The sequence below is a fragment of the Pungitius pungitius genome, chromosome 12, assembly GCF_949316345.1.
Source record: "Pungitius pungitius chromosome 12, fPunPun2.1, whole genome shotgun sequence".
In the NCBI taxonomy this organism is placed as follows: Eukaryota; Metazoa; Chordata; class Actinopteri; order Perciformes; family Gasterosteidae; genus Pungitius; species Pungitius pungitius.
In genome coordinates, this window is record NC_084911.1 from 10586298 (window position 1) to 10730476 (window position 144179).

Here is a 144179-nt window from a genome sequence, read left to right on the forward strand (position 1 = left end):
CAATATCGCTGTTTCAAAGACGCTCATTAAGCGACTAAAAGGACCTTATTGACATACTTTTTGAATAAAAAGCTTCACACTTCCCCTGGGAAAAAAGAACACACCGTTGTGAAAACAGGTTGGGTGTTTGTCAGAAGTTTCCGGTTCCTCCCTCTTGAGCACAAATGCATTAATGAGACACAGCTGTTTGGAACCTTTTTTTTTTTATCAGACTGTTTAACAAGACTTTAGTTTCGCTCCACAATAGTTCTCTTGATTTACTACTTTTAAAAATAATTTCTTAAACAAAGAGATCAGAATTACGCCTGGCTTAACCCAGTGTAACCGGACGCGTCCGCTCTGACAAAACCACTGGATTTGCAGGTGAGCTGAAAAAGTTGATCGGAGAGGAAAGCAAATGAATGTGCACACTATGTTTTGTATGCTGCCAGAGGTCACTCGTTTTCCAATCAGATGACGCGCCGCTTCTCCTACTCTCACAGTCTTGGGGCTACGCGCACGCTCGCCGCGCACGCCCCCGCCCTCCCGCCGTGGCACTTTGAAGGACAAAGTGGGCCTGCAGGGAGAGCTGGTTTTGAGAGGTTGCATGAGGTCGGCCGGGCCGGTCGTGGGGTGTGAGGTAAACAACACCTCAGAGTTCAGCGTGCATGCCTAACGTGCTCCTCCGCTGGGCGAGGCTGCCGGTGACGAGCTGTCTGAAGAAGTCTCTTAGTCCTGCTGTGTGTGTGTGTGTATGTGAATGTCTTGTTAATAGTGTGCAGGAAGAAACACATTTGTTTTGTGGCTTTGACTGATGTTTTTAGTAGATTCATAGCAGCAGTCAAAAATCACTGGGGCATTCCCTTTAACTTTGTACAATTTTATGAAATGCATACTAATGATAATAATCATGGTCACTGGCAGTAATGCACACATGCAGATCAAAATACAAAGATATGTACAAATGTGAATTGTACACTCTTAAGGTGTGTTCAGACTGAAGGCAAAGCTCATTCTAGAAGCGGCGTCATTGCATAAAACTTCAACGTAGAGTGGCACAACTATTTGCTATTTGAAAATGTAGGATCTTTAACAAAGAATGTGTGCTTCTCCAGAGCTATTGCACTCCACTCTGTGAACATACACAGACAAGAGGGGGGGGGGGGGGAACAACAGGAAGAAAAATATCATCAGACGATGGAAAATTGGTCTGATTCAGACATGACTTACAAAGGCACACTCCGCACACGGAAGCAGTCGGTGCATTGTTAAGTTTGTACAGCCAACATCTGGACCGTGGGTGCATTTGCTGTCTGCAGCATATCAACACTCCACCAGTAAAATTTGTGTGAATAAAACCAGGAGAAAATTTCCTCCGCCTTCAGTCTGAGCACACCTTTACAGCTATCTTTCAAAAGTTACTTTCCCCCTGACCTGAGTTCAATAATCTCAATTGTTCCTGTTCTCCAATTCCAATTTCATCTCTTTACTGTTTGGTTCCTGAGAGGGCAGGCTGGCTCTCAGATTGGTTGCCGGTTCAGACAAGTAGAAACAAAAACAGACGGTAATGAACACTGTAGCATTCTGAGGAGATAGAAATCACATTGACATCATTTACTCAGGGCATCCACATAGAACATTTATTGCTGCGTAGTCAGGCTTTAACCTTTGATTTCATATTCAGTTGACACAAGGATTTGTCTCGGAGAGATAGGACGATATATCTTTGAAGCTAAAACAGCCCTTGGTTGCTTCGTTGTTTTCCTTCTTGGACAAAACAGGACACTTCAGGGAAAGGCCATCACTTCACCTGAAGTCATAAACACACACGCACACAAGCATACACTTACACAACTGTCTTTAACATCGCTCTAATACCCAACACCATGTGATGAAACATAGTCGTCAAAGTGATTTTGCATGATTATAAAAAGGTAAAACCCTCAGTTGTTCTCACATCACCTCATTCTTTTTGAGAAATAAAGAAACAAACAAGGTAATGTTTAAAACAAAAGGGACACAACAGTCTACCTCTAGAAATCAGGCCTTAAGATGATCACCTCCTTTTTGGATGGAGTAATTCATCAAGCGGCAGAGGCCAAAACAAGCTTGCATTAAAAGATGCAGAGTTTTGTTTGTCGTTACAGTATCAGCTGTTGATGTCTAACTATGGTGTGAGAACAGGTTGCTACAACATAGAGGGTGTGTGTGTGTGTGTGACGAAATGATGAGTGCATTGATGTGTCATTTCAAGAAAAAGCATACTGTATTGCAATCCATGCTTAAGACACACTGTCCATGATCAATACGTCGTGGTCCAACTTTAAAAATTAAAGCTTTCATAAAGATGATTTATGCTAATCGTGTCTGTGTTTTTCGCTTTGGAGGCTAAAAGCAAACAAAGTTCCCCCGTGTTCAGCCAGGAATGTCTGTGAGCTCGAACGATCCTCGTGTGCTGAGTGAATATGGCTGTTCCCATCTCTGGTCGGCCCCTTTGGACTCCAACATTTGAAAGAAAAAACGAAATCCACGAGGAACTGGGGTTCCCAAGGAGGAATGTGCCGGAGGGAGCAATCACTTCAGCGCACAGAGTTTGACATTTTTTGCTTTGTTGTTTTATACACCATCCACACATTAAAAAATATTATAAAACTGGAAGCCACTGGCAGACAAAAAGTCCTAGACAACGAATCAAAGAGATTGTTTGGGTTAAATGAACTGGGGACAAAGTAACACTTGCACGTGCCTATTCTCTTTTCTACAAAAATAGTGGAATAGAAATCACATTATCACCCAACATTGACATCTTGATACACTTCTGTATATAGATTTAAAAAAATCTTGGTTAAATGCAAATCCATCATGCAGTCAAAGTCCCGAGCAACTCGTGTGGGTTTGTCCATTCATCGCAAATCCTTAAAACATGGTGAGAAGAAGTTGTGTCAATGGAGTGTGCTTGAAGTTTCACTTTATTAAGGAGCTGTGAACCATTTCTTTTTGGTGCACACAAGGCTGGCCCATGCACACGTAATTGTTTCCTCTGATGGTGTAAGTAAAGCTCCATCCAGCTTTCCTTTCTTACTCATTTCTTTCTGTGTGAGAAAGTGAGAGAGATGTTGGAGACAGAAGGAAAAAAATCACTCCAAGCACCGCTATACCTGCGCATCTGTCAATTTCTTTTCATTTTCCACTGCCACTCAAGACTATCTTGGCAGAGGCAAGGCGCTTTGATCAGTCAATACCCGTCTTCTGTTTCAAAATAACAGAGGTACGGGGAAGAGATGAGAATGATTCAATTCAAGCCTTCGCAGACCTCAGGCAGTGCTCCTACAAAGACTTTAAGCACACGCTCTTGAACTCTCCTCCACCTCGCGTTTTACTCTGAACTCAGCGGAAGGTCCCGTGCCAGAGTGAGTATGACTTGTTGTTTCCGTCTGCCGGAGCAGATGGACGTTAGATCCGCTTTCTGCTTCCCCAGCCAAACAAACGACCCGCCTTCTCCTTTCCCAGCCTTCCTTCCGCCTTCAAGTATTCTGCCATTTTCCAAGCCTCCTCCCACTCACGTGCTGCACTGCCTCCGAGACGTTAACCGATCAAAACAGTGTTTGTTTGTATGGGTAGCTATCTCAGTTTGGACCCAAGCCAGCACAGCATAAAGCAAACTACAATTGAGCAACAACAAGGCTCTATCCTGTGTCTTCAAGTTGAAGCTCTTCTGTCTTTGATTCTATTGGCTCCCTGGTACGAATAATCTTCAACCAGTACATCCTCCAAGAGGGTATAAGGCCTTAATTCTTCAGGCCACGTCCTCACCAGCAGGCTATAACCAATCACCCTCAGGTAGCACAAAATAGGATATGGGCTTGTCACAAATGTGGAGAAAGGGATTGGAGGTACGATGAAGATTTGGCTTTGGAAAACGGGACATCATGTGTCATCAAGCCTTTCTCTTACTGATGAAAGCAGAGAAAGTCCGAGGGACAGCTATGGGTTTAGATCCAAGGAATGGAGAGACAAATAACAATGAACAGTGGGTTTCATCTGTTTTTCCGACATGGTCCGACTGTTGTTTGGCTTGAGCTCTTCCCTTTGAACCCTTGCTCGCCATCTCCCATTTCAACCCGTCCCTCTCCTCTTCCTGTATCAACTAACACCCCCGTCCAGGGGTTGGCCAAGAAGCCTTGCGGGTCCATAAGCTCCATGCCCAGAATCTGCCGGCGTCCCTCCCTGGGACGCGACGACAGCAGCAGCATCCCCCCTTGGTCCAGGCTGCCTGTGCTGTTGCACTTCTTCACCACCCCTTCCGGGTACGCCAGGGAGCCGGGCGACAGCAGCGATGTCAGCGACAAGCTGCTCAGCGTCTCCGACAAGTGTTCGCTGTTGCCCGCTTGGCTGGAGCCACAACCGCCAATTGACGATCCGATACCTATGCCCAGGTCCTCGTCCGAAGGGTCGATAGAGTCTTCCCTCGCGTAGCCCGGGCTGGTGCTACCTCGCCCGCTGCTCTGGCTTCGCTGGTGGCCCCTGGTGGCTTGGAGGGTGAGGGTTGATGAGGGGCTCGGCCTTGGTCTCAGGGTCCGGATAGGGGAGGAAGTAGCAATGTCGTCTTCAGGCAACGGGTGTGCCAGGGGAGCAGTTGGCAAAGGCAACTCTAAGTTCTGTGGTGGAGAGATGCTGAAGCTCAGTCCCTCTTCCAGGGTGGTCTGGAGGCTGCCTTCAGAGCTGCCAGTAGCAAGGGACGAGTCACTGTGGGACGGATACTGGAGACAGAAGGGAGGAAGAAAGATAGAAAGCCCATGAATGCAATTTGAATTTCAAATGTGAATGTACAATTATTTTACATAATAGAAAACATATTCAGGCCATTTCTAACCCAGAAAAGAAGAAACTTATATCCTCTTTTATTGCTTCATTGTCGACATCAATGCAATGACTTTTCCAAAGAAAACTATCTATGTGCAATAATATTCATAAGAGTATTTCCCCTCCCCTTACCTGTGTACAGAGCATTTTGCTGTGGGCTCCTGGGGAGCGCAGCGATGCCCAGGAGTCTGGGGAGGTCAGCCTAAGGCCCCTCGACAACCGTAGGCTTTTACTGCGAGGGGGTGCTGGGATGGCTGCTCCTGCAGGCTGGAAGAACTCTGCAGGCAGATTGAAAAGGGGAGAAACGCCACTGGCTCCTCCAACTCCTCCTTTGGTCCTTTCCTTGTTGCTGCTGCTGGAAACGCCACCTTGAAAAGGGAATACACGCTTTCCATTTTAATCCTGGTGTCGATGTATAGATGGCAAACATTATTCTCGTAAATATCCATTACGCAACTTTTCTCCTGTTTAATTACCGTATTTTCGCGACTATAAGGCGCACTTGAAATATTTTTTTTTCTCAATAAACGACAGTGCGCCTTATAATCCGGTGCGCCATATACATATGGATCAATTGGTTGATCCATACTAGTTAACGAGGATCCATTGGAGGGAAAGTCTGGTGCCAGCAGCCGCGGTAATTCCAGCTCCAACAGCGTATATTAAAGCTGCTGTAGTTAAAAAGCTCGTAGTTGGATCTCGGGATCAAGCTGACGGTCTGCCGCGAGGCGCCACCGTCTGTTCCAGCGCTGCCTCTCGGTGCAAGATGCACGAAAGCATTTGCCAAGAATGTTTTCATTAATCAAGAACGAAAGTTGATTTAGCACAGCCCGATCTAGTGGATCCCAGTAAAACGTTTTACAGCAGTATCTTCTATTCTATGCACCTTATAATCCGGTGCGCCCTATATAGGAAAATAGTTCTAAAATAGGCGATTCATTGAAAGTGCGCCTTATAATCCAGTGCGCCTTATAGTCGTGAAAATACGGTAAATCCATATGACCTACATCACAAATATTTTGCCATATAACCCACAGGATACAGCAACAAAATTAATAAATTTAACCATATACAGTACAGGTTAATTCACCAGGGCTAGAGTGAGGTTGGTGTGTTAGCATCTCCTTCCCCTTCAGTGCCGTCTCCACCTCGAGGCCAGCGCAGGGCGCCCGGCAGGGCTGGCCTGACCCTTGCACCTGGCTCTGCACCACGGTCCGGGTCTGGTGGCCTCCTGATAGACTTCCTCCACCTCCGGCCTCTTCTGAGCTGTGGGAGTCACTGCTGCACCTTCCCTAGAATAGAACAGATGATCTGACGTTGAAGAAAGCGTCTTTTCCAATGAGTACCCAGGGCAGGTTGTGTATTTTGTTTTCAATAGAAAAGAGAATGAAAAATGAAAAGGTTCAAAATAAAACATAGATGATTTATTTGCTGTAAAAGGATTTTACTAAAATCAGTTAAAAAAACAAATTAAAAGTACAATTTAAGTTAGAGATAACCATTATATTTTGTCAGGCAAAAACATCTGGACTGAGTCTGATAGAAAATGAGTAGAGCAAAATGCAGCCCCTGTGGCATCCTGTCCATGTCAAACATGGCCTCGGTTTAACATCATCTCTCAAGCTTTTCATTTCAGTGCTAGTGAAATGGGTGGAGCCTGATTATAAGCCGACACAGTCAGTTATTGTCATGTTAGATATTGTAACAATAAATGTTTGTTATGAATGAGTCAGTGTGTGTGACGGCTGCAACAAGCGGGAAGCAGGAGGTAGATTAAGGCAGGAGCTCAGCTCTGCAAGCTCTTTAATTACCATCATGTAGGGACCGCAGAATAATTTGAGTGTGTTTGTGCATGTATGTATGTGCATGCTCTCGCGCTTACACTATAATTGTGTATTACTGCATCTCAGACTCATTCAGTCGAAGCCCCTGAACAGCTCCCTTTCAAACACAGAGCCACACCTATACAAGCCTCACACAGCACGCATGCATGCACGCACACACGCGCACACACACACACACACACACACACACACACACACACACACACACACACACACACACACACACACACACACACACTCTCTCTCTTATTTCACAAACAGTTTTGGACAAATAAAATCCCTTAACTCAGATCTTTTCTCACCTTCTGCCTTATCTTCCCCCCCTCACTATTCTCCCACTCTTCTAATGAGCAGTGTTTCTCCGCCATGCTTGAGGCCAGCAGGCTTATCTGGCTATCCAGAACCAAGGAGCATTACCCCATTACAGCCCAGGATTTCTGGGAGGGACGCATGGTGAGGGATGGAGATAGAAGGGCTAGAGCGAGGTGCAGGGAAGGTGTGCAATTACCCGAGGGGTAGCACTGAGAAGGGACAAGCATGAAAGATAAAATCGAAAAAGAAGGGGGGGTGAGTGTAGGGGAGGGACGTGTGAGAGCCACCCAGGACAGCAACTGGGAACAGCCTAGTTTTATTCATGAGAAGAGACTGTGGATTCTTCAAAGGCAAGATAGTTTCCAGTGATACACAGAGAGGAAGAGATACGGTTCCTGTAATTTACGAGGCAGCCTGCAGCAAAGCCATGAAAATAGATTTTTTAATGGCTGTTTGTTTTGTGTTAAAATGAGAAGGAGAAAATGACCAATGAACTTTTTTGTGCTCCTCCTCCCGAGGGAGTGTGACCAAGTTCCGGTGTGCTGATCAAGATAGTGGGCATACTAGAAGTAAACCACGGTAAATGTGTGGTTCACACCAACAAATTGAATATCCCGCAACATTTTGTGTAAATTAGACGTATACAGCCCCACTAACGTACCCTGGTGCAGACAATGAAGCAGATCTTTATAGTCTAATAGTTAGAACTGCGATGATCATCATTTTCTCAGGATTCCTGGAGCAGTAAAGCACAGTATGACCACCGATCAAAGCCCGGGTGTCACTTTTTTTGGGTATGAATTTTGATTTACTCACACAGATGAAAAATTGCCTTTTTCATTGAACATTTCCCAGGAATGTGCACTGTCCCCCTATCAAATAAACCAATAACTAAACACCGTTTTTCATCTTGGCCTCACAGAAAACGAGCCATCCTCGTGATCGATGCATATCGGCACCCATCAGGCAGAGGACTCCTCACCGAAACTCACACCCACCTTCCCCTCTCGCGCCAGCAGCTGGTAGGCCGTGTGTTCGTCCAGGCTGAGGTCGTCCGGCAGAGCGGGGGACGAAGACTTGTCCGACAGCTGCTCCGACTTCAACGACGCCTGCTCAATCTCCGCCATCCTGATCTGCTACGAAAACGTACCTGTGTTATTCGTTTTAGAATTCATAATGTTAATCAATGGGTGGTTAACATGTGGCATAATTTATTCTAGGGTTCACAACAACCTCGGCTTTGGTTTCTTACACCTTTGTGTACACAGATAATACATTTCTATAGGATCAGACGTGACGTCTCAGCATGGCTCCTTTCTTTACTCGGTATCTCTTTTAGGCCGATGTGAGCTACACAGACAGGATGGGTAAAACCTCCCCCAAGTTTCGATACGCTTCACCAGGTGTTGACAAGTGGTCAAAAAGCTGGGGCAGCTGTCTGTAGAAAGAGCAGGGGGAGAGATTTCAAGAAGTAACACCATCACCCTGTTATGATTATCCAACAAAAAAGGTGAAGAGAGAGGCTGAAGGAGAGGGCAAAAGGGAATTGGTACGTTAAGGCAGGTAATAGTTATGTTTTTGTTGGAATCACCAGCAGTCTCTGCATGTATATGTAAGGTGGAGTGAATAAATGATATCTTTCCCCATCCAGAGTGCCCTTATAGCAAACTGAGTCTGATTGATTTACAACAATCACAGAATGATTACACCAGCTGCTGATACCTCTCTCTCTTTCGTCTTTCATCAGGTAACTCAGCTCACAATGGCTCCCCAATTGGTTTTAAATCATCGCTCCGCTATGAGTCTTCTGAGAGAGCGAGAGTTTGTCGGCTGACACTCTTCTCCGACTTCCCGCGGCAGCACAATTCCTCAACATTCTGCGCACGGTTTAGCCAGAGTGGAATTCAGGGTTCAATAGGCGTTTCTTTAACCAGACGCAGCAATAAAAAGCCAGAGCGCATTTAAGAAGGGCCCGATGAAATCCAATCGAGTGAGGCCTGTTAGCGATACCTTAACCGTGAGAAAGACAAAGAGGATCATAGAGAATGAACCACAGCCAATGCGCAGCGGTAAATTATCATTGCACGAAGAGGGAGGAGAGAGAGAGAGAGAGAGCCAGAGAGAGGTGAGGCGGAATGAAGCAAGGAAGCAAAGCATATGCATTGCATTGAAACTAATTCATTTAAGGGAGCACTTTGGAGTTTTTACGTTTTCTCCCGGTATATCGGCCATCCCTAATGCTGTTATTTGACCGTAACGTATCGGCTGATTTGCTCCGGCGCGCTGCGAATAGCTTCAAAAAAAGGTCCATGTGACTCATCGACTGGTTCATCAGCAGGTAATGCAAAATACAGCCTTCCTTTTTGTGTAGTTCTTTCTGTTTACCAGGCTCCTGGTACAACAACAACAAAAAAAGGTACAGTAGGAGGTGCTTTCGAGGTAAGCCGACTTTTTGAAAACCATTTGAAAGTGTCCACCCCAGTCTTTGAGAAAAGAGGCAACGCCCTGTTTCATTCAGCATCGCGGGGGGCAATGTAATATGGTGAGGGATTAAGCACGGCTCAAATCTCACGAGCACATTGCAAGACCCCCGCGTGGACGTGGTAAAGTGTGGGCAATAATTCATGTAAAACTCAGGAAACACCAGCAGCCAGACGATTCTTTGCAACACAAACGGGCCACAGGCCTCCTGCTGTCCACCACAGGCTCCCTCCCGCTCCTTTAGACACAAAGCCGCCGTACAGAACTCACAGCGGTGAGAGGAGCACCCCGACACCAGCTCTCTCGCTCACATCCACACAAACAATACGCCAGTCTGGTGGTTAAAAGGACATTTGGAAATGAACGACAACAGCAAAGCGTTAGATACAATACATTGGAGATAGATGGAGGGACAGCCAGAGGGGCGGAGCGACTGATGTGAAGAAGAAGTATGGAAAGGAGGATTGATGGGTTGACAGCATCTGCAGACAGGCAACAAAAGCAGGGCCGACAGGTGAGGAGGTGTAGAGCCCAGTTATTGCTTCTCCCGAGCGGACCCACTGCCCTTTGTCATTGAGACGGACAACGCTGGCACAGGATGTTTGTGAGTGTGTTTTAACGCAGGATCTCCTGAGCACAAAATACACTCAAAATGCAAGTAAAAAAGAGTGCGTGCACATCGGCATGCATATCAGGAAGGGTTGCATGTGTGTATGCATGCAACGGGCCTCATTAATCCACATTTATGCAGTTATGGAATCAATTAAGTGCTGAAATCCCGTGTCATACTATAAAATAATAAAACATACAATAGTTGACGAGCTTTAAAAAGCATGATCTTCAGCAAAACACTTCCTATTCAATCAGATTCCTGCGATGAATGAAGCCCTCTGCTTGTCTGTTTCTATGGAAGTACGTGCAAATGCATGTTAACATGTGCTTTCTTGTTGCAAAAGTGCATGCACATAATCAGCTCCCCGGACATCATGGGTTTGTTGTGCATGTTCATGAATGATGCCCCCTGTGTGCATATGTGTGTATACACTATATGTTTTCATATACAGTCTTCAGTATATTTTTTGCATGTGTATATATATTTTATGTGTGCTTAGGGAGATACAGTATGTGTCTTTCAGTCTTATTTCTCAGATTTTATATTCACAACTGGGGCTAACATCCAGGTGTAAATGGATTTCCATCCAGTATTTTCACCCGAGCCCTTCGGGCCATGTTTACCGAGCATCCCAGAGCCAGAGTCTTTGCGATTATCTATGTCCACAAAATATTACATTTGACAACAAGAAACATCCCATTTTGGTCTCTGGTATCTGTAAGTACATGAATGCATTTCAGAGGTTCAATGCGCAGATGGTTCATGAACAAGAATCGCAAAACAAGACGAATCAAGCCTGTTTTTTTGTTGGTTTTTCAAATACACTGCTGTATGAATACCCAGTTCATGTTGAGTTTGGCCCCTGAATCGTCAGCTCAACGTGGTTCTCTCTCTCTCTCTCTCTCTCTCTCACAGCTGTGGAGCCAAAGAGCCACAGAAACAGAGAGTGAGGAGGGGTGCAGAGTCCGCGTGCTACCCTCTTGCGTGTGTGTGTGTGTGTGTGTGGTTGTGTATATGCAGTATCTATTCATGGCCGTACCTCGTGTGGATGACCCTTGCAATTTCTGCAGAGGGGTGGAGGAGAAGCATAGTGGTGGAAAACAGAACCGGAGAGGTTGTCGATCATCAGCATCTCCCCCTCCAGTGTATCCTTGATTAGAAGGGATACGCTGTCCAGCCATTGGCTCTCCTGGAACACATTCACACACATACACACGCGCAACCACACAAACACACACACACACACACACACACCACGCAGACATACACGCAGACGCACACGAGACGCAGGCCAGCAGACCAGTATTGCACGCAGGTGCAAACATGTGCACATGCGGACATGCGAGGACAGAGAACACGCAGGGAAATGCATAAACCAGAGTAGGGTTATACAAATGTCAGTGTACACACAGAGGTATGCTTCAAAATGTACTCACACAAAACTGGACACGGTCACACGTGTGCACATTCCACCCTCATCCGTGTCCATTTTACACAAAGCCTTAATTCATTCTTCCCTGAAACACGCTCTCAAGCTGGGGGTGATGGATGTAGCCCTATGGCCAATTGGGTTGTATCTTGGAATGATTGTATTTTATTTGTGTGTTTGTTATTGTAGTTAATGTTGAGCATGTTTAAACATTGTATTAATTGAAGGGATAGTACTCCAATCAGAAAAGAGGGAGAGAAGAAGAAGAAGGGAAAACACGAAAAAAAGAAGAAGAGGAAGAGGGAAGAGGACGAGAAAAGAGGGAAGAAGAAGAAGGGGATACGAAGAAGGATGACGGACAATAACAAGACAGCGTAAAGTGAGATAGTCGAGGGATTAACGAGCGGAACGGCGAGTGACTCTCCACTAGAAAAGATAGCAATATCTGCACGATTTGCGCTACGTTGGTTTTGTTTTGTGTAACGGAACTCGGATAGAGATCCGCGCCGCTTATAGGACCGCGGCGGCAATAGCGGAGTGAGCCAGGCTTTAGCTTGGGAGATCCGGACCTGCACGAGAGGGAGAGAGAGTATCCAACCCGGCCACTCTTTTAACCATCGGTTCGCGGATCTGGAGGGACCAACACCGCTACGGACGTCTGCGACGCCAGCCCCGATTCCGACTCGCCAACACCGTGAGGAGGACGAGTGAGTGTTTCCTTTTCGGGGGGCACTTTGGCGCGAAGTAGCCATTTTTCTTATTAGGAGGCTTCCCCGCTCCCTCCCCCGCGCAACAGGCCTGCACCGTACAGTGGACAATTGATTGGGTACCCACGTTTGGTTTATGTATATTAGTTAGTTACCTGCCGGCTTAGATAAATAATGGTTGGACAGAAGCCTAATGTTTGAGTGTTATTTTATGTGTATTTGTGAATCCCATGTCAAGTAAAAGGTTAAATGTATTCTATTGTGTACGTGGTATGTCTTCCTAAATAATTGGTGTGATAAGGTGCTAAAATAATAGGGATAACAGTGTAGTAACCTAGTATTGATTATATAAATTAAATAGTTAAGAATTCGGGCAGCGCACTCCTTTAACAAAGCCAGGACAGCTAGGGGGCGCTACATGTACATATGAACAAGAACAGAACCCGCCCTCTCATACTTCATTGGCCTTTAGGGGATAAACACAATTAGCTTTTGGTGTAAGGACCTTCAATAATATGACTCCACACCCACGTTAGCCAAGTAACTTTATTATAATTGTATCATCAAAGCCTTGAGCACCGAGAGTGGTGCTACGGTATTATCACCTTAATTGGGCTGTTTAATACCTCGTTGAAACAATTGAAGATTTAAGCTTTCGCTTTGTGCTCTGGGTAATTTAGATTCAGAGTCACTCTGAGAATTTTCTGTGACTTGAATGATTCCTCGTTGCTGGAATCTCATCTGCCACATTGGTTTTCCCTGCAGCCGATTTAGTAGGAAAGAAATGGATTCCTGTGTTTTCCGGCAGGTAACTGGTATTTGAATTGGTAAATGAATTAAATGTCTTTTGCCTGACTGGAGCACATTCATAACAGCCAGAAAAACGGTGTTATATCAGCACAAGTATCCCAAAAACTACTCTGAAACAAGGTCACTCCTCTTCAATCCCCACACCACGTATTTTTACAACAATGCTTATCGGACTATACTTAGGTATCTTATGCAAACCCACTTTTCTGACTCAATCGCTTATGTTACAGTCACTCGTGGCTGGATCAAGAGATGGGTTACTGTGCGCCCTGCATTATAAATACACCCAAATGATGCTGGTTTATGAAACAGTGTTCTACTGCTGCATTTTGGCACGAATAAAAAAACAGAAAGAAGAAAAAAGGCAGTAAAGCTGAAAAAACAGACGGTCCCAAGATAATCCATTCCGTGTAGGTGGAGAGCTTGATAAAAAAAAAAAAAAAACATGTTGGATAGACTGCGGTGGCCTCCATTAATAACTGTATTAGTGGGCAACAATGGGGCACGTCTACTGGGAATGGAAGTTGAGCGCGAGGGATGAAATTAATTACTCCGTCTATCTGACCGTCTCCGGCACTGTTATTATCTCCCCTCCTACTCCTCCCCCCCCCCCCCACGCCCCCTCCTGTGTGTGTCGACTTCTCACAGTGTCGCCTCACTTTGCAATATGTTTCACCACAGAGACAAGAATCCCTTCGGTGGCACATTGTGGAATGTACATTGAATTCTCCTCAAACCCAAATGTCACAGCGTGTGGATGACTAAGAAATTCTGATTCAAACCAAGATTTATGTTTCTAGTATAATGTCTCATGGAAATTCAATTTGTATTTGTTCGCTGTAGCTTCTGATAACATGAGTTATCACAAAATATCTAGGCACCATAGGAGAAGATATCCCAAAGTTTTTCGGGACCACTCGAGAGACCGAGAATGAGGTAGAGAGAGAGAGAGAGAGAGAGAGAGAGAGAGGGAGAGAGAGGGAGAGAGAGGGAGAGAGAGGGGGGGGAGGCTGATGCCAGTGTGTTCTTGCTGGTCTGCGGTGGGTTTCTTTGTCACACGGAGCTAAAAATGACTCCACTCGGCCAACTTTAGCTCTGCGAGGGTGAGAGTCTCTCTGTGGCGGCCGGTGAGTCATCTTTACGCGTGCCTCTGAGCGGCCACGTGAGACTATCATCGGAGATTCCATAATGGAAGCGTTCCTCTCTGCCGTCAGAGTGCCAGTAGAAAGGAGAGACCATCTACTCACGCACGCGCACACACACACACACACACACACACACACACACACACACACACACACACACACACACACACACACAATGTGCAGGTGTACCAAAAGCCTTTTTAAAAATATATAAATTAAATTAAAATGTTCCTAATACTCGTAGTCTCAATGTAAGCACTGACAAGTTAGTAAAGATTAAGTGTAAACTTCAGTGAGAAAGCAATTCAAGTTGTTCACCTCTCATTGCTGTCGACATGGGTTGCTATGACTACAGTGGGGCGCACACATATAGGGTTGAAAAACATGGCTCAGCTTTGACTTTCTAATATCCATTTGTTCATTTGATAAAATCCAGCCTTTAATTCCAGCCTAATGTTTTCACATTTATTATATTATAATATACTGTAATTGTCCAATTTTGAAATTAGCGTGTAAATGTTTAACCTTCCTTTCCGTCTTTCCCTTCTCACAATTTGTGTAAAAGAGAAATGAATAACAGTAAAACCCATTATGCAAAAGAGATGAGTAAGAGGACGGTCAGTCAATTTCCCAACAGGAAACACAGCAATGATTCTCTCATGTCAGCGCCATTCAAACACTGCACAGAAATTACTGCCACATTGTTCATCCCTTTTGTATTATTCCAGTTTCTGAATCAAATATGTCATTTTCTTTGCATGAACTAATTTATTGATACTGTGTTAAGAGAAGCAAACTGACAAGCTGATGTTTTCACCCGGCATACTTTAAATTATCAAGCAATTATTACAACAATTTAGAAGAATTGCTTGAAAGCTGGTTTACAATGTATTAAGACCATCTGGACTGCATTACGCTTTCCATAAACCCTTAATACATATTGTATATCCTCTAATTGTGTGATCGATGTTTCTGGAAAGACGATGAGAGGATGCAGGTTTTAAATCAGAATTTTTGAAACTTTACAGAGAGATTTGGACGACGCAGCGTTAAGCGGATCTGAGGAGGCTGAAACTAGTCCACCAACCCGATTCTGCACATACTTACTTGCATAGGCACACCGATGAAAAAATTGAACTTTCACACTTAGTTAAAAAAACACACCTTCTCGCACACACACACCCACACAACAAATGCTGAATACACACACTCACTTGTGCTGGTGAATACAGCGCTCGGCCCGAGTCGCGGGAGCTGTACGCTCCGGAGCGCGCACTGCCGGCTGAATGAAGCATCCTGCGCACTCCTTCTGCCCTCTCTCCACAGCCTCTGTCACCTCCCCCCGCCGGGCCTCCCGGTCCGGCCTCCACCAGTCCCTTGTCCGCCCTCGCACCCCCGCAGCCGGGGGCGCCCATGCAACAGAGGGTGCCCTGGGCCAGCTCCAGCTCAATTTCCGCATCCATCTCCGCCTCCTCTTGGGCCTCCTTGTTGGAGTCGTCCAGGTGCTTCATCAGCACGGCCACCACCACGTTGATGAGCACGAACTGGGCGGTGAGCACGAAGGAGACAAAGTACATGGGCGAGATGAACTGGAGGCTCGGGTTGCAGGCGTAGTCCACATCCGTGCCGTGGTCCGGTGGGCACTCCCGCAATGTGTCCTGGAGTCGATAGAGGGAGGAGATGAGGAAGAAAAAAGAAGCTCAGGATAAAGGCCGGATGGGGGGAGAGAAAAAAAAAGAGAAGCTAAAAGGGGTAGAAATGTTTTTGGATGACGCTTTATAAATCTACTGACGCGATCACCTACTTGACGGAAACAACTCAGGATTTTGTAAATCTATAGAATGCAGAGAAGGAGAAAGTCAAGATCTAAATGTGATCTTTACAATGCTGTGAGCTCAGCAGCACCAGCGCTACAAACGGAACTTGGGAATCGTGTTGAAAATGTTTTAGTCAGAGGACTGAATTGTTAACAGGGCTCTTTGTATGCGCGACAACTTGTATAATCATCGCACACGTAATTGTTTTGCGTTGGTTCAAAACAGCAGGGGCCCCTCTCTTCTAGTGATTTTGCACTGCGGTGAACACGCGCTCGGTCGAGTTCAGTCAGTGCAGAGCCAAAGTGACAAAGTGTTATCTGGAGTGCACAAAGTACACAAATCTCTGTAACAACTTTAGCCCTCCGAGCAGAAGCGTTTTTTCTGTCTAATTTGGCATTTACACTCTATTTTCCCCATCTTTTTTCTGTACATCATTCCTTTCAAATCTCCGTTTGCTTCACCTATTTTTTTCATCGGTCAGTTCCTTTAACCCCTCCTCCCCCCCCCCCCCCCCCCTCATGACTCTCCCTCCCGTCACTCTGGCTCTTCTCGCTGAACCAAAGCAGATATTCCTGCCTCACAGCCCCAGGTAGTAATTTGACAGCTAAAATGACAGAGATTTACTCTGAGAGGTTACACATGTAACCCCCCCCTCCCACACACACACACACACACAGTCTAGTGTGTGTTTAATGGTCCACGCCTCACGACACGCATAATCTCCTTTGCCCCCCCCTCGCAGCCCTCAGAGTGCGGAGGGGAGCTGTGAAAGTTGCGGCTGGGAGAAGATGTGTGTCTGGGGTAAATTGGTATTGTGTGTGTGTGTGTGTGTGTAATGAGGCACAGTCAATCTCCCCGTCTATCAGTGAGGAAATCTGTGCTGCCGGTGCTGAGCAAGCACACTTGCCAATCATCAGAGCAGCACGAGAGTGGAAGAGCGGATGGGAGCGAGTTTGCCTCAGAGCGCCGTCTCACGAAAATTCTCTTCTTCAGCGTTTCCGTTTTTTTTTTGTTTTTTTTTCCTCCCATTGACTTGAGCCCAAAGAGTTAAGCAGGCCACTGCGTACCTTCATGATGCCGTTCCAGTTGTCGCCCGTGGAGACTTGAAACAGGGTCAGGAAGGCCATGCCAAAGTTCTCAAAGGTAGCGTGACGACTCATACCCTCACATGGGTAGTCTTCATTACAGACTGAGGATTGAAAGTTAGATGGGGGGGGGGTGTGGATGGAGGCGGATCACGGATAAGGAAAAATGGAGCAGGAAGGAGACGGGGACAACAAAAGAAGAAGAGACTTGTGAGTTCGATCACTCAACACTTTTCAAACACATTTCATTGTTTCGAAGAAACTGCTGGGCCAAGCGCCATTTTTGTCCTTAAGCTGCCTGCTATGCTATCAACGCAGCAGCAACGCGACCAAACACCCTGTTTGTCTCTGAGCTCACATCCCAACAGAATCTTTGGGATCGTTTCAAGAGTGAAGAAAGCGAACCCTTGCATCTGCCACTAATCCTCTTCTCCAATAGGAGGAAGTGTTGCCGTGGGCTACAGCTGCAGCACACAGGGGGAATGTGACAGTTCAGAGGCAATATCTTCCAACTTCAATGTGGATATTTTAGGACAGTACTTATGTATCAGAATATTGGAGGGTGGGTTGATTCCCTAATGACTGCAGGGGACAGAATTGATGAAAAGGAATAAAGGATGGAGAGGAAATAAGGAGATTTTCATAATAAAGTTTATAAACCTCCTGCTTTTATATGCATAAGTTGAGTTAATCAAAATGAGAGCATTTTTTTGAGAGTTGGGTAGGAGAGTTTAAGTTTTTTTTTTTTTACAATGAAATAAGTTTCAATGGATGTGATGTTGTCTTTGTTTTATTTAAGTATTGCCAAATGTCACAAATGGAATATATTGACTTCTATTAAGTTGAGTCATTAGATGATTTATTTGTTTATTATTATCTAATATCCCACACTGTATTTCTCAATCTGTGGTAAACTGAGTCTTTATGTGACTTGTTTTTAAATGAGCTGTACATGAACCGTACACTTTATTCCCCTGAGGAGAAAAAAGTATTTGCTTGACCCAATCCCGGTGCACTCACCAAGTTCTCCAAACAGCTCCACTCCTAAGGCGGCGTAGATGAAAAACAGCAGCATGAAGAGCAGGCCCAGGTTACCCACCTGCAAGATACACACACAGAGCGCAGGGGACAACGTCTTACCATGTACACATTAAAAATAAAACTCATCAACAGAGTGCTACCTCAACAGTTTCATGGCTATGTTTTAAGCTCTTATTAAATGATGTACTCAATAGCCAAGACGACCTAAAGACTACTATAAAAAAGGCCCATGGCTGCTCCCATTCCCCGCTAACTTCTACAATCAATGGCACAAATAGTTACTATAATTACACTCCAAGTGATCTGCAGCGACTCTCTACCCGTTTATGAAAGGAAAGAACATTCGAACCGGATCATTACTTTCTAGTATTTGGTCTTAGAATAATGCATTCACATTACAGCTATGTAAGCTTATTTTAAAGAGATGGCATGGCAGAGGCGCATCGCAAATAAAGTTAATTTGAAAAAGCAGAGTTAAAGTCTTTTTAGCTCTGTTCAAAGCAGGAGGGTCTCTAATGATGCTTAAGTTATAAAAGAAAAGCTTTGATAATAAGACCTGGTCTTAAATTGAACTATAATGAGATTTCAGAGTATTGCGTTTCTAGCATAACGTGGAATTACAATCATCTATCTTAAGTTCAAGGTTGAAACGGTTGCTTCCATCCTTTGAAATTCAATGCAATGATAATTGATAGAAGGAAACCCGGAACACAATTTGACTCACATGAATTTCCTGATATGATTCACTTAGTCCATTCTAAACTTAATAAAAGAGCTTCAAGAGGCAGTGAATTGCAAAATGAACAATCACACAACAGAAATGTTTGACGGCGTCTACAATTGAAATATGCAAGTTTACTTTTGACGGAGACAAGCGACGCCGCATTTAAGGCAGCAAAGTCCGGTGAGTTCAGACAGTCTGAAGGTAACGGATGTACTTGCAATATAACCTTTTCATTTGGAGAACTATAATCATTCTAAACGCGAGTGTTCTGTGGTTTGCCTCAAATACATCAACAAGTAAGTACCCTGCTTGGTCTATTCAACAATCTGTGATTCATAAGGGGCGCTATGCGGGATGCAGGGGGCTGATCGAACTGTGTGCAGCATATAATATTCATTTATGCTATACGAGACACAAATAACCATGAGCTGCTGAGGTATGGCAGTTGTGATTTACCCCTACAAAGGATTCAAATAAAATAAACATGAGGTGCCGATCTACAGTAATTATAGTTTACCACAGAGAGGATGAGAATAAAAATGAGCTGCAGAAGGATGATAATAATCATGAGCTTTACGATTCATATGGGTCATATTTTCTAAAACAAATGGCCACAAACTTGTTTATTTTTTTGACATATCTTCAAAAGCTAACCAGAAAAGGTTTCACAGGACACTCTGACGCCTTTCCAAGCACGTTCCACGTGGGGTCGACATCTGCCACCCTGGCTACTCTTTTTCATCCAATCCCAGAGAAGAGATAAAACAACTGGCACAGCTGTAGCACCAACATGATGTGTACTATTAGTGAGAGTGAATGTTGCAGCCATTTTGCATTATTTGGGGAGGACAGGATAATGGAGAACGCTGGTGCGTGAAACTACTTTGTCTTGCTTTGCTTTTGTAAAGACAAGCCGTGAAAAACGCATTTCTCTTAATGTGCCGATGATCGACTGAGCTTCCTCGACCATTCAGTCCGAACGTGTGGATACGTCATTACACCTCGGTGTCCCGTCACGGGCTATTTAATACATACACTGCTTGGATTAGCTACATGTTAAATCTCATGAATCATTATTCCAGTACCTCACTTCGGTCTCCGTGTGCCATCATTCATATTTATTTACGTCTTAAACCATCTATCTATCAGTGCATTTAAGCTGTGCTCAATCTAACACTTTCAATCACACCATTTCAGTACCTAAATCTGCACACACACACACATGTACAGAGTGAGACCTCCTGGAAATGTCTAATTAGCCTGTTTTAATTACCTCACCGGGGCTCTTGGGATGGAGCAAAGGGCTAAGTGTTAATGAGAGGGGGATCAATAGAAAAGGACACAAGGAATCTGCTCCCCCGCTCCTCTGCTTGCCGTTCTTTCCTCACACCTGTTTCCCTTTGCGTCTTTGTACTTTTGACTGGGACGTATGGAATATATGAGGCGGTAAATAGTCTCTTTGGTATTGGTATATTTTTTAATTGGTTTGATGTAGATTAGACAAATGAGTCGTACGAAGTTATGTTTTGATTTTGTGGATTATTCCGTTTCCCAGCGTCTTGAAGCGAAGCTAATCAGCTACCTGGTTACGTACATGAAATATGAGTGACCATCACAATATTGTCCATCATTTTTCATTTTTTTAAATATGATAATGAGAAGCCAGAGGTCAAAGTCATGCTCAAAGTTTAGTGAACAAAGCTTAAGAAAACATCATTTATTTATTTTTTTAAATCCTTAATCATCAATAATTGATCAATGTATCTTGGAATTCTGATAACAACATCATTAGGAGGCTGCACATGAAAGCCACTCCCAAAAATAAGAGCCAAAGGAGGAAGAGGAGGAGGAGGAGGAGGAGGAGGAGCCATCGACTGAGGCTGACCATCTCTCCCTCGTGCTGTGTGTCTCTGTAGACTGTACCTGAGGCAGGGCTTGGACCACCGTATCCAGCAGGGCTCTCATTCCTGTCGCCATCTTCAGCAGCTTCAGCACTGTGTGTGCGTGTGGAAGAGAACAGAGAAGTGTGGCCATTTAGTGGGGGAAATCCCTCAGGTTCAATTACAGGCTAACTGGGAAACATTTAACAGTGGAAAGGTCAGTTCTTCATTTACAGGCAGTGTGACCAACACACACACACACACACACACACACACACACACACACACAAACACAAATGAGGAAAATAGCCTTTAGAAATTAGCTGCTATGCTACAACTTATATAGATATTTTAATGCACCGAAATCAATGTTTGCTCAAACCATTTAGGAATTGTGTGTGCATGTGTGTGTGTGTGTGCGTGTGTGTGTGTGTGTGTGTACCTCTTGCTATCCTCAGTACTCTCATGATCCTGATGATAGTGGGGTTGATAGGCAGCGCCGCACTGATCTCGATCTCCTCCAGGGTTATTCCCATCACCGACAGAAGCACAATGGCGAGGTCCAACTGGTTCCACCTGGAATCCGCAGAGACAAGTGCATGTGAAGGCATTGCACCACAAACACACACAAAGTGCGTGCAGACAGAAAATATACTATACGTAACTATGACCGAATACAGTTGTGCACTTATTGGCTCCTACAACGACTAATGCACTGGGCGGGGGGGGATGTGTGAGAGGTTCTTGGCGTACGATGACACATACGGTAAATTATTTTACTTCATTAATGCATTACTCTCCTTTAACAGCTACTCTGCGATAATACAGTGCCTCAGCTCCAAAAACCCTTCAATAGATCACACTAAATGCTGGGATTTAGGACAGATGGCGGACGGATATTGACAAATCAGATGAATATGGTGGTAGATGAGAGACTTTGAACACACCGTAGTCATTTTAATAGTTTAAGGGCATGTATTCTGAACGGATGTTGCTGCATCCTTTTTTTGCGAGCTTCCCCAGGTGCTCGTCCTCTAAGGCCTCGTGTAATTGTTTCAGTAAGTACTCCACTCCTCGTTTGTCCTTTTGAAAGATAGTCAATACTTATCTTTTCTAAAACTGTCGAGGCGGCAAGGCACACAGGGTGCTAAAACACTTTGCCCCGCCAACTCGTCCGTCAGTGGCGCGTGCCAAACAAACGCCACTGACAATCGAGCATCAAGCGCCGCCCCGTGACTCATCCTCGTCTCCGGCAGCCCGGGGGCCTATTTTGTTTGTTGGGGACTTACCGAGCTTTACCGCAGAGGCAAAAGAGGGTGCGTCATCCTTTGTGGTCGCAGCCACCCGGCCCGTTGAAAGTGAGGACGGCAGCTGCCTTCATGTTTAAGAAATAACGCTCCTTAAAATAATGATACTAATAATACTTAAGAAAGCCTATGAGCATGTGATGAATTGTTTCTATATCCACCCTTCTATTCCCCTTTCCATTATTCATAGTTCTGCTTCCTCTTATATATTATCGGTATCTTCTCCGTAACTCACGCACCCCCCCCATCTGTCACCTTAGATCTCTCTCTCTCTCTCTCTCTCTCTCGCCCTCACCAAACTAAAATAAGCCAACGGTATTAGGCTGCCATCAGTTAATACCAGCTCTGCCGCTACCTTTAATTAGTCACCGCCTATTCCCCAGGAGAATAAAGACATTGGTTTTATCACCGTGCACATTCGGGTGGGGGACCACTCAATTAGTCTGGCCACTCACTGAGTGAATGTGGGAGTGAGCAGACCAGTGCTGAGGTGTGTTTCCCATGGAGGTCAAACTAAGGTGAGTACAGTAAGTGCAGAACTATCACATGCAGAGAATGGAGCGTTTCCTAACGAGCTGTAGATCTCCTACTAGATGGCCACAACGAGGAAAAAAAAGGACATATCAGGCCTAAAATCTGTACTAACTGCAAATCAATTAGAGTTTATGGTTTACTTTCTTGTGGAATAAGGGAAAGGAATAATGATTGTGACCAAGGAACCATGAAAGCAAGGAAACCGTTGCTTCTTACTGTGATAAAAAGAACATTTCAGTAGTCTTTAACATAACAGATGATGTGTGACATGAGTGTTGTATGTGGCAGAATATGGTTAAATCAATATAATAACGGAACGCCTCTGGGCGAGATTCCATATTTCAACATATTTCATAATACTCTATATTGTCAAGGTTGTTACTCCATATTTTATTTCTAATCATCAAAGCAATTTGTAAAGCTGCATCACTTTGAACTAAAAACAGGGTTTATTGAGCAGCTATTTATATTATACATTAATTCACAAGATCATGAGCCACTCTTCAATGTTTCCTTTTCATCGAATGTGGGATTAGGGAATGAGTAAATACACAAGAACATAGAGACATTTTTCAATTTTTGGTGACATTGAATCTCCAGATGTTTTTCATCGACAGACACCCACACACACACACACACACACCTAGTCACGCCGTCACACAACTGGTATGAACACACACTTTACCTCTCTTTGAAGAAGCGGCGAAAGCCAAAAGCGATGAGTTTGAGCACTGATTCCAGCACAAACGTAGAGGTGAAGAAATAGTTGCAGTACTTCAGGGCGAGATCCAGAGACTGGAAAGAGAGAGTAAAAAAGATTTGTGTGTGTGTGTGTGTGTGTGTGGTGTAGTAGGATTCAGTATCAGCAGCAGGAAGAAACTGTTGGATTGGAATTGATCCCATTGTTTGCAGAGTAAAATCAAACATGCCGGGGGCACATCTTCCATTCACAGCACAACAAACACTCACACGTTGCGTCCCCGAACAAACGTACATTTTTTAAGCCAAGAACTATTTACAGAGTATTAAGATATTCCAAAGGCGAGCACGGTCTTATTGTATCAAACACCCAGTACAGCTTCCTGCTACTGCTCCAGCTTGGCTGCTTTCGCCTTTTTTTATAAAACACAGCTTTTAACTCCGAACACGTGGGGAGATGCCAAATACATACAATTTTTTTTTAAAGGTGTAACCGGCATCCTGTCGAAAGCATGGTCACTTTATGCCTCTCCCATAGCATAGCAAAGCATAGCATTGGCAGCTGTAGTCCCGTGTAGGAAAATAACGCTTATAAAACCCCCCCCCAAAATACCACAACGCTAATTCTTCCTACTGAGGTGGAGCTGGTCTGGTTTTTGTCCACATGCGGTGGGACAATTTTTTTTTTACCACCAAATGAAGATCTCTGCAGCTTTGCTTACACGAGGTTGATTGAAGTGCTCCAATGACATGGTGATGACGTTGATGCAGATGATGAAGGTGATGATGAGGTCCAGGTAGTGGTTCGTGCACAGTGTGTGGATCATCAGGCGCACGTTGCCGTAGCTGGCAAAGTAGGGTAGCTTCTGGGCTTCTGTTGGTAAAAGAAATACACAAATGATGCTTTTGAACACATTCAATCCGTTTTTGTATCTGATGTGTAAAAAAAAAGCCCCTTCAGAGGTACAAAATACTTGTCACAGTGACAGTGATCGTTCAAACCTTGAGGAGAGTACAACCAGGACTTTTATATTGAAGCCAAATCAAAACAAAGTTCTCCTGGTCCTACTTGAATTGAATAGAGGATCATTTTTTCCAGGGGAGACCTGCTCCACACAGAGCGCCCAGAAGCTGTACATTGATGCGCTTTGATCAATCTGAAATCACTATCAACACAAGAAAAGCTCAGAAATTGCGGAGGAAATTAGCAGTAACGACACTGATGCTTTTTGTGAGTAATTATTATCCGTCTGTCTCCATTCTCATCTCTCCCTCTTTCTCACATCAAAAGCGCTACACGCTAATAGCGAGGGATTATTGTGATGTCAGATGGTAACAACAAGGGTAGAGCAGGTTATTCAAGTCCTAGTTTCAGATTGTGTACTGCTATTGTGTTTAGCATTATATCTGCTGGTTGATTTGTGGTTCTACCCTTTCAGCCTCTGGCCTCTCCTGCGCCTTCGTCGCTACACACTGTACCTCTCTCCTCATTCCTCTCCCTTACTTCTCCTCTTCTTTTCCATGCGCCGCTGGCGCTTCTCCTCGCGCCTCTTGGCCTCCTCCACTTCCTGGTGCTGGCGGCACTTGTGGAAGTTCTCCACCACCACACCGACAAACATGTTGAGGACAAAGAAGCTGACGATGAGGAGGAAGGAGATGAAGTACAGCAGCATCCACGGGTTGTTGTTGGTCACCGGCTGTTGGTCGACGTCGTTTCGCGGTGCGATTCAACACAAAATGAAGGAAGCGAAAGAAGGAGGTCAGAAACAAAGCAGAGACAACGTTTTTATCAAAAATCGTGCATGAAGTTTGCTGCCGTTCAGTACCTGTTGGTCCACGGACACGGCATCCAGGCCGTGGTACATAATATTTACCCAGCCGTCCTTGGAGGCGAGAACAAACAGGGACATCAGAGCCTGGACAACAGGAAGGAAAACGGATAAATACCCCCCCAAAAAAACATGAAAGCAGACCAGACGTGCAGATAACACACACACACAACACTGACCTGTCCCAGGTTGTCAAAGTTGTACTTGTGGTGGACCCACTTGTAGTTTGCTTGGAGACAGTCAGACTTGTTGGTGATGTTTTTGACGTCAAGGCCGAAGCAGTAGAAGAATTTGCCTTTAAACAACTGTCGGCAGAAGAGGAGACCATGTTTTTGATGATGTCACATCACTTCTATGAAAGAGAGAAAAAGGCCTTGCAGGCTCCTCTGATGAGATGAAAGGATGCTTTTAAGTGGAATAATGAGCTGGTCAAAGATTCCAAGTGATGCAAGAAGTGGGAATACAATGAGATTTACTGCACTTTAACGCAATTTAGAGCAAACGGGGAGGAAGATGATTACGTTTCTAAAAAAATCATTGTAAGGAAACTGAAGCACACACACGATTGACTGTTTAAACGTTTTAGCGTGCGGCAGCTCCGGCTCGTTTCCCTACCTGCACCCCAAGAATGCCGAAGATGATGAAGAAGGCACAACAGATGAGAACAATGTTGCCGATGGGTTTGAGGGAGGTTATGAGGGTCTCCACCACCAGCTTCAGACCTGGAGCTCTGCTAATCACCCTGAAGAGTAGACAAAAAAAAAATGATTAAATGTATTCAATACTTTAAATGTTTTGTTTTGGACAAAACTATCACATGGTCCGTACCTGAGGGGACGCAGCGTCCTGAGCAGCCGGAGTACTCGTAGCACCCCCAGGATCTTGGCTCCTCCCGCCATGGACACGACGATGTCAATCAAAGACACAAAAACCAGGAAGCCATCCAGAATGTTCCAGCTGCTGCGCAGGTAAGCCTGTTCACCTACGTACAGACCCATGGACACCACCTGGGGAGAAGACAAGATGGCGCGGCAGCTAAACATCCCTTTAGAAAATCGGAATGACTTGTAATATCTGTTGGTGAAGTGTCTCAATGGCGTTCTCGCGTTGAGGGAGGGATGTTGCACAGCGTCATAGAAATGCACACAGGTGGACTAAGAGTTTTTTTGCAGCAACGGCGAGAGCATTAACATTCTGCAAGTGACATTTCAAAGCGGTATCCCCCGAGTGTCCGGTGAAGCTTCAGAGGGACGACGGGGGTTGGTGTGCAAACAGATCGAGGCGTTGAAAAGATCATTGCCCTGCAAACACCTCACTGTAGAACTGAACACCAAAATATGAACGGAATGTTATCGAGATCACAATTTGAGTTTGTGAGAGAGAGCTACACTGTGTCCGCAGCCTCCTTTTGCAACACGCCGAGCTTCAATCACTCGACCTCGCCGTGCTTCTTCTTACGTGGCCGTATCCGGTAAGCAGAGCTGGACTCGTGGAGTCCTACGGAGAGATTAATGCTACAAAAAACCCATCATGAAGATACGCGAGGCTCAGGCAGACTGAGACTCAGAGGGAGGCACGCGCGGCTCGGCCAGAGGGCTGACAGGCCTCGCGGCTCCTTGGCGGGCTGTGATTGGTTAATAATTGATCGTGGGAGTGCATAATTGATAGGCCACTTGTGCCAAAGTATTTTGCAGAGAATACAGAGACAGTTGCATTGGAGGGGAGGGAGAGAAAATAAAAAAAAAAAAGAAAGGACAGCTGGGGAGTCAGGGGAAAAAACACAGACTGACGAAAATGAAGGTACCCAAAGGAAGAGGAGACACGCATAAAAAAAAAAGATGCAGTTAAAATCGGCGAGGACGAGAAGAAGGAGAGAGTGTGGGGGAGTGCTGGAGATGGACTGCGTCCAAAAAAGACTAGCGACTAATTAATGACATTGCTTAATTGCTCTATTCTCCAAAAGAACATGGGAATTGCTGAGAAAGAAGTGTAGGGGAGGGGAGGGGCTGTGCGAGCACTGAAGTCAAGTCAATTCAGAGAGAGAGAGAGAGGAAGAACCAGGCAAACATGAGAGGAGGACAGCCAAAAAACACGCCTCTGCACACAAACTACACACACAGGACACATCGGTAGTAGAGACAGGTTGTAAAATGTTACCTTGAGTGTCATCTCGCTCACAAAGATGGCAGTAAAGATGTAGTTGGAGATGGTGAGGAAGACTCTTTCCTGTAACAAACACGGGGAGTCAGGAAAAGATGAGACAATAAGGGTTAGTCAAATCATATACTACTGCCACCCTTTAAAGGTAATTAAATCCTAATGTATTTGGAGAAGAAAACCTGAAGGAGCTTCAGAGTATCTCACCAAGCTGCCCTGCAGTATCTTGGGCCGCTCCAGAGCTACTGTAATGCAGTTGGAGAAGATGAAGGCCAGCACCACATAGTCAAACAGCTTATGGGCAATGATGGACTGGCATATCTGTCGGAATCTGGAGTGACAGGGGAGCAGAGGAAAGGAGAGGTGAGGACAAGGGTTAAGGATGAATAGAGGAAGGTAGGAAGTAGCAGGCTTTGGGGATGGGGGGAGGGGGGTCTCCCTTACATCTGAGTAAAAACCCTGATTCGGCCCGATGTTTACATTGCTCCTAATTCGAAACAAATGACATTAACAACACTCTCCGAAGCAACAGACCCCTGAGTTCAATGCTCTGCTGGGAGGAAGGAAGGAACAAATACCAGACAAAAAAAAAACAGACAGAGGGAGAGACAGGCAGGAGGGGAGGGGACATGTAAGTCGTGAATATTTCAAACCGCAGCATGTGACACTCCGAGAGCAGATATTTATCTGTGTAGATTGAAATGGATGAAAGATTTTGGATGCCTTTCATTAAAACTTAACTGATTCCCATTCAAACAAACAGAATTACTCCTAATTAATGTAGAATTGAATTCATTGTAGTGAATTCCCCTCTGAGGCGTGTTTCTTCTTCTCCAACACGGGAGGAAAATATCAATAAGGCGGCAACCTATAAATGTGGTTCTTGTTTTGCAGCCGATAATACCTGTGCGCCTGTCGGAGTCTGCAAAATGGATGGGCTGTGTAAAGCAGGTTTGAAATAAAGGTGAAAGGTGAACGTGGTGCGATGGGTAAAAGCGACTCACCTGTTCTGCGGGGAGAACAGGAAGACGGACCAGTCCTCTCTGCTCTCGCACCACTCCGGTTTGTACGCTTCTAACATCTTCTGGATACGGAAGCACAAGCTCTGCAACACACACATACCAACACACATCATGGCACGCTCACACACACACACACACCAGCAGAGGCCATACAGCATGCACAGAATAATTGGGCATCAAACCGCTTTCCGAATATTTAAATTATTTACAAAACCAATACACTTCTGCAGGACAAAACCTGGAGCATCCTCCAACATTACCATCTGAATAGCTATCTGCTGCCTAAATAGTCCTTTCTAATTAACCCTGTTTCTCTCAAACATAGACTTGTTTACAAGAAAAACAAAGGGACTCCCAAAAGGCCCAGGTGATGAGAGTGCAGGCTTTAAACAGTCTACTTGGAAATCCTACACAAGAGAGCAGGAGATTACTGCATGTTTAACAGCCTTTACTCTAACAACAGACGCTAAAAGCTTCAGTCATTGGGAATCACAAGATTACAAGGTGTTTCTTTTCTTTCTTTCTTTTTTTAAACACGCTGTTACATCTCAGGGATAATTATCCGAGTCCGTGTAATTGATGTATTATAGGAAACTCGTATGATTACTCCATTTACTCACCGGGCCCTTTTTTTCCCCCTGGTGCTATATCACCGTTTAAATTCCCTCCCACACCCACTAAACGGCGACTCACGTATTCAATGTCGTCGTCCAGGTCCTCCCGGTCCTTGCCGCGCGTGTTCACCTGGGGGAAGACGTCGGCCATCAGCTGTCCCTGGGGGTTGGCCCCTCCAGGCGTCTCGCCGTGGTGCCTGGGAGGCAGCTGGAGGTGCCGGGACAGAGGGGTCTTCCCGTTACAGTCCTGGTGAACCCCGCCGTAGAAACCCAGGCCGTCACCGCCGCCCGGAGGCGCCGCCCCGGAGAAGCTCTTCTTCCCGCGGTGCGCGTGGAGCGCCGCGGGGGGCGGCGGCAGAGGGTGCGGGGTCGGTGGCGGAGGGTGCGGCGGTCCCGGCACCTGCAGCAGGTGGGGCAGCTCCAGGGACAGAGCTCTGCGGTCCCTGCGGGGCACGAAGTAGCCCGGCCGCACGGGGTGAGGGAGGTGCAGAGAGTGCGGGGCAGCGGGCGGAGGAGAGAGGAGGGACTCCTCCTCGTCCCGGTGGACGTGGTGGAAGTGGCGGTGCGGCGACGAGGAGGCCCGGGGACCCCGGATGCGCAGGCTTCCGCCGACCACCCCGCCAAGACCCCCCAGGCCGTAGCCGTAGAAGGGCCTGGCGGAGGTGGGGGTGAACGCCGGACTAGCGGAGGGGGACGAGGAGGAGAAAGGGCGGCATCCTCCCAGGCTGTTCCAGCTGGAGCGCCGGGCCCACAGGGCCTGGGGCTGGGTGGGGAGCGGGCGCCCCCAGTTGTGATAACCTCGAGCTGGATACTGGGAAAGAGGAGGGAGAAGTCTGTTCGGTGGCCTTTACTGTAATTCTGAGGCACGGCCTGACTAGATTTCCTGTGGCAAATGGAATTACCGATCAAAACACTTTCATTGGTATAATCTCAGTTCTTTTTTTACCATCACCCTCTGCTCCAAGTTGGCCCGATCCAGAGAAATGACACTGTTCTTCCTGGAGCCCAGAGCCAAGGTTAACCTCTCTCCTGGGAACAGGCCGTGCGGCAGTGCGGACAAGTCCAGGTGTCCGTTTGGGGTCAGGGTCGAGATCTTTGGGTCTGAGAGAGAAGAAGGATGTGGAAGGAAACGGGTTCAGTGGTGATAAAAGGAGGGAGGAGGAGAGGTAATATGGATGAAGGGCGAAACCCTCGTTCCCTCTTGGTCCCATGAAAACATATCTTGGCCCACGCCATCAAATTAAAACATAAAAGTCCTCAACCAATGTTATGGCTAGCTCAGAGTGGCAGAGGAAGGTTTCATTTACACTAAATCACCGTAGAGGAGACCTAGAGGAGCTCGTAATGACTAAAGAGAGGAATACCTGCCAGTGGTTTGTCCGATCTCTAACACATCCTTTACCGGAATAGGTCTCCAGGAAGCTGACATAAAAGTCACATGATCTCAGGGAGAATGCAATCAGACATCAATAGGGGCCTCCATAATGTGCTGCTATGCTGTACTGCGTGATGCTGCTGCTGATTCCAGGTGTGTTACCTTTTCTCATGCCAACAGCCAACATGGCCGATAGTGAAAAATGATTTTACAACTCACATGATCTCAGAGGGGAAAAGAAAATTACTTTATTAAACGATAAAGCTGCTACACGCATTTCAATACCTGAGAGATGTAGAGAGTCCTTCTGCTTATCGCTCTCCTCAAAATTACAGGAAGACCTGTCATCGTCCGAGTAGGAGCGGTTTGCATCACCCTTTATTGGGGAAGGAAAAGGTGACGGAGAAAGCGAGGCGGGGGGGGGGGGGGGGGGGAAGGAGAGGGATGGGGGGGGGGGGACGCAGCAACAAAGAGGAGACATGATGGAAAGAGTAAGGAGCAGAAAGATGGTTGTAAGTGTGGACATAATTAGCAATCACAAGCTAATTTAAATAGTAACCGCCAATGCTTCGTCCTCTCCTAATTACAAACCTGTCAGAGAGGCAATTTTCTCTTGAGCCCAGCTGGTTTATTTTCACTAATATCAACACAAATCTAGCACGAAAACACCCAGGTTCAATTAGAACCCTTATTATTCCTGATTTATACACATAGATGTGTTTTACAACATCTCCCAGTCATGTGATCCATTGCTCATGCGACTGTAAAGCATAGAATCAACGTCCCTGTGTCCTTCGCACGTGCCTGCGTCGAGCATGTCAAGCATAGCGCTGCTTTACAAAAGTGCTGTGATTATGTAATAATCGCAAATATGTTGTGTCCTTCAAGAAATATTATTTCAGTGAGGACTTTTCCAGAAATCTCCAAACAGCAGGAACACAGGCCCTTCCTTTGTGGGGTCCTGCAGCAGTGTCTTTAACCTACTGCCGATTGTGTCACACTGAATTAGGATGTCTTACCTCAGCCTGGAAACCCTCCACCAGGATGGCAACCAGTAAATTGAAGAGCACATAGTTTCCAAATGTCATGAGAGCTACGAAGTAGAGAGCAGCACAGGGCGAGGTGGAGGCCATGCCGTTGTACAGCACCATGTTCCAGTCCTCCTGAGTCAGAATCTGCACAAAATGTAGGATATGAATGACCATAATATATAGTGCATAAGCTCTCAAATGTATATAGAGACAGCACGCTGTAGCTATGGAATTGTGTGTTTGTGTTTAACCTGAAAGACGGTGACGATGGCCCACAGCAGAGAGTCAAAGTTCTTCCGGTCCGGTACCGTGTCTCCTGCCTCGGTCTTCAGACTGAACTTACAGCCAAAGATATGCATCCCCAGAATACTGCAACACAAGAGGCGATGTGTCCAAGAATCCACGTGCTGCCATAGACACATTTAAGTATGTCATGGGCACAATGATACACACACACACACACACAGGTTTAACGACACCTGGTATACACACTGTTCATAAACTGTCCGACCATGTAAATCTTTCATTCCCTATGTGCCTCCCTCGTGCTGCTTTCCTTCAACGTGCACCCGCCGGCTTGCCACAAGACTGTAAAACCCGAGACAACGCATTGATTGCTGCTTGCTTTAAGGGGCTCATGAGAGGATTTAGAAGCTCATGTCTTTGCTGAGTAGTACTTTACTTTAACTGTTCACTCAGAGCTGCAGCGGCCCAATGCTACTTGGTCAGTGACATCAGCTGGCTGAAACCTCTCGTGCCATCTGTCTTACTGCCGGGGTGCAAGAATGTACACACACACACACATGTTAAGGTACAAGCGTTACGCTGCTGTGGAACTCATATCTTTCAAAGGCCGGTGCACTCGCTACAATTCTGATAAATTGTTTCAAATAACAACCAGCAGCCTGAAGGTGAGGAAGTGGAATTGGAGGGGAAAAAAGCGAGTAAGGTGATGTGCGTGTGTGTGTGTGTGTGTGTGTGTGTAGGAGGGTTATAAGATGAGGGTTCAGGTGAATGATTATGTTTTTGTTGGTTCCAGTTTTCTTTATCTACACAATAATAATTTAGGCACAATGTTAGGCCTGTATTGAGAATAGAGAATGGGAGAACACTCCCTCTGTGTTGCTTGGATTTAGATGGCACAGTGGAGTGATGGAAGAGTCTTTTTCTGATGGTACCCTGCTAACTATCTTTACAGTTACAACTAAAGTTATTCATAATTTATTTAGATTATTATTTAGTTAGAATTTGAGCTGACAGCTTATTAGTTATGATTTTCTGTTTGAATCCTTTTGCCTGAGGCCCAGCTGTCTAATTTAATGGAAAGTTCAATGTCTTCAAATATATAACTTAAGGAGGAAGGTCAAGGACAAAAACCTTGATACAGCTACAAATCAGGATACTATTCAGGATTCCAATAGTAGTCCATTAATCCTATTATTTCGTCCTCTGGCCATGTCTGCCTCCATCAGCGACTATACTTTACTTAATCGGCTCATATTCTATCATTGCTTTTTATTTTTGCATGGTGCACATACAGGAAACACACACACACACACAAACACACGCCCCCCACCTCACAATGCCCCTTTTCAGTACCGTGTGCCCCTTTGTTACCTGAAGATGAAGATGAAGAGCATAAGCAGCATGCAGAACGTGGCCACGTTGTCCATAGTCTTCATCAGCACAACCAGCTGCCGCCTCAGCGCAGGCATGAACCTCACCAGTTTGATGACCCTCAGCAGCCTGAAGGTCCTCAGCACCGACAGACCGCCGTCTGCCTGACCGATGATCTCACACACGCTGCACGTGTTCAGCGTGTGTGTGTGTGTGTGTGTGTGTGTGAGAGAGATTTACACAGAGAGAGGAGACAAAGCTGGAGGTCAACTTTTGACAAAAAGAGTAAAAAATTCACAATGTTATGATCGTGATATGTAGGGAGTCATTTTTTTTAACAAATGTGTGAATCTCAATAGAACTGGAAACACAAGATAACATAATGAGCTGAATAAAAGACTGAACGATGAGAGACAATTGTATATAATTGCAGACAATTGTATATTATGTATATCATGTTGTTTTGGTAGGAATACTGCTGCAATTTGCACATCTTATTTGCACACATTTCATATATTTCAAACACTTGGGGGAATCCGCCGAAAGAAATGGAAAATCTGGTTGGGACAAAGCTTGGTATGTTTATACAAAAGTGGCATGATATAAATATTGAATATTGAAATTTAAATAAAGACAATATAAATATCTTCTTTAAACCTCTAAATGGCAGCGCACTCCACCCTGCTGACAACCTAACTCAACCATCGGCGTGGCGATGTGATTTTGTTTGTGTGCAGACCTGATGATGACAATGATGCCATCGAAGATGTTGTAAGGGTTCCTCAGGTACTCGAAGAAGCCAAAAGCAGTCAGCTTGAGGATCATCTCCAGGGTGAACATGCTGGTGAAAACTATGTTGCAGATCTCCAGGACATTGGTCAGCTCCTCTGGCTGTGCGTGGAGGGGTTACCAAAGGGGGAGGGGTGGTGGGGGGGGGGCGGGGACGGAAAATTGCAGGTGAGACAAAATGTAAGAGGGGTTTGAGATGCAAGCGTTCAAGCTTAACAACGGCATGATTATATCCACGTGGAGGCAGGCGCAGACAGGGAGGTAAGAGCACAGTGGATATTAAACCACCGCTGCAGCAATCACCGCTGCAGCAACGTCAGGAGCTGGAACGCACCGCGCTCCTCCGCCTGTGTTGAAAAGCCTGTCACTCAAACTGTCACTTTCAAAGAAAATTCTCTCCCTGCTGGCAAATGGAATTAACGCATACACCTTATCTCAGACGGGTGACAGACACAGAGGGAGGGTGGAGGCTGAAGAACAGGTAAACAAATTGCGTTTTTCCTGTTCATGTAAAATTAGAGCGGACAACTTGCATTAGAAACAAAACAAAAACAGGACAGTGGGGATGGGAGAGTGTGTATCGTCATGGAGTCTTAAGCTGGATGAACGGGGCAGCGTGCTATCTGGAATTGGCAAAGGAGAAACACACAAAAGAAAAGAACACAAGCTCCGGTCAAGCCCAGATTTATTTCCATTATGTGTTGTGTGCATGTGTGTGTGTGTGAGTGTGTGTGAGTGTGTGTTATGCCTGATACGGATCAGATGCCCTCTCTGATACCTCCTGTGAAATTCAGTTACAAAGCCGGGGGCGAAATAGCCGACTCGCCCTGCCAAAGTTACCCTGTGAGAGGAAAACTAATCCGCTCCCTCTCCCGATCCATCTCCATCGCCCTAAGTTCTCTGTCCCCTTTTTTCCCTTTCTCTCTCTCTAAGTCTCATTATCAGGCAGTCACATCTCTACGCAATCAATATCCTCCTGTCGATCAGAGGAGGGAGAGCGGTTGAGCAACGACCCGCCCGCGGTGGAGGGAAACCGACTCTGGGGTTACATGGTGAGACAGAGATAAGAGGGAAACTCTCCTCTACAGGTGAGAAAAGAGTCAAAACGAGTGGACCATTAATAGTGGACTAAACGATGACATTACTCAGCACTTCCAAACAAAGCGGAAGTCATCAAACACACATGGAGAAGAAGATGAAGGATGTGTTGTACGAGAAGAAAACGGATGTGGGGATCAATCGAGTTTCATTTGTCAGAAGTTATCTTTAACCTTCTCCTATGGGCAAAGCCCACTCACTAGCCTGGAAAGACAAACACAGGATTTCATATTTATTGCTATTGACAGAAGCATCACAGCTGTTGACACCACAGTTTAAATCAGACAAAATGCCATCATTCATCCCTTCTACTTCTTGATCCACTACCCATCATCTAACACCGTAATGCATTTCATGTTCTTGTACCTGTGTTCTCCAAAGTAAATGTTTCCATAATATTCCGTCTCCTCTCCCTCTTTCTTCTCAATGTTGCCGAATATGAATTCACAAGCTACAAACCTCTGAGCCCGAATCGCAACGCGCTCAGAGAGACGCCACACACGCCACACACGCCACGTGAATGCTCTTTAAATGGCCAGCGTACAACATCGTCGGATGACTTAATGAGTTAAACCTGAAACATAAACATGGAATTAAAGAGCTCTGACATTCACAGATCACCAACGGAGATCGCAAGGCCACAGCACGTTCTAATTTGGAACCACACACTTGACACAGACATTTGGGCTCAGCGGTGGGTGCGGTGCGAGTGAGGCGGCCCTGTGGTTAGATTTGGAGGAGAAGCACATCAGCTTCACAGTTTCCTGTTTTTAGAACCCGTCCGCAAGGCGGGAGACCGCCTGTGGAAAACGTGGAGGGGGGTGGGGGGAGGCGGACTGGAGACACGGACAGACAAAGCGCCTGCGAGTGTGCGCGCATGCAAATGCACGAGCTCACGCGCATAATCACACGGGGGATTGAGCTGAAAAACTGCTGTGTAACAGGAGTCTGCCTCCTCGTCCTCCTTCTCCCCCCCCCCCCCCTCCCTGCAACGCTCGTTTTATTTTTAGAGACGTCAGAGATGAGAGAAAGCAACTACTCTGTACGCTGTCAAAGAGTGCGTGGGTGGATGAGAGGGAGAGAGAGGTGGGGAGACGGAGGTTGAGACTCAGGGAGGCCAAAAGAGAGTCAGACAGTAGAGGCACTCGGCGTGAGGAGGGAAGGAGGCAAGGGAGGGAGACAGCAAGGCACAAAGGAGCGAGTGGGGAAAGGAGAAAAAAAGGTTCACAGGAGGGAGATAAGGAGAGAATAACGGCAGAGAAGTGGAAGTAAAATTAGCAAGGGGAGAAGTTAGAAAGGCATTAGTTGAGAGGGAAATGAAGAAAAAACGTCAGAAAGCCACGCCTGTTGTTTCCCCTTTTTTCCGCCGCTAGGCTAAACGTCTGCACCTCTGTCAGTGATGCTCCCCCCCGCCCCCCCCCCGAAGGTCATCCGCTATTATCACATTCCCAGTAGCAGCGTTGCTTCATCAGCATCGACAGCGGCTCGTCCAGTGATGCCGAGTTCACGAGGCGCTCACCCCGTCTATTCACAGTGCATCAATCCAAAGGATTAAAGGCCATGCTTTTGCCGACAGTAAAAGCGAGGACGATGCTTGTTTTTATCAATATCCAAACCATTCAGTAACTTGGCCACTTAAAGGCGTCCGCAGTCAGTCATAAACCTCTCTGGCAGTAGTATAAAAAGCAAAGGCCTCTCTTCAGCAACAATGTTCATGGTGGTTGAATAAACGATATCATCTTACCTGGTTATGATGCTCGATGCCCATACTGATAGTGTTGATGAGAATAGCGATCATTATGCCCCTGCTGAAGTACTTGCTCTCTACAATGCCCCAAAGTTTCCTCCTCATGTCATTCCAAATGTCTTTACAATGTCCAAAGCATGTCCTCTTCCTCTTCTTCTCCCCATGGCCCCGCTCCTCGAGATGGTTCTCGTCCTTGCTCGTCTCTTTCACCGCTTCCTCCTCATGTTCCTCCCCGCTGGCGGAGTCTCCCACCTCCCTCGCCCCCTCTTTCAGTGATAGTGCACATATAGGGCAGTCCTCGGGATTCTGAGGGACGGCCAGAGTGATGGAGTTAGCCAGTGTCTGAGAGCTGTTGTCCTGCTTGCTCTGGTGCGGACAGTGTGGCGCTAGAAGGGTGGGAAATAAAAGTGAAACAAGAGACTACGTTTGCCCTTTCATTTTCAATTCCAATTTTCTTCTGCAATGAAAAAAAAATGTACAGGATTTTCAGTAGAAATTAGGCAGTTATGTTTCATTTAACTTAGGAATTACGTGCGTGCATTATTACACAATCAAGTCAAGTTGTCACATTGTTTTATCAAGTTTCTCAAACATATTCAACTCATAGGGGATTACGTATGAAAATGTGAAAACGTTACGTTGCTCATGCCCTCCTCCTACTCACTTTTTGCGTGCCTGGAATGATGTCGCTCTCCGTTCACATTCCCTCCACCCCTCCTGTTACCCCTGCCTCCTCCAGCCGGCGGGGGCTTGCCCCTCAGCGTGTAGTAGAGAGCCGCCGATCTCCTCTTCGCCTTGCGGAGGACGTGGCAGACCAGCTGGAAGATCTCCTCGTAGCAATCCCCGGGTTCGGCCATGCTGGCCAGGGTGGAGGATGACAGGCACTGCGCCCTTTGCTCCTGCATCAGCTGGTGCTCCCGCTGCTTGGTCTCCGAGAACTGGGTGGCGATGACCACCAGGCACAGGTTGATCATGAAGAAAGAACCGATCTGGGTGGAAGTGGAGCGAGGAGCAGAAGGTTACAGGCCGTTATGGAGGTGGGACTCACAGTGGCTTCTAACAAGCTTGAGGTATGATTTTGTGTAGAAAAGTTGGTAAAGAATGGGGGGAGGGGCGGGGGGGGTTGGACGGTAGGTAGCGGAACCTTTTAATCTCAGTAGTGGGAGTCACTACGGGGTTTGCTGAAATGACTTTCACTTTGAGCCGTATATGGAGCAAAGAGAGATCAAAACTCGCCAATGCTGAACAACTCCCAAAAACCAGAGCGCTGGTTGCAAGGGACAGCTCGCAGCAGAGCCTCAAAACATGCCCACATGTAAAATACCCCGACGTAATGACCGTCCACCCATAGATCTAAAATGATCAAAGATGCAGGGCGAGGGGAAGGAGAGACAGTAGAGGCTGGGAGGAATAAAAAGAAGCGCCTGCTGAGAGGGGGGGGGCAGAGATGTCCATCTGTGTCCTGTGGGTCAAAGCAGGTCTGCAGGTGTGTGTGCCTTTGATTTCCCTCCAGGCTCGCTTCCGTCTGTGTGTGTGTGTGTGTGTGAGTCTGCCCACAGTATTCCGTGACTCTGATTAGTAGACGGCTTTGCGCATAATCATGGAGGGCAGGCCAATATCACACATTCAGATGATCACTGCATTATGCATACGTGCATGCAAACACACACGCATGCTCAGTCGCGCAGGTACGTTCTCCCTCACACACAGTTGCACTCACAAATTGAGACGGAAGGCTTATTTTCCATACAGCAGCCTGTCACATACATTTATGGGGATACGTATTCTCTCTTTCAATCGCGCACAGACACCTTCCTAATCACTGCCCTTACTTTAATCCATTCACTCACACCAGCAATGTGACACCAATAAAGACTCTGGGGTTGCGCACTTGAAAGTGTGTCAGGTGTCGAGCAGGTGGAGAGTTGAGACTGTGGAGGTCAACCCGAGGTTTGTGTCTGGGATCAAAAGCTGATGGGATCAAGTAAGAAGCTTAGAGCATCGGGTCACTTCATGATGACAAAACCCATCGCACAGGGAGCAACGGGATCACTGCGGAACAAAAGAATGAGAGACTCGAGGTCACCCTCGAACGTGTGAATAACACCTTTGGGACTCAAGGAATTGCCTGAACGAAAACTTCTCGTAGTGTCAGCAACACTTTCCATGGCATCCCTTCAGAACCTTTGAGTGCAAACAGACAGGAGCCCACGCAATGACGCTTAAAAGGGAGCGGCCCATTTACCGCCGGGCTCTGCATGCCGAAACCTCTGCGGTCCGCACTCGAAGCCCATATGGAACAAGCACAAAGTTTGACTTCGCACCAAGGTGTCGGCAGCCGACCAGGACCATTGATTGTGTTCCTCTGTGACTGAAGAACGGGGCTTAGCGATCAACGGGGCTTGAGGTTGTGGTCAATGTGGACCACAGGAACCGGGCAAAAGCGATTAGACTCCGTGTCAACTCTCTCTCTGGTTTGCAGTGGGAGCGAGGTCGGACCCTCAGGTCGGACGTGACAAAGAGGGGAAGAAATGTACAGTTGCAGTCACGATGCCAACCACCCCCCCCCCCGCTCTCCCCAGCCTGATGAGCAAAAATGACCCTCCGTGCGTCTCACTTGCCTTTCTCCAGTAACATTTTGCAGCTCAATGATCTCACTTTCAATCTTCACAAGAGCTCCGAATGTCTGTTTCCTATTGTGTTCGCATGCTGGTGTGAAACCTCTGGAACTTTTATTGTACGTCTGCTGCAACACATTGACTGAATGCGAGTTCGTGCACACAGCCAATGGCAACGTGAATGCAGAATGCAAGAGCTATTATTATGCCGCCATCTGCCACAACAAGCTAGTGCGCTCATGTACACGCATTGTTTTCTGTTGTCTGTTAACACTTCTTTTCGCTTCTCAGAAATTACCGCTTTCAATTCATCATTGACAGGAGTCGGCATGTATTCCAAAGGTCAAACGTTTTTTTTCCTCTGTATCTAACTGCCGACGAACATCATTATTTGTTTTAATTCTTATAAAATCATCAGAAGACGCTCTGCTCTGGATGTTTCAGCTGGTGGGGAATTAGCGCACAAACTTGTACATGTAGTAATGAGTCGTACTTACAATGATGAGTAAAATGAAGTAGATGAAGTTGTAAAAGGAGTGGGCATCCATGACGTAGTACATGATCTCCACCCAGCCCTCCAGAGTTATCACCTGCATCAGGGGGAAAGATTAGTTCCTGTGTTATGAAATAAATGTTCACAAGTTATAACGGGTAATAATTGAAATTTAAAATGAATTTCCATCGGTCAGGTTGCAAGATCAGCAGCCTTACCTGAAAAATGACGATCCAGGCGTAGACGATGTTATCAAAGTTGATGGCCCCTTTGTGGGGGTTGGTGCTTCCTGTGTGGCACCGGGTGTAGTACTGGTTCCAGTTGATGCACAGACCCACCGCCTCCCCGACGCCGCTGCCGTTGGCCAGCGGCTCCGGACTCAGGCCCAGGGCCTGTCTGTGCAGAGCGTCCTCCCTGTCCAGGCAGCACGTGCGTCCTCCTTCGCGCCTCGCCGGCACGTCGCCGCACGACATGATCCCGTTGTCCGATGCCAGGGAGCAGATGAAGGGGCGCTCGTCGTTCTCGTCCGCCTGGTAGTACGGGGCGGGCAGGGTCATACCTGACGAGCTGGGGGGTCAAGACAACGCAGAGGAACGCAGTTCTGTATACGGAATAATAAAGGACACAGCATGGATTGTATGTGAAGTATTGGACCAAGCTCGGGGAGACTGCGTCATTGAAGGGGAAAAAAATGCAAAATGGCATGAACTCTGCTTACTTGGCTAATAGATTAATCAGTATGGAGCTCTCCTTTTGATAGAAAGACGTGAGCCAGCAGTGAACTGCCGAACAGCGGCTACAGCTGGTGCAACGGCATGTCCACAAGGTGTGGTAAAACAGGGTGGAGACAGCAGCACCTAAACAGCCCCCCCCCTCCCCCCGTTACATTCAGCTTTGGAAAAGAAAACGATAGCCGCTGTAAATAAGCAAAACAGTTTTGCAGGGGCGTTTGTTGTGCAGATTTGATCTACTTCTCGATTCAACTTTTTTTATGCGGGGAACCAGGAGGATTTGAATGCTGTTGCCTCCCTGCAGTTGACTTTGCACTCGCTGGAACCCCACAGCAGCTAATGTCTCCTTCTCTTTCTCGCCTCTTTGTTTTGTTTTACTCCTGGGTGGGAGGGTTGCAAATAATACATCTGTTCTCCAAAACCCAGAGGAGCCCCTGCCGCCAGAGTTACAAACATCCATCAACGCACGAGGGGATGGATTTTGCACCATTTTAACACGTATTAAACCCTTCGTCTTTGCTCCCTCGCAACTACCCAGACGCGGCGTAAGGAACTGCATCCTTTATCACCGCCATTCCAAATGTGCTTTAAAGCAGGACGCTCGATGCTCCCTCAAAACTGTGAAATGAATAGAATTTGAAACAGCGACAGCTCTGCCGCCATGATTAACCCCTGCTGAACACAGGGACCTCATTTGACTGGGGCGGTAATGGGTGAGGATAATCATACATCACTCTCTCGGGTGAAATTGGTTCACAAGAGGAGGATTTTAATGAGCACCACGAGGTCGCTGGACGGGAAGCCCGGGCAAGAATCTTCCCGACGGCGTCATCCCGTCCTCGTGTTCCCCATTCAGAGAGAAGCGGGTATCAGTGTGTCTGTGGGATATCCTGATATGGGATCAGCTGAATAATCTGTTGTCAAAAGGTACAGGCCAAACGAAAATAGAAAATAAAAATGGAATTTACTGAGCCAACTCACCACCTGACAAAGCACATCATCGGAGATTTTGAGCTCCAGGAATCACGTAAACCAAGTCATGTGAAAAGACTGTGTGTCTTATATAGAAAAACCGATTACACTCTTTTTGCATCGACACACACGCACGCACGCACGCACTTACCGACCATCGATTCATTCAATGCCTTTCACGCGCCCCTCGTGAGTGGCTGATTCCCGCTAAACTTTATGACACAAACTGACATCCACCATCTGAAGGGCCGTATAACTTCCTGACATAGCTCTTCTACCTCTCAGGTTAAACGGAGGCCCGCCAAAGAGATCGTCCTTCCCTTTGGTATCCAGGGAACTCAAGCTCATCTGCCTCTGTGGATTTATTTGAATTGGGCTGTTGGCTACAAGTTGCTTTAGTAATTTGCTGATGGGAGCATTGCGGACATGTAGACACATGTTATTTAAGATATCAATAAACAAAGGAAGAATAAAGCTCTCTTGCATCCATAAAAAGAAGGTTGATCATGTTTTAAATTCAAAGCAATTGTGTAAAAGCTAAATCCTTTTAAGATAATTAGCAATAAAAAAACACCGATAACAAGAGACCACTGTAATGTTGAGGGAAAATATAAAGGTGAAGGCAGGGTGTGGATGCTCAAACTAGGGTCTGGGCCTGGGGAGGACAAAAATAGACCCTCTCCATCATTACCGAACACAAACGTTCAGGGTCACTCGACCTGCTGTATTTACTCATTGTCTCAGACCTCAGCCTCCATTTGCTGTTTTCTTCCTTTTTTGTATCACCGCCAGTCGCTACACACCAGTCTACTCTCACGTTTCCCTTTTTTTGCTGAGGGGGAGACTAATCAGGGCGAGAATATTCACGGATAATTCCTGCAATTTTCTAATTTTCTAATTTTCCCCTTCCCTGTCTCCACTGGTAAACAGAATCATAGATCCTGCTCAGATACGAAGGAGGAGGTTTTTCTCCTTTCACCTCATCAGAAACCCCACACAAGCGTGCACACTAATTCTGGGATGGGCATGATATGACGCTGCTCAAATCAGGCCCCCCATTGAAAGCGCCCTAGAAGCCAGTCAATGACTGACGCTGTTTGCAGGAATGCACTGAGACACATTCGGTTCACTCTCACCCAATTCAAAGGAGACATTAAACATTACATTAAATAAAGAAAACAACGGTACATTGTTACATTGGAGAAAAGGAAGAGAGAGAGCGTGGTGGTGGTGGTGGGGGGGGGGGGGGGAGGGGTGTCAGAGTAGTGGAGCATGAATGAGGCCTGTTGCCCCCCTGCCAGGTGACTTGGCAGCATGGCACAGCAGAACTTGGCATCACACTGAGAACACACCTGCCAATGGAGAGTGAAACAAAGGGGGGTGGGGGGGGGGGGGGGGTGGGGTCAAGGCTGCATTGTAGCAGAAAAAAAAATACAAAGTTTCCAGTAGGTGAAGATGAGATGTTATGGCATAGAGGAGAAAAACTCCTTTTTAAAAGATATCTCAAGGTGGGACAAGGAGGAAGAATAGAGACGAAGGTGCATGAACCTTCTTTGGGAGTAAATATGGCCTTCTCCATGAATATGGATTAGATGTAGTGGACAGGAACTACATCTAGGTAGACAGAGAGCTTGATTGGACACTTAAAGATAAAAAAAATAAATCACAAACCAAAAAGGCTAAATAAGGCATGATGAGAGAAAGGTAGGGATGAAAAGAGCGAGGGTGTTAAATGGCAAAGGGAATGCTACCCTTGACTACCACACTTGGCCCACTCTATTATAACCTCTCAGAGCGCCAACGTTAGCCCTTTATGTATAATAGCCCTCAAGCACCAACTCACTACAAGATTCCTAATTAAGCAGTCAAGCACCCTAGCAAATCTGCATAATGTGATAAAAAGCTCTCAAACAATACGCAAAATAATATCTTAATTATAAGAAGCAAAAATCCGCTGTACCCCACGTACGTATTTTCTAGAACTGGACAAATGTTCTTTGTGGTTCAAGTCGTGTGAAGTGATCACCGTGTAGAGGTCGTTACAGTTAACGGCGCCTCTCAGGTTTAAGCTGTGTCATGTTTCCTCTATATAGGCTATAGGATCTCTCCATCATTAGCTCACACTGTGTCAGCAGAACCTGGGACGCAGAAGGCACAGGGCCGAACACGGGGCTTACATACTGTACACATTACAATTATTAAAACAAGGGAATAGAGAATGCGATGAAAAGAAACTCTGGTGAATGTCACTCACACACAGACCCGGTGGGTGACGCCGTCATGCAGGCTCATGAATATGGAGGATTGCAGCTGGAACCCAATCAAGCTCGTAGTTGCAAACTGGGAAAAACTGTTTTTACTGTTGCTTTGAAGCGTGTGAGAGAGAGACAGAGAGAGAGAGAGAGAGAGAGAGAGAGGTGCGCTGGAAGACACAGGTCATGTGTGCACGAAGGTAAAATACACATTTTAAATGGAACCCATGTGAAAAGGAAAACTGTCGGATATGAAACCAGATTGCATCCTGATCCGTAAATTGTAAGGTTTTTTCTTCAATTTCACTCAATGGAAGGTGGAGAGAAGGTCAGGTTGCATGTTTGTGTGTGTTGAGGGCGAGGTCACATATTCTCTCCTTTATAATCATGTTTTATTTAGGACACAAAGGCCTTGGCATATCACAGACACACACACACACACACACACCTACACACACATCCCCAGTGCTTTACTCACAGGTTGAAGTTCTCCTCCAGGTAGCAGCGGTTCCTCAGTAGACCCGCCCACAGCTGCACACCGATGATGCCGAAGATGAAGAAGACGAAGAAGCAGAGCAGCAGCACATTGCCCAGCATGGGTAGAGTGTCTAGCAGCAGGTTGACCAGGATGCGCATACCTGTGAGTTAATCAACCAATGCACAGATGAATTATCACAGGCTTACACCAGTGATGAGGACGGGAACATTTGCATATGTATAGACACAATACCGACCATTTCAAATTATTATTTGAGGGGAAAATCGTGTTTTTGGTTAAATACTCAGAGCTCATTTACCACCCCACATCCTCTGATTGATCTAAACACCAAGACGCCAATCGTTTTTTAGTGGCAGATATTATGGGGATGAAAAAATAAAAACTATGAGATTAACCCTGATTGCAGAAAACAAGGCGTGACCCCTGTTGGACCCTGACGACCTCGCCCCCCCTCCCGTGGATGGGCTGGTCCTTCCGCAAAGACATATTGAGATGCAAATATGTTTAAACATAATGACGGCTAATTGGACTACGAAGACAGAATGAGGTGAAACCCACTGATGAGATCACAGCAACCTCGTACTCACACCTGAGAGAAGTGTGTGTGTGTGTGTTATTGTGAGTGTGACTACGCGGCTGTCTCTAATTATCTGATGTGTATGTGTGCTTTTCAAAACCGTACTGTGATACTGAATAACAACTCAACAGTAGGTTAATGTTTCAGAAACACAACAGTGGATTTCAAATTGCCAACAGACTGAATGACAGGAGAGAAGCGGCGATGATGGTGATGATGATGATCATTATGTTCACACATGAACAACATTTGTACAAAGAGGAAAAAAAGCTGATACTCACTACAATACACACAAACACAAAAGCATGAACAAACGAGCGCTAGCAGGTAACAGCTCTCCCCATCCGTGCTAATCAGGGAACAATCTAACCCCTGTGGATTATTTTTTTACCACATTTGTATTTGTGTTGTCTTCTTCATTTAGGCCTTTTTAAGTAACACAATCAGAACTAAGGTGAGGTAAAATAATCCGTGTTTCTAGAGGAGCCAGTTAACCTACATCCCTGCATGCTTATGGATATGATTTGGATTGTGATGTTTAATATAAGATGTTAGAGTGAGTATAAGGGCATGATAGTGACCCAAGGCGATCTTGAGTAACATCGATCAGATTCCATGAAAATAGAAAGAAAAAAACGGAGAATTTACTGAATTCGATCAGATGCTCGGAAAACATTTTCATCTGATTGGAAAAGTGTAATACACGCTTTTTAGGGTAAATGGCAATGACATTTGGCCGGTTATGAAAGACATGTTAACACCACGATGTCCCAATTTTAAATTGGAAATTTAAAAACTGAATGCACAAAAAGTTTATCTCTGGGGCAAATATCTTTTCCTTCTGTAGCTTACATGTCTCCCTCCTGTGGCTAATTTGTCTCATCAACTGGTATTAGATGGAGTGGTGTGTGTCTCTGGTGTTGGCTGGAGGCGAGTCTAAATGTCTTTGTCATTAGGCCACTGGTCCATTAGGCCTAATTGGCTGAGGAGAGGGAGCGATGGATCCATGGGGGGGGGGGGGGGGGGGAGAACAAGAATGAGGCACTTCCCGAGGGTGTGGCAAACAAACGGGGGGGTGGGGGGGTGGCGAAATAAGAAATAAAGCAGGAAAGAACAACGAGAAAGTTTCATGTAAAATAAATAAATAAATCCAAGGGAGGAGGGAAAACAAAAAGTAAGCAAAAAGAACAAAAAAACCCATCACACTAGTTAAGATTTTTTTTACAGGGCTTCTATGCTTCGCCTCTTTTGTCTCTCGCTCCCTTGCTCCTTCACTACCTGCCTCGGTCCCTCGCATCTTCAGGTGATTACGTCAGTTTGCCAGTTGGGATGAAGATGGATGGCTCCCCTTGCATCCCGGTGGAAACATTACCAATTCTCTTCTTTTTTCTTACTACTCACGCTTGCTTATATAGTGTGTCTTTGCCACTTCTCTTCCAGTAACATTATCACCCTAAAAATGAGTCTTAACACACACACACACGCGCACACACACACACACACACAGCGCAGGGCTTTTATCTGTCGTTTTGTGTTGGAAGGTTACAAATTGAGGTGTTTGAGGGGGTCAGGGCGAGCGTGTGTCCGTGGACAAAGTAACGATCCGAACAAAGCGAGGAACAAACAGCTTTAGCCCCACGCGCCCCGAGCCCTGGAGGGGTCACCGATAGGCGACACAATCGGGCTGCAGCTTCGCAGCTTACTGATCATCAGCTTGCTGTGGCTTTCTGGAAATATCGAGCTGCCAGAGATCCTTGTGAACGAAGCCAAATCAATTCCTGTACCGGAAAGAAGGCAGCTTTTTCAGGTACTTAGACTATAAAACATCTCCTCTATCATATTCTATTATTATTTGGAAGCTCTGTATTTAAGACAAAGGTAAAAAATAAAGACAAATAGTCATTGATTCATTATCAATGTGAGGCAAATATTTTTTGCATGAATATTTCATAGATATACATGTATATATATATATAAAAAGTATACTATTTCATTTTTTTTGTTAGAGTCTATAATAATAATAAAGTCTAATAATGATACATGAAGCATCGATATGAAAATGAATCGAGGATAAATCTAAATAGGCAAATAGACAAATTAGTCAAATAAAAATCTAAATTATTTCCCCAACAGCGTCTGTCCCCAAGGCCCAAAATAAATGAGGTAATACCTCTCCCAGTGACTGTGAGATATTGAGGAAAGGTTTTTAGTTGCCTTGTTAAGAAAAGTGGTCCTTATCTGTAAGTGTTATTATTATTATTATTATTATTATTTAGTTCTTCTAGTGCATTAAACATAATTTAGAATACTGCAATTATACTATAATAAGTTGACACTACCTTCATATTCAGTTCCTATTCACTCAAAGTAACCTCAAAGGAGAAACATAATTGGAAAAGGTTTGTGAAAATTTAGAAACACATATACTGACGTACAACATAAAAAAGAAAATGAATTTGAAACCAACAGCATTTCCGGCTACTTATCTGAAATGCCTTCGCTAAAAGGGGTGAGACCAGTCTCCACCTGCCGTATAGCTTGGGAAGGCTAATTGGTGCTTAAAACAATTAAGAGCTGCCTGCTGGGGCAGCAGGACAAAGGAATAATCAATAGGAGTTAAAAAGTTTGCCCGATAACTGCGCTTTAGATGAGAGGAAAAGGGTTACGGTCACGGGCCGATCAGTGGAGCGGCATTAATGGTTGTAAATCTGATCAAGCCGTAATTCGGGGGCCCTGAGCGGGCTGTGTGACTTAGCATGAGATGAATGTTTAATAACTCCCTCGGGGAACAGGTGGCATGCGGCTGCACAAAAGAGCCGGAAGATGTTGTACTGAATACATACATAGATTTTCATGTGGACGCATTTGTGCTTTATGGGGGGTGACAGACACGAAGAAGCACAAAAAACATATCTGAAAAATAACACAGAAAAATACAGATGAACGCGCACTCACCCAAAACCTTTGAATAAAAACAAATACAGGCAAAAGAAAGCGTTGAGCGTTCTCACTTGGTACTCTGTTGATGGCTTTGAGGGGCCGAAGGACGCGCACTGTCCGAATGGCCGACAGGTTGATGTTCTGCAGGTCCAGGGAGTACTCGACCATCCTGCAGAAAGGCAGAGAAAAACATCATTTGAATCTTTCTGCAGACCGGGCGAGCCACTGGTTCACGGTGTGACCCAGAAAAGGATCACGGCACCAGCTGGACCGGCAGCCTTCGCTCAATCAATGGTGCATTCTTTTATCTAGCCTCACCGTGGGAGCTTCGGCCGATTGGGAAATCTCGGCAGAAAGTGGTGAGGAGGGGGGGGTTTGATGTGACAAAGTATCGAAAGGGGAGAACAACATCAAATGGAGGTGAGGAAGACAGAAAGCAGGAAAATTGGGATTCTTTCTATTCTAAGGCTGCAGGATGTCGGAGGCTGGCATCTGTTAGCGAGTCATTTCCTCAGCAGGGCGAAGCGGTTTGTTCCCCGAAACCACTTTCACAGGAGAATGGGCCCGGTTCGCCGAGTGTGTGGAAACAGGAAGTGTGCGTTTGAATGAGTCTTCTGCCATACATGCATACACGTCCTATGCGACAAAACCCAAACGGTGCACCTCGTGTGATGTGTTTCTTTTTTTATTAAGCTCGTCTGTCTGCAGGATCAATGAGGCCCAGGGCTACGACAGAGTCGGTGACGCACGGCGCCAACACCACCCGACACAACAAGCCAGGCCTGGCTGAGGCAGATTTATGAGCCTTGTCATTAACATAATGGGACACTTTATTAATCCCACAGAGAAGTTCCCTTCGATGAGTCCTTCAACATGAAGCAGAGCGACACAGCGGCTCACGCGCGAGTCGCGAGTCGTTTTTTTGCCACAAAGAGGCGCATCGCAGACCGATTCCTTCCCTGGTTTGGTCCAAAGTACTGAAATGAGAGGTGAAAATGTCACCGAGTAGAGGCGAGCACAGGGGTTTGATGTTATCATCACCCGGCAACAAGCATTTGACTGTAGCATCCGTGGCAGCTCTGGTGATTTGATGGGAGCTGCTGAGAGACTAAACAGAAGGATAAAATGTCAAAAGGGAGTTTTAAAACCATTAACGCCGACACATCCTCCGTTTAGTGAGCTCAAGGGCATCGAACTGTGATTCAAGAATGCTGCTCGATTAGATTACAGGGCGAGAAATGAGCCAGTGGAAGACAACCACAAAGGCAGCAACAATCGCACGGGTGAGGTAGTGTTTTGTTTTGTTCGTGACCCAGTTGCATCCTGAAGACGAGAGCCAAGGATGAAATGAAAGAGAGCGCTGAAGATCACAGATGTGCTCGTGTGTGCCTGTGCAGGCGCAGTGTGTGTGTGCGTGTTTGTGTGTGTCTGTGCGCTTCATGGAAGGGTCACTTCCTGTACTGTACACATCAATCAGGCCACCCTGTTTGGGAGGGTAATTAGTGGTCCCTTTTATGATTGTTCTCTATTTTTCCCCATTCCTTTCTTGCCCATGATGCCTTCATCTTATTCATGCTTTTATGTAACTGCTTGCTTGTGTGTGTGTGTGTGTGTGTGTAGGTGTGTGCGTGTTTGAATCAATATGAAACGCAGAGCTTCAGAGTAAACCTCGGTTAGACCGTGTGAGAAGTTCAGAGGCATATTTAACAAGAGAGGAAGGAAATAAGAAAGAATGTGAAATAGCTAGCAACTAACTGTCAAATTAACGACATCAATTCATCACAGTTACCATCGAAGTTGAAGTTCCACGCCAAGAGAGTAGCTTCTAAGCATGATTTGTACAAAAATAATTTATTTTCTTGACAACTAAAAGGAATATTCATAACCGTGAAGCCGTCTGAGGGTACTGAGGAAAATTGTGAGCTAGCTGCAGAGGATGTTTGTCTCTGTTTAATCATGTATCACCGCCGAGCTACTGAAGGCTAGAAAGGCACGTCGTCAAGATGTTGTTTCTTTGCATTCATCCGACAAGTAGCATCCGTTGTCCACCAAGTCGTTTTTCATTTCGTTCACAAGGTAAATGTGAGGCCTACATTAGAATTTATAAGGGAGGCTTTTAAAAAAACAATCCTATTTCCTCCCTGGACCTACGGCACAGAGACTCGCTGCCATATTTATGTTGCCACAGAAAACAGCCAGCCAGGGGACAATAAGTCCCAGGGCAGTGCATTATGCTAAAACGGAGATATTACAGTATATATAATAAAACGGACTGTGTGTGGGTTACGGAACAAAAGTACACCCGCCCCCTTTAGAGTGTTACCGGGCGCAAGCCAGGTCTGCATGGGGTCCGAAGTAGGAGATGACAAGGGGAAGATGCTTATCCGTGCATGGGAGAAAGGAAAGAAAAAAAGAGCGGGACGGAGGGAGGGAAGGAGCAGGAGGGTTGGAAGGCGAGGAGGTGCCCGTGGGTAACAGACACGGAGCTCACAGCAGACTGTCGGCTGTGATTCGGCCTGGCACGTTCGCCTGTGCCCTCTGCAATTACCCCAGACGCCGAGCTAGTGGGCGCTGCCAAGAGGAACGTGGAGACGAGGAGGCGTTCTCACACATCTCTATCAAACATGGGCATGCACGTACACTGGCTAAACCAACCAACCAAAGGGCATAGACTCACAGACTGTAAACTTAAACACACACACACACACACGTGCATGCGATGAGCATCCGCTGGGGATGAAGTGATTCAGCTCAAATGAAGATGAATTTCCCTGCACCTTTCCTGGTAAGTGTCTTGCTCAGCCTTGCTTTGTGTGCTATTATATCAGCCACTCTCCCTATCCATCTCTCTCTTACACACACACACACACACAAACACACTCGCTTTATTACAGATGTCTGAGCCTGTCATTACACTTTGTTCGGAGCAGGTGTTTGAGCAGGTGCGTTTGCGCTCGTTTTGTGCACACATATCCCCCCCCCCCATCGGGTGTGTCTGTGTGTCCAACCCAGTCTCCAAAAATAAAATATTGTGTTTTTCACAGCATGATTTTCTTTTCTCTAACGGGAAAAAAAGCAATGTAAATGAATGGGCCAAAAAAACGTAACATAGTAACGTTATTTTGGGGGAAAACGTAACACGACTACGTTTATTACGGTGGACCAACGTAGCCATTTCACGCTTTTTTTGGAGACTGGGTTGGTGTGTCCCGCGGTTTCATCCCCGGTGGGAAGGACACACTGTAAGAGCGAGCGGATCTTACGCAATAACTTACACAATGCATGACGACGGAATTGGATGTTCTTGTGGGCAGTTGTTATGGATCTTTCAGCAGTGGGTGTCTCTTCAAAAGCTCGCTTTAGAATTCTTAGTCTTCCATTTTTTTACACCTTCGTCCCGTCTGCCTTCAACCGTTTAAAGAAAGCAAATATTCCGCAAAACGCTGTAATTGGAACTTGAAATATTTCATTCCACGCCTGATGGGGACAACATTGCACCTCAGTGTCTGTGAAAGCTTTTACAATGATCTGTTTCAAGATAAAAGCAGTTTCCTCCATGAAGTGAAGGTCAATGGGGGCAAGAGAGCAAGGCCTTCGGCAGCTAAGCAGCTCATCGTCGGCCCACAGTTCCTTGACCAGTTACCTGGTACCAGCAAACTGTCTCTATTTTCCAACAGCAGAGGATGTTGATGACAGGGATTTCAACGGCGTACATTTTACAGTGTTTTTCGGCTGACTCAGGTATTCAGCCATTGAGAGGCTGCTCGAGGCTGCAGCTGCAGCCGAGGGGGAATTTGGCCGGCAGGTGATCCGGCCTCTGAGCTGTCAAGAGCAAACACCAACAGGTGGTGTCTTTGCTCAAATAGTTCTCCTACGCCAGCAGAAACTGAATCTTTTTGCATTGATGAATGTCAGTGCAGACAGCTCTGTTTTTTTCCTCTTCACTTGGTGAGAGTGAGGTCGGGAACCTTCTTCAGGATCCTGAAGATAAAGCAAACCAAGACCAGCTAGGCGACTTCTTAACGGTGTGTCTGTGAAGGAGGAGTGAGAGCCACTCACTCAAGCATCTCACTCACGTAAATGAAAGAGTTTCATTACTTAGTTTGGTGAGTTTTATTTGGTTTCAATCCTGTTTGAATCAAAACGGATTTGCAACAATTTAACAAGCTGTTTAATTAGGGCAACAGTCATTATACACAATTTATTTACGCACTTGTAACTCTAAATCATTCAGCTCAGATTGTAAATACAAGTAAACTCCACAAAGTTCAGTCCTAACTGCTGTTGTCCCCTACACAGCATGCCAGACATATTGTGAGAGAAATGTAGTTCATGTGAGCATTGTGGTATGGTTGCTTACCCGGACATGACGATGAAGAAGTCCAGCCTGTTCCAGGTGTCTCCCAGGTAACAGCGACGGCCGAAGATCCCAAGAGCCACCATCTTTATGACCATCTCCAGTGCAAAGAAGATGTAGATGAATGCATCAAAGGCCTACGAGCAGATAAAGATGGAAGAGATTGAGAAAAAGATCCATCCTGTACATTTCGCACGAATCATCTCTATCTGTGGTCGGAGCCCCCCTGTTGCCTATTTTGTCATTTCTGAAACCCCATTTTTAAAGCACTCCATTGTAGTTAACAGCAGACCTGCTGCTAGAAAAGAAGAAGAATCACACAAAATGAAAGGTTGAGAAACAAAATGGCACATGTGCACGCTTCTCACGCCTCAAGTGATTGCTTTGGGCCGACCCATCTATTCAAATCCCCCAAAATAACCCATGACCTCGTATTTTACGCAATTCCAGGGCACTTTGGTATTGGCCAGTTGCAGACTAATCCCAAAACCATACTTTAAAGATCAAAAACTATTTACTACATAAGAAAACGTCCAAGACACCCAGCCGACTTCATCTGTTTGCGCGTGCTCTCCAGTTAGTGTCTAGACTACTTGAGCACAGGCATAATGTCAGCGTGGCTTAAAGGAGCTAAACGTTTGGGCACACTAAAGTAACACCACGCAAAACACGTGATGCCCAATGGGAGCCCCCTCTCACCGCAAGACAAGAACCCAGAGAGATGGAAAGTAGATTAGATTAAAGCTTCAGAGACGACAAAGACAAAGAGTGAAGAGGCAGTGAGCGACGATTGGGAAAGAGACAGATGAGCTGACACTTGTATTTTCGGAAACAGAACTCTTTCCCAGTGCTTTGCCCCCGGCTGTGTGACTGTTTCGGCTTCCTTGTTACATATTCCTGCTACACACAACTCCAGCGGCTTCCTCTCCACACAGACACCTCCCGAGGTCTAGAAATACAGATGAGAAAGAGCAATGCACCTGCATGGTTGCATCAGCCGTTGGTCCTGATTTGAATTTTAGATGATAACAAGCCTTTGTGTTTGTGTTCTACCTGTAATCCATCTTCAAACAGATCCAAGACAAACACACACACACACACTCCGACGCCGTTGCTTGCTTTGCTGACGACGAAATAAACAAGTGGAAACAAATTCCAAGAATCTTCCTCCATTTTAATTTATCTTCAAACATGCACAGATAATCAGGAAAAAACAACTTTAAAGGAAACACAGCAATAATCAAATGAAATCCTGAGCTGATGAGCTGAAGTAAATCCATAGACAAACATCAAGCTGCTGGAAGCATACAGATTATAAACCATCACAAGCCCTTTCTGCTGGGCCATGGGGAGAAGAGCTTCTGCACTCAAACCAACCACAGCCAATACAACATGCTGCAATCAGGCAGTTAAATGACAGACTCAACCAGAACCCACACGGGTCCGTGCTGCTGCGGGGGTTGACTTGGACAACTGCAAGTTAAGAGATGGGCTCCTGTGAGCAGGACCCTTGTGTTTTAGCTGGCATCCTGCAATAGGAAAGACAGGAAGGTCAGTCTCACATGCTGTTTAAATGATGTTGTGCTAAATAATGCAGCCCTGCACGCTCCACGTGTAATCCGACGCTCAGCGCCGAGTGAACTGGGAATTGATTCATCATATTTCTTCGTCACTTCAGGTTTTATGGCGAGCTGCGCTGCGTGAGGAGGGTGGTGCTGTGACGGGCTCCTTCGTGATGTGAAATAGGTGCTGGTGTGGGAGCTACTTCATATGTTGCCGTTGTGCTCGGCGAGAGGAAAGGACGTAGTAACTAGGTCACAGGATTGAAATAATAAACGTGTGTCTTACCCCACTGGGTGAATGTCAAGTATCATTGAAAAGGCACAATGCAGACAATTATCATTTCACACTCGCTGACAGACAGGACGGGGGAAGGAACAGCTCGCTGTGCGGCATCGGATCGTCTTGAGCTCCATCAAAAAGGTTGATCGGGTTTCCTACTAGAGGGTATAATGAGTTCTTTACCATGCAAATTCATTTAAGGGAGAAAAACTATTTTGTGTGATAAAACTCTGTTCTCAATCCCTGTATGTGAACTTTGTTTCTTACCATCCAGATAGTCTCTGTTCTAAGAGATCATCGAGTGCTCCACGAGGCAGCGGGGAGAAATATTATCAATTTGCTAAACAAATTCCAAGTCATTTAAGACCATCACCAGCCGTGTTTATTCAGGAAGACAATGGTATCTTGATTTTTTACAACTTTCTTCTCCAAAGCAGTTATTATCATGTTAATCTCAATTATCAATCACAGCGCGTTGATGTAAGATCCGTCTGATTGAAGTCAAATTTGGGGAACACAAGCTAACCAGCAAAACCTGAGCTAACCAATTCACAACAACCTGTCATCCGGAAGTCTCATTCCCACGCTGGATGCAAGGAAAACCAGTGGAGACATGTTTCCTGGCATTACCGGTATTGACTTAAAGTGTTCCACATATATGTGGAACACACAGCTAAGCCCTCCTTCACTGATACTTTGATCCCCTCAAGTCCAGGGTCCTGCCTTGTTAGGAATCCCTACTGAACCCCAGTTCACAATTGTGGACACATCCGAAGGGAAATGCATCGTCTGTGGCCGATGCTTTGTTGAGGGGAGGATTTCAAAAAGGGGCCAAAAGAAGCATGTGAGGGCCACTCTAACAACCGTAGCTCTGTCAGCAGAATCCCTCCTGTTACCATTAGCAACCACCAGGACAGGACCCCTCACGCAACCTAAGGAGAAAATGTGCTTGTTAGAAAGACAAAGCATAGAGGGCGAGTGTGTAGAACGGGGGCTTTGGGAACTCAGGGAGGAGGGAAGAGGGTATGGGATGCAGAGGTGGAAGAGGAGGAGGGATGGTGAAGCAGGAAGATTTGAAATCTCTGAACAATGAGGAGCAAATCGGATGAGATTAAAAGTGAAACCACGGCAGCTCATCAAGTCAACACAGCAGCAGCACATGGGGCCGGAGTCTGTTTTTTTTTACTGTCAGTGGACATAAAACCATCCACTAATATAGCTGAGGCAAAATAAGGTCGTCCCCGTCAACATCTGCAATTGCCTTCCAAATTAACTTCAAAGAAAAGCAATTACGACTCTCGGGGAACACACTGAGTCCTCAGCCAGTTGGCAAATGACAGTAGTTGTAAACAACACACATCGGCCCAACCTCACGGTTTACCAGCACAAACTAAACAAAATGGTTGTAACTCAGCATAAGAAAGGCAACACTGTCATAGAACAGAACCCAACCTGCTACTTACTCATAAGCGATGAAAGCACCCGAAATCGTTGATCTGCAAATATTTGGTTCAATGGCTGTCCTCTTGAGGAGGTGCAGTGTTAACTCAGACACTATTTTAAAAACAATCTCAATTTCCAATTCCCTCTTCAGCGAGCAGGAGTAAATATAAAGCTTTTCAGGAGGGCAAACCCAGCAGCTCAGTGCACGTCGGTATCGCGGCCCGAGGACCACTAACAAGAAGAGCTCGTGTTCCTGCTCATCCATCGCTTTGTTCCATCTCTTCATCGCCGCGCTTACACGTTGCTCTCACACACACGTACACACACGGGAGGTCCACCTTACCTGCAGTATTTGGCAGCGGTCCGAGGTGCAGTCGATGTTCTCACAGGGCTGGTACATGCCCAGCGTCACACAGTTGAGCAGGATGACCATGATGCTTATCCTCTCGAACCACGTGGTAACAGGGCTGGGTTTAAGGAGCGTAGCAGCAGAGCAGAAATGCACATGCAGTGTATATTTCAATGGGGTGGATGAAGAGATGAGAATTCTGTCTGAAATATAATTTTGGTTGTGATACAGCTTAAGGAAAGAAATCTAATTATTGTTGCTGTTAGTCACCTTAAAGTTTAAAAAAACATTTTTTCTATTTAGTACTATTAAAAGATAATATGTTATGTTTTTATATGTCTCTTCCTTACTCGAGTCCTGGGTTGTCTCTTAACTTTCTTCACATCCTTCATGTCTAGTTGACTTGTCTCCTCTCTCCTTATCCCTTTAATAGCTGTCTGGATACACTCTAAGAGAGTTTTCTGCAGTGAGTGGGGTGCGTTCGCTTTAACGCTGAGTGGGTGGATGGTTGTCTCTGTGTGAACAGGATGCCACAGTCCTGACACCAGGATGATGTCCGAGCGGAGAACAAATGAACTTCAAAAGAATATATATATATATATATATATATATATACACAAATTCACATCACAAATATCAGGGCATAAAACTATGACTCAACAAACTATGGCCGCTAAAGGTCACAAAGCCGCCCCATCGCCAGTGAGCAATTCTTAAATTAAAATGAGAAGTATTTTTCTAGCAAATATATTTGAGTGAGTCAAAAAAAAAACGAGGAAAAAAAACCATGACACAAGTGTATATTATTTCTGCCAGAAGGCACAAGACACCTTTGTGATATTTAAATAAATATGTGGTGTAAGATACAGCTATGTAGGGTCAGATCCATTCAAAAGCCATTGAATGTGTTTAAAAATAGTTTTGCTCTTACAGAACGGTAGTGGAATGTGTCATTTTGTAACCACACGGAACCATCAGAGGGGGCTTCATTGGAAACTGTTTGGGAAAAAGGAAAGACTAAAAAAACATGGCAGGTGTTTGGATGAAAAATGTGACAATCAAACTCTTGCCTGAAGTGATTCTCGAAAAGAGAGAAAACCCTATTTTCCATTGAGAAAAGCCTTCAGTGTTCTTCTTTCTTTCATTGAAGACATAATCTCTCGTTCTGATATGACTGATACGTGAGCGGGACCAACACTAACCCTCTTTGGGAGGCGCCATCAGGACCATGACCTTATGACATCAGGAGAATCCAGCTGCAACTCAACTTCAATATGACACCCCTTAACTAAGCCCTTATACTTGCTAAGGAACTTCAGTGGGCGACCTCACATTCGACCAGGGACACCTTTTTAATTCAACTGAAAAAGAAACAAAGTGACTTGAAGCTCAAGGATTTCCTGAAGGAATCTTAAGTGCACTTTCAAAGTATCTTCAACACTCACTATTTGCTTTTATGCAAATGTCATGTGTATGCAGACATATTTGCTATTCACCACGTGCATTCTCCAATAATCTGCACGTCTCTTCCTCCTGCAAACGTCATTTTCTATTGTTTTCTCACCTTATCGTTCATTCACACGGGCAACACAAACACAAACGCTTTGGGACACGTTTTACCTCGACAGGAAATGGAAAATCAATCAGGCCCTGCGTGTGTGTGATTGTGCGTCTGTTTGTGTGTGTGTGTCTGTGTGTGTAAAAAACCCGCCCCGAGGTTCCGTGATTTCAAAACCAGGAGAACAGAGCCGAGGCATGTTGTGACCTCGCAGAGAGAGCTTTCTCTTCTCCGGCGCAACCGGCGACGGTCGGACCGTTCACCCTCTCACCCGTCGGAGCCCACAGCATCAGCAGCATCTGCTCGGACACGTCCAGTGACTCAGCGCCGGTTTGAGTTCGGTTTCTTTGTCACACCAAAACCCGTAACCTTTTTCCCTCTCCGGGGAAACGAAGCAGCAGGCGGCTGACTCACACACAGTCCCCCCCAGGCTGATTCCACAGCGTCAGCTGATGGCCGGTCACGTCACCGGCTAATCGTGTTGGGAGGCCGCTAAGTGAGTGTGACACCGTGGAAGCTTTTGAGGAGGGAGGAACGGGAGGCGTGCCGTTTTTGAGCTCGGGCATTCCATTTGATTTTTCTTTTAAAGCTATTGCCTGCGGGGGAGGGGGGGGGGGGGGTACTTTTAAAAACGTTCCAAGGAACCACCCGGGGAACACCATGGTGTGACTGAGGAGGTTCAGCTCGCATTTTTATGCCGCCATCTCTCCATTCCTCTTCATTCCTGCATGTCACATTTTCTTAAGATGTGGACAGGGCCTCATCCCTGTCTTCACTCTCCTCGCACATTGCATTCTTTCCCTCTTATTCTTCTTCTTGACGTCTCTACCTATTTTTATGCCTGTCCCTCTGCGTCAGGACCGATCTTGTCAGAGACTCGCCCTCCGCTCGCATTTCCTTTTTTTTCCCCCCATTTGGTGGTTTCCAAATTCAACAAGCCCTCGCTTTGTCTCCATGATAAATGATTCCAAGATCCTCACTTTGTTGTTGATGATTTTCTTTGGTCTTTATTGCCGTCCTTTGTGAAGCATTCAGGTAACAAAAAGGCAAAGCTAAGGAGGCCAAGTATGACCTTATTTTCCACACCTTCAGTAAGAAAACCACTTCAGAAAAACAAATTATTCTAATGATCAAAATGAAAAAATGGAAGGGCTGGATGCGTGTGTAAAACCAATTTATTACCCGAGTGAATTTCTTATTTATTTTGTGCCTGTGAAACTGTTTTATTCCCTGCTGTATGCAGAATTTAGAAATTTGACATTAGCAAGCTGAGGTTTATGAAAATGTGTTGTTATTTAACCTATTGGACTCCACCTGTCAGAACGCGGGTGCGAGGGCAAGGAGGGAGGACTCAGACGCAGAGTATTGGAAAAAATAAAAGGACTTTAATAGTCAAAAGCTCAAAATCAAAATCACTCCAACCAAAAAAAAGGACCGGAAGGAGACAAAAACCAAACAGACAAAAACAGGGACCTGGACTTGAAAACACGAACAGACTTACTTAACAAGAACGTCAACATGTAATGACGCCACACAAGACAAGAGACTCACAGTGCTTAAATACACAAGTGAGGTGCAGGTGATTGGACACAGGTGGAAACTATCAGGCACTGCAGACAATCACAGGGGAAGACAGGACAAGGCAGGAAGTGAAGTTACCCAGGAACACAAGAGACATGAAAACTACAAAATAAGACAAGAAGCAGACCCAAACCGTGACACCACCAACTGATATCTAATATGTTCTAGGTTTCATATGTGTCAGTCAAGTACTGTTAGTTATTTAATTCAGTTAATATAATTTATACAGCAGACAAAGACTCCAAAAGTTCTCCAAAAGGAAGCTATGAAAATAAATACACCCTAAAAATTAAGTATAAATTTTAAAATGAACCCAAGAGGAAGTGACGTGTTCAAACCTTTTGGTTTCAGTCAGTACTTGATTTAACGTCTCAGCAAAAAGTGTTGTACAATAATGTAGTCTACTAGAAGTAATAGACTCACCAAGGGAGCGTCTAACGCAAGACATGGTTCCAAGATGATGAAAGGCAAGTCTGTGAGATATTAGATAACTGCTTGTGGCATTTCAGATCAGCATCCAAAATCACAACCAACTTTCCGGCATGCTCACAAATTCCATCGACAAAATAAGAGTAAGATAAGAGTCAATCTCGTGCTGCAAAGCCTCCGGACCTTCTGAATCATCACTTGGTTCCTCCCATCTCAGCTTTGTTACACGTCTATTTTTTTCTTTTCGTTCATTAATGACTGCTCCACTCAGACTGAGCAATCAAAAAAACAAAACATCTTAACAAGTTGCCTGCATGACATATTATTCACAAAAATGGGAAGCCAAATTTTTAAGAAAATTTTAGTTATGCCCGAATGTTTGTTCGTACTTGTACTTGTGTGCTTATTGATAGCAGGATGACTAAGTAAGATATCTGTAAAATTCAATGAGCCTTTTTAACCGCATACTTATTGCCTACATGTGTGAACTTTTGTTTCGACGCTTAACTGTTGTACCGTGACCTTGCTTCTGTGTGTGTGTGTGTATGTCCCCTCTAAGATGAAGAAGTCCCCCCCCCCCTCCCCACCTCCATAACTCTGCTCCCATCCCTCTTTCTCTCCCACTTAATTTCCTAGTGTCGTGTGGTAAAACTGATCAATGGGTCCATCACAGGCTGGTTTTTCTCTCTGGCTGTGTGGCCTCATTTCTACCCAGTGCACAGGGTACTCTGTCCATCACAACTCTCCTTATGGGGTCGTAATAGTGGAGCCCTCACTGTCTTTGTGTTTTACTTAATCCTCTGAAATGAATTTGCTAACGTGCCACTGAGAACTAGAAAACAAGCACCCGTCACAAAAATTCTAACACGTGGAGATGAAATCCAGCGCTCTGATTGGTTGAGAGTGAGTCACGGGGGGCGGGGGGGGGCGTCATCATGAGTGATGTGAATGAATGTGATGGTGCGGGACCCAATGCCGTTTACATGCACGTACAGGGACTACTTTTCCTCTAGACTGATGAAATGTGGTACACAACGTTTGGTGGCTACAACTATTTTGTGCTGAAAGGCAGCTATTTACTTTATAATTTCACTGGTAACCGTGTTATAAAAGCAATAAGGTACTTGAGGCTGTACTTGGGTTCGAGGGTTGCCAAACTACACCCTCCAACTGTTACATTATTGGACGATAAATTACAGCCTCTCGTACCTTATTGCTTTAATAAACCACCATCTTGAAATCCTAAAGGATACGGCATTATATGTTTGGTGTTCATACGTTTAGCTCAGGAAATTGTACCACCTTTACCATAAATATTATAAACCATAAACCACAGATTTGCCTTTGAGCACCATGAAATATTGTAGGGTGTAAAGACCCTTTCTCTATAGGTTAAAAAGAAAAAAAGGGCTCTACGCCATAAATATAACACCACTGTTCATGTGATGATGTAATCACTACTTTGCACATGCACATCTGAACATCTGCACAGTAATGTTGCTAAATTACTCAGTACACAAGAGGTCGATGAAGGGAGAGACGGAATAGTGAATCTGCTGTGAATTTCACAAAGTCACGGTGACAGAAGCTGATTGAATTAAAAGGCGTTTTCTAAAAATGTAACGTCACAAAGACATGCTCGGCCTGGGTGAACCAGCTTGATTTGATATATTCCTGCGAGTTCAGTACAACAAGCCAGCAATTTCTGCCAGGGCGTGTTGATATAGTTTTTTTTTTTGCCAGAGCACATATGTTCTGGCCAATGAGTCATTAACAGCTTGTGACTCCAACTTCTCACTTAGCTTGATTTCTTTCCATTGACTCATTGCTGCCAACGGGTTGAATCAAATCAGGGCTTGCTGTTCTTGTTCTTCTTTTATAAAGTTATATATAAAGATTTTTATTAAGTTAGTCGTGCCCTCAAAACAAGATAAAAGAAAAGTGGTTAAATTCAATCTGCCTCACATTTTCTCATATAATTTAATTGTGTGACTTTCACACACAACGCCGTGGGAGAAGAGCATTCCTGCGAGATGAATGTAATCTTTGCGCTGCCGTCCTGCCAGTGAAGGTAAATGTCCACACAGTGGCATGTTAGCATCAGCAATATGGAGACACAGGTGTTTGGTTTGGTTTACTCTCATCAGGAATAATTCCACACTAGTTACAATGAAATTCTCAAAATCTGGTTTTTACCTGCTTAGGGTAAGTATGTACCTGTAGTTTAAAATGGTTAGATGACATGGTTAGATGACATAATAGATTATACTTTTGATTATCAATATTCAATTGAAAAAATCAGAAAAAGGCTCATATTGTGTTTGCATATCCATTTTTCTACTTATGTAGTGTACAGATATATAACTACATTATCAGTTATTTCTGCTATAGTCTTTTTCTAATCATACTGTATTTAGTCTTTGAGCACATGGGACTAAAGCTTTTTCCTTTAAATAAGATTCAATGAAATTGTCACATGATGTATTGCTCTCTCCCCGTGACTGTTACGTATCTGCAGCAGTCCCTCAGACACACATGCAGACGCACATACAGAGTGCGTGAGACGCACGGCCCCACAGCGACAACCACACAGACCTGGAGCACCTCTACAGACAAACCAAAGGCCCGTAACCAAGGCAACGGGAGCAGACCGGTTGCCTTCAACCACTGAGACAACACAAACTGTGTGTGTGTCAATAATCATTTTTGTGTGCCGTCTCTGTGCCTCTAAAACGCGCTGTAATTGTGCACGTGTTTGTAGCCGTGTGCTGCGCCTGCCTTTGCAGACGGAGGGTGATTACGATTTTTGAGAGGTGTGCGTCGCCGTGTGTCTTTCTCCTCATATCAGCTCAGCGCAGCAGGTGCCTTGCTCCAGCACGTTGCTGCCGCTAGTGAAGCAGTGAAGCAGACTGTATTGCAGACACCATGGGAAATATAAGCCAATACTTTTCTGTGCTTGTGTGTGTCTCTGTGTGTGTGCGTGCGCGTGTGTGTGTGTGTGTGTGTGTGTGTGTGTGTGTGTGTGTGTGTGTGTGTGTGTGTGTGTGAGGGAGAGAAAGAGCGGAAGCGCGAGGGAGAGAGAATGAAAAACACGACCCTGTGAGACGAAGAGGAGAAGACTGGAAGACATACATGAGAGAGACCAATATAAATTAAGAGAATAGAGGCAGGTCAAGGGTGAAAAAGGGGAGGTTGGTAACACAAGCGATTGAAAAAAAAGGCATGCATAGGGAAAATGGAGAAAGGCCGGAAGAGAAAGGGAAACTCGTGAGGACTGGTGAGTCCGGCGGGTCAGTGGATAGCGGAGCACGCAGTGTACAAGCCATTAGTTTGGATTCGACACAGGGTCAGAGTTTTGGAAACAGTAGGAGGGGCAGAGAGAGAGAGAGAGAGAGAGAGAGAGAGAAAGAGAGACATGTGATGACAGGACTACGCTGCTGACATCCGCAGAGGCTCGTCAGGCTCTGATCTGACAAGCGACCATCCTCACCAGCCCCCAACTCCCCTCCAGCCATCTGTCTTTCTGCCTGTCTATTTTCTCTTCTAATGTACTTTTGCGTTCGTATCGCTAGTCTCAAGAAAATAAATTGCATTCGTAAATGAAAAAATCAATTTGTCTGCCATTACGTACTGAGGGGCTCATCAAGACCCAGTCAAGCATGCCTCCAAAAACAAGAGCAATATAAACGTGTTTAATGTTCATCAAGGGGGGGGGGGGGGGCAACCGTTAGTTCATTAAGTGGAACTGATGAGGACATGCTTTAAATCTGTGGACATCTTTACACTGGCCATCACTCCTCTGGTTGCAAATATAATTCCAATTAAATAGAAGAAATTAGCACTTGATACAAATAGTAATACCTTAGTAAAAATGAGCTTCTCGTCTTCAACACAGCATGGTGTTCATTTGCTAAAATATGGTCCCATTTTAAGTTAAATAGACAATAAAGTCTTAGGGCGGGGCTTCCTTGTGATTGACAAGCTCCTGCCACAGCATTGTCTACACTGTTAAAAAGGATTTGGGCTTTTAGTCAGAGGGACTACTGTTGTCAAGCTGAGAGAACTCATTGCCCATTACAACACAGTAAGAAGAGTTACAACAACTTCAACTTCAAAAAAGCGCGGAAACTCATTAAAAACTCATAATAATCCATTCAGTTCACTTCAGAAAATAGGTCAAAGGTGGGCATTTCAACCAACACGCATGCGCACGCACTGACGTCACGCGCAGTTTTGAACTCTGAAAATCCAAGGCGACCGCCATCTTTTTTCCTCGTAGCCGAGCCGTTAAAGTAAGTACATTTTAAATTGTTTTAGCTCAGTTAGTTCATCTGTTGGTAATGTACATTGGTCGTCTAATGTCTCTCTGTCTCAAATTACTCGTCAACATAACCTGTGATGAATATTTCATGTTCGTTCGTTTTTTGGAAATACGTTAGCATGTAGCGCTAGCTAGCTGACTAGCATCGCCGGAGTGACACAGCAAGTATTTTATGTAGGGTTGAGCCTCAAATTCGACTGTAACAAGTATTCGGCACCGATAACGAGTGAAACGGTGCGAGACCTGTCATTATTATGGAAAAATGTGTGAACAGTGGGAAAATTATACCCGGGTCAACCCCCCAGTTTACGTGACGTTGCGACTCGTACAAGAAGCTTTGCACGCACTCAATCAACCTGGCACAGTATCGTCGACTTGGGGCAGTGCGCGGGTTCGCTGCGTTAGAAATACAAGGTATGTCGTGTGCGCGTCTGGCCGCGTTGAAATGCGTTCGGATAACTGTTTATTCAATCAATGCATAATAACGCACCGTATTTAACGTCCGGTAACGGTAACGGCGTTGTAAAGGCGGAAAAAATAATTAGTTAGATTACCACGTTACTAAAAAAATAACGGCATTACCTAACGCCGTTATGTAGAGTTGTATGTAGAGTTAGATGCGGTATAAACACGTAGTGATAGGTGATTGTTTTCATGTCCATAGTGATATGTGCGCTGTTACACTTCTGTCTTTGTTTTTTCTGTACAGGGTTACTTCACTTCAGTGTTTGCTGTGCTGTTTGGGGCAACTTCCCCTCAATGCGGTGGTCCTGCAAGTGTTGCAATTTCTCCTCGCCGAACCAACGCACACTAATTGTCCATTATAAGCTGAAGCACTGTCATCAGGCAAGGCACTGTCCTCTTCCCTGTGTCTATGCAGACTGTGTGTGCTCCTTCAGGACAGAATCATCTCTGAAAAAACATTTAACTAGAGACCATAGTCAAGCCCGCTCAAAGCAAGTGACTGCACGGTTAAATTGTGAACTGTGCAACTTTTCTGAGATTTGTAGTGATACACAGTATTTTGCACATTTGAAAATACACATACACAATAAGGAAACTGTTAAATGTCCCTTTAAAGACTGTAGTTTTCAGTCAAGTGTGTACAGTACTTTTCGTGCACATAAGAGTAAGAAACATCACCTCTGTACCATTGACAATTTTCGAGAAAACCTGTATCAAACTTTTATTCAAGGCACTTTAAACTCTGAAAGTACAGACTTTGAGACACATTCGGACGATCTAGACTTAACAGATGATTCCCTAGAGGATCAAGACCTCCATGATTTACTTCAACACAAAGTTGCATCTCTCTTACTGCGTATGCAAACAAATTTGCATGTGTCTAAAACAACAACTCAGGAAATAATAAATGAGCTTTGTAGTATTAGCTCAGTTGTAGAAGAGTGCACACCTAAAATAATTGAAAGTGTACTGATCAAGCATAATTGTGCAGTTAACAGTGCAGTCACTGCTGCTATATCCGAGATAGTTAAAAAAGTGAACCCCCTAAGTTTCTTGTCGAAAGACGGGCCTTTTGGCTCTGAATACAAAAGAGAAACTTTTTACAAGAAAAGTTTTAAAGTGATTGAGCCAATTGAATATGTTTTAGATGCATCTTCAAGGCGGAAATTTGTTTATATTCCGGTTTTGAAAGTTTTGACAGAGCTGTTAAATCGTAATGATGTGTTAGATAAAGTCTTGGAGACGGGACATATTGAAACAGTTGAACACTTGTCTCATTATAAAACATACAGAGACGGTCTATATTACAAAGACAATATTTTGCTCTCATCAGAAGATCTTAGCATTGCCCTAGGACTGTATATAGATGACTTTGAGGTTTGCAACCCACTAGGAACATCAAAAAAAAAGCACAAGGTCTGTGCAGTCTATTGGGTGATTTCTAATTTACCTATACGATACAGATCATCTGTACAGTCAATCTACCTTGCATGTCTGTGTCATAGCAATGATGTGAAGAAATATGGGTATGGAGCCATTCTTGAACCACTGATAAAAGACCTTGAACTACTTGAGCAGCAAGGATTGTATGTTCAGAAATTGGGAACAACTGTAAGAGGTACTGTACTTTATGTGTCTGCAGACAACTTAGGGGCCCACTCACTTGCTGGGCTTCATGAGAGTTTTAATGTTGACAAATTTTGCCGGTTTTGTTTAGCTAGTCGGCAAGATATTGACAGTCATGAGGTAAAGGAGAGAGTATTTCCGCTCCGGACGGTTGAAGCTCACAAACAGGACCTTCTGGAATTAAACAGACATCAGTTAGTTTCCGTGAATGGAGTAAAGAGTGACTGTGTTCTCAATAGACTTTCTCATTTCCACACAATCCAGGGCTTCCCCCCAGATTTTATGCACGACCTTTTTGAAGGAATAGTGCCACGGGAATTAAGTCTATGCATAAAGTCTCTGATATCCAAACAGTACTTTACAATAGAAGAGCTGAATTCCATCATTGAATCTTTCCCTTTCAAGTTTACAGATAAAACCAACAGACCTCATCCAATTTCAAAGTCGTTTGCATCCAAAAAATCTATTGGTGGGAATTGCCACGAAAACTGGACACTATTGAGACTTCTGCCTCTGATGATCGGTCACATTATACCAGAAGATGACAAAACATGGGAAATTCTATTAGATTTGAAAGAAATAGTAGAGCTTCTAGCTAGTGGACATTTTTCAGAAGAGACATTGGCATACTTGGAGTGTAAAATCTCCGATCACAGGTGCCTATTAAAAGAGGTGTTTCCTGATTTCCACCTCCTGCCCAAGCACCACTTCTTGGAACATTATCCCGAACTGATTCGGAGATTTGGTCCCCTGGTTGATTTCTGGACCATTAGATTTGAAGCTAAGCACAGCTTTTTTAAAAGGGTGGTGCATGATTCTCACAATTTCAGAAACATCTTGCTCACTCTATCAAAAAAACACCAGCTTACTTTAGCTTACCATCTAGACTTGCCAAGTCTTTTCAGACCTGATCTGGAGGTTGGACACACTACAGTTGTTTCACCTGATGCACTCGAGCACTCCATGAGGCGGGCTGTAGAGCTGAAATATGGAAACCTAAGTCGTGTGTCTCTTGCAACCCATGCCTGCCTTTATGGCACGAAGTATTCAGAGGGTATGTTTCTGTCCGTGGGGCACACCAGTGGCCTGCCTGACTTTGGGAAGCTGGTTAAAATTCTAGTTGTGTCCAGCAAAGTGTCTTTCTTCATAGAACCATATCATGCATGGTACATGGAGCACCTGCGGAGTTATGAGTTGATGAAAAAACAGTCTTCTGAACTGGTGATTGTGGAATTACATGAACTAAATGGATATCAACCCCTGTATCCATACACAAAAGCAGGCAAACTGATCGTGACATCAAAAGTTTTTCTTCATTAAGGTATAGTTGAGCTGTTATTTTACTTTAAATGGCGTTCCTCTCCTTCCTCTGAAAAACATATGCAATATGTCCATAAGCGTAAAAACATGTTTTAAACAGAATGTTTATTAATGTTTCTTTATTGTTCATTTTGTCTTTTCTTACATTCTTTTTTTTTTCTCATCACCAGGGAAGTCGTGAGAGTTCTTCAATTGCAAGATGCTGTTGCGTGTGATCATTTCAGCACAGGACATTAGAAAGCTCCGCTTGGACTCTGTTCCAGATTCGGTTCACAGCCTGAAACTGGTGTTGAAAAACAAACTGCAGTTACGCTCTCCATTTGACCTTCAATATGAAGATGAGGATTTCAAAGACTTCTGTAACCTCACGTGTGTTGACGATCTACCGAAAGACAAGGTGACATTGCAAGTCGTTTTCTGCCCTGTCTCTTCGGACTCAAGTTTGGACACTTTAAGCTCTGCTGTACCATCATCTCCGACAGCATCCTCTTCAGCTCATTCATCATCTCCGACGACGTCCTCTTCATTGAGCAGCCAAACGGAGGGCTTTGCGGGTCAGCGTTCACAGCACTGGCCAACTCATTTTCCCATTCCCACCTTCTCATATGATGTTGAGCTGAGGCTCAGGCAGGGCAATGGTGCTTTTAAAGAAAGTGGAGCACTTCTATCCATTTCAAGGGACATGAAGTCTGAGATTCTGCTCAAACTTGCTGAAACAATATATTCATTCATGACCTACCCTACACTTGAACATTATGGATGTGTAGCCAAGGCACTTGTTGAAAAACACCCTTGCCTTACAGAACCTGGCTCCACATCTGGATGGTATGGATGGAAACACAGCATAAAGTTTAAGATGGGCAATTACAGACAGAAATTAAAAGCTGTGGGCTGCCGAGAACTGGAGGTTAATTCTGAGAAAAGAGGTGCTGGGGACACGCGAGGGAAGAGAAACAAAGTCAAGAAACCTAGACGGTCTGAAACAAATTTTCTTCCAGATCTCCCCCAGGGAAGAGACAGCAGAAGTCTTGAAGAAGATAGAGAAAAGATGGTCCAGGAGATGAGAAAAACATCCCCAAACCTAGCCTACATCGATAATGCAATGAATGCCACATATGCACTGAGAAGACAGGAGATCGTTGAAGAGGAGCCACCTGTGGCCGAAATGAGAGTCAGATGGCCTGCCCTTTTTACTGAAAGACAGGTAAAATGTGTAGTTTTTCTTAGCCATTGCAAAGTAGTAATGTTGTATTGTGTATATTGCAGGGCTCTATGCTAACATTCCTCCCATTGAGCACATGTGCTCCTAAAGTGAAATATTTGGGAGTCAAATAAAAAATTGTTTATGTAACGCTTAAATAATGTTTGGGTCAAGCGTGACCCATTTTTACATTTGATAACAGTAAAAAAAATCCTCAACAATTCACCTTATACCTGTAAATTGATGACTTCGGATGTGACCCATTGCGATATTATACCGAAAGTCTCGCGATAATTATGCGATATTTTGTTTGCGTTGCATCTCGCCTGACATGTACCCAAAGAGTATAGAAGCAACAAGAGGAGAAACTCAACAAAACGTTGTGCTGCATTCAGTCCAAGATGGCTGCGCTGCACTCAATGGAATGTTCCATTGCAAGCTGTCAGTTGTAGTGCTGAAATGTGAAAATTTAGGTGACTTTTAATTTGAACTAAAACTAATCTTACTTCTCTACATAGATCGTCAAGGAATTCACCAGGCTCATGTCAATGGACATCAATAAGTTCTATGAGGGTCTTGACAGCCATCTGCATAAACTTCTTCAGTTATTCCGGTTGAAGCGCTTTGAGGAAGTTCAAGAAATGACATCCTTAATGGAGAGTCTCGACAAGGATGTAAGTGCATATTTGTTGTAGTTGTGGTCCACATTAATAGTGCAACCCCACTGAGGAAAGTGACCCAGATGTAGATTATGACATAGTAAACTTCCTCTAATTAATGTGCTTGGATAAGGACTTTGATACGTACTGAATGAATAAGAAATGGCTCCGTAAGATGGAGGAGATGGAGAGAAACTATGGGTTTGTTGAATATAACCTGCCTGTGAGAAGGTCAGAGTTTAAGTTACCTCTTTGAACTGAAAGCTAAGTTTCCGTCATTTGAGGGTTGACAAAAATCAGAGTTCTAATATCAACTGAATTCACATATCGTGTTTTTTCAGGCATCAAACCAAAGGAAGAGAGCAGCAGCTTTGCAGGGACTGCCATGGTACATGAAGGAAAATCCTTCTACATTGATGAAGAGATGTGAGGTAAGCAGCAAAATATTGTTCAATGATATAAAAACTAGTTCACAATAGGCATATCACATATGCATATCACTTCAGGCATCCTCTGTGTGGATACACTATATAGCAAAACATGTCTAAAGCACAGGCACCTTTTTGTTTTTTGTTTGTTCATGCATGAAGCCAACAGATCCTGGGGAGGACGTCATCAAGGGAATGGTGATTGGAATCCTCTTGGTCGTTGAAGATGTGAAGGAGCCCCTTCCAGTTTCCTACAACGATGTTGCCATCGTCATCGAGGAAAAGATTGTCATGCGTCATCTCGGTGATGTACCCAACGCTTTTGTGAACCTGATGGGCCTGCTGTACATGCTGAACCTTGACTATCCAAAAGACATTAAATATACTTTTGAGGTGATTCAGCGCCTGTTCATGGGAATCGGGTCTGAGATCTGCACTCCCAGAGTCCACTCTCTAAAGAATAAACTGCTACGCTAGAGGGATGGCTCAGGAGGATGTTTCTGCATTTGGCCCTGAGGAAGTGTTTTTTTTTGCCATTTGTTCACTATGTAGTAAGAGGAAAAGAAATGTAAAGTCCTTCTGTGGGTCACAAGTTTTTTATGTTTTCATGTTCTAACCGATCTCTATTGCTCTGTGGAGGAAATGTCTCTTCCAGACACTAATGCAGACGTTAATGTTGTAGACCAAACATGAACAGAGTGGAGATTTCAGTAATGTTTGAACGTGTTCATTTTCTGGCTGACACTTGAGCAAGTTTCTCAGAGAGAGATTCCTATTTTGTATGTATATCTTGCTGCATTTTACTGAACATTCCCTTAGAATGGATCAAGATGTAGATGTTGATAAAGTCATTTAGAGAGTTTGGTTTTTTTCCCCTCAAAGAAAGGATGCTCTTTATTTTAATTTTGTTCTTACAAGTGGGACACAGTGTAACTTCAGTTTTTGACCAGCCCTGAAAGAGTTCTCGTTTTTTACACCGTTTAGTAAGCGATGAAATCGATTGCCCTTCTGTGGGTCACCCCACCTTGTTTTCATGTACTGACTTATTTCAAAAGTATTAATCCATGTGATGTTACAGAGAAATTGTCAAGAGTGGACATTTCAGTAATGTTTGAATGTTTTCATTTTCAGCAAGTTTCTGAGATTTGTTTTGGTTTTTTATGAATCTTTTTGCAATTTACTGCAGCAACTCTGAAGATTAAAGTGATGGTTCGGAGTAATTTCATCCTAGGGTCCTTTGCACCATGACCGCGAGCCAAACACCCCCAGCTGAATAGCTGGGGGGGGGTGTTTGGCTCGCGGTCATGGTGCAAAGGACCCTAGGATGAAATTACTCCGAACCATCACTTTAACTCAGAATGGACTCAGTTGAACTCAGAGTTATTGTTTTTCCCCGAAGGAAGGGTGCTCTTATTTTTATGTAATAAATTATTATTTATGTGAGGGACAGTTTAATTTCAGTTTGAGCAGCCCAAAGCAAAAGTGTGTTAGAGGGTGTTAAGGCTAACTTTGTCCCAAGGACATTAATTGACACTTATTTTGAAGCAAGCCTAGTTGAAGTTGGACTTGTTGGGATTTTAATAAAGGTCCTTATTGAATTGTCTTTTAAGCTATTTTTTTCATGTGTTAATATTTAAGTTTGACTGTCAAATAATAATGTTACCCCAACTTGATAAAGTAAGTTATACCAACATCTTTTTTAGTTCTCTTAAAGTAATGTTTTCCACTCCACATTACTTGATACAGAAAGTTAAGTCAACAAATCGTGAGTTGTATCAATTATGTATTCCATGTTGAGCTAACTTGATTCACAGTTGAAGGAACTTGATAAAATACATTTAACCAACATCTCTTAAAGTTATCTCAAATAATATTTTCAGGTCCAACTTACTTAATACAGGAAGTTGAGTCAACAGACTGCAAGTTGCATCAACTCCTGTTTTGAAGTGTGATAAACTTGACACTATTGGTTGACTCAAATTAACTCGGTCAAAGCAACAAGATGACTTGATATAGTTAAGTTGAGTCAACAAATTTTTTTTTACAGTGTAGTGTGAGACATGAGTCCAACAAATATTTGTAACCATTTTTGGGTGCAGAAAAATGTCTTTTTTTCCCCATTACTCCTGGTCGCATAAACGACAAGATGCCGAGGGCTGAAATGTTAAGCTTGAGGCTTCAAAACTGTCCACTACGTTGTCCCTGGTCTTCAACCGGGCTTTGACTGGTCACATGTGGTGCCGCCATCTGCTCTGCGATCTCCACAACCTTCCACCTACCGCCGCCACGGCAGAGCGGGAAGGTCAGATGAGCAGCGCTGGACGCTGTCGGCTCCGCTCTGATATCTGTTATTGGTTTATGAACGCGAGTACAACTCAACCCGTTCTGCACAACGTGATTGCGGTTGTTTTAATTTGCAAAGTGGAATCTGAGCAGAGCTCCTCGGGGGCCACATTTGCCTAAAATGGTCTCTTGATGTGTTCTCTCATTTTTGCAAACTGATTTATCTACTAGTTTGCATTCTTTGGCCTTGCTCGGGATGCACGGGGGGAACCAGAACTAATTAAATTATTCAAAATAATCCTGATTCTGAGAGTCAGATTGTTTTATTTACAACTTCTGATGAAGGAAAATACTGCATTCTGTTGGTGTCTTGATGGGAGACACATAAACACAGACATGCACATACGGACTCAGCGCATTGTCAAATTAATTAGATATCTCTTCGGGCAGAATGTGTGCCAAACATGAACTATATCACATTTTTTTCCCCTCCGTAGTACACAAACAAACAGCCTCATCAGAACTGACAGAAGGGAGTAAGGATAACGGCGATCAGAAGGAGGAGATGGGGATGAAGAGGCTCTGGTTGAGAAGGGAAGTGTAAGCTACTCATCTCGCTCATCTCTCTCATCCATATTTCAACGGGGGTCTAATGGGCTGACATGATCCCTCGTTACAAACAGGGGAGAAAAACGACTCACGGCTCGGCGAGAGAAGGAAACAAGGACGATGGGGGCTCGGCTGTGGCTGGGAGGGAAGCAAAGACGCCGCCATGGTCTTTGTCTTTTAAGATTGAAATCTAACGTTAACTGTGATGGGGATTATCCATTTTATAAAAACCTGCGAGAGATGAATTCCAACTATGAAACCAAACCGATGGTGAGGTAAATCTTTGGATCCCTTTACCCCCCCCCCCCCCCCCCCACCCCCCGGAAGCGCAGGTTTACCTTCAATAACTGGCTTCACGTAGTGTATACACAACATACGGAATAAAATGCCTCCCCCATTCGTACCAAAAGCTTGATTGCCTTCTCTCCAAACCACATGGGTTCAGCGTGAACTTTTGAGAATTTTCACTTTCACTCCCCCCCCCCCCCCCGGCAATCGATTTTCACCCGTGATTGGTCAGGCGCTCCCCCGAGCACACGCCTCTAATTGCGGGCTTCGCCGTTAGATCCCCGAGCCTCGCAGGTGTGTTTCATGAAAGGAGAATAAACAAGCCGCGAAGTAGCACGGCATGAATGAGGCGGCGCGGAGTGGGAGGAGGGCGAGCGAGTGAGTCAGAGAGCGGAGGGAGAGGACCACAAAGAACTGAAAATAATTATTAATGGGTATACGATCCAGCCACTTGTGATGCTAATTTTCCGCTGGAAAGGTGACGGCCTTTCTCTTTCTCTGTTTATTTCCATTCCGTGATATTGGTAGCGATGCTTCTTTTTCAAAGTAGCGGAACGGGACATGTCACGGTTTCCCACTGTAACATAGCTGAACGAGATCAAGCAAAGAAGAGGGTTTTCCGAGAGGCGGGGGTTAAACGTGTTTGAATGTTTGGGGTTTTTCTTCTAACTTTTCTCCCTGAAGAGGGAGACTTTGGTCTTTCTTCTGCAGTATTGGAATTCGAAGAATGCATGAAATGCCCAATTAGGTCCTCATTCCAGAAGCACCTTAGCATGCTACCATTAGCTCATCAGAACCTACCAAAGCTCATTGGGTTTTAGAAACAATAAAAGGATGTTGACGACAAATGTAACCTAAAAAAATGGAGCCTAATGAAAAGTTCAGAGACACATTTACACATCATTTACAAAATCATCATCTAAGAATGTCCGTACCAAATGTTGTGCCAATCTGTCAAGTAGAAGTCGAGATATTTCACAGTGTAAGTGAAGACTCCGACCTGCTGCTGCTGAGGAAGAGAACCAATGGAATTGGAATGAATCTGGACTCTCTGTACTGAATGTCATAAATCCTTCCTGTTGACCATGTGGTGCACACAGCAGCTGACACACTGGTATCGCCTCAGAGATGATAACCCAAGGAAATGAAAGGTAGATGTTCTTTGTGTTCTGCTCAAGAGGGGGGCATGGTGCATGTACCTCAAGCTGTTTAGTGTTTTTTACCAGTATTACATATTGGTGATTCATCTAAAAAGCTACCAGAGCATTTGTTTTTTACTCACACCTGAACGCCATTTGGCTTTTTTTTAAACCGACAGAGGCTACTGCAACTTCTCATCAAGGGAAGAAGAGCTAGCTCAGCTTTACCTCGGCTCAGTAGAGCTGATGTGCCCTAAAAAAAACGAAACACAACAAAGTGGTCTTTTCCACCCCACCAAGTGGGATACGGAGCCACTGACGGACTGAGCCCCTTTTTTGGTGGTTGTGTGTGGACTGAAACTCCAACATCAAAGGGGAAAATTACAACATAAGCTTTACTCACACTTTCAAATACTGAAATTCTGTGTTTCAAGTAACTGTAACTGTTCTACCATCGTAAAATGTTTGTGCCAAATCCAAATAAGGCACTAAAAAAGATTTGACAGAAGAGAAAAAATGCACACACACACACACACAGTAAATCATTTCCATTTTCTCTGTCCTCGCTTGCTTTGACCTTCTTTTGCTGCTCGCCATCCCTCCCTCTCTTTTGTGTGTCAAATTCTGGGAGTGGTGACTCAAATGTGTTCCACTCTTCTATCCTCTGGAAAATCAATCGTAAATAGCCTTTTATGTTGTTATCGTGTACCCAGTTTAGGTAAGGAGAAGGTTTATGAAAGAAATACACAAGAAACAAGAAAAAGAAGAAAACAAAGCTGTTTCCATCTTGTCTCAATACACCATAAGAACGTTTTATCAGTTGAAAACAGAGGTGCAGGTGCTCATCTCTTGCATCACCATAATTATTTTTTTCAGCTGGTTCACTTCAGAGACTTCTGATTGCTTCTGTTGCAGCAAGCGTGGCGCCACCACCCGGGTCCAGTGTTCAAGTCTGCGAGGTCCTGTCCCACTAAGTGCTTCTGCCCTGACCTGCCACCCTTATTTGTTTGTCTATAAACTTTGTTTTGGGTGAAGGGCTCAGAGAGAGTGGATCAGCTATTCACAGAGGGCTCAGGGTCTAAGTACCCTGCCTCTCACCCTCTTCTGGTCCATTTTGTGTCCTCATCAGAGTGCTACAATATGAATCCACGTGAGCTACACGACTGAAAGCAAGTAGAAGAAAGGGTTTAATAATACATACTCCCTCTTGTGTGTTGCTACCTTCAAGTGGAGCTTTTACAAAATTAGGACATTGAAATTGAAAGCAAGCGTGTCTGGTTAAATGAATTTTACTTTTTCACTGGATGGAAAAGTTCCGCCAAGCAGTCTTTATTAATTACCACCTGACACACACACACACACACGCTCACAAAGTCAAACCTCCATTAAACTACTCCACATAATGCACGCTGTTACACTTGGATTCAAACACACACACAGACGCACACATTTCCAGGCAGAGGAAAGCTAATTGTCCCCATATCCCCTTTGCATTTCCTTACTCGTGCTTGGTAAGGCCAGAATGTCCACTGAAGAGACACACAAAGCCAAGCTGCCACTCTCAACCAGAGGCTCAAACAGGCCCACGATGTGCCGGTCCAACTGAAGATAGACAACATTCTACCTGATCGGTGGATATTCAGATCTGCCTCTTGTTTTCTATTTGGGGCCACATTTGGCTTTTCATTATTCATTTTCCTAGCTTACTTCAGCAATGTCATTGGTCACTCCCAATTGTCGTATAGCTGTTTGTGCTCCCGAGCTCCTCCCTGACTCTCGTGGCCGTCATTAGAAGAGCCAAATGGCCATTCGCTCATTTGAGCGATTATCAGTCTACCTGTGAAGGGCACGGTATGAGCACAGTTGCCAAAGAGTCTTTGCCAGAGCGCTAACTAAAACAAAACGACGACACCTGCCAATAGGTTCACCCGCCAAACATTAAGACCGATACGAAGCGAATAACATCCGGAGCAGGAAGGCGACATTGAACAACCTGAGCCAGATGCTCTCCCATTAGCCGGCTACAAGTTAACCTCTTAGAGAAGAAGACTTGAGCGGCGACGTCATTGTAGTCATCGGGTGTAGGCGTGTCGGGGCCGGGAGGCTTCCGAGTGCAGGTATGCAGCTGTCAAATAGGAAAACGCCAAAGAAGACTCTGCTCTGTGCATTTATACAAGTCATTACAGAAGGGATAGGCCTACGTCATTGTTCAATTCTGATGGAAGCAGGTTCCCCAGCCATGCTGCCATACACGAGTGACAAAGTAACACTTGCGCAATAACTATTACGTTCATGTCATTATCGATCTGTCGGATTTGTGAGCCACTAGAAGAAAATGGGAATTGTACGATGTGACAGAAGCGCGCACGCCCTTCGCAAACTACTTCAATGGAAAGAACAGGGTTCCTCTTTAATCTCGTATTACAAGTCCAGAAGCAGCAGTGGCAAAAAAAAACCTTTGAGCCTCGGAACCACGTGACAACGGCTTGAAGATGACGGCACAAAGGAATGTTCTCTCTTTCTATCATAATCCATTTATCTGAATATAGAAACGATGGTAGTACTTCTTCTTGCAGGCATTTTCTTCCCTTTTTGGGTGTGCTGGGACTAAATTGTCTCCTAGAGGACAAGCTGTGTGTGTTCACCTCATTGTCTACAAATATCTCCGCTACAACGCAGTTTTGCAAAGGAGGATTCAAAGTAAATGCCTGGTGCATGGGCTGTTCATAACTTGCATATCCAGAGTTATTATGACACTTATTTTTAATTGGCGGCCGAGTATTTCAGACTGAAAATGCACAAACACTAGGTTCCTCGTCGGATGCCACACGACTCGCAATTCAGCTACGAAACAGAACCAAAAAGAGAAAGCCTACAGAAGCAAAATAAAAGGAGGCATTGTTTGCTCACGGGTTATCTGAAGCATGACCGAGACCAGCCACTGACTGGAGCCATTTGACATTAACAGGCACTGACAGGTACTGAATCCGGTGGAATCGCATCTCTGCCGGCTGGCGAGCTCAGGTATGTGCCATGTGGACACAAGGACAAAGGAGCAGACATATACAGACGCTTGAATTTGCTTCACCATTAGCACCGAGAGACAAAATGGGGGCAGTAGTGGAAGCACGTTATCTTGGGAGAAAAAATCCAGTTATTCCAATCATTCCCTTTTATTGGTGCAGAAATACGTGTAACTTCAAATTCATCATCTCAACCTCAACTTTACTTCATTACAAGGTGCAAATTTAGGAGGACACAGCTGTTAAATAGGCAACCCAAAAACATGGCACCTGTTAGATGAACGCGAACCATCGGAATCTATAAAATATCATCTGATCAACGAAGGAATACACTACAGGCTCTCACAGCCTTAGACTGACCTTGGGACCATACGAGGGACCTTGCATGCCGAAGCGGGACATGTTCCTCTGAGCCGGACGTCGGGTGAGTGGCACACGCCGCGCGCCGTAATTGGCTGGGGGGTTGCACCCCGTGCGAAGCCCGAAGGCTCTTTGCTTATAGCCAGAAGCATCCTGAACAATGAACAAATACAAGCAGAGGATGGAGGTCTCTGCACAAAACGGACCCACCGCAAGTAGATGATTCAGACCGGGTCCTAGTCGTCCTGCGCATTACACAATTAAACACTGCGTGAATCGTGGCGCACAGAGAGGGGGCATTAATTAAAAAGTGGACGGGGAGCGGGAGTTGGAGAACGTGTAAGTGAAACAGATGGAGTGGAAACAAATGCATTGTGATAACATCGTTTAAACAGTGCTCGGCTCTCTGAGGGCCTTGGCTGCCTTTGCACTTCTCTCACACTCGTTTGACTGGGAAAATGGCCAAAAGGACACCATCTCACCACCCCCACCCCCCCCCCACCCCGACCCCCCCACTCTCACTCTCTGTCGCTCTCTCCCTGCCAGGAGTATAATTGTACAGAATTGTGCTGTCAAGTCTCATTTGTGAGAGGTATAGCACACTGGTTATTACTTGAAGACAGCAGGTTATTTGAAAAGTGTAGGTCTTTAGTCCTCACAGTACTATATGTTGTTTAAGTTGAAGGATGAAGAAAATCACTGTTTTATTGCCTGACAGTATATTTTAAGGGATAAAAGTGGGTTTAAGTACAACGAATGCACTCATGAACTCAGTGAATCATCATGATCCCATTCGTTTATTTTGCTTTTCTCTTTTGCTCCTCACGTTAAGCAGTTCGCAGCTTTTGCTTTGTGTCGTTGTCTCAGCTGGTTCCTGCCGTCTCCAGCGGTGTCCCCCGCTGCCCTGGAGAGATTCCGTGCTTTTGCGCCAGCCGGCTGCCACGAGGACTACGTCACGACATTCCATTCACTCACTGACTCCACCAACCATCACTTGGGCTATTGTGTGAGCACATCTCCTCACGTAGGGCTCCTCCACACCTCCTCTCATGCCTTTTCTTTTTTTTCCCTCTCCCGCACGCCTCTCTCAGCAGAATATCACTTATCACGTTGCCGTTACATCAGTGACTCAGCCGCTGATTCAGTTACGCGACAATCTGCCGAGTTTTAGAAGAAACCAACTCCCCCCTTGGCGAGTCTGTGTGTGTGTGTGTGTGTGTGTTAGTAAAGCTCGTCTTTAATGACCTAAGCCCCAAGGCTCATTTGAGCTGCAGAAACCACCCGTCAACTAATGTCTAAACATATGGGTGGTAACACACACACACACACACACACACACACACACACACACACACACACACACACACACACACACACACACATTGAAGCCTTAAGCTTTTCTCATTGGCCAGAGGAAGGGTTTTAGCATCCGCCCTGACAGATGCCACCCACATAATAACACACACACACACCCCTGCCAGTGGAAAAACACCAGAGAAGGATTTAGGCCTAGTATGATCCATATAGGTGTAACATATATCTGACAGCTAGGATTATGTGTATACATGAGAGTGAGAAGAGCAAGAGAGAGTTGTATGTTTGTGTGTGTGTGTCTGTGTGTGTGTGTGACAGTGACAAATCGGGGCCATTTCAGCCGGTCCCTAACGGCCACTAACTAACCTTTTCTTTTCTCTCTTTCTCTGGCTTTTTTTTCTCGGTCCGTGACCATCTTAAGCTGCCCTCCCCCTCCCCACCCCCGTCAGCCCCTTCTGCTTCCATCGCTCTCCCCGGCCGCACCAACGCGGTTTACCCCCAGGAGATAGAGAGAGAGAGAGAGATAGAGAGAGAGGGTCACTGGATGGAACAGAAGAGGCCGGTGATGAAAGTGTGCGTGATGGAGTAATCCTCCTTTCACCGTGTCAAAGTGGATCCTAGACTCAAAGGGCACGAGGAATGAATTTCCAAATTCAAAAATGATATTTGACCGCGTGGGTTGCTAGACTTTACGCCCCGTGCATTCTCACTACTTTTCTTATTTGGTTCTCGGCTCGTTGGGTGATGTTTGTCATTTGACTGAATACTTAACTGAGTACTTCTTCCCCCATCTCGGTCTGTACCTTCCTCCCGCTTTCTGTCCCCCCGCCTTCCACTGGGAAACAGGTCTGAGGTTGTAGTCAGCAGAGCAATTAGAGACTTCATGATCCTCCCTGCTGCCACAAGAAGGCAATGCACACACACACACACACACACACACATCACTGGTCCTCCGCACTGACAGGCACTGGGCGAAAGTTCACTCTGCCACTGTGCTAACCATCTCTCTTTTTCTTCCTCTTTCACTCCCTTTCCTCTGTCACATGCTGCCTTCTCTAGGATATCGCTAACTAGCGACCTCTCCCTCTCCTTCTCTCAGCCCGCCATCCGTGTTATTTTTGGTGCCTCCATCTTTTCTCTTTGTCTTCTTTTTTCGTCTGTCTTTCGGAGAGGAGTTACCAGCTTGTCCTTCACTCCGCGTTGTAAGTTTGACCATTTCTCATCGGCCCTCTCGCCCTCCTTTCTTGTTGAACAGTGAACTACGCATCTGCGACTGCTCGCGGGCCAACTCGGGTACCTCGGGATGCAGAGTAGAGTCGGAGCTCGTGTGAAATGCCGCGGACGTGCAGCGGAAAACTTTGTTTAACATCTCGGCGGGTCACGCTTTTCTTGATTCTTAATTAAATGAACCGAACAGAGCTTCAACTCAAAAAAAGGGGGAAATGTTGAATGCCAGGAGAAATTTAAATAAGCTTTCTATGTCATGTCATATTAGATTGGCACAATGGGGGCTTCTCAAGAAAAAGAAACTCATCTTAGACCTCTCTTCAACTATTAGGCTTGAAAGGATGCCAAATTGTAATTTAAGAGTGCTTTGAAGATATGGGATTCCTCCGTCTATCAGCCATGTGAAACAGGCTTTGATCTCTCTCGGGTGAACAGCGGCTCGGCCGTAAGCCTCCTACTCTTCATGCCACAAGCCATTCAGGTGCGTATTTTTTCGCCCTGAAAGTTCGCCGAGGGCGGGGAATCATCTGATCTTGGCGCTGTTGTGACAATAAATAGGAAACGCAATGTTTTTTTTACGCCTCACATAACCCGAACACAAAGACAAAGACTACTCAAAAGCACTAAAAGGGTGTGTGATCTGCAGGTCCCCTTGATATTGTAATGAGTCTTCTTGGTCTGCTAATGTGCTCATAAGTAATAATTACCAAAGGGTGGACCTCAAAGCTCACACAGCAAGTGGGCAAATGGTTCATGCAGAAACACAGTGAAGATCTATCAAAAAGCATGAATACTAATAAACATCCCCCAGTGACTCACCCTTTCCTCACGCTTCCAACTGAATTGGGCTGGAAGCGTCGCCAGGGTTCACAACAGCCATTTGTTCTCCTTTGCACAGCGTTATGTTTTTTTTTTTTTTCACACAATCTCGCTCTGTTTCCTCCACAGTCAACGGCGCAGCCAGCTTCATGGAGCACTCAGAGTGGTCTCAAACAGCTGCCCGTGCACTTTTCAAAGTACCATGACTTATTCAAGTGTTATGATTAATTTGGTTTCAGGCTTTTCTTCGCTCCCTAAATCCCAAATGTCTCATTTTAATGTTAATCTCCCCCTATTTGCTATTAAAAATATATTTATATATTTAGTCGTACTTTCTATGGGCTAAAATGTTTAGGCATGTGACTAAAGTTTGCAAATTATTGTGGAAAACTAGCAGAATGTATAAAGAACTCATTCCACAGAGTAAGGAGGGACTGTGAGCTGTCACATTTGATCCGTTAGTAATTCTGTCTGGTGGCAGTTTAGCATCCCAGTGTACTGAGAAAAGAATCTTTGGAGTGGAACAATTATTGCTTTGCTTATCTGTAGCTCTCTTTACAGCCGCCTCTGGTAATAGCCAGAGAATTTACATTGAAATAACTGAAATGTGGGCTTTTTTGCCGGAATCCGGTATTAAAGACGAGAGTCGGCCCCCTGCTCTGAAGGAGCAAAGGAATCAGAGTACGAGTACTTAATACTTATTATACTGCCCTTTTACCCGAGGCTAAGCGCTGACCTATCTCAACTTTACTTACATATTACAATTTAAAAAGATCATCAAGGCATCATTTAAATAAGAAAAACTTTTCAGCATGTTTAGTTTGTTCAAAGCATTAGCAATCAGCGCTGTTAATCAACGTGTAACAAACACACCTGCACACAGATGGTAGGCGAGAACAAGCTCTACATGATATTACACTTACTGTATAAAAGTAGCAGTACCAGTATTTTGATATAAAACCCCTCCTGTCAGCACACCCAGGGAGCCATTAAGTAGAAACATAGGGAATGTTTTTCTTATCCTATTAAAGTTTGTGCTGATTTCCAGCCACAAATCTCATCTGATCAGCCTTTTTTTTTAATTCCAGCTCTGAAACCTAAGAGGAAAATTAACCACCAGGTCCGAGCCGTTCCTCACCCGGCAGCTAGTTACTCATCATCGCCTCGTTTCACGGTCATTCATGTGCTCACCCACACTTTCTTCAATCGTGCACACATTTGCTTGAAGAAAACGCCATTCGGAGATTTGAAGTCTGTTCAGTGGAGTTTTCAGAAGGTCGGAAGCAAAGAGCAGAATGACTCATACAATTGATAAGCCTTCTGTGGATAATAGATGAGAAACAGCAAACTACAAAGCACTCACTTGGATAAAATGTTCCCTGCAGTTAGTGGCGATGGAGCCATTATATTACTCCTCTCAAAACTCCCAGTCTATGTAAAGCCATACTTCAGGGTTGAACATAAAAAGGAGGACGTGACTCTTTTATAATAATTAGAAAATAAGGCAGAAAGAATGTGATGGTGAAATGGAGAGGGGAAGAGAGAGAGAGCGAGAGAGAGAGAGAGAGAGAGAGAGAGGGAGGGAGAGACGTGGCGGTTTGAGCGTGCGTGTTATGTGTGCATGTGCATGCGTGTTATGTGTGCATGTGCATGCGTGTTCCCGTTTGAGCGCCTCTGACATTTATCTGCGCGTTACACCCAAAAGCTCAGCATACTGATGCTGATACCGAGTTCGGACAAAAAAGCCACCGCTGTCCAAAGCGTCGCTCCAAAAAAGAAGCATTGCACGGTACCAGGCAGCCATCTCCACGCAATACCCTCCCGGAGAATGGAATCCGAAATCCGAGTACATAATCCGTAATCCAACGGCGGGCTGATCGTGATAACGTGTACGCACGCGCGCCGCAGTACGTTTCTGGACTGCAGGGCTGCCAAAGTGTAGAAAGCACATGTTCAGTGTCGCCTAACTACCGTGAAGCAGGTGCATGCGCTGAGGCTCGGTACTCCAGTAATCATTAGAGTCACTTTAAGCCCTTCATCTGCACTGCTGCCCTCTCATCTCCTCTCCCTCTCACGGGCTAATGCAGTTTGACTACACCTGGGGGAGGATGGGGGGGGGGGGAGGAGGGGAAGGACAGAAACATGCAGGGAGGAAGACGTGAGTAAGAGTGACCGGACAGTGAGGATCATTGCAATCGGAATCGGCACTAGTGGTCACTTCAGCCATGGGATTTATTTTGGAAGCACAAGCATCACCGACATGTTTTATCAAGTTTGGTTGATTTATGTTTACGGCACCTTTGTAGGAGAACAAAATAGGAAGACAAAATAACAGAAACACACAGAAACCGTGTGAAAAAAGTTGAACAACACTTCAACATCAAGTGACACACCTCACAGCGAGTGTGGCGGCAAACCCGCAGCAACGTTTCCAACTAGAGCCACCGATAACTGGAGCACAGAAAGCAAAAAGACGGGGGAAAAGAATAATAAGAACCGCAGAAAGAGAGGTGAGATAGGGTAGGTGATGTGTCCCAGGTGCGAGCTCTATCCTCAGTAGTAGTTAAGAGCAAGACACGGCAACGCCTCAGCCATCCGTCACCATGGAGATAACAAGCTGTCACGGCCAGATCGGATCACGGGCCACAGAGGCCGGAACACCTCAGGAGCCCATCACAGGGGATCGGGATGGGGGATGGGGGATGGGATAATGTGAAGAAAGGGGATAGTTATTGGCATCAAGCTCGTCGGTAAAACAAGTAGGGGAAAATAAGACGGGGAACGGAGAAACCTGGAGGGGAGAGCTGGTTGCAGGAGGAGAGGAAACAAAGATATGAGAGGAAGTAAAGATAAAAGAGAGCGAAGGCCATGCAAGTGTAACGATGTTTTGGACGCCGGAAAGAAACAAGAAGGTGCCCAGAGCCGAGCATCAGTCAACGTTCTCCGCCTGAACGACTCCTACAAACGCCAGAACACCCTTAACATCCCATTGTGGGCAATATGCGATTAAACTGCAATTCAGGAGTCCCAAACCAAATACAATGTTCAAAGGACCGAAACACACAAGCAGTAATTTTAAAGGATTATTGCTCTTTCGTTTGTATATATTACGTGATAAAACTGTGGTCTACTGCAAGCCGAAAAGGGACATGAAACTCTGCAGAAGATATTGCGCCTACAAACAAGTCAGGCCAAGCCACTGAAGCTTTCTAAGCTTTCAGCGTGAATGTCGACAGGTCGAGTTTCACTGAATGCAGTCGACTCCATTGTTGAAGATACGGTGGAGTGTGAGTGACATGTTCTCTTAGTGATCTGTAGATAGTAAGTATTGATAAAGGGGCATCCAAGCCCCATAGCACCAGCTATTCTATCCATTTAAAGGGTTGGTCAGGTGAAAGCTGTAAAATATGCTGCAGTCAAATGACACAAAGATTGTTCAAGAGGATCAAATATATCATTGTGACAGTGGACAAGTGTTTATGTGAGTAATATATACGGGTGCAGTAGTCCATTTTAATGAATCTATCCGGGTGAGTGAAACTATTTTCAGTGTTAAAACGAAGTGGAGGAACAGCTGCTGCAGAATCTCTTGACAGCATGTCAGCAAGCGGAAGCAGAGCAGGCAGCACGCCGCCTGTTTAAATTGAGAGAAAGCGTCTTAACAAACATACAGATAGGAAACACATGATGCCAAAATACATATCAGATGTACAGCTATCTGACTTGTCCCCCCCCGACCCCCCTTACACTGTCCTGTGCTCCTATTTGGTGAGATATTCAGGAATATATTTCTATACAGTGACTTCAATCAATACACACACTCAAACGGGTACAAGTCACTGTTAGAGTGCACACACACACACACACACACATCCGACACTGTGAATATGCTGCCGTATCACACACACACACACACACAAACACACACACACTTCAGCGAGCTTCAAAACGGTCCAAACCCACATAGTCACAGTCCTCACCAACCATCCCGCTGACCCGAGTGTGTTTGCGTTCGGTTCTCCAGCTGATTCCTGGAGAGGAAAATCACCTCAATTCAAGGCAATAACAAACTTCCTTTGCAGGAAAAATATTTTGCACCGTTCTCACACTCCCTTTAGATTTGTCTCACACACTCCCCCCGTGGGTGTCCAACAACCAGTGAGCCACGATAGAAACTCAGGGCAATGTGAAATAAGATTTTTGAGTGTTATCGCTTCTTTTCTTCTCCCTGTGGCTCGGGGGCCAAATGAGAGCAGCGAAGCCCATGCAGCCATTAGCAGGCGCTGTAGAACCTGAAATCAATGTCAGAGTCTGAAATGCAAACACGAAGCCTTGCTGCTGGCTCTCACTCTCCCGCTGCCTTTCTGATTCTCTGCCCATCCGTTTGTTTGTCTGTGAAACGTATCACCAAGACGTCAGTGCACCCTCAAAGGCTTTCTGTAAATGTATGGGGGGAGGTATAGTTTTGCATCTCACGAGCGTTTGCCTCAAAGCTTGATTAACCTCCGGAATGGAGGAGTTCATTTTGCTTTCTTGTTACAGTATATGTACCAAATGTATTATTGCCAACAGTTATAATATAGTAATAACACAGTTTTGAAAGAATAGTTGTAGATGTACTGTGCAGGGAGGGGGTCACATATGAGTGTTCACACACAAGTTTGTTTTTCCTTTGCAGACCTGATGAGACGAGAAAATAATCGAGTGGAAAGGAGACCAGAACAATGCCATGTCATTACAGCAGCTGTTCTTTAACGACTTTGGAACACAAAGTGTTTCATTTGAGTAGTAAAAGGTTACTAATGGCGCGTTTGCACCGAGCGGTACGGTACGAAGAAAAGTACCAAAAATCGAAACCATACCGTACCACTTTTTGGGTACCCTTCCGTTGGGGTACCTGGCACAGTTGTTTGGTACTAAAGGGTGGAGCTAGACTCACTGCAGAACCTTGATAGGTTGAAAGAGTGTCGTCATGTGCGTGTGCCGCAAGGGGAAAGACAACACACGAGGCGCCAATTTTAAACTACAACACCGTCGCAACAATGTCGCCGCGCAGCATTTACTTTAACAGCCACATATCGAGAAGCAAGAACAGGAATTAAATACGTTTAGAATACTAAGAATACTTAAATACTTAAGAAAGAAAACGCACCCGATCAAAGAGGTTTAAACAGACCAAGCAGAAATGTCCAATTTTATTCCTCAAGCAGCACAATGGTGAACCCAGCAGTGATAGTTGATTAAGGATTTCAAACACACTTACTTTGAGAAGCTTCTGGGGTGTCTTCTGCACAATGTGGTAACAAAGACACACAATATGTGAGTGAGGGACACAAAACAGATCCACACAATATCACAGAGGGGAGAAACTGGGACTCGGAAAACCAGACGAAAAGCTCCAAAAAAGGGAATGAAAGCCGCAATGCTAGACGTGGGGGTGAAAAGATGCATCGATGAACCAGGTGACCTGATGCTGGTGTTTTAAACATGTTCCCGGATGGTGCATTGCATGAACTTCATCTTTTGAACCGAAAAAAGAACCTGGAGCTGGTACGCGGGCAGGTAAACAATTAAGCTTAGAGGATGATGAAGGTTAAGTGGGTACAGGTTTTGGCCAGCTCCACTACAGTGGATAAAAAGGATATGGGCTGGAGACCATACGGATGCACCAGTTGCGAGGACAGGTGGTCTGCTTGAGGCAGAAGAAGACCACGGGCGCCAGCTCCGGGAAGGGCAGCACGAGAGTGCTGAGGTCACTGCCGATACTGACGTCGTCGCAGGGACCCACTTCCTCGATGATGTCGTCAGCTTGCCCCAAGCCGTACTCCTCGCTCTGCCCCGGCCCTGCTGAGGAAAGGCTCCCCAGCGGCACAGGACACTCCTCGCTCATCATGGCAACCCAGCCGAGATCTGAAATGGCAACGCGAGTCAACAACCGGCGTTAGTGGGAATGAAATGATTTCATTTTAAACAGCTTGATACACGGATAGAAATGACTGCTTTGATTTAATTATCATTGGGGGGGGGGCACAGGGGGGATTTGCCCTGCAGCAAATAAATACCAATTAAGCGAGTTTACACCGTGAGAACTTGAGCTGTCGCTCTCACAGAGCGCTACGTCGTCACCACGTCACCTCGCGGCTGCTTAGTGACGGTTGTTTTCAAGGCGGACGCGTCTCCAGCGTAACCGCACTTGTCTGCACAACGGAATGCGGAGGCATCCTGATAGCAATCCCCACACGTAGAGAGGGGCGACAGCGCAGAGTAAATCAGTGTCAATAGTCATTGCGCATTCATCCACGATTCATTTAGCCGCGTCACAGTGCTGTGGGAGTAGAAATGGTTTTCCATCTCGTGCCACTAAGCTCGCGAATGGCTTTGCTTCATCCGTGGATGTGGTACACTCACACTTACACGCACTCAGATTTTCCACAGTAGCAGTTTTTACACTACGACATTTAAACAATTGACATGTTTACAACAGAGAACACAATGCTGCATATTATTAGGAATTCAGTGAAGCAAAAAAAAAATGAAAAAAAGTGGGGTTTCTTTTCAGAAAGAAAATGTCATGCACAAAGTCCATATGTTATTTCCTTCTTTTCACTCATCACACCCGTGAGCCAGCTCACAAGCCCACACCAGCAGCCACAGCCACAGTGAAAGCATAATAAGATACCGGACTTGATGTCGTCCACTTGATTCTTGCTGGCTGCCAAAGGAGGCTGCCAGCGGGCGGCAAAGAGCCAGGCAAAGACTGGACATATGCACAGCGTTGTGCAGACAGAAGCCCCCTCCCCCACACACAGACACACACACACACACACACACACAATATTCGGCATAGCTGTTTAAGGCTCTCCTTTGCTGCATGTAAGTCATTTTAGGTCAATTTCTGCATTATTATTTCAAGCTGTGTGAATGTTTGTTTTTTTGACTAATGTGATATTTGCGGTGCAAACAGAAGCTGATACCTTCAAACTCACATGCGTAGGTGTGGTTCTCCTAATGTGCACGTGCGCGTGCATGAGTGAATGGGTTGGCTTGCACCTAATCCTATGGCAGGATTAACCGCTGGTGGGAGAGAAAACATTGTTTTTGAATAGGTTAATAGCATTAAAGGCTATTCATTACCAGCTGGGAGAAGAGAACAGTGGTGATTTCGTAGCCGGTATCTCTCACAGCTCCAGAGCTAATCCTCAGGTGGAGAAATCAATAACATAAAAAAAAGTCTCCCACCACAAACAGTGACACACCAACACATTAAGTCTCTCTCTGCCAAATAATTATGTGTTATTTTACGGTCATTTATAGTGCCAGGCATTGGCTTACCATGGCAACAGCTGCTTCCTGTGGAGTGTATTCTGACTCTGCTGTGTTTTACTTCCCATGACGAAGCTTCTTTAGGGAGGTCCGGCCCCTTTTATGGTCAACTTAAATTAAACAGACATGTTTGGAAGGATTGTGTTATTTGTGTGTGTGTGTGTGTGTGTTTGCAGTGAAGAAAGTCCAAAAATGGCATCACTGTCAAATTGGGTTGCAGGTTAAAAGTTCTCTATCCAACATTTAGAACATAAATACAGTGGCAAACCTCTATTTACGATGTAAAGGTTAAGTTGAACACGGTCTGAGTAGAGAATGAGTCAGCTCTCCCCTCTGCGTGTTCTGCAATCAGAGCTTCTTTGTGCTTAGTCCGCGCAGCCTCCAACATCTTTAGGCCACAGACTGTATGCAGGAAGTGATTGTGGTCACCAATACGATGTTAGACTGCAGTCTGAAGCCTCAAGTACAGCAATTTGGCTTTTTTGGCATCCCGTTTTTTGGCCATTGTTGATTTGACTTTTGGGAACCGTAGGTTACACTAGAGGGGAAAGCGAGGTAAAACTAAACGAAGAATGAGACTTTTTCTTTGGGCCAAAGAGGTTACAATTCAATTTCATGCACTGAAAACACAACGTGAAAGGGTTAAAGTTGTAAACAAAAACACCCACAACTATTGTATCTGCCGTCATGCACCAACCGCCAAGTCAAATTCCATGTATGTCTGACATATTATGGCGGTAAACGTTTCCTGATTCCTGATCCTCAATATGACCATAATTGACTCAACATCATGCTGTATCGAAAAGGACTCGACACCAGCGCCTCAGACCATACACTCATGCTTCATTTGTTAACTAAGCTATTGAGGTGAGAATTGAGGTCATTTTCTTATCGACTTTTTAAAATCTTTTTACTTTTTGCAACAAGTTTAAGGTACTCACGTTGGTATTACTTTCCCCTACAGCCATAAGGCGGTCACAGCAGATAAGTCCGTCCAGCTGCTGAAGTTCAAAGCCCACCGTACAATTCTCTCCCATTTTTAACTCTGTCAGCATGCCACTGGGATTAAATCCTTCATCTAACTATTGCTGCTCCTTTACTCTGACTCTTTTTTTTTACAATATCCTTCAATGCCGGAAAGGCTTCCTCTAAATGTTTTCTTTTGTGATGACGACTGATGAATGCAAAGTGTGAGAGAGGGAGAAAGAGAGAGAGAGAGGCCCCCACTGCTGTGTTAGCACACAAACACATTCACACTCTGAACATACACACTGTCACACATTAACACCCTTAATTGGGGTAGCGGATATACAGTCACCCATTTAGCTGCACTCTGAGCTAAAGGCTGTGATGAGCCATGGAAGGAACTTGCTTCCCCCCTCCCACACACACACACACACACACACACACACACACTGCGACAGTCTGAGACAGACACAGGAAGAGGCTGGATGGAAAACAACAGTGAAAAACATACTGTGGATGCATAAGGGATTTGGGCAACGCTGTTCTCATTTCAACCGTTTCGTGATGCCAATTTGAATTTTGAAAAAGCAATGAAAATCGTTGTTTTCAGTCCTCTCTGGCTGTTTATGTGGAAATCAAAAATCTGATGTAGGGATACGAGGAACGACAAAAAATCCCGGCGAGTCACGGAAAGAGGTCGAAACCGAAGGCTCAACATAAGGAATTGGAAAGCTTCCATTACTTTTGATAACTGATGCCTGCCGTTGTACATGTTTAGAATTCTAGATGAAACTCGCAATGAAGAATTATGTTTTATGTGTGTTGTGCCCCTGAAGCTAGAACGTTGCTAGTTGTGAATCTTTGGTCTTTCTCCTTCTTGCAGTTCGGCAGTGAGAGGACTGAACTCGTGGTCTTTGACTTACGACACTTAACATGTCACGGTAGGAAAAGCACCTGTTTAGATTAAATCCAATGAAATGCCTCAGTTTCCCGTTGCTGGTGATGTGCATTCAAGCTCTAACTACCATGTCTTAGATGGCCTCCCCATTTAACCACAGGTGAGTATACCTGTGCAGCATATGGGAAGAAAGCTGATTTCCACAACACCATGATGGTTTATATATGTACATTTCCAGTGTAATATGATAATTCCACTTGGTAAGGAGACACGTGAAGTTAGGCTTGTATATGTACATTTGTATGTGACACTCCTCTTTGCCTCCTGCAAGCTAACACCATGCATATCCCCAAAAGTCGACGGATGAGATGGTGATTGGCAGAGAAGAGGAGGTCTCTGACATAATACTGTGCGCATGGCTAAAGTCAGTCATGTTGCTTTGAAAGGCAGCCCAAATGTACTGTTAAAGAAACTGATACTGAGTTTGACACACTATAGCACATCATTATTTATGTCATCAAAAAGAGCCTCACTGTTATGTTGCATTGGGAGTTATAGAAGTTAGAAGTTATGGTGCAGAAAGTTGCGTTGAGTGAGTTTTTCTTTTTTTCTGTTGCATGATTGGACGTGTGCATGATGTGTGTGTGTGTGTGTGTGTGTGCATGCGTCAGGTGATCTTAGCCCTGCACAGCTCTCACAGACAGCCAGGGATCTGACTGTCACACCGACTCAGCACAGCATCCAGTCGTCTCCTAAATTCTTTCTCTTACTGTGTCGAAACACAGTGGAAAAAACACAATATTATCATTTCATAACACGGACGCACAGTTGCGACTGGGCTAAAAAAAAAAATGAGTTGGAACATTCAGCATGAGAACACACCGGGCAGGTCCCCTGTGATTGCTGCTCTCCCAGATGTGCGTCAGGAGAAACATAATGCACCACTGGACCATTCAGACCGAGACGGCGTCTAATGCTGTTAGAATCATTCCGCGGCAGGAATCCCTTGACAGCACAACTTAGGCGAGCCAACCTGCGAACAAAATGTTGCACGCACACACTTTTGCCCACGTGCACGCGCACTCGCACTCGCACTCGTCGGCCCCCGTCGGGAAATGCTTCATCCAGTGACCTGAGACACAGCAGTCAGGGCGGCCATTGCTCGGCCATCAAAGCCACGCATCGCTTGTTGCTGACACTTTCAATATATGACTATCAATGAGAGAGCATAATGTTTGTATAAAGCAGCCGGGGGGAGCGGAGAGGGGGGGGGGGGGATGATTAAGATGTCTGGCTTCTCGAAAAGCCAAAACGGCCTTCTAAAATGAGATAAACGTGACGAAACACATCATTCCATACATTTCCAAGTGCGCCCTGACAAAGGGAGTTTAGTGCCATGCTGAAATTCAAATGAGTCGACGTCAACAAGCTGCGGAGCATGATTGCAACTTTATTCATGTCGGGGGGGAAATGGCTTTGGGGAGAATTCGCTGGCTGTTGGAAGTTACTTGCTCATTATCAATCTCAGCCTCATTGTTTTCTTTATAGCGGCAGCTCTCTACATTTCACCAGCCCGGCCGCTACGTGTCGGCGGCACAATGTGGAGCAAAGCGTTCCTACTCGGAATAACCCTTAAGAGATTAGAAGCAGGATGTAGAAACGCTAAGTCAGAGTAACTGTTGTGGGCTCAAATATCTCTCCTGGAAGAGCAAAGGAGGAGAACATGCGGCGTCGACGCTATCAGGCTGACAGGCCGTCACAGAGGCAGAGCCCACGAGCTGCAGACGTTTAAAAGCTTCATGTGTCGAAAACCAGAAGGTTTTTAGCAGTTCAACGCAAGGGCAGGATTAGTTCAACTCAGGTAAGACTACATTGCCAAAACCACCCGTGTTTTATCTCAAATCCATCTGCTTCATTCGGTGTTCTGAGCTCGCTCCAAATTGGGTCATTTCGTTGTCCGTCCACCAACGGGTCATTAAATCCACGTCCACAGTGTGGGCCGATTGGCTGTTGAACCTGCAGCGACGGCGTGACACATGCAGGTATTTCAGCTTCGAGGTGAGATGTGGGTGTCAGTGCGGCATGATCCTGACTCGGCAGAGTGGCCACACTGGCCCTGATAATTGTTATGGATCTCAGACCAGTCGAGTGGGCCGATTTACTCCAGGCAGTGTGTTCAGCGAAAAGAACATTCCACCGGGCCACGCTGAAATTACAGGTTGTCATATTTCTGGGTTCCACGAAAGCCAATTGACACATGTGAATATATATACTAGAGCGTATTTCTAAATTCAAGTTAAATACCACCCTGTACATAATTTTGTAAAGTGTTTAACTGGTAATTTGGGGATTACAGCATCACGCAATCGTGCAGCTCTTTTAGCCTTTCCCAATGTTACTGGAACAAACACCAAGGAGACGGAGCGGGGACCTAGCGTGTGTCTGCATAGTGACTCTGTGGGTTTTTTTGTAGATGAATTTATCATGAAAACTTGAAAACTGATAAAATAAGAATATACTGTCCAATCATTGTGCTTCATGTTTTGATCTGAGGAACGAATGAAAGATTTTCTTTTGATCCTTCCTCAACCTCTCGTGTCCCTTTTGGATTTTTAAATTTCCAGCTTCCATTTCAGTTTCCTAATCTGCCTTGATGTCCTCCTCCCCCTCCACTCGATCTCGTACCCCCATTCTCCCCCCCCCTCTCTCCCCTTTCCCTGGCTCTTTCTGTAGCTCTTCCACCCCTCTACATCTTCCTTCTTTTCTGAAAAACCTCTCCCTCAGTCACACTGTCTCTCCGGTTCTCTACGATGAGGAGAATATTGAGCTCCGTGTCAGAAATCGTATTTAGAGGCTGCCAGCAGATTACACTGGAGCAGTGGCCCCATCAGCCTAATCTGTTTAAACAGTATTAGCTTTTGCCGAGCAGCAGGGACGCTCCTCTACGTGCACTTTAAGTCAGCACGAGCGCTCTGCTGTGTGACATGCAACTGTAAAACAACCACAGGCTGGACTTTATAATATTACATGCTGTTGCATCCAGTTATTTAACCACGTTGCAACCTGCTAACCTCACATTTCATTTCACTATCTTTTTTTCAAAATTATTTAATTTAATTTTCATTTTTAGACTCACGTTAGTTCCGTTTTTGTTTGGTGTTACATGTAACTTGGTATGAATGATGCAATGGATACATAATGCATAATTAATAATGAACAACAAGTAGTCCATTCAGAAAAAAGGGATATTTTACAAAAATAATCAAAGTAATTACGGCTAAAAAGTTTTTTCTTCAGAGTATGACATACGCACTCTTGATTTATTATTTTTTTTCTGTTTCGGATTCATTAGATGCGCAACTCTGTTAACTCTGATTAAAAATCCTCAGTTTCACATTTTCAATCAACCCCAAAAAAGGCTGAATCAAGCCCGTCTTCGTATTCTGTCGATGTTTGGACATGATTCATGTCAAGCGAGGAGGGAGGCAGAGGACAGGATGCAGGACCGAGACCACGGCTGATCTACTCAGGAAAAAAAAGCTAAACTGCTGCCGAGCCTGTTATCACCACATTTATTACCATCTTTGTTTGTGTGCACACACTCCTGTGTGTTATTGACTGATTTATAACAGGCTCCCCAACACAAATCCATATTGGCGAGGGAGTGGTGGTCCAATAATGCTGCCAATGATTTACTATTAGAGCTCTTGTTGTCATTCTCTCACCCTGATAAATGACACGCTTTTCCCTCAGGCTGCCCGTGTGTGAGCCTGGGGTGGGGGGGGGGGGGGGGGGGGGGGGGGCGGGTTCACACTTGTAGGCGTGCTGGATAAAACAAACGGTCAATCTTACGGGCCGACGTGCGAGTGCTTCTAAACTGCAGCGACCCGTCAACCTTTAGTGAGTGTGTGCGTGTGTGTGTGCGTGCGAGTGTGTTTTCAGGCTGCGAAACCAGCAGTTGACAGTTGAGCTTGACTGGGGGGGGGGGGGGGGGTGGCTGAGCATGATGGATGCACATTAGGGACGGACTGCTCCAGGGCTGCAGGTGTACGTCTAATATGAGCAGTTCGGTGTATGCCTCAGTGTGTGTGTGTGTGTGTTCCTGCAGTGCACCAGGTTTTTTTTTTTTTCAATACCGTATCTAGTGAGCAGCAGCAATGGGGACAGTGGGTGCAATTGTTCCCAATTGGCTAAAAGCTACACTTATTTTTCCTCATTTAATTGGCCAGAGAGGATTGAGTTTAAGCGTAAAACCGTCCGTGTGGGTCTTTGTTCAGAGCTTCTTGCATCACCGCCAACTGTGAGTGGCTGCAACACCACTCCGATCTACCCTGGAAGTTTGATTGGCTCCAATTAAAAGTGAGCAAAGAGCGTCAACGTCACACCAGCCAAGGAACCCCGTGAGGTAAATGTGGGATTCACATGGAAAACAAGGAGATGATAGGGAAGGAGGGGTGATGGAAAAGGTAACAAACATTTCTCCTTCACTTCTCTGCAGAGGAAGAAATGTTGAGTCGCACATCCGTCAGCTCTCCTCCCAGTTGCTTACACGCTTTTGACAGGGAGCTGCCATCCAAAGTTTGAAAACTGGGTGGAGAAATGGCAGGAGGTGATTGTGCATTGTGTGGAGCTGTGTGTCTGAGCGAGAGAGAACCAGACGAGGAGGCCGCCGCGGGGAGAGAAAGAGACGTCAAACCTTGATATCCAGCCCCGAGGAGGCAAGCCTGAGAAACGATGCGTTCGAGTTCCAGGTCCACGTGTTCCATCCACACGTTGTGCATGTTTGGGAGTTTGTGTTTTTGTGAGTCTTCTGAATGCAGAGGGTATCTTATTAGTAATAATTTCAGTCACATCTGAAGCAAAGGGGGGGGGGGGGGCTTGGTTAAAAGCAACCTGACAGAAAAGCACTATGGGTAACTGTTTATGACCAGCAAATTGCTTTTATATATATATGAAGTCAGAGCTCCATGGGCAAATTGCATCAGAAATATAGAGATGAAGGAAGAGATAGAGGGCAAAAAAAGTTGAGGCAACAGAGGTGAGTTAGACAGAAGAGATGGAAACAGAGGGAGACATAGCAAGAGGGAACGCTGTAAGCGAGGGCGACAGAGAGGAGGTAAGAGATGAAAGGACAGGGGAGGACAGGAGGAGGAGGAGGAGGAGGAAGAGGACAAGAGACAGGCAAAAAGGAAAAAGAGAAAAACAAAGAAAGCTGACGTGTTTTACAGCGGTTGCGGCTCCTCCTCATACACAAAGAGAGACAGAAATACGGGGAAACCTATTAAAGCCCGTTTCAAAATGAACCCCAAAACCCGAATCCGTCCACTCCCCTCTCTCCCTCCCCTCCTCACCCCTCTTCTCAAACCTCGTAGCTCAGAAGAAGCCAAGCTGCCCAACCCAGTCTCCAAAAAAAGCGTGAAATGGCTACGTTGGTCCACCGTGATAAACGTAGTCATGTTACGTTTTCCCCCAAAATAACGTTACTATGTTACGTTTCTTTTGGCCCATTCATTTACATTGCTTTGCAAATAGGTCACGTGACTATCAAGTTTCCCGGTAGCGAAAAGAAAAACATGGCGGACGGTCAGCATAATCTCCGTGAAAAACACAATATTTTAAGAAAGCATCAGCATTTGTATGCATTTCGATGGCATTTCTAGCGAGAAGTATGCGTTATTCTTTCATAATCTTCTATCAGAGACTGTAGAAGACCTTCCGTTTATTCGTTTCTGCGAAGATTTGAGTGTCCCTTTGGCAAAGCGTGGCTACGCAACGCCTTTAACGGCGCATTATTAAAAAAACACTTCCAGTGGGGGCGTTACCGTAAAGAAGCGTTCAGCCTTAAAGCCACTAATCGCCAAACAAAACAAACTCAAAGCACTCGAATCACATTATGACTTTTTAAACATAAATTCCGTTATTTTTATGAGTTTTCAATGAAAGAATGCATCATTTCCGGGGGTAGGCATGCCCGGGACATCCCGAATTATGGGCAATTTTGATTTGTCCAGCTTTTTGACAGCTCCAGTCCCGACTTCTAATCACAGCCTCCTAAATCAATGACGCGCCTAAAACTCTCGGATCGAACATTACGTCTTGTTTACATGGGAAAGGGGGGCGGGGCTTCGCCCTCAGAGCGGAGCGTCATTTCTCGCTCCACACGTCTCCTCTTTTTACTGGCCAGGAAAACGGGCGATCTATCCCACGTGGGTCTGGCTCCATTCCATTGGCTCTGACGAATCCATAGAGAGGCGGGACTTATCATTTGCCCGGCAAACGGAGAGATTTGAGCTGCATTGCTTCCACTGTGCGTGAAGTGGCCGTGAGGCCTCCACTAAAGTCTCTCTCTATTTGTTCTGCTTTACTCAATAAAAGTAAAACCTTTACAGATATACTGTCCACACACTAGGCTAACATAATGGAGACTTCCAGGCTTCGTCCTTTATGTTTTATGGGGATAAAGCCCCTGTAAGTAGTTTTTTCCCAAGCAAATCTGAGTTTCTTCTTTTTTTGTGTGTCCCATACAAATATCAAAATATATATACTGATTTTCACATCCAAACACACTCACTTATGTTCCCTTTTATCATGACAACAAGAAATTTCAAGATATACCTTTTGCTTTCATAAATCATACAGTTTTAGTGTGTAAATGCCCAGCAGTGTACGGTCCGAGGGCCCCTATCGGGCCACTTGTTAGATGGGTTTGATGGGTTACCGACTAAAATATATGCCCCCACCCCCTAACTTGATTTAGGTCTGTTGCCTCAGGGTAACTTGTAAATATAATAAGTCAAACAAGCAATGTAAGCATTAAGAAAGTAGTGCATTTTGAGCACATTAACCACAAATGGATTCAAACATAAATTCAAAAATATTAAACAAAGAAATGAAATGACCAACACTGTATGTACAAAATCCACATACAAAACATGTAAACTTAAAGGGCTTGTTTGTGTCAAATTTTATGGCATACACATTCAACTGGCCTACAATAACCTGAAGAATGTCTTAAAATACTGAAGGGGGGGACATGATATCATTAGAAATGTTATGCCAGAGGGAGCACAGAATGTATTGTGGGGTGTTCAACAAGGAGGATTTTCAACCTCTACTATGTCTCCATCCTCATCTTGATCGACAGACTCACTGTCACTATCATCAGACATGCGTTATCCTAGTTTTAGTGTGTAAATGCAATTTCCAGCATGAGACCTAAAAAACGCCTACAGGAATAAAAGGGTTAAACCAGATACAACTTGCTTGTTTGACTTATTTGACTTATTATATTTACAAGTTTCCCTGAGGCAGTTAGGGGGTGGGGGCATAAATTTTAGTCAGTAACCCATCCAACCCATCTTAAAACTCAGTCGAAGGAGTCTAACGCCGGAGTCACAGGGTGCAACAAAACTCTGTAGTGAAAAAAGTGAAGGCCGAGGCATGCTGGGTGAGGTGCGATCCCGGCCCTTTTGGGACAGTGTTGTGCCTGAACGCGTTCATAAACTTGTTGATATTTTGGGCGAACGTGAACTCAACGTACTGTATTAATGCCCGATGAACGTCACTGTTCTCGTTCATTCTGGTGTCTATGAACATAGCATCAAAGAATCATTAGGGAAATGCTGTCCCCTCAATGCTAATGTAAACCCTGGTTGGATAAGGATTCAAATTGGATAAGAAGATTAAATCTGATGCATAGCTTCAGTGTTAAAACTGATAAAATAATTGCTGTCTGTGGTTCTGGGCTGTGGCAATAATTTTAAAAAAAAATAGCTCGCAGCAACGTATGGAAAAAAAGAACTGAACTAGTTCATTTTTTGGAACCGTGAACTTAGTTCAAATATTTTGAATTATGAACTGAACTAGTTCCTTTTTAAAATTTGTAAACTAAACTTTGAACTAGTTAATGTAGAAAGTAAACTTTCCCAACACTGGCTATAGGACCCCGGAAGATGATGAACTATGCCTGGGAAGGGCGAAGCCATGCCGGTACGAGCATGATGTGCAAATTAGTCGTCAGATCAAAGTATAGTAGTGATAGACTAATCGAACCATCTAACAAGTGGCCCGATAGGGGCCCCCGGACCGTACACTGCTGGGCATTTACACACTAAAACTGTCATATTTATGAAAGCAAAAGGTATATCTTGAAATTTCTTGTTGTCATGATAAAAGGGAACATAAGTGAGTGTGTTTGGATGTGAAAATCAGTATATATATTTTGATATTTGTATGGGACACACAAAAAAAGAAGAAACTCAGATTTGCTTGGGAAAAAACTACTTACAGGGGCTTTATCCCCATAAAACATAAAGGACGAAGCCTGGAAGTCTCCATTATGTTAGCCTAGTGTGTGGACAGTATATCTGTAAAGGTTTTACTTTTATTGAGTAAAGCAGAACAAATAGAGAGAGACTTTAGTGGAGGCCTCACGGCCACTTCACGCACAGTGGAAGCAATGCAGCTCAAATCTCTCCGTTTGCCGGGCAAATTATAAGTCCCGCCTCTCTATGGATTCGTCAGAGCCAATGGAATGGAGCCAGACCCACGTGGGATAGATCGCCCGTTTTCCTGGCCAGTAAAAAGAGGAGACGTGTGGAGCGAGAAATGACGCTCCGCTCTGAGGGCGAAGCCCCGCCCCCCTTTCCCATGTAAACAAGACGTAATGTTCGATCCGAGAGTTTTAGGCGCGTCATTGATTTAGGAGGCTGTGATTGGAAGTCGGGACTGGAGCTGTCAAAAAGCTGGACAAATCAAAATTGCCCATAATTCGGGATGTCCCGGGCATGCCTACCCCCGGAAATGATGCATTCTTTCATTGAAAACTCATAAAAATAACGGAATTTATGTTTAAAAAGTCATAATGTGATTCGAGTGCTTTGAGTTTGTTTTGTTTGGCGATTAGTGGCTTTAAGGCTGAACGCTTCTTTACGGTAACGCCCCCACTGGAAGTGTTTTTTTAATAATGCGCCGTTAAAGGCGTTGCGTAGCCACGCTTTGCCAAAGGGACACTCAAATCTTCGCAGAAACGAATAAACGGAAGGTCTTCTACAGTCTCTGATAGAAGATTATGAAAGAATAACGCATACTTCTCGCTAGAAATGCCATCGAAATGCATACAAATGCTGATGCTTTCTTAAAATATTGTGTTTTTCACGGAGATTATGCTGACCGTCCGCCATGTTTTTCTTTTCGCTACCGGGAAACTTGATAGTCACGTGACCTATTTGCAAAGCAATGTAAATGAATGGGCCAAAAGAAACGTAACATAGTAACGTTATTTTGGGGGAAAACGTAACATGACTACGTTTATCACGGTGGACCAACGTAGCCATTTCACGCTTTTTTTGGAGACTGGGTTGAGCTGCCTCCTAATTACCTCATTTACATAAACATGCACATTGTGCAAGTGAGGGATGGGGCTGGGTCGTTTTAAGTGGAAGAGAAGAGGAAGAGGAGGGGGGTGGGGGGGGGGATTCACCTGGTGAAGAGGGGAAGAAGGAAGCTAGAGAATCTGTCTTCCTTCCCATATTCTGCTCTCTTTGTCCTCTCTGCATCCTCCTCCTCTTTCCATTTTTAGCATTTTCTGTGAGCTTCATTCTTTTCCCCCCACTCTCCCTTTTTTTCTCTCCTCTTGCCATTTGTACGTAGCTTAATGCCAACGACCATTATCCTCTTCCTCTCCCACGCGTCCCCCGCTCGCCTCCTCTGCTTTCGGCGCCGTCTATACCATCATCTCCCCCCCCCCCCCCCCAGTCTCTCACATCCTTCCCTCCCGTCACAACTCCTCTCCTCCTCTCCATCCCTCACAGGGTGCTGTGTCAGGTCTTTTCACCCTCAGCGGTGTGAAATGAGATTTGAATATGGCTTGTGGAGCACCCCCCCCCCCCCCCCCGCCCCACTCCCCCCCTCCCCCGCTTTCCCCCACGACACAAAAAAAACAAACACACGCAGACGAGGCCGCGTAAAGACAAAGGACCTGTTACGTTTCTGGAGTGCATCCTCGCATGTCAGGGGGAAGAAGATGAAGGTGAGGAGAGGAAGGAGGTGGGAGGAGCAGAGGAAAAGCGGGGCTGTGACCGAGACAAAAACTGCAGGGAGAAAGAGAGAGGAAGGGACTTTGATTAAAATGCAGTAACCTTCTTGTTTGCCCGTTTTTTGGGGGGGCATTTTGAGTGGAAACCCTCATATGAGGGAGCGAGAGAGGGTGGGATGGAGAAGAAGGGCGAACAGAGCTGAAATGGCCATGAAGTGTCAAGTGCTTGCCTCCTCTCCAGAGGAAAAGGGAGCGATAAGAAGGTTGCAGCACACACACACACACACACACACAGAGCAGGGAGAAACAACATGCGATGAACTCTGTCACTCCCACACAGTTTATACTGTCTAGAAGTATCAGTTCTGCAGTGTGTCACACACACACACACACACACCTCTGATGATGCTGCTGCTGCCGGCCCTCGGCAGATTGTTTCATCCGCCATGTCATCGCTTCGCCACTTTGTCCTATACGAGACATCTGGGCAGAAGGATCACGTGGACGTTTGTGCCAAATTTAAAGGAATTTGCTTTCCTAAAAGGACTAAAATACGCTTCATTAAAATGGGACGCATTGTGCAACAAACGAGAATTCAAGCTATTCGCACACTATCGATTCATATGTTTCTTTAACCTCTTTTTCCTTTTTCGTACACCCCTGCTGTAGCTGTTTTGTTGCCAAGTAATGCATGAAAGGCGACAACAGATTAGTAAAAACAAGTGTTTTGTGAATTCTGGCACACGTTTAGTGAATAATATTCGTTCAAGTTGTTTTCCCAACAAGAAAGAATGCGAGTCAGCGGTCACAGCGCTTAAAGCAAATCTTTTATCAAACCCTATAAATGCATCTCAGTACCATTTACCATCAAGTCAAAATTCCCCCTCCACGCTAAATCTGTTTCATGCTTTTCTAAAGAAGAGAAAATATAGCTCAGAGCAAGCTCTCACAACCTCAAATTCCAGTCTCCAAACATTTCAATAAATAGAGGATGGATATAAATATCGTTGCGTTATGTCATTACAAACGTCAAACTTTCAGGGACCGTTGAGAATGTGAGAGTTTATTCTTTATATTTTCGGATAAAATTGTATTTTGGATATTTCTTTCAACTCTGAATGAATTTTCCTTTTTGCTGAACTAGATTTATGTATTTGTACGTTTGGTATTGGAAAACAGTTCCAGCGGTGCCAAAAATCCATCTTCCACGTAGAAGCTGCCTGGGACCCTGGATTTACATTGTGGTTTCGCTCGGCTGATCTTAATTCCAGACAATGTGGTGTGCTGGTCGACCCTTAGTGATGAGGTCATATTGTTGTTAATGTGACAGGTGGGACGGATAAGTGGGGAAGTCCTATCGGCCACAAATTGACTTTAATAATCCCATCTGGAAGCCAAATCCTTAGTAATGACGAACGATTAATAGTATTAATAATCTCTATGTCTCAATGTCTTGTTACGAATGATAAACTCAAAAAAAAAAAAAACTCATTCATTTTCATCCAAGTAATAAGAAAGTGAGTGAGTGATTTGTTATGCAGATGTCAGCGATGATGCATTGCATGGAACAAAAACAAGCACGCCGACTAAATCCTTTCCAAAGCAAACTGTCCCGTACGGTGCTGTAGGGCAGCTGCTAAACCTTTCACTGATCTCCTGTCAACGAAAACACATCCGTTAAGGACTCATTTGAAGAAAAAGTCAGTGTGCTCGGGCGTAGTGAAGATTTTGTGATGAATTGCAGCGAAGCAGCAATGACGCCATCGTTTTGATTTGACTCCTGCTTTGACTCCCTTTCATTCAAAGCAAAGGAACCGCCTGCGGCTTGAGACACTTTAACCATGTCACAGCTCGAGTGCTTGAATACGGCTCAGAATGATGTCCACCTGCCTCAGGTACTTGTCTATACCAGAATATAAATAGGGATCTCTCTCTCTCTCTCTTTCTCTTTCTCTCTGTCTCTCGCGCCACACAGCTTCGATAATGCAGGACAAAACCAGCAGACAAAAGTTACACGACTTTGATAATTAGCTAAAGCAGATAAAGCGTCGAAAGAAATGCTAATCCTAGAAAATCCACAGTGCTGTTTTCCATCTCTGCTTCTTAGCCGAAGCCTTCCGGGAGAACACCGAGGGTCAAACGGAGGTGGAGGAGAGAAACCCGAGAGGAGCGGAACGAGAGACGGAGACGAGGGATCCCGGGGACTCACGAGAGGGAAGGATCAAAGGATGTGTGCCACGCCAGCCAGTGGAAGAATACTCTAGATGCGAGCGACAGGCGGGAGGAGGAATGGTGCACAGCTTTAAGGACCAGTAAGTGCTGTTTGAGGCCTCTTTTTATAAGGTTTATGTTTTCCGACAATGGTTTCATTCTCATCTGCAGAATCCTACTGCATTATTTTACCTCTGGTGGAGTTCAATGAAACCAGACTCATCCATGGAACTGATGGAACTGAAACACCATTTGGGATAGGTGATAAATACCACTCTAATATTTATACTGTGATTTTCAGCTTTGAATCAACTTTTTTCACATGCTAAAAAAAGGCTGTGTATTTTGTGTGCTCTGAGACAGAAATAATATTAAAGCACGTTGCATTTCTCAGCTGTAAGTCATTGAGTGCCTCCATTGTTAATTTTCAAAACAAAGCATGGTACAAATCCCCATTCTCCTGAGAGCAGTATGTGGCATTATCATCATCATCATGACTATAATGCGTCATGTGTGAATTTCATCACAATGCCATCTCACTTTTATGAAGCCACAAGCCGAGACGCAAGTGACGCTGTTTCATGCTCAGGTGCTCATTCGGATGAATCATCATTGTCCCACACGCCGCGTGTTACATAACTTATCAGAAGGGGATTCGACGCGACACTCACAGTGCTTCTGCGGTGGTGTCGAACGAGCTGAACATTTTGGGGTTATTACAGCACGTCTAATTGATCAAACCGATGATACGACAGAAAATTCTTTGCTCAACAAAGAGGGAGAACGTGAGAAAGAAAGCCGTTAAAAACACTCTAGTCCATGACATAATAAATCAGAGCAATCAAAAGAAGGAGTTCTTATTACTGAAGGAAACATGGTGACTTTAACCAAGACATACTGTTCCCTATTTCACCTCAAATCATATCAATTCCTGAGCGCCAAAGTTTCGGTTTCCCTCACTGGGCTGATTTAGATTCAAATGAAGATGAACAAAAAGAAAAAAGGTAGAGGCGGAGACGCGGTGACAGCGGGCAGAGAGGTCGCTCTGCACTGTCAGCCGTCGGCTCCCTCGGGAGTTGTTAAATGCATTAGGCCTGTCCACTGGGAAGCAGTCAAGTGATTAGCTGTACTTCAGCTTCGAGACGGAGAACCAGTCGAGATCCAGCACGCAGGCGCTCGTGCGTGTGAAGTGCTGATTAGGCAAGTAATTCCACTGATAAGACAGCAGCAACAAGGGTTTCGTGTGGAGAGAGTCACACATTAACACTAGATATAAATACTGTGTCGTATGAGACGGCATTAATTCACTGCATGACTCTGGACACAAACAATAGTAGTAATAGTAATAATCATGTAAAAAACAATACAATGTACACTTTTTCACAAAATAATGACTCAGGAAAGCTTTTGCTTTCACCACCCAATTGTTGCAGCCTCCGGGTATACCATCCCAAAAGTGAAGGCTCCAATTACAGCACAAAGGAAGAGCGCCAACATTGCACAACCTACACAGGAAGACGATAGTGCTTGTGTTGTCCCCGGAAGCTATCGGTAGCTCTCTCTCAAACCGTATCACTCCAACATGAAAACAGAAAGCGCTCACCGCGAGAGGTGCAAGCGTGTTGAAAATGGTATACCTGTGAATTTGTATTTCATTCTGAAAACAGCTAAACGGCCATCGAGGAGCTCGGCCTTGAAACCCAAACACACCGTGGACGAAATTAACCTTTGTTCAGGCAAAGAAGATTGATGAAAGACCACTAAAAGTAAATGCAGTTGTCTCAAAGTGATGAAGCAAAGACTGGTGTGAAAGTACCGAAACCATATTTACTATTGATCATCTGCATATTGTCTCACCACACACTCAGGACCCATGGCAGTCGGGAAAATTCAATTACCTCAACCTATGCAGAGAAAACGGTTGAGGAATGACCTTAAGGAAATGTCAAACTGAATGTATTCAGTTTCATTTTACGTGGAGTTAACATCTCCCAGAGCACCAAATTCATCATGCAGCGTACTTGTCGAAGGTAGGACACTAGGTATCCACGCTGCACTGTGCCAAATACCAGCGACCGTTTCAGTGCACACACACAGACACACACGATGCAGAACATGCTTCTGATATGTTGTCCAGCAGCCTGCTACCATTAAAGAGCCCCCTCCCCTTTACTTCAAAAGGCGATTCGACCAATCGGCGAGGCCTCATATGAACGCACAGACAAAACCCGATTCATGTATGTACGCTGTACGTGTAAAAGGGATCCTCAGAAGGCGCACGCTCCAGCTTGACCGTGTGAAATCATCCACAAAGACCAGAGGGCCGACATAGCCTTTGAAGTCTCCCAAAAGGAGCACATTAGAACCCCTATATGTCACGCTGCTCTTTGACAAAAGAGACAATCGCAGTGACGGCAACGTGCGCGGAGAGACGCTGACGCGTGGCGGTGATTTGATGATTTGACACGTACACGCGGGCTACAAATATGAACACGCCGCGGCAATTGTGTTACTTGCGAAGGCCCTCGGCCTTGGACGCACGGTAATAACGTGTCCCACGTTACAAAAGGGGGGGGAAGGAGACGCGCGCGAGCACCGCGGTGAAGAGCCGAGGCAATTATCTGAGGAACGATTCACCTGACGATCTTCAAAGGTCTCCCCTCGTTTCAATCCGTCTCTCATTTCTCTCTGCATCGCAACATCTAAATCCGTCCATCAGCGCTCCTCTCGTTATTTCTCCGTCTCACAAGGTAACCCGGTCTTTTCCATCTTGTTTTGTCCTTGGTTTCCCACGGTGAGAGCGGCAGCGCCTTTGCACCTCGGCTGGTGACATTAACAACGAGATCTGGGCATAATGATTCCATTGATATCGGTTGTCTGTGTCTCTCCGCTTCTCCTTGTCACTGACGTTGGGGTCAAAAAGAATGCAGCGTGTTGAATACTGACTGAGTAGCAGTTTTTAAATTGCAGATGCCATTGTGAGAAGCTAGAGGTCTGGGGCTCTGATCTATCTGCCAGTAATTGGACAATTTGAGTTCAAAGTCCTTTAATCAGCGGCCTTCAAAAAAATGATGCATTGATTCTGAAATGAAACGTTTTCTTTTCTCGTTTGCCTGCTTTCTTGAGAAATCCGCCAGGAACCATCTGTATCTGTAAAATCTGTAAGTCCTGATGGAAGCGCATTTGGTAAAAAAAGGTACCGCAGGATCAGGAGGGAAAAGGCTGAGACGCAAACGTAGCCACAGATCAGTTACGTTATCCGTCTTGAGTAGGTTACCCGAGGCAGACAATGGACACTGTATAGGACTGCCTGAAGGCACCGCATCACTTGGTGGTTTCGCAGCACATCGGGGAAGTCGACACCGAGCTGTAAATCACTCCCCACAGCAGCGGTCTTCATTTTTAACTTCGCTTCACCTTCCCCTCTCACCACTTCACTCAACCGGTTTGTGTGTGTGTGTGGCGTTCACGATCTCCACTCACTTGCTTATTCCTTTCCTTATTTTTCCCCACTCTCCGTCCTCCCCTCCCTCCCCTCCCTCCCCTCCGTCTGACTAAAAGGAAGAGCGGGAGAGAATTTACCAATCACAAAACACCCAGTTTCCTCTGAAGCTAACGGGGCTAAAAATACGAATGATTCGCTCCTCCATCTCATTACTCAGAAGGTAGATGTAGATGTAGATGCCACACACACACACACACACACTCTTGCTGGTCGGGCGGAAGAAGATGCCGACAGAATATGTAACAAGACAGACTTTTAAGGCTGTGCCTGTTGGCAGTCAGCTGCATATCTGAGTTTTTTGTGTGAAACCAGAAGCCTGATGTGATTTCTGCACTAGATAATGACATTCATCTTTTTAAGGGTACGGCCGTGTCGAAACACATTAAATCCTCTCTGTCATCATATACACCGACTAGACACACACACACGCGCGCGCACACACACACACACACACACGCACACAGACACACACACACACACACACACAGACACACACATCTAGTTAAGCCTCATTGTTTGTGTGAAAACTCTGAATGATGCACGGTGCATCGAGCACAACACGACATTACTTGTGTTTTCCTCACTTGCTAAATGAGTCATGTCCGATTCGGAAACCACTCGTGTGTTACTGTGTGTTTGTGTGAGAGCGAAAACTGGTGTAACATCAGCCTGAAAAATTCACAAAACACGGGGTATAATGAGACATTGGATACATGGCAGTAGTTTTTTGGAAATATTTTGACCTAAAATGTGTAGACTTTATTTTTTTTCCAAGACATTTCTTAACCTAATATTTTTTTACTTTCATCTCAACAGTTTTCAGCATATTTTCCCTTTTTCTTCCATATTTCTTTTACCAAATATTTTTCAACTTTTTTTCAAATTAGTTTTCAACCTTTTCATTATTTCTCCAACCAAACATTTTTTATTTTTCCCCCCAAATTTTTTAACATATTTTGACTATTTTTGCCACAATTCAATGACAAACCTTCCAGAAGGAATTCCAGGTGGCTCGTTTTCAAACACAAAAGGAGAGGTTGGATAAATAGTAACAAGCCAGCGAGCTGTAGGAGGAAGAGGACAAATGCACATACACATGTACATGCAAATATACATGTCCCTGAAGTACAGCAACATACTGTATATCCTCTTGGTCATTCCTCAAACAACCAAGTATCGACTCCCGCCCCTTGCACACACTATATGTGTGTGTGTGTGTGTGTGTCGGCAGCAATGAAAGTGCCCCAGGATGCTAGTTGCCTCTCCAGGGAAATGAAGTGTTGTCAAAAATAGAAAGCTTTCATGGTCTAGTTGTGCGCTTGTGTCTGCGTCCACAACACATTCAATTTCCACCCTTAATTGCCTGTTCCAATAGAAAGAATAAGTACGATAATATTATATTACTGGACTTCATCTCCCTCTTATTGGGAACACTTAACGACCAACAGGTCTCTCATTGTAGTGTCTAAGTGAGCCACTCTGTATGTTTTTCATTTTTCAATCTATAAATTCATTCATCTATGCTCACAGGCTGTGTATTTTTGCTGTGGATCTGGCCCATTTTATTCTTTAACTGTGTGTGTGTGTGTGTGTGTGTAGAGACAGATGGTCTCTGGTCATTGTCCCAGTGGAGTAAAACACTCTAGAGATGCTGCCGCCAAACAAGGTGTCAAGTGTCAACAGTAGTCTGCTCTCCCTCTCTCTCGTTTCCTCAAGACATCGCATATGTTGTGCGATGATCATCAGAGGGTCAGCCCGTTCCGGGTCACACAGATGAATGTATACGTTTTCTGACTCTCACTTATTGGTCCAAGGATCGGATCCTCATATTTAAAGTGTACAGTGATGAGCGTGAAAGTAAGCAGAAACTATGGCTTGGTTGGAATGAAATACCATTAAATTGCCCCTTTGAATGAGTTACAGGAGTGAGCTTAAGTACAATCCGCTATAAATCCTTGCTTACACATTTTGATAAGATAAATGCTCACTCCATTAAACACAAAAAGATGTTCAACTGTGACCTCGCTGCATTCAGGAGCAGCGCAGTTTTTGGACCCTGAAGAAAGCCCGGGGCTGAGATGTCAGAGTCAATCAGCTCAGTGCCATTCAGGGAGCAAACTGTAGATTTTGATGTCCCCCCCCCCACCCGCTCCCCCCCCCCCCCCCCAACATGTCTAACACCATACCTCAGGATACGCACTCACACGCTGGCGTTTTTTGACGCGCTAAGCTGTCCGCTGCCCAACCATCCATGAATACTTCATGTGGGGCACAACAAGAGCTCGTCCCCGAGACGCTTGTTCCGAGACGCTCGTCCTCATCGTCTCTGCCTCCATCTTGTCCTGGCTGAACGGAGGGGGGCGACGTGATAGAATTTCACGAAACAAAGAAGGGATTGATTGCTAAATGAGCCATGTGTGGGGGGGCAACGTGGAAATTAATTATTAGTGCGACACAGTCCCGGCTTGTGATCAACAAGACTGGACCTGTGGAGCATTCTGTGTGTGTGTGTGTGTGTTTCCAATTAAATGCAGTGAAATTGAGAGACTTGGCCTGTAGGAATCTAATTACCAGAATCCTTGAGGGGAAAAAAGGTGCCTTCAGTGTGTCGGCACATCTTGCACTGGAGTGTGTGTATGCGTGTGTGTACAGGTGTGTGTGTGTGTATGAATACATTTATATATGTCTGGATCAATGATGGTTTGCAATGTGTGTTGCATTTAGTCCAGCCATGTGTGTGTGTGTGTGTGCTTTTTAGCCGCGTCTCCCAATAGTTCACGTGTTGTCTATATGTGTGTGTGGCTGTGTACCTGTGTGTTTCGCTTCATGCCTGTGTGCATGTTTGTGAGAGCCCCTTTCATGCTTGCGCGGCGAGTAGCTTCATTGAGAGGCCAGGGCTAATGAACCCGGACGACGAGGACGCGTGTTCAAAGAGGCCGCGGCATCCATCTACATCAAAAAACATTTTTTTAAACACAATAGCTCCACATGTCTGTCAGCCTCCGCTCTGGTCCTTAGAAAACACGGCTGGCGGGCATTAGAGAGAGAGAGAGATCAGACAGGTGGAGGCGGAGACGGATGGATGAAGGGAGGAGAGGGGAATCACGTTTACCTGACGCTGGAGAAAGACGCTTTCAAAATGTTTCTTTCTCCACAAACAATCGACTGCTGAACCATTTGTAACTTTCCCGTGTCCACATGCTTGATGGCAGCCATGCACATAAATCATTTTCCAGCACAGGAGGGCCCCGGCACTTTGAGAGCTCGCTGATGATCCGGTATAATAGATCTGAGTGAAGCTAAGAACAGATGCAGCTGAGAGATTTACCCCTTTGATGACCATCAACGTCTGAACCAAATTTTTTACAGCCGCCGTTGCTAAAGCTGTTGCGATATTTCAGTCTGGCTAACAAACTACAAGGTGCTCTGTGGAGTTTTGTTGTGTTCACAATGTGAACCCAAGTGTTGTCCCTGTTGTTCCATGAGGTCAAATAAACATGTCGAAAGAATTTCTTTTCTCAATTATGGATATGGATCTAGTGAGCCCCCTCTTCGCGGCAGCAGCAACATTACCAGGAAAGACATTGTATTTGAATAAAAAATAGCTAGGGTAATTTCAGGCATGGAGATAATCATCCTCTCTTTTGTGACAGAATAAATTGCAGTAGTCCAAGCTAATTATCACCAATCAACAGACCAAATAATAAGCAACTCTGTATCACACAAGAAAAAAACAACTTTGGACATTTAATCATTTAAATTCATGCAATGATTCAGTATGACACTGTACGGTCACTTAGGTGATGCAACATCACACCGTGTTTTCTACAGCCTAAAAATGTCAGCTAACACACACACACTCTCTCACACACACACACACACACACACAGTCACACACGCCCTGCCATGCTTCCCCTTTCCAAACTTCATCAACGTCATCTAAGGCTAATGTTCTATGTCAGGTAGCACGACGACAACAATTACTCATTCCCACAAACTCCGACCTCACACCGCTCTGATTGTCGCCTGATGTGTCGTGACGCGTCTGTGACAGTAAGGATGAAGGAGCGGGATCCAAATGTCACCAGAGCGATGACGGTGCTTCCTGACAAACTGACTGGGCCTGGTTCCAATCAGCGAATAATACCTGCACTGTGATTGGGTCGGTGGGGGCCACCGCTTTCACACCCAAATACCCGTGTACAGGATATTCAAATAAATGGATTGGGAGGCAAGACTTTAAAACGTGACGTATATCTGTGCGACTGGGTTCCGTTCAAATTTGTGGAAGCTGTATTTCCTGCACATGGACACGCACGCCCCCAAACACACACACACACACACACACACACACTACAATCATTCAATCAACAAATAGACAGAGTGAGGACTGACATTTAAACCCCTGCAGCTCTCAGTTGTGTGTCTTTGTGTGTCTTTGTGGGTGTGTCCAACATCTTAAGATGCAAAATAGAGGGACAATTTTCAGGCTTTCACAGGAGAGAGAGAGAGAGAGAGAGAGAGAGAGAGAGAGAGAGAGAGAGCTCATACGTCCATAAGATGTAGAAAACTAATAGTCCGTTCGGCTGTTTTCTGACAAGTGTCAACAAAAGCCCATTTAAGTTGCTCGTAGCGCCTCGTGTTGGCAAAGGAGCAGGGGGAAAAACGCGATGAGATGGTTATAATTACATTCATAATGATGGAAATGATAATTACAATCATGATGATGGCAGTAATGCAGCTGATGATGACAGGGACCGAGATGATGACAACGCTGCTGATGAAAATGTGCCATCATGTTACGGTTTTCAATCCCGATGACCTGGAAGACGTCAAAAAGTGATTTTGTTAACGAAGAAACAAACTCATAGTCACTTATTCAGAAGTCTCGTGTTCATTTCACCTCAAACTGGAGGAATTTGTTTATTCCTGGACTGCTTTTGATGTTTGATCAATCTTACGTCTGATCGGAAATCACAACTCTCAATTGGCCTCTCGGGCTGTGAATGGAACATAAAAGCAACGTCTGGCATTCAGACAGCCTGCAGATTCTTGGATGACTTTCTGAATCCCAATGCTTCGCCGTGGAACTCTGGCAACATCATCTTTGTTATACTCATGCCAATAAAACATATTGAACAGAATTGACAACAAGAGATAGAATCAGATGAGCGCGGAGAGCTGTTTCTCATAGATAAGCAACATAACCCAACTAATCCACTGGAATGTGCCCCTGGGTCTCCAAAGCTGCTGTTGTCTTGCTTCGAGTGTGTTCTTTATCTCTTACTACGGTGAGCAAAATATGTTCATTGCTGTCACATATATTTTTTATAAAGAAATAGAAATGTCACAAGTTCTTATAATGTAATTTCCAATTGTGAGTTCTGTTTGAGACTTGGTGTCTAATGAAGCATTTATTTGAAAAAAAAAGAATAAACTCATCATTCTGTAGCTCAGCTAGATGATCAAGGTTTAAGGTGTTGCTCTGCGTAGAAAAAACAACCATTTTGCATTAATTTGTTCTTTTCAATTAAGAGAAGAGCCATTTCAGAAGTCATGATTGATAACAACAATTTACAAAAGGAATTAAAAAGCTAAACTGTTCCATTACCTCACGTATCCCTCAGAAGTGCTATATGATCCATTAATCAACCAAGCGAAATGCCACAAGACATAAACGCTAAGGGAGCGCCACTTTGCTCTAAAAAAAGGTCACCAATCGCCGAGGCGGAGGCGCCGTTTGTTCACATCGCTGAGCAGCGAGCGGACGGAATGTGGTGTCCGTCAACACGGCTTAGTGATGGTGGAGCGGCGTTGAGATCGCCTCCCTTACTGGTGTCAGCCTGTGACAGGTGACAAAGCAGCTGCAGAAGATGCACACCGAGGGACCACATGAGTGTGTGTGTGTGTGTGTGTGTGTGTCAGAGAACAGGAAGGAATAGGTGCATAAGAGTGTGTGAGACACTTTTCTGTTAAAAGTGATGAAGTCTGATCAGTTGATAGTGTTTTGTTTTTTGCACAGTTACAACTCAGCAATCTTACAGCATCGCATCAATGTTTACATACTGCGCAGCTGGTGTACTGCCAGTAAAGTCAGACTCACCAGAGTAAAGGGAGCTTGTTAGCGGAGTGGTGTGTGAGGTTTTGTGTGAGGTGGGTGCAGCTGATCATTAATGTGGAGAGCAGGTGTGAGGTTGGATGTTTCTGGGACAACGGGACATTCTGCGGTGTCTTCTGGGAGCTTTGTGGTCCACATTCAACCAAACAGGAGAAAGCCTTCTCTCTCTTTCTAGTACACACTAGTTTACTTTAAAAAAAACCTCCACCTCTTTAAGGGGGCGGATGTGTTGCGTTGATTACAGCAGAGTACACTGACCGAAATTCTGCATATTAAAGTCAAAATCATAAAGAAATGTCAGCGGCTACCAAAATGAGAGCTATTTTTAATTTAAAAGAGATGTAACGCAACAAGTAATCTGAGCTTAAGTCTGAAAGCCACAACTTTACATCCTTTGGAAGAAATCTCATTCACTTTGCTTTACACCCCTCTCGAGCCTACGTGATAATTATGATGCTATACCTCCAGCATTCAGTTAGTTTAGCTTAGCATAAAGACGGACACATCTGCCCCGCCTATCCAAGTCTGCCTATCAGCATGTTTGAAGCTCACTAATTAACGGGTCAGGGGGCTGACTTCTTACTGCACATCTCTTCCTCAAGCTGTCTGTATGGTAATCCATCACAATTTGGGGATTCTAAGTTTGATTTTGTTCTTCGTGTAGTATGTCTAGATTCATACAAATGGGGGTGTTGCAGTCAAACATGTGAACACATCATTGTGCATTAAAAAGGAAACATTTGACGGGCGGAGGAAGCAAGTGTCGTTCAAATCCTTCTTTTTATACATGAATAGATGAAAGAGACCAGTGTGCGCCATGTTTTCAGAATGATAAATGTGAACAATGTTTTTTTACAATCCTGTTGTTATTTGCCTGCACAAAATTATCAAGATGTCCTCGGGAAATCTCAGTTCTGTATTCTTCCAAACAACTTTTACCTTCATTTCCGAATCCAACGGCACATTTTTATTAACAGAGCACACTTCAGCTTAACCAGCAGCTATCACCCGTCATGGAGCCAGAAGACTGCACAGTAATCCCTGACGTAACAATCACATCATTCTAAATACATCCAAATCCACACCACCCACATGCTGTGCAGCATTCAGCCGTCTATAATTGGGATGGTGTATGATGGGGAGACTGCTGCTTGTCAACAGAGATTAGCTGCAGAAGTGGCTGTGTGTGTGTGTGTGTGTGTGTGTGTGTGTGTGTGTGTGTGTGTGTGTGTGTGTGTGTGTGTGTGTGTGTGTGTGTGTGTGTGTGTGTGTGAGGGTTTGTAACTATTGTTTGCAGCTGAGCACACCGAGTGACAAACGCCTGGATTATGTGTGATACTGTAAGAACACACCACGTGCAAGCAACAACACCAATCTGAAGTGACACCAAACACAGACGGCAGTTTGTTGTTCTTCCAGATCCCAAATTATGCCTGAAAATGTACATTATATATATATCTCATCTCATCTCATCTTCAGCCGCTTATCCGGGGTCGGGTCGCGGGGGCAACAGCTCCAGCAGGGGGCCCCAGACTTCCCTATCCCGGGCCACATCTTATTTTCCAGTCCAGTAGGAGTCAGCTTTTAGGGACACAATGCCCTTTAGAATCTAAAAGCATAGCGTTATTTCTGTCACAAAAACCTTTGCGTTTTGCACAAGAACAGCAACTCCCAATTCATCATCACCAGCTATGACAGCAGCCACTATCGGTCATGCTCTCCGCCACCCATTCGAGACGCCGCAGTGAGGAAAATGATTGCTTACAGACGATAAATATTTGTTTTCGGGCAAGGAAGCTGAAAATAAGTGCAGGTCTGTCAAAGCAAAAAGGAGCTGAGCCGAGAAGACGTCCGGACGGAGCCCACCTGGCCCGTGTCTTCATTTGCTGTTGTCAGAGTGGATCAGGAAAAGGCCACCCGCTGCTCTTTTAAAGAGACAGGACCGCGAGGGTTGAGTCGGAGCATCCTGATTGGCTGAGCGCACGCATTCACCTTTGCAAACGGAACTATCAAAAAGGTATTTTTGTGATGCATCGTGATTCCGTTTAGTGCCGATATCTCTGTCTGTGAATTATTCGTGCGGCTTTGCTAAACTAGTGTGTATCTCTGAGAGCCAACCTCCAACTTCTGTTCCTCTTTGCAAACAAACAAGCCTGGGCCCCGTGCCTCACTGAAATTGTTCTGGAGTTGTTTAATGGCTGAGGAGGTTTATGCATTTGGTTAATTTGGAGATACTACAAACACCCAGAGAGCTTTTTTTTTTTTTTCTCAATTAAAAAAAACTTGCCATTTAAATCCAAGTGTCACCTGAGCAGCTGTGTATGGATTTAGTAAAAAGGCCAACAAAGTTCCCCTTTGTTCATACTATTTTGTCGACTCCTGTATAAGTGTACTGTACTTTGCATGCAATCTGTCGTATACACACACACACACACACCTTTGGCTACAACCTTCTTCAGACCTGTGCAGTGAGTGTACATGAGTCAACAGCCTTTGCTGCTAGTGGCTTTCACCGTGACTGACATTTCAAGGGAGAGAGAAACACACGCATGGAGGAAGAAAAGGGGTACGCCTGAGGGCCAGACCGCCCGATCGAAGATAATCATACCTCAAGAAGGGAGAAGCCTCCGGGTATTGTTTCAGACTCTCTTAAGGCTTATTTTAAAGATACATTCTCATAGTATAGATGAAAAATAAACTAAAAACTCTTATCGTTGTCAGACAAATAAGAGGCAGATGCGTTATCGTATCAGTTTTTGCTTTGCTCTCTCTCATTCTCCATGCTTCTCTTTTTGCATGATGTGTGTGTGTGTGTGTGTGTGTGTCTCACTGCTGGTGCTTGTCCCTCCACTCATCACATTTCCTGTGTCTTTGTTCACCATCATAGAATATCGACAGTCACAGTTACCAAAAGCTCTTCCCTCCTCTCGCTCCGTGCCTCCTTCTGTCTGCCTCTCTCTCTCTTTTCCACCGGCCTTCACGGGAGGCTCTCAAGGCGCAGTATGTGGCTGCCCTCAGCAGACAGTTGTCAGGCATCAACCGATCGTTTCACCTTACTGAATAATACCAGCATTCACTGCAGACCCTCTCTTTCTTTCTCTCTCTCTCTCTCTCTCTCTCCCGTTTCTCTCTGCTCCCCACGGCCCTTTGTCACTTTACATCTTCCCTCTCTTTCTCTCCATTTGCCATAACGTCTCCCTAGATGTTCACACCTTTCACTTCTCTTTGCTCCCTGCTTGTCCTCCTTTTTTCATTTCCAGTTTTCCTGTTATTTTTAATCCCCTGATGATCTCCCCCATCTTCTCACCTCTGACTCGTTCTCATTTTCTTTACACGCGCTCGCCCTCTCTCTGTTTGCATACCACCTCCTGTTACTTTCAGGTCATTGTGAGCTGCTGCTACAAAAGGACTGCAAATGCCCCTCTCTCTGCCCCCTGTGGTGATCCACAATGCCGGATCTCACGCGGGCCAGACCTGACGTCGGATTGCAAGTGTGCTTATATGTGTGAGCGTGTTTGTCGGGGGAAGTGTGGAATAAGGTATACGTGCATTAGAGCGTGTTAGGCATTCTTAAACGGTAAGAGCAACTTGACCACAGTCTATAAAGGCCATGTCAAGGTGCTCCTCTTCATTTTTATTCTGAGGATCTTTGCATTTCACCTTGCAGCGTTTGCTCTTTTACCAACAGCAGATCATTTTTTAACTTCCTTCGTGGCTGCCAAAGATCGTGACCCTATAATAGCTGGCAAGACAGACTGAAGGACACAAGCTACTGAACATCGTGTCCTGTGAAATGTAGTGTGCAGTGGCAACTCTAGAATAGAACGTCTGATCATCACTGGGGTCACCAATAATAATGGTTCTTACAACATGTTTTCATACTTAATATTGTAGTGAGTCATTTTCAGAGTTTGATAGACACCCAAGTGGATTGGATTTTGGAGAGAAATGCTCTATGTATCACTTAGTATAAGACCTGCTGGAGCCTGAGGTTAGACGCTAATGCCAAAACCTAAGCTGAATAGAAGACCATGGGATGGATATGACTGATCAGGCTCATCGATGCTACTTTCAAACGGTCAGAGTTCACCTAAAGCAACAGCCGTATGCTTCTCATTATGCAGCCACAGGCCATTTCCTTATTGTAAAGCATTAAAAGCGGCCTCAGCATTAGAAGAAATCTAACCATTTGCTGCATTGGTACAAAGTTTCATTTTGGGGCCGTATACTGCAGGTTTTTTTCTCTTAAGATGGGAGTAATAAAGAGGCACCGTGGGTGTCTGTGAATGCAATCTAATTATCGTGTGTTGTAGACTGATGGCAGTTTTATGCGAAGTCACAGTGGGCGCAGCAGAAAAGTGAGCTAAAATTTCTAGAAAGATTAAACACTGGTATGAAGTCACAAACACTCAGATGATGAATATGCATTTACAAAGGACAATTGACCATTCAATTGTTGTGCTTGGATGTAAAAATAATTTCACGACAGCCGCAGAATTTGGATCTACTACAGTTTCTTTTTTTATCTCCTTTAATTGAAATCAATATGCCGTATTGACTATAAAGTAACAAGGGAAATTTTGTCAACGGATCAAAAGAAAATGTCGTTCTAGATGCAAGGAGAGGAGAGGGGAAAAAGGGGGCTGAGATACATTGAGATCGTGCTCTGTCTGATCCAACGTCTGCACCTTTGTCATAACCAGCCAGATTATTGTTGAAAGTTTCAGGTCTCAAACATTTCATTTTGTTAGAGCCGATTCGTCGCTGCATCAGGTTGTGCAATGACTGTAGTCTGGAGACGTGGTATAGAAGGCCTTCCACGGTCAGCGCATGTCACGTAATACTGCTCAGCACCATGGACAGCGTCCAGGATTTCAGAGCAGAACATATTTAACCGGCAATAGTTGTTAAGATAATTCAGTGAATCATTATGTTAAATACAGCACATAGAGCCCATTTCGTAATGAACATGTGCAGGACTGTTCCCAAAATGAACCCTGTGGTCTGACTGTTGTCACGCTGAGAAACTGTTTAGAATGAAATCAATGATTAGAGCAAACATAAATGTTGTCGCAAAATCATTTTTTCTGATCATTCCCTATAAATATTTCTAGTCCAAGTCCGGTGGCTTAATGAAATCTGCAATTGTTCGTAAAACCATTTCACGCGAAATCTGAGGAAAAGACCAAAAATAAAATCACTCTTTTGGGATTAGTTCGGCTACAGGTCGAATAAACAAGCAACACCTCCGCGCGCTCTCCGCCAGCTTTCCTCTAAGAGACGTAAAGTGAAAATAGGCCAAACTTACCTTGACTGACATTAAAAAAGGTGTGTCCAGGATGTACTGAACAAAACTGCCGAGGTTTTGCCTTCTCTGAGACACCTGCCCGGTGTGAACCATTGGGGAAAAAACACTATCCACTGGCCGGTCGTGGAATCGGTGCAACCGCAGGCATCACGGAGAGAAAACGCGTGGACGTCGTTGCGATGCTGCGGTGCCAAGCCCGGTTCCCCGACGGAAAATTGGGTCGTGCGTCGCAGCCTTGGCGACTCCGTGTGGTGCGCGTGCTGGTCTCCCCCGGACTCACATTTCCAGAAAGCCAAGCAGAAAATGAGACGGTAGTTCTCAGTGTTCACGAAGTGAATTTAGTGGCTCATAAACGACCGTTTCGAGCCAGTAGGGATGCGTTGGGGTCGACTTTGTAGGCTGTATGTGGAGGAATTTGGGAACACGTTGCCAGACCTAGCATGTTCTAAAAACGTATCTTCTTTTTTCCATTTCCAAATTGGTACGAATAACATTTCCCCTTGTTGTCAGATCATTCCAACACCAATGTCAAGACTCAACTTGTTATTCCCAGACGTTGCATCCAAAAGAGGTGCCTGTTTTCAAAACCAATTGCAACAGTTAATCACCTGCAGACTAAAATACAACAATGTCCTCGAGCCTTCACTTCCTCGTGCGTCCAGTCATCCTCCCGCAGGAATACGCGACGAAGAGGCGCCTATATCAGAGAAGCCAGCCTCCCTATACAGCCCAAATATCCCATGAAAGCTTACCCACGGATGGCTTCCACTTTAAAAAGATCAGCTGCTCAGAAAAAAAAGTTGATCTTCTCTAATTATTCCCGCGCTCCATGAGTTTCTTCGTATGTCTCCAGCGCGTCCAAAGAAAAACTGGTCTTGTGGTTGAATTCTCAGCGAAGAGTTCTGAGTGTGAGAGAAGCGAGAGGAGGGGGGGGGGGGCGGGGGGATTCGTTCCGGAAAACGAGCATCAATAAGCTCAATGATGAGTAACACTGCTGATTTGGGGGCGCCTCGTTATGGCGAAGCCTGCTTGATTTGCTCTCATGTGGACGGTGCTTGGGCCACGGCAGTAGATCACTCGCTAAATTGAATTGAGTGTTGGACTTTAGAAAAGCGAGAAGAGAGGAAGAGGAGCTGGACTCCGCTTCCTCTCCACGTTGACTGTGCGGAGCGCGTCTGCTGGCACGGGAGGAGGAGGAGGAGGGGCGGGGGGGGGGGGGTAAATGGTGTATGGCAGATTTAATATTTGATGATCAATGCTTATTATATCCTCATAATCAGTTCACACCAGCACTCGGGGTGATCTGAGACACAGCTAGGGCACAGAACACACGCGCGCACCAGTGGATCATCTGTCCGAACGCGCACGTCTTCATGAGATCAGACAAGCGCACGCGCCGTCCTGCAGCGGGAAAGCCCCACGCATGGACAACTTCGACCCGAACACCACGGCGCGGCTGAGGGGTGGCTGTGCTGCATTGACACAGGATAAGATAACATACCTGTTATAGAAAGTCATGGTCTGAGTGAGAGAAAGAGAGGGAGAGATTGTTAATGCAGATGAAAAAGGAGCACTCCACAGTGCCGTGTACTTTGGATTCGTTCAGCCCCACGGTCAACTAACGAGCGCGCGGGGCCCTGGCGCCGCGGTCCAGCGTGCTGAACACTCGGTTTTCCAGGCTCCCATTAAGGGGTAAAGGCTATTACTCGCTCCATCAATCTGCTTAAACCTTCCTCAGAGGGGTCAGAGCCCTTAGTCAACTTTCTAATAAACCTGGAATATACTTCCGAGCCATGGTGCCATCTTTGACCACTAGAAATAAAGTGTCAATTTTACATTTTCATCTGCTTTTTCACCTCCATAGAATAAGTCATATTGGTGCTCATTAATCTTCTACCTCATGGCTTCGATAAATCTTAATTGTTTTGTCCCACATCAAATCCCATAATGTGCCAAAATTTAGAAGGAAATGCGGCAGTTAATTTAATGGTTATTCATTTTTCTAAGTGTAGTTCATTACGAGACTGATGAAGGATGTGCATGTCTTGTCACGGTGATTCCAGAATGTCTTAAAGAGACAGTTAAAACCCAAATCTAAAATGCACATTTTTCCATTTCCCATGTTCATCAATCTCGATTCTTTAGGTGCAAATTGCAATTTTGGAGACATCCGTAAAGTTGTCTTCTCTCATTCAGTCTGACTCTAAGTGAAGATGCACTTCAAAACCACAAAAACATACGTGTATTTTCATAGACGGTGCTCCAGGTAGGAAAAAGTGTATTTTGGTGAGCAAGGTGAACTGTCTCTCTAGGTGTAAATCGCTCTAAATTCGGTTAAAGTACTCTGAATCAAAAGCAGACCCGTCACAAAATCACTTTAATTGGTAGAGTGAAAAACACAGACTCACCAAAAATGAATAAAGAACCGACCAAGGAGTCGGGGACACTCCTGCTTTAAACACACTGGGGAGGCGCACGTGATTGGACGCAACAGGAAACAATCAGAGACACGGCAGACAATCACAAGATAAAACAGGACACGAACCTAAAACAGTGACAATGGGTTATACGGGTTTTATTCACTCATTAGAAATAACGTTGAACCGCGCATTAGGAAGAGGGAAGCTGCAGAGATTTTCGATCAATTAAACATGGCTACGTTCCTTCCACACACCCGGTCAGTCACACTGAAAGCAGTGAGCTTTGAAGCTGATGCTTACGGATTTGTAGACGCTCCCCATGTGTATTGACAGCGGAATACTTACTAGGGCACTTTTATAACCCGCACACAAAAAACAGGCTGGCATGAAAATTGTATGTTTTGCCATTGTGTGGTTATGTCTAATTCAAGAAGCCATGTGCAAAAATACCCCCACTTGCCAGCTTGAGGTAAAGTGCGTTATTCATAAGTTCTGAATAATTGAGGATTAGGGAGCACAGTCGAAAGCTGAGGGAGAATATTTGCTGACGGTGTGCTTTGTCTGGGTTTGTACTTATGAGGAAACACAAATCTTGGGTCAGGCAATTAGCATTGAGAACAAAAAATAGCCAAGCTAGAAACCCTTTGTGCTTCCATAGTAGCCTTTTTTTCTACCTCGTTGGGATAGTATTAACAGTGGATAATTCACAGACTCGGTGTTGCTTGGGCTTCAGTGCTTGGGTGGGACACATTTTGGCATTGCTGCACTGATTGGGTTGTATCCGTCACCATCAGCAGTGTGGGGATGTCTGAAAACAAAGTGCCAATCAAAACGTCCACATGGTGTTGCATGGCGTGACATCATTGCACAGCGTGTCACATCAGATCTCCTCACATCAAGCGACTTGCATCACAGCAAATCGAAGCAACAGGACATTATCACATGCACAATGTTGATCTTTTTTGCGAAAAAGCTATTACGGTACATTCGTTTTTTTGGCACCACCTGCTAAAGCGAACATCAGATGCTTTTTTTGTTTACAGCAGTAGTGAAGATCAGCACTTTTTCATGCTCTAAATGTAATGTTTAAAGACAAATATGGCAAGCAGTTGTGCAGATAACTGACGCAAAATAAAAACATTACTCAGCCAGTATGAAACACTCCCACCTCTGACATTTACTGACAGACCGGCAGAAGGTCTTGACATGTAGCAAGATTTATCAGCCATCATATGCTTAGCTATAATGTAAAGTGATTCAGTCTAACTTCAAACGCCGAAAGGCAAGCCTTCTGCAGAACCAATAAGGGGAAGGTGGTTTACACTGTGGTCTAATGCCGCAAATCCCAAACCCATCTCAAACCACAGCATGTCGTTTTGAATGACAGCGTTAATAAACGTTGGTTTCTGCAGAGATGCCCGTCGTACACAACCCAAAGGGCTGCTGGGAAGAGACAAGCAGCATCCCGGGGTGTGTCAGTGTGTGTGTGGGGTTTAGTGGCTGTGTGAAACCATGTCTTCCCCTTCCCGAGGTAGAGATAAGGGCAAGTCCTGGAGGTATTTGAAGCATGGCGGAAGAGAGTGATTATTGCCACCAGCTCGACCCACACATTCGCTATCTAACCTGTCAAGACCTACTGAGAGCAGGCATATACTATATATATACAGTATATATATATATATATATATATATATATACACATTTATGTATAAGAAGTGGACGTATAGACACCGTGACATCAGCCACATGTTGTCTATTTGAAGCCCAGCCTGTACATTATGGCTGTTCTTTTGGTTCCTTTGCAACCTGAAGTGACCTGTCACACACAACGTCGCCACGGCCGAGTTCACGCGGCTCTGATGTCCAGTTCACTTTGAGGATACCCGATGTTGACACGTAACCTACATCTATCTCTCGTTAATCTCACGTGACATGACATATGTCTCGTTTAAAAAGCACTCGCCGGATTTTCCCTCTGTGCACACACACACACACACACACAAAGAGAGACATCTGAAACCCCCCCTGTGTTCTTATGAAACATTCAGAGTCCCAGTTGACCGGACAAGTGTTCACCCGTTAGTGGAAAAGCCCTTGAATGTCTGTGCGTTTCACATCAGTCATGTCCAGGCCATGCTGAGGCTCATGTTACTCTTTCAATGTCACTTTGGAAAGTCACAGGTAGAGAGAGATAAAAAAACAGGGGTTGATGACAGGAAAAGCGTCACATAGGTAACATTCACATAATTGTGTAACATATTTTCAGGTGTTTGCTTTGACAAAGGTACTCTCTGAAAAAATCCATGTATCTGAGGTTAAGACAGCAGCTGAAGAACGTAACTTGATTTTCAGTTCATTTCCAGTATGTCCCTTCCATGCACACACACACACACAAAAGCGTACGCATACGTCTTCAGCTGCAGTCTCGGTTCTCAGTCTGCTCTTTACCTACCCAGAACCCCCCTGGAGGGATTTAGTAAATAGAAAGCTAGTTTGTACTTTCCATTAGGGCCTAATTCTATTTCTCAGTTGGCTCTTATCGATCTCGAACATTCAGAGAGACATGCGAGAAAAGTAGCGAGTGGGTCACAGCGGAGGCCGCTGTGGTCTGACGAGGGAGGCGGGAAAAGGTGGGAGTGAGCGGGTGAGTCTGGCTGAAAATGAATAAAGAAATCAAAGGGAGGAGGACGATGGGGAAACAGGTATAAGAACAGAAGGAGCGGGATCTAAATGGCGGCACCTGCGAAACACACACACGGTCATTTTGTCTTGTATATCCCGAAGCTACACACCGTGTGTGTCTGTCCCAATTCCCCCAGTGTCATGCAGTGTGTGGCGAACTGGAGGCCCACCACACACTGATCCGCATGGACAGCAGGCATGTCATTCAGGGACCTGGACAAGCCTAACACACCTGAGCAAGCTGACGCACAGACGCACACGTGACCCCACACACAGACACACACAGAGCCCACACACAGACACACACAGACGTCGGGCAGAGATAGACACACAGCGCGTCTGGTGGGGGGAGCCCGAGCCAGGCAAGACACGAACCCCTACCATGCTCATGGGATTGGATTTGTTTGTCTGCGGCGTTTGACCTGAGAAGATCTTGAACATGTGGTCACGCCTGACTGGGGGGGAGGGGGGGGGGGTTAGAGAGAGAAGGGAGGGGGGCAGGTGAGACATCGAGGAAGGATGCACCATCGGGAACCTACACAAATATGTCACAACAAACGATTGAAGGAGGAGGAGATTTGGAGAGGATTGAAAAGGGGGATAAAGAACACGCATCAAGATCCACTTTTCCCAAACCTTTTTTTCCAGGGGGACCGGCTTTGAGACAGTGGCAAACCACAGCGACCCAATTCACATTAGGCCTTATCTTTAAATTATGATCAGAACAAAATTGTGCTGTGTGACATCACTTGAGAGTCTCTCCAATTGGGTAAAGTTGACATTGTAAAGAGAAATTTGTGGATGACAGCTTTGATTTCTGCATGTGTTGTTAAAACATATCCTCATTTAATACTAAATATGCATTACGCTGCAGTCCACAAGCTATCTCATCCTTTTATATTTACAGAATCAATGTCAATGTGCTTTATTTTAGAACAATACACATATTCAGTCTTCCTCCTGTGGCTCAACGGTGTAATAAATAATACAAGTTTTTTTTTCGGCTTCCATAATAAAACCTCCTGCGACCCATCTGTCGGCTCCTGACCCAGTCTGTTGTAATGACTGATTCAGATAATTTAGGGAAAGTAGTCCAAGTAAAACCTCAGTTTCCTCACGTCCTGCATTAGAAATCCTCTCGCAGCGTTCATCACGGACCCGCAGGAGTCCGGGGACGCTCGCACACCCACAAATCACAACGGGTTCCTTGTCAGCGCCGTCATTTAAAACAATGTTTCATGTGACAGCTCTGTCCTGAAAACAAAAACAACGTTAACCGAGGCGTCTTTCATCTTCTTTTATTCCTCAACTGTTGGAATGAGGAGAACTTGTTGTGTTGTTGCTTTTTCAAATATGAGTCATAAAACCTCCCACTATTGAGCCCACAATTGACTTGATGTTAAGGGAACTTTAAAACACCCAGAATGGTTAGTGACAGTGGGTACAGACATTACAAAAGCAGCGATAAATGAAGCCCTTATCAGCATCAACTATAAAAGAAATGCATCATAATTCACTGCTCTCAGGTGGTGGTCAGAAGTATGGCATTCACAATGCGCTGTCTGGGTTTATGCCAACTACGTTTCAGGGTGAACTTGGTGTTTGAATTATGAAGGTGTGTACCGGATGAGATTCATCGCATGCATTCTACGGCGTTCATTTATGCTCTCATGGGATTGCGCAGGTGGATCAATGTCTCGTAATGTAGGTTTGACTTTGTGCTGTCAGTACGGGGGGTGCGTGTGCAAGGAGGGAGGACTCAGACGCAGAGTATGCAAAAAACAAAAGGACTTTAATAGTCAAAAACAAAATCAAAACCACTCCAACAAAAAAAGGGGGAGAAGGAGGAGAAAGCAAAAACAGGGACCTGGACTTGAAAATAACAACGGACATGACACGGAACGACATGTAATGACGCCACCCAAGACAAGAGACTCACAGTGCTTAAATACACAAGGGAGGTGCAGGTGACTGAACACAGGTGGAAACGATCAGGCACGGCAGACAATCACAGGGGAAGACAGGACAAGGCAGGAAGTGAAGTTACCCAGGAACACAAGAGACATGAAACTACAAAATAAAAGAAGACAAGAACCCAAACCGTGACATGTGCAAAACATCCTTCCCATTCTGACTCAACTGTAGGGATATAGTGGACACATTAAGCGTTAATTAATTATTATTAAGCGTGGATTTGTAAAATGATTGTATGTGCCTCAGGTGTAAACAAGGGACACTGCGGATGTGAAAAAATAAAGTGTTAGAGGATCAAACATGTAATGCTCAGTCTATTGTTGTGTTTCCTGTGTAAGCCGACAGGGATTGGGCCCAGCAGCCAATTTATTCTTCCTGCCCGAACGCCCTGAATTCTCCTTCACTCTGCGACGTCAAAGAAGTTTGGGAGATTTTGGAATTCAACTTCTAACAATGCGGATGAGTTTATTGTTCACATATTCCCTGTTAAGCCTGCAGCATCAAAACCACTGTCGTGATGTTTATCATCAGCTTTACTACAGGGACAAGCTTCATCCCAAACCCAAGAGGGCACGCATGCAAACAGGGGGGAGTGACTTTCACACATTGTGTGTGAGGTGCATCACAAGTCTGGTTGGAGGTTATATGTAATTAACTCTGCATCATAGTGGCGGCGTTGCAGACAAACAGCACGCTAGGTTCATGCAGACGGGCAGATCGCACATGGACTGCATTGCTAAAACCACTAAAACATTCAGCGATGATGTAAACGCAGCCACCTAACGAATTAAAATAAGACTCCATGTGCTTTGCTAACATCTCGCTAACATTAGCTTTCAATCATGACCCAGATAGGTGCAGTGAAGCTAAGGGACTGACTCTTGATGTTTGAAAGGGCTTACTCTGTTTAAAAGGTCACACACACACACTTGGACAAATACTAAGAGAATAGCATTTAAAGTAAATTGCAACAGCTATTTGATTCTTGTAAAGCCCTTTAATAATTTCACCAAATACAGAAAAGTTTAAGAGAGCTCTCTCCGTCTGACAGAATTTTTATAAATTGATATTTTGTGTGGTACTTCTTGTCGGGGTCACAGCTCAGCTCAGGTTTTAACAGGCGGAGTGCACAACCCCAGAATATCAATGTCAGTCGTGCCATTTTGAATACCAAGGTGCAGGAGAGGAGCTGCACTGAGCAGACAATTATTTCCTCAGAAACCCACAGTAATAAGCAGAACACACAGTGATGACAAAACACAGAGCAGTGTGCGCGAGTGACGCAGTGAAGAATTCATTTGAGATTGAGCATCATGTTTGAAACTGCAATGCACCGCTTTTCTGGAGACTTTTCCTTTGGCGATCATTTACATCTAAACATCTCCCCACTTAGTGGAACCAAACCAAGAAATACAAAGATACAGAAAGTTCTCAGAAGGAACCAAAATTCTTGACAATAAACAACGGCCCGGTTCATCATTCAGCTAGACTGAGAAATAACTGAATAAATAACCAACGCACAGATGTGGACACCAGCTGCTCACAGACCCTCTGTCCCATAAGGACCAGTCCACCCAGTATCTGTGTCCCAGTGGGACCAGTCCACACAGTCTCTGTGTCCCAGTAGGACCAGTCCACGCTGTCTCTCTGTCCCATCAGGGCTCTAATCATCCAGCACCCCACTACTCATTCTGATCTTAACAAACCAATATTGTACAGACATGTGTGTCTGATCATGACCCCCTTATCGAACACTCTGCTCCATCCACACACAAGGAACATTTAATTGTATGTGTTTGTCTTTCGTTATTGTTGTTTTTACTGCTTGCCTTTCTGCTGGGGACTTGATTTTCATTTCTCTTTTGGGACAGCTCATGCAAGCCCACCCACATTTCTGTCTTCCTGTGCACAGCTGTGATGTGTCTTTGCTTTCGTTTAATGGCTTCTTTACACATACATAAACACCAACCCTCATCCAAAGTCCCCCTGCGGGTAACGCTCTCACTATGCCGAACCCAACAGGTTACGCATTCATGTGGCTCATAAAAACCCAGCCTGAGGTGAAGCAGGCACGCAGAACATGAATTCAGGACCGCAGTCAGCTCCGGGCGGTCCCACGCACATCTCAATGTGTGGCTGATAGCTTCGGTGCAGGAATCTGGAGTCATGCTGGCGCTAAATATAGACAAAGGTTTTATGTAAGCAGAGGTGAATCATTCCATTCCACACATTTCAGCACATTTATCCGCACACACACACACACAGAATAAGTGACACGGCACAGGTGAAGGAAACACAGGCATGTGTTAAACATCCGCAGTGCTCATCACATTCATTTGGACAACTGACAGTGCGGTACACGGCTGCTGTCTGTCACATTTACACGTATGTGTGTGTGCGTGTGTTTCTCTGGGGACCGTGAGCCGGTTTATTTCAATGTGTTGACCCAAACCCTTACGTGGTTGATTGCATCCGTGCGGAAGGGCTGCAGGTTTATCCTTCACATAGGATGCGTCTAAACAAACAGCACGCGCGCCATCACAGCTCGTGTAAGCAATGCGAAACACACCTTCACACACGCCGCCTACTATTTGTTTCATTCTCAGGCCGTGCACAGCGAACACAGGAGTCGAAGGAAGGTAGAGGTGAGTATCGAGCCTTGCTCGAACCGTCCGAGTGGATGCAACACAGCCCCGAGGATATTGATCTCGTCTGCTGCAAAAATAATGAAGAGGGGAAGTGTTAAAATGAGTTATTTTCAATTAAGAGTGCTGGATGAGGGATGGGTTTACAGCTCAGGAAGGACTGGGAGAGGGGAAGTAGAAGAAGGATGAGTCGTCGGAGAAAGGGAGAGGCCAAGTTTTAAGAATCAGGTTTGGAAAGAGGGAGGAGAAGGAGAGACGCGTCAGAAACATTTGTTTGAGGTACAAAAAAACTGAGGAGAAGAAGAGGGGGAGGAGAGGGGGGTATGCATGAGCATGACAGAAAGAGATACAAGGAGAGTAGAAAGAAGAGAGAGGAGAGGGAGTGATTTGCGGTCATCATGGCAACCATTGAGTCTCCTCCTCCTCCAGAAAGAGGACCTTTGACATCGCCAGGTGCCTTCAGAACACACACACACACACACACTCCTGTACATACATAGAGGAACCTGTTTGTCGGACGGACCACATGCATCAAAGCTGCTGACGCGCTCCTGTTCCACTGCTGTCAACGGGTCCTCACAAACAGAAGGAAAGAAAAGGTCATCTTAAAATGCTCCCTCAGCCTTTGTCTGGAAGGATCAGAGCATCTCTCCTAAAACCAGCCTTCACACGCATTGCCCTCTGTTTCATCAGATTAGATAATGGTAACACACAGAAACACACACACACACACACACACACATTTAAAAAAAGGACGGGAGGGGTTTATGCCTTGATCTTCATGTCTGTGCCGTGCCATGCGTGACGGACAGCTGGTCACCCAGAGACCGACAGACAGTGAAATATCACTTATTCTTCACAGTCAGACTTTTGTGGCAAGACCACAGGGTGTCATATGGGTTATTTTAATGGTGTTTATTTCTGTAATCCGGATACTGGTAAAAGGTTAAAATCAATATGGATCAAACAGGTTTTCAGTGGTCAGGCATCTTCTGCATACACAAACAACGTGTGTGTGAATTCCGCCTTTTTAGATTATTCGTCACTGTTTGAACCAATGGTTGATCATGGTTCCTCCAAACAAATGTCAGGAATGTATCGATGGCACCATCTACTGGCAAAAAAGGCTAATGAGGGTCCTCGCTACGACTAGTCGTAGAGGAACCTAATGTATTTCAAGGAATTATTATTATTATTCTCACAAACCGCAGGCCTTTTGGGGGCCTTTATCATATCCAAAAAGTTGTTAAATTTGGCATGGATATCTGGACATGGTGATGTGTAATCTCTGCTTAAAGTGGAATTACAGTGTAACTATTTTTAGTTGCCTTCTATTTATAACCTGAAATTGACCAAAAGTAGTCTTGTGAAAGATTTTGAAGGAAACCATTCAGCTCATGTATGGTATTTTGAGAGGCTTTAATTTTTGTCCGCAGGCGTCCTCGGCTGCACTTGTAAGCGTCCATGCCCCCGACGTGCACGGATTAGGAAAACCCTAATCAATTACATACTGATATGTCTAAGGATGAGGCTGTAAATAGCCCCACTCAGAATTTATTTTATTTTGAATCTGTCCACATCTGAGGTGCCTTGTCCAGCTTGGATGTTAAAAAAGCAGCTGGATGTTAAAAAAGCAGCTGGTCCTGATCAACTGGACCCCATCTTCTTGAAGTTGGCTGCAAATCACATAGCTGATCCCTTGACTCGCATTTTCAATCTCAGTCTCAGCACTAATATACTTCCAAAACATTGGAAATCCACTACTACTACTACTACTACTACTACAGACCTATTTTGAAGTTATGCGTTGTTGCCAAAATATTGGAAAAAATTATTAGCGAACAATTAAAAGATTTCTTAGATACTAATAGTATCCTAAATCATTTCCAATCTGGCTTTAGGAAGCAACACAGTACAGTCACCTCCGCCCTGAAAGTTTTAAATGATATATTTGAAGCACTTGATCTTAAAAAAGTATGTGTTGCCCTTTTCATCGATCTCTCTAAAGCTTTTGACACGGTTGATCACAAGATATTGATCAGTATCTTGGAAAAAATCTGCATTTCTAACCAGGCATCCACCTGGTTTGCTGATTACCTGTCCAACAGGACTCAGTCAGTACAGTGCCAACGCCACATCATCCTCACTTAAGATCACTAAAGGTGTGCCTCAGGGCTCGGTCATAGGACCTATTTTATTTTCTATTTATATAAATGATCTTTGTGTAAATGTATCAAATTCTGCCTATCATTTTTATGCTGATGACACTGTTATTTATTGTTGTGCGTCCACGGTTGTGCTTGCATTTGAGTTGTTAAAATCTGCTTTTAACGTCGTACAGGACCGCCTACAAAACCGCCTACAAAACCTCAAATTGGTTTTAAATGCCAACAAATAAAAAATTATGGTGTTTTCAAAAGCTCCTTACTCAAATGATAATGTATCTTCTGTAAAAACTGCCCAAGGTAACCCAATAGAAATTGTCACCAAAGGGACTTGCCGATAGATGATGTTCTATTTCTATTCTATTACACGTTGAAGGAGTCACAAAAGTCCATATTTATGACGTTCATGCTTTAATAGGCAAGCATTACACTCAGTTATAAACCGGAATGTCTGGGAGGAAGAAAAACAACAAAGCATGTCAAATTATTAAGCACCTTACGAAACAACTTCTCAACTAAAACATTGCAATCTGCGGAGCAAGTAACAGTCAGATAACATGGCCTCGGGCTACTCGTGATTACAACATGAACAATGCGAGCAGGAGGGGAGCGCAGTAACAATGTTGAGTCTCTGTGACAATGATCACATCACTGTCTGATCCAATCCATCTTTTTTTTCTCTCTGCATGCATTGGCAACATGCTGCATAATTACGTAATACTTTTTATGGTGAACATGAAAGGCAATACTGATATGACATAACATTTGAGACTTTAAAAGCTGGGCCTGTAGTTGACCTGATTAATTGAAAAAGAATGAATTTGAATCCAAAATTCCAGGGTGGCTGAAGGTTTACTTGATCTCAAAGCTCGTGACGCGGACCTCGCCGTCGAAGCTGATGCACGAGTACTTCTCTGCGCCGATGCGGTTGGGAAAGTGGATCTTTGAGCCGTCTGATAAAGTCACCTGGAACTCAGTCGGGGTGAATTCGATGACGACCTAGATCGCAGAATGTGTCAAAGAAACAGAGAGAGAGAAAAAAAAACAAAGTGGAGGGAGAATAATTTAATGAATCAACGTATCTCCGGCTCATCAAAGTACACATCTGATCAATTGAAGAAATGTAGATAAATATCACAGATCTCCAATATTTGGTCCTCAAATAATTGAAGTTACCAGGCGTTCGGTGACCCACACAAGAGCCCTCACCTTGAACTCCTCCCCCTGCTGGAAAGGAAAGCCTCCCTCACGGTACTCCTCGCACCAGCTGCCATTCTGGTAAGAGTTGCAGACCACGGCATTCTCGTCTCCGTGGGCGTTGAAGCGAGGGTTGATGTGCAGCGTGATCTCCGTCTCATCAGGGCCAATATTTATTGCAAAGCTATGGCACAAAGTAACAAAAATATATATCTTTTTTTTAAATGACTGCTTGTATTTCACGTGATGGGTGGGAAGGCACAAGGAGCACAAGCCATCGGGGACGAGCTGAGCCCCTGCGTGGGCGCTCGGTTTCATCTGCTAACCATTAGCTTCATCAACCCCGCATCACTGAGGGGACGTTTACAGGGGCCGACTGCAACCGATTACAGTTTCCACCTCCAGGTCTGTGTGTTGAGTGAGTGCATTGAAGAGCGGGGGGCCCTTCGAATTGAGTTCAGTCACAGCAGTCCACACGGAAATTAGAACACAAGCACAGGAGGAGAAAAAAAATCACGTTTGAATGGGCTCATTCACTTCTGTCGTCAGGACTTACTTTGTGGCATCAGGCTTGGTGACGCCAACGACGGTCAGGGTCTGTCCGACCTTGAAGGACATGTTCTTGATGATCATACCCTGCGCAAATAAAAAAAAAGGGGAGTATAGTCACACCGTTAGTTATTGTGTGGAAATACTATTGGATTTTTACTACATCCAATTTTTATTACAGCTTCGGGGAATGAGCAGCCCACAGCAGTAGCTTCAGCCAACCCTCCGATCCTCACTTCATCCTTAGAAATAAACCACCATGTGTTTTCTATTATGCTCCCACCAGCCCACAAGTCCAATATTCCAGCTCCTCGTCCCACGGTTGCCACGGCCATTTTTCCTATACATGGATATTGGCACGGGCTAAAACTGTTGAAATCGTGAGTGATTTTTTCCAAAGTGCAAACTGTACGACACGTATACATGTTGAGGAAAAAAAGGCTGAGCCGAGCAGAAAACCTCAGCTCGGGTTGCTGCTATAGATGAGGAAGAACGGTGCCAAGCCACCAGGAGGAAATTGCTCTTGAGCAATTGATTGTGTGGCTATGAAACACGGGTCGCCACGGTTTGACGGTTAAAAATTAAAATAGGAGTTTATGAAATATTGGATGAAATCCGATTCTGTGCAGAGAAACTTCTGGTTTCAGCAAACCATTTCTGTTGTTTGCTGTTGTGAAACCCCAAACTGTGTTTGAGAGATAAACCGAACCATGAAATGAACAGAAGGATGAAGGGATCCAATGACATGGGTTAGGCGTTCCTTCCATGTTAGAGACAGGGTAAAATATATGGCACTTGGGCTATAGAGCTGTGTGGGGCTGGCAGTCGCCCTGCATCGCTCCCAAACAGCTGTCTAAAGGAATCCGAATGCTGCATCCTATTAAGGAATGACAATTCGTTCCACTTCGGACTGACACAGTGATTGAATCTAACGCAACGGAGAGGGTTTAAAAACGACATCCTAAAATAAACACTTGAATGGTTGAAATGTAAACTAATTTATTATCCTGCTGGTATTTTTAGAATAAATAATTGAAGTTTTCAGTGTGAGAGAAAGTCCCTGGTAGAATCACATAAAAAAAAAAAAGAGAAAACCTCCTTGTGATGCCTTCTTCAGTCAAAGAGGTCAACATGAGAATCACATTACGGCAGGATCTATTCTCGACTGATTACTTTATGAGTAATGATTACATGATTCCTTTATTTAATTTGAATTTGATTGAAACTCACTGCCCCCATTCTAATCACATGTTTAGCTCTGTACGCAGCCAAAAGCCAGAATGATTACAAGGCCGCATTCTTATCTCGGGGTTTAGTTTAGTGTTGCTGGCCACGTTCAGCTGACAAATGCTCAAATGTTAGGATGTTTTTCTGTCCCAGCGTTACACACATAGTGCAGGAGGAATGTACCGACCTAAACAGCTTATTAACTTATTTTCAATGACTAACGTCAATGCATGTGTGCTCAGTTAAGAAGACGTTGACCATAAATGGGAAGAAGCCCAGAACTCTCAAAAGGAAAAAAAGCGGCTATTAAGATGTGCAATGTGCTGGTTTTAAAGCAGCGGTCAGCCGGTTCAGTGACACTATTAAAATGAGAGCTTAGTGCTCCTCGATCTGAGTGAGGAGATTTATCAATGACAGCAGAGCATGAGCACAATAGTGTTGTCAGAGTTTTACTTACTTTCATCATATTTGCTGATGTGGTCACTTGCGTCGGGTGGAGAAGAAGTGAGAGTGGTGCAGGGCCTAGACTCACTGCAGCTGAGCAGGATATATATATATACACACACACACACACACAGTGTGGGAGGGTCCTTCGATCTGAGTGACATGTCAAACAGCGAGTGGAATCAGGCCACCAGAAAACATCGGCCAATGACGTCAAAGGACTGTTAAAGTCTGTAAATAAATATTTTAGTGCTTGACAAGTGATTGCAGACCTTAGTGAAGTGAGGTTAATTAGTGATTGGATGACATAAGACTGTCACATTGTAACCTGGTGGTGTGGAGTTTGACTGTGAGAGGGGAAACCAGACTGACAGACAAAAATAGAAATGCATGTGTTGCTAGGGAGTCGACCAAATATTTGGCACAGTGATTCGCCTTAATGCGGACCTGCTGTTAACAGTTTACAGTAAGGGTTGAAGCGGCGACGATTGAGACCAGCCTGTCTGCAGCAGAACTTTAGCTTAGAGGGAACGAGGTCAAAGTGGAATGTTGAAACTGCCTCTGACTCTGACATTTTTATCGGCTGTGTAACAGCTGCTGTGACTCAGTGAGGAAGCGAGCCACATACTGTCATTTAGATTCAAGACACATAGCGGGTCTTACCTATTAGACCTAATGCTTGATTTAATGGTGGGTCACGATGGGTGCACCGGGAATCTGGGAAGCTATCGAGGAGAAGTGGCTGCACAGAAAGTTCAATGTGGCACAGGGATGTTATTTTTTAGCCTGCCCCAAGACGCAGTCTTAAGACAGTCAGCAGATCTAATCACAGAGTGACTGCACACATAACACAGGCACACACACACAAACCCCCACACACACACACACACACACACACACACACACAATCCTCATTGCTGGAAATAGCAATACACGTATTTATTATGATAATGGTCTAATGTAAATTTGCGATGTATGCACTGCACTGGTATTACTACCTCTGTGAAAGTAGCTTTTTCCAGCTACGCACTTTGGGGTGCAAACACTGTGGTGGAAGATTTTGCACAGACAATGAGTCAAATATGTCTTTCTCCGTTTATTTCCTTGCAAGGGAAGAAAGGTCACAACAGCTACGTTGGGGACATTATCAGCCATTATTATGAGCCATCCCAGCACTTGCAGTCAAAAAACTGGTTTTACAATAAAGCATTTAGAAGAGTTACATATATTTTTTCCCATTACATTACGCAGCTTTCTATGGTTTGAAATATGGGTATGGTGTGGGTTTTGATCATATTTGGAGCGAGTGTATTTCGAAAAATGTGTTCCCTGCCCTCCACTGGTCACAGTGAGCGACTGCAACACCACTTTTCACTTAAAACATCTCTCATGCTTATCCGGCTTCCGGATAAGAGGAAGGATGCAAAGGAAGTCTTGGTGCAACCCCTTAAGCACGTTAAGGGGCAACAAGGCTTCTTGCTCAAATCGGAAAAGTAATAATAAAGTAATACCACTGAAATGTAATTTGAACCTTCAACACAAACCTGATTACTTCACTCACACAGGTCTTACAACCTACTTCAAGTAAATCAAAACATATCCGTGGCCTGGTGGTTTTCTTTATTCATTAAGGCTAATTGACAATAGCTATTATTTCCCTGTGATTGTTTTGGATTTTAAAAACTACTTTAAACTTGTATATAAGATAAGAACCAACTTCAACAAAGCATTATTTCAACGGTAAAACATATTAAATGAACGATGATAATTCACCCCGAGACGCATAATTACGGCGTCAATTCTTCTTTTAAATGGTTTTTATTGGTGTACTTCCAGGACAGTAGGATTACACTCTGATTGCAGCATTGTTAAACACAAGATCTGCCCTGCATGTCACCACGTGATGGTACATAATACTATTGGTGAAAAGGACGCACAAGGAGGCACGTGCACTCGCTAGGCAGCACCTTCTTTTTTATTATTATTATAATAAACAAGGTTTTTTCACTGAAGTCATGGCGTCGCTGTAACCTGAGCAGAAGCGAGGTGTAACGGCGGTGACGTGTAGTAGCGGTGTCGTAACGACATCTACCTCACCTATCTGCGGCGCAGCTGACGGACCCGCCTTCCCCCTCCCCCTCCTCCCCCTCCTCCATCCCCCCCGTAGGGCTGGCACAGAGATGGCATCGATTGCAGCGGCGCCCGAGCCGGGGTTAAGCCCGGGCTCCATGGCGCTGGCCGATGCGTTAGTCCCCGCCAGTATATTCGCTCCGGACCGGGGAGGATGCGGGGACGACACCGGCGACGAGTGCTACGATGACGGCGACATGATCAACGGCGAGCTGGAGCACCGCGGGGTGGACTTCACCAACAAGGTAGCGCGAGGCCGCCGCGACGCGCCCGCGCGCTGCAGCGCTAACGTCACAAAAAACCCACGAAGCGACGACACACACGCGCTTCCCTCGCACGCATCACCGCGCTGCCGGCGAGCGCACACGCGTTGCACCGTACCGAACCGCGAGGTTACCGGGATCGAGCGCTGTCTCCCGTTAGCTAGATGTAGCTAACGCTAGCACCAGCTGGAGCGTGAACGCGCCCGGTGTTGTGTTGCTGTTTACCGCCTGCTACCGCGAGATGCATCAAATACATCATATATAGATATAAAGATACCTGCTGACACCAGGGCTGCCTGGAGAAAGGAGAGACAGAGAGATGCATGTCGGACTGATTAAATAAACCATAATATTGACATCCTGATGCACAGGTACACACATGGTGATGAAATAAAGGCTGTAATAATGCCAAGACGACCAATATAAAGAGAAAAGAGGAGCAGGCAGAAGACACAGGACTGAACTATTAAAAGTATCCAGACCTGTCGGATTGAAACTTTTATTATGCGATGGTGGTGCCACAAGGTTGGCCGTTCGAATGCCGGCTGCCCCATGTGAAGTGTCCCTGAGCAAGACACCCAACGTACTAATTGCTCCCCAGGCAAAATGTAGTGTAAAGTGTCTGCTAAATGACATGTAACGTAATGTAGTGAGAGCGAGTTTCAACTGCCACATTTGAATGCTATTACACTTCATTCACTGAGGGTTGCAACAGGAGGGCGGTTTGTTATTGCGTTGCGTCAATGAGCTTTGTTGTGTACAATAAAAACTGAACTATAACAAGGCCCCAGTAACGCCATCAACTTCAAAATGTCTAATGGTAGCGGCTGCAGAGCGCCGGGTTTCACGTGTAACCGTGAGCTGTTTTGTGGGAAGAGGGACAGCTGCGTTTGCTTGTGGAGGGCACCTCTTGAACTTCCCACACACTGCGCCTCACGTGTGAAAGACCACAGTTGTCTGAACTGAGGGAGAAGGGACCCCCCCCTCCCCTCCCCTCCCCTCCACACCCCAAACCCTCCAGATGTTGCTCTCTTTGAAGTCCAGTCGCTCTCTCTCATGGAAGGAACCACATCTGGTGCTATCACCAACCGACTCTTAACAGTTAATGACAGTGTTGGGATTTTCAATCCCTGCCTGTTGTCAGACTCTGGCCCTTTTGATAATCTCCTCGCGTCCTTGACGACTAGTTTGAGCTGGTTCTGGTCTCGAACGGCTATTGTCCAAGATGCCCAGGTGTTCCCCCCCTGTACCATCCTGTGCAAAGGAGTACTATGTCAGATAGGGACTTATCCTCAAGCTTTCTGTACTTCTCATCCCTCAGTTCCCTTGTGTGCCTTATATGGTCATAGCATTATTTACTCCATTGTCACATCTGCTCTATAGAAAAAAACATGTAAAAAGCACACAAACAGGAACATACATGAGACTTATTTGGCTTGACCGTATATTCTTTTGTCCAACGCTGGCCCGTTTTCTCTCCGTTTCCTCCGCATACGCAACAAATCGAATAGCTGGCGCTTGTGAGCCCCAACGGAGAGCAGTACGACTCGTTACTTCGCCAGCTGCGAGACAGAATGGAGGAGGGCTGTGGGGAGACCATCTACATGGTGGGCATGGGCTCAGGTGAGGGAACCAAAACGCTCTCCTCCTCTAGTCGTCCAGTCTAAAGCATTTTGCAAAACCTCGTTTCACTTCTTCTCCTCCTCCTCATCGTCCTCGTCGTCTCTGTCCTAGATGGCGGCGACTGGGGTCTGAATGACACGGACATGGAGGCCTCGGCGGCCACCGTGCGCTCCATGTGCGAGCAAGTGGATGCGGACCTCATCACCCTGCGGGAGCGCACCGAGGCGGCCGGTTTGGTGCGCGACTATCTGATCCGCCGGCGTGTGGGTGAGCTGGACTTCCTGGAGGTCAGGTGAGTGGTCGGCGATTTGGATAGAAAGATCTCGTGGTTTTAAACCAGCAACACTCGCAGCACACAGTCTTGGCAACCCCTCTTCTTCGAATGAGCCGTGTCAGAAAGTACTGCCTTGCTTTTCTACCGTGCTGGTGTCATCTGAATACTCCTCTATCCCTTAGGGTTGCGGTCGTGGGTAACGTGGATGCTGGTAAGAGTACTCTGCTGGGAGTGTTAACGCACGGAGAGCTGGACAATGGCAGGGGCTTTGCTCGCCAAAAGCTCTTCAGACACAAACACGAGATGGAGAGTGGCAGGACCAGCAGTGTGGGCAACGATATCCTGGGGTTTGACCAGGAGGGACAGGTGAGGGCTAGAGAGGCGACAGAGCAGAGAAGCGAGTCGTTCATGTGGTTGAGCTCAGGGGGGGGGGGCGCGCACAACGAGCCTTTTTTAAAACGCATCGACGCCGCTAACAAAACACCCTACAGTCGGAGTAGGAGGCGCTGGGCTCCGACATGTCGAGGCGATGGAGGAGCAAAGGTAGCGGGGGGGGGGGGGGGGGGGGCGGAGCTGTTTGGCATCGAGGGAAGAGAGACGGGAATGTACGGGGGCACCAGGCGACCGCGTAATGCATGACAATGTCGGGAGAGACAACACGAGTGTGCAAGTAACCGTAACTCCGCCGACCGTCTGTCCGGTCCCAGGTGGTCAACAAACCCGACAGTCACGGAGGAAGCCTGGACTGGACCAAAATCTGTGAGAAGTCCTCCAAGGTCATAACCTTCATAGACCTGGCTGGCCATGAGAAATACCTCAAGACCACGGTGTTCGGGATGACCGGACACCTGCCCGACTTCTGCATGCTCATGGTGAGAAGGAGAGGAGGGAGTGTGTGAATGAGAGCAGTAGGAAGTATCCATTACTAGCACATCGGGTGGCGTGTTTTTCTTCGCCTCTCCAGGTGGGCAGCAATGCGGGTATCGTGGGGATGACCAAAGAGCACCTGGGCCTGGCCTTGGCTCTGAATGTGCCCGTGTTCGTAGTGGTGACCAAGATAGACATGTGTCCAGCCAACATCCTGCAAGGTCCGTCCAGCGGGGGGGGGGGGACAAAATAAAGACACCTCAATCTCTTTCTCCCATTTCCTGTGATATCTCAAAGTACCGTAAAAAAAACGTTTCTGCCAGCCTTATTCTGTGGCCATGTGCCATCGTTTGTGGATTCCAGAGACGTTGAAGCTGCTCCAGAGGTTGCTGAAGTCCCCCGGCTGCAGGAAGATTCCCGTCCTGGTGCAGAACAAGGACGACGTCATCGTCACCGCGTCGAACTTCAGTTCCGAGAGGTACCGAGTCCGTCCCGTGCAGATTCACAGTGAGCTGTGAAACCATCCCTTTGTAACCTGTGTGCTGATGTGTGTCTCCCCCCACCCCCCACCCCCAGAATGTGTCCCATCTTCCAGATCTCCAATGTGTCCGGAGAGAACATGGACATGCTCAAGATGTTTCTCAACCTGCTCTCCTCAAGGACGTCGTACCGCGACGACCAGCCCGCTGAGTTCCAGATCGACGACACGTACTCCGTCCCGGTACTGTCCAGTGACCCCCGTCACTAAATGCACTCGCGTCAGCGCTGCAGGTGCGAACCGCCGGTTGTGTTCCGTTTGTGCCTCAGGGAGTGGGGACCGTGGTGTCAGGGACCACTCTGCGCGGACTTATACGCCTGAACGACACAATGCTGCTGGGGCCGGACCCCTTGGGCAGCTTCATCGCCATCGCCGTCAAATCCATCCACCGCAAGAGAATGCCCGTGAAGGAGGTCAGAGGGGGGCAGACGGCCTCGTTCGCCCTCAAAAAGGTAAAGGTGGGAGACACCCCCCCACTGCGGCATCTTTCTGTTGTAACCACGAATGAATTAAATGGCTCAAATTGTGTACAGTACTAATGTTTTTTTTTTTTTTTGGGGGGGGGGGGGGGGGGGGGGGGTGTGCTCGGACATCTTCACGCCTCTTTGTTTAGATCAAGCGTTCGTCCATTAGAAAAGGCATGGTGATGGTCTCCCCAAGGCTGTGCCCGCAGGCCACCTGGGAGTTTGAGGCGGAGATCCTGGTGCTGCATCACCCGACCACCATATCCCCCAGATACCAGGCCATGGGTGGGCAACGCCGCCGCCGCCGCCAAAACACGGTTTCTCTTCACGCCGGTGCCGATCGCAAATGCAGCAGTTTGTTTCATCTTTTGTTTTTCTCCAGTGCACTGCGGCAGCATCAGGCAGACCGCCACCATCTTGTCCATGAACAGGGACTGCTTACGGACCGGCGACAAGGCCTCCGTCCACTTCCGCTTCATCAAAACCCCCGAGTACCTGCACTGCGACCAGAGGCTGGTGTTCAGGGAGGGACGCACCAAGGCCGTGGGCACCATCACCAAGGTAACGCCGCCTTCTGGGATAACAGGGACTGGGGGGGCTCTGCGGTAGATCAGAGAGATTTATTTTACTCATTACTATGATTTGCTGGTGCTCGAAGACCTAATTATTCAATGGAATGATGTTATCTCAAGAGCAAAGAATAGAGAGGCTCCATTTAAAATGATCATTACATTTAACTAAGACCTTCTATTTGCACAGATTACTATAACCATGGCATAGAAAATACTAAGTAATTGAATTGTTAATTATTTTCCTGTTTAAATAGCAACATTTTGGTGGAAGTGAGAAATGTTAAAGTAGGCCATGTATTTGTAAAGGTTCCTCTCCTTTTGAGAGTTAATTGACCCAGTTTTCAGAATGAGGAATGTGGAATTTAAGGAGTCTCTTTTTAAATTCCAAGTCGCTGATTCCCTTCCCATCCGGTTGACTCAACTTTAAAGACCAGTATTTTCAATTTTTCAGCTGTTGCAATCCACCAACAATCTACCATCCAATTCCAAACCGCCACAAATCAAAATGCAGCCTACGAAGAAGGCGGCGCCGCGAAGGGAGGACGGCACCGCGGCAGCCGGCGACGACGCGGCGGCGCAGTCAGCAGGCTCGAACGCCGCCCAACCGGTGAGACGCGGGTCAACGGTTACGTCTTTTAATGGGTTTCTTACGATTGCCGCTCTTCTAACTCGTTAACTTCCCTCTGTCCTCTTCCCTTTTCTAATGTCCTATCCACCACCCCTTACCTCCTGCTTTGATTTTGTCTTCCTTCATACTATTTTTTCATATATATATATTTTTTTTTAAACCGTTATGCCACATCACTCTTCCCCTTCCCTCGCTCGCCTTTCCTAAGGGGGAGGGAGATGAAGATCCTCAGATGAAAGAGGGCAACAAAGAGAACAAGGTAAAATCAGTCGAGGCAAGGGAACAAGAAGAGGGAAGGACCTGAAAAGAGGGAGCGTGGCCATGTTCTTACCTCAGCGCGTTTGGAGTGAATTCTGGGTTTTTGGCGTTGAAATGTCCCCGTCAAAGTGTTTTTCGCTTCAATCCCGCAGCCAAAGTCCGGAGGAGGTGGAAGGAGACGCGGGGGCCAGAGGCACAAAGGAAAAGGCCAGAACAGCAGCACCAACTCCACAGCGGCCCCCTCCTCAGGGACAGGAGAGTCCTAGACCACCTCGTCCTGCGTAAAGCCTCCTTTCTGCAGAGTCTTCATTCCACACAGCGCCATGGGTACAAGTGTCTCATCACTCGCGCCCTTTCACACCTTGTTCTACATTATGTTTCAATTTATATATAAAAAAAAAAAAAAAGAAGTACATCCCAATCCAAAATACACATCTAATGCATTATAACATCAGCTGCCTTTTACTATTCGTGACGGTTTGGGTGATGGACAGCAGTGTGGTTTGAAGTTGGCCTCAGCTTTATTTATTACTTTGTCTCTGAAATTCATTCCTCTGCCTTGGTGTCAGTGAAAAGGTGGGAAGCCAAACAGAAAACAATAATCCAGTATCAACATGAGCAGCTATACGTGAAACTTCAATATTCCCTGTGTATTAGCAGTGAACAACAATGTACTATTTATACTGCGTATGTGAACTAGATGTTAGTTGTGCTCTGAGGCTCCGTTGTACAAAGTGTATGCAAATAATAAATGAATGTAGCCGACAGCACGGAGCGATTCTGGATTCTAGATACATGGAACATATGAGCGGCTGAATTTTTTTAATTGTCAGTTATTTATTTGGCATACATGCAGAATGTTCTCCTCTTTCAAGATGCGCTCACTGGATTGAGTCGTACCCACCATGCGTCAGCCTGCTTACAAACACACAGCACATCGTCTCGCCGCTCATGGTAAAGACATGCAGTACTCGCAGTGCTACTTGTGACTCACCCCCCATGCGTTGTGGCCCGTCACTGTTGACGTGTCGTGACAGTTTAAAAACACTTTGCCGATAAAAGGCCGACCATTAATAAACAGGCCTTGCTGAACTTATCTACTGTGATTCTTTTCTGTCACTGCATTCATCTCTACTAACTCTTCAAATGTTAATGCGAGTGACAAATATTTTAAGTTGAAACATTTAACAGGATTATTTTTCCTCCAATACAATGAAACTGATTTTGAGCTACATTTGCCTTTTACGTGTCACAGATGGAAAGGGGCCACTACGGTACACAGCAGAATATTGTACATTGATAATCACCATTTGATTTATGAAGGCTACAATAGCTACGATCATGTTGGTGGTTTTCTGGAAGTTAGTTGCTTCGCTGAAGCAACGGGACAATTTCAAGCACAACTCCTGCGAGATGTGAATAGCGACAACACATCTTTGCCATCAGCAAAGTGGTCAAACTGGAAAAAAAAGTATTTATATTTTTGTTATGTAAAGAAATGATTCTCAAATTCCCATTTGCAATAAGGGTCAACAACCTAAAGAAATCAGTGTTTTCAAGTAAGTCATTTTGAATTGCTTTAACCGGCATGGGAAAATTTAGTCAAACGCAAAATAGTTTTACTTTATATACAAAAATCTTCCAAACTATATGCAACATTTATTTAGTATAGGTTGAAACACTGAAAGTATTTATCTGCTTCATTTACATTCTTGTGTTCACCACCACTGCTGCTCAGGTAGAACACACACCCATAGTCTTGTATTACAATTCAAAAAGGCTTTACTTGGCATGTGCAACATTAGTATTTAATGAAATATATTAGTGGAATCAATTGTATTGAGGTAAGTAGCATTCCTCTCAAAAATAATTTGTAACTTTACAGCTCCATGTTCAGGAATGTTGCGTTTTGGTCTTCTCATCTGGGAACTTTCAGAGCGATTCAGGACCCACCGCTGCATCTCAGACACACACAGAAAGAGGCCGGACTGTTCTCTACTGGACTGTTCTGCTAGTATGCATCGCTTTCAACGCGCAGTGCCACCTCTTACACTGGGTTGGAATTAAAAATAGAGTGCGCAACTTACTGCACTCGCGTGGGCGCATACAAACGTGTCCGACGCTGGAAGGTGGCGTGAGGAGTCTGAGAGAAGAGTCACTGCAGCAGACAGTGGTGTCTGATTTATAATTGACTGTGTGACAAACAGGTGAGGAGACATCAGCTCGAGACACACACACACACACACACACACACACACACACACACACACACACACACACACACACTCGCACACTCCCTCTCTCACACTCCAGGACGGAGTGGGATTCAGCGTCTAGCCATCTATGTCCCAGCTGAAGAGGTGATGTTTCACCAACATGTCCTGCACTCCCTCTTTCAGAGGCCTCTGCTCCTTCTCCTGCAAAGGAAAAGTGGAACACTTTCACCGGAAGGCAACATCAGAAATATGGAACACATTGTGGGTTTTTGAACAGTTTGAGAGGATAACGATTGATGTGAGTCCATGCTATGACAGACTTAACACCATTTAACATTTTGCCTCAAGGTTTGAAATGATCAAATAGAAAAAAAGTGCAGGAGTTTGAGTTAAGACAAATGTCAAGTGTAGATTTGTTTGGTGGTGCCAAAGATCAGTCATAGGTAAGCAGATATGTAAACTAGGCAAACAACTACACTAAAGCCTCTACAGTCCGGAGGCAATGCAGAACCAACTCTTCCATATAACAGCCTGAACAGAAGATGTTGTGTAATCTGCTCACCTCTTTCTTGTCGGGCAGCTCACAATCTTGGGAGAGGCTGAAGGCAAACTTTGATAGCACCCTGAGGAGACAACAGACCAGTCATGAGTTCTTTTATTGGTCCGGTTAAGTGTCCATATTCAAATAGAAATTAAAATTGTCTGTGTTCGTAAGACCCTTTTTGGATTTTCAATTGTAATTTTAAACTACCAAATAATGTGGAAGTACAGTCCATGACGATTGACTGTAGTTTGTTACGCGTTTCTTACCTGAGCTCACACTTTATCTGAACCCATCCAGGACTGCGAAGGAAGGACCACGGATGATACCACTTTTCTACAGCAGCCATGCTGGAGCACAGCACCTCCAGCCACAGGTGCAGCACTTGCTCACTGGGAGGAGGAAGCACGTTAAAACAAAGCAATTTGAGGATGTGCGTGTTAAATCCTACTTTTCTATAGTGCGCGTGTGTGTGTGTGTGTGTGTGTGTGTGTAGATCAGTCTTGAGGACTCACTTGAGGCCGACGCAGGCCAAAGACCTAAACTTGACATCCATCTGGGCGTGTGCGGTGTCGTGGCTCATGTTGACGGACTGCACCGCCTGGGAAGAGACGCATAGCGCTCATGCACGTCGTATTTACATTCATAAGGCTGAGGGCACGGACCGCTTTCCACAACACACGGAAAGTTGGGAACCGCGACAAACTTCATGTCCATTATACTGAAAGTCACTTCCCTTTAATCTTATCTTCACACTGCGGTCATAAATTTAGCTAAATAAACACTTTCAGTAAGTGAGTAAATTCTTACTCTGTAAAGCAGCTCCTCCGGTGTTAGAACTTTCCCATCTTCATCTAACCTGGAAAAGACCGTAAACGTTTCATCATGAATAGTTTTTTAACCCAGCTGAGCTACATACAAATAGACCTAGACGTTGCCTTAAATTTAACTTTAAAAGCATGATTTATTAACACAAGACTGAGTTAAATAGCTGTCATGCATTATGGATTTATGGGTGATATAAATTAAAAAATAAGAATAGCAGATGTAACTGACAGCACGAAGTATGGAGGACAACAAAAATATCCGTTAACAGATAACACCATAGATCCATAAATATGCAAACATAATTAGCTGAAAGTAAAGAATTAACAACTAAAATATTTAGCCAACTGACAGACTAATGGACTGTTACCATAGCAACAAAAGTCTAACCACAATCGGGCCTGGATAACTTTCCTACCTTAAATAAAGTCTTAATGTTTACACAGCTGTAAGCAAGCCCAACTTGACAATCTAAGACTCATTTAAGCAGAGTTCAAAAACACTTGACGTGAAAATATAATCACCCACAGCTATGTTAAATATCCCCGAGGACATAGAAGACAAACCTACTTTACCTGTAGGTTTTACACAGCACTAGTCTGGAGTAGACCGAGTTAAAGTCCCTCTCTACCTCTCTGCTGGCCGCCTGACAGAAAGCAAGAAGACACAGAATGATCAAGTCCTTACATTTTTTTTCATTACTTTTTCAGACTGAATATTTTTTCACTTTATATTTTTCTTCCTTGACATTTTTTGACCATATTGACTTTATTTTAAAAAAAATGTTTTTTTTAACATTTCTTTCTCCCTCAAATTTTTTGACCAAATATATTTGAGCAGATATTTTGACTCTTTATTTTTTCCCCCCGACTTAATTTTTCAACCTTATCTTTTTTAAAACTTTTATTTCCTTTTTTATTATTTTTTATGTTATTACATTTATTTATTTTTTTAGATGAAAAAAACAAACTACATTATGATGCCACGTGAACAGAAAGGCTCTCCCACCTCTTCTATGAATAACCACGGATGACACGGGC

General features: G+C 45.1%; 6 protein-coding genes across 12 annotated transcripts in view; 3 read left to right on the forward strand and 3 right to left on the reverse strand.

Moving 5' to 3' along the window:
- Window positions 1–1605: 1605 nt before the first annotated feature.
- Window positions 1606–117794, reverse strand: LOC119221097 (voltage-dependent T-type calcium channel subunit alpha-1I-like). Of its 5 annotated transcripts, none has more exons than XM_062566323.1 (37): window positions 116638–117794; window positions 85918–86182; window positions 55617–55728; window positions 51992–52125; window positions 47703–47800; window positions 44094–44253; window positions 39879–40227; window positions 39665–39757; window positions 37214–37538; window positions 36547–36935; window positions 33655–33806; window positions 32916–33101; window positions 31550–31667; window positions 31287–31442; window positions 30553–30643; window positions 29839–29993; window positions 28972–29703; window positions 28261–28361; window positions 27464–27587; window positions 27257–27325; window positions 25928–26106; window positions 25715–25841; window positions 25279–25404; window positions 25097–25186; window positions 24775–24967; window positions 23993–24144; window positions 23257–23366; window positions 21173–21306; window positions 20774–20844; window positions 18106–18184; window positions 17068–17189; window positions 15398–15841; window positions 11132–11281; window positions 7997–8131; window positions 5933–6134; window positions 4975–5210; window positions 1606–4739 (listed from the first exon to the last, which is right to left on the reverse strand). In XM_062566323.1, the coding sequence occupies exons 2-37, from the start codon at window positions 86163–86165 to the stop codon at window positions 4017–4019; spliced, it is 7065 nt and encodes a 2354-aa protein (XP_062422307.1). In that variant the 5' UTR covers window positions 86166–86182; window positions 116638–117794; the 3' UTR covers window positions 1606–4016. The 5 variants fall into 5 exon arrangements, with proteins under 5 accessions (XP_062422307.1, XP_037333432.2, XP_062422309.1 ...); XM_037477535.2 differs by having other exon boundaries at window positions 7997–8134; XM_062566325.1 differs by lacking the exon at window positions 11132–11281.
- On the forward strand, window positions 63197–65909 carry LOC134132981 (uncharacterized). The gene is made up of 3 exons (XM_062566184.1): window positions 63197–63482; window positions 64221–65722; window positions 65904–65909. The coding sequence occupies exons 2-3, from the start codon at window positions 64271–64273 to the stop codon at window positions 65907–65909; spliced, it is 1458 nt and encodes a 485-aa protein (XP_062422168.1). The 5' UTR covers window positions 63197–63482; window positions 64221–64270.
- Window positions 67077–70464, forward strand: LOC119216635 (sterile alpha motif domain-containing protein 3). 2 transcript variants are annotated; one of them, XM_062566335.1, is made up of 4 exons: window positions 67077–68126; window positions 68642–68797; window positions 69124–69213; window positions 69373–70464. In XM_062566335.1, exons 1-4 carry the CDS (start codon window positions 67122–67124, stop codon window positions 69685–69687), a joined length of 1566 nt encoding a protein of 521 aa, XP_062422319.1. In that variant the 5' UTR covers window positions 67077–67121; the 3' UTR covers window positions 69688–70464. The 2 variants fall into 2 exon arrangements, with proteins under 2 accessions (XP_062422319.1, XP_062422320.1); XM_062566336.1 differs by lacking the exon at window positions 67077–68126 and having other exon boundaries at window positions 68135–68797.
- An 11117-nt stretch (window positions 117795–128911) lies between the features above and the next one.
- LOC119220024 (beta-galactoside-binding lectin) lies at window positions 128912–132052 on the reverse strand. Its single transcript, XM_037475597.2, has 4 exons — window positions 131954–132052; window positions 130277–130356; window positions 129733–129904; window positions 128912–129522 (listed from the first exon to the last, which is right to left on the reverse strand). Exons 1-4 carry the CDS (start codon window positions 131960–131962, stop codon window positions 129376–129378), a joined length of 408 nt encoding a protein of 135 aa, XP_037331494.1. The 5' UTR covers window positions 131963–132052; the 3' UTR covers window positions 128912–129375.
- Window positions 132053–133859: 1807 nt separating this feature from the next.
- gtpbp1 (GTP binding protein 1) lies at window positions 133860–140653 on the forward strand. 2 transcript variants are annotated; one of them, XM_037475594.2, is made up of 14 exons: window positions 133861–134315; window positions 135845–135956; window positions 136068–136248; window positions 136413–136596; window positions 136938–137102; window positions 137195–137318; window positions 137461–137575; window positions 137674–137818; window positions 137905–138087; window positions 138249–138384; window positions 138482–138660; window positions 139123–139278; window positions 139508–139558; window positions 139710–140653. In XM_037475594.2, exons 1-14 carry the CDS (start codon window positions 134121–134123, stop codon window positions 139821–139823), a joined length of 2040 nt encoding a protein of 679 aa, XP_037331491.1. In that variant the 5' UTR covers window positions 133861–134120; the 3' UTR covers window positions 139824–140653. The 2 variants fall into 2 exon arrangements, with proteins under 2 accessions (XP_037331492.1, XP_037331491.1); XM_037475595.2 differs by lacking the exon at window positions 139508–139558 and having other exon boundaries at window positions 133860–134315.
- Window positions 140654–140701: 48 nt separating this feature from the next.
- Window positions 140702–144179, reverse strand: part of sgsm3 (small G protein signaling modulator 3) — an 11496-nt gene continuing 8018 nt past the window's right edge. The window contains exons 15-21 of the mRNA XM_037475593.2: window positions 144148–144179; window positions 143715–143785; window positions 143125–143173; window positions 142830–142915; window positions 142584–142706; window positions 142336–142396; window positions 140702–141974 (exon numbers count right to left, since the gene is read on the reverse strand). The exon at window positions 144148–144179 is cut by the window's right edge and continues 121 nt beyond it. Of these exons, the coding sequence (XP_037331490.2) occupies window positions 141891–141974; window positions 142336–142396; window positions 142584–142706; window positions 142830–142915; window positions 143125–143173; window positions 143715–143785; window positions 144148–144179 (506 nt within the window). The 3' untranslated portion in view covers window positions 140702–141890. The remainder of the gene's footprint in view (window positions 141975–142335; window positions 142397–142583; window positions 142707–142829; window positions 142916–143124; window positions 143174–143714; window positions 143786–144147) is intronic.

Coding starts and splice junctions, on each gene's coding strand:
- LOC134132981 (XM_062566184.1), top strand. CDS start 64,271: ATGCGGTGGTCCTGCAAGTGTTGCAATTTCTCCTCGCCGAACCAACGC.
- LOC119216635 (XM_062566335.1), top strand. CDS start 67,122: ATGCTGTTGCGTGTGATCATTTCAGCACAGGACATTAGAAAGCTCCGC. Junction 68,127..68,641: donor CCCTTTTTACTGAAAGACAG/GTAAAATGTGTA, acceptor TTCTCTACATAG/ATCGTCAAGGAATTCACCAG. Junction 69,214..69,372: donor CATTGATGAAGAGATGTGAG/GTAAGCAGCAAA, acceptor TCATGCATGAAG/CCAACAGATCCTGGGGAGGA.
- LOC119221097 (XM_037477535.2), bottom strand. CDS start 86,165: ATGATGAGCGAGGAGTGTCCTGTGCCGCTGGGGAGCCTTTCCTCAGCA. Junction 33,807..36,546: donor GCATCGAGCATCATAACCAG/GTAAGATGATAT, acceptor CTCCACGCACAG/CCAGAGGAGCTGACCAATGT. Junction 15,842..17,067: donor ACTGGAACGGCATCATGAAG/GTACGCAGTGGC, acceptor TATCGACTCCAG/GACACATTGCGGGAGTGCCC.
- LOC119220024 (XM_037475597.2), bottom strand. Junction 129,905..130,276: donor ACCAAGCCTGATGCCACAAA/GTAAGTCCTGAC, acceptor TTTGTGCCATAG/CTTTGCAATAAATATTGGCC. Junction 129,523..129,732: donor AGCAGGGGGAGGAGTTCAAG/GTGAGGGCTCTT, acceptor TCTGCGATCTAG/GTCGTCATCGAATTCACCCC.
- gtpbp1 (XM_037475594.2), top strand. CDS start 134,121: ATGGCATCGATTGCAGCGGCGCCCGAGCCGGGGTTAAGCCCGGGCTCC. Junction 134,316..135,844: donor GGGTGGACTTCACCAACAAG/GTAGCGCGAGGC, acceptor CAAATCGAATAG/CTGGCGCTTGTGAGCCCCAA. Junction 138,385..138,481: donor CCCCAGATACCAGGCCATGG/GTGGGCAACGCC, acceptor GTTTTTCTCCAG/TGCACTGCGGCAGCATCAGG.